This window comes from Periophthalmus magnuspinnatus, chromosome 7 (genome assembly GCF_009829125.3).
Source record: "Periophthalmus magnuspinnatus isolate fPerMag1 chromosome 7, fPerMag1.2.pri, whole genome shotgun sequence".
Lineage (NCBI taxonomy): Eukaryota > Metazoa > Chordata > Actinopteri > Gobiiformes > Gobiidae > Periophthalmus > Periophthalmus magnuspinnatus.
In genome coordinates, this window is record NC_047132.1 from 11,397,235 (window position 1) to 11,541,413 (window position 144,179).

A 144,179-nucleotide genomic window follows, 5' to 3' on the forward strand; every position below is an offset into this window, starting at 1 on the left:
GCACAAATCAGCTTATCTTTTGTAGTTCCAGGTAATTCAGTTCTTTATGGTCAGATTGTGTTAAAACAAAGCTCAGATTAAAGTCTAACTTGAGCAACAAAGCCTAAGACAATGCAGTGCCCACAGTTAGCATCACACTCTCAGGGAATAATGATGACATGAGCTGCAAACTAATAATAGAACATGGTTTTAATAATTACCATTAAAATATGAATGCATTTGCAAACTATATATCTATCTACACTAGACCAGTCAAAAGTTTGGACACTGTTTTCATTTATTTTTCTTGTTTATTTCCAGGATTATTTACATTGTAGATTGAAGTATCAAAACTATGAATGACACATGTGTAATGTAGTAAACAAAAAGATACACTCAAAATAACTCCAGACTTGTTTTTACATTTTTTAAAACAGCCTTTACCCTTTGCTTTGATCACTGCTTTACCCTTTTGGCATTTCTTGACCCTGACGCAGCACAGCTGTGAAGTGAAAACCATTTCAGGAGACTTCATCAAGAAGCTCATTGAGAGAAGGCCAAGGGTTTGCAGCACTGTCAACAAAGCAAAGGGTGGAGACTCTGAGGATTTGAATTTGAAATAATACAAAATACTTATCTGTCTGTAAACTAATACGCTGTGGTTAGTGGTTAGATTTTGATCCTGTTTGATTTGAGTTTGTGTAAAAACAGCACGAGCTCCTCACGTGGGTTAAACATGTCACAGTCAAGTGTAATATGACTCCGATGAGGCCTGCACTGCCCCCCTGTGGTAACAACACAGATTACACCATAAATACACATGTAAAAACACTTTCACTTAGATTAGGTTAGGTTTGATAAATAACTCAATACTGTTGGAAGCTACAGACTGTTTGAATGATGAAATGTATGTGAAGACTAAACCAGGACTAAATAGCTCTTTACCAGGTCCTAATGCAGAGTTAGATTGGTCCTGATCTAGCCCAGGTTTGGTTCTGGTCTAATCCTGGCAGGTTTAATCCTAATTTTCATGTGGTCCATCATGTGCAAGACTGAACGCCGACTAAACAAGAACTGAACAAGGACTGAACCAGGTCTACAGCGGGTATGATGATTGGCTTCAGGATTTCAGACAGTCAGTACACAGGTCTGCTCAGATACAAAGGTCCTGCTCTAAACCTCGACTAAACCAGGACTAAACCAGTACTAAAGCAGATTTAAACTAGGGCTAAACCAGATCTAAACTGGGACTAAATTAGGAGTAAACCAGAGCTAAACCAGGACTAAACCAGGTCAAAAGTAAGACTAAACCAGGACTAAACTAGGACTAAAGCAGATGTAACTCAGGACTAAACCAGGACTAAACCAGATGTAACTCAGGACTAAACCAGGACTAAACCAGTACTAAAGCAGATTTAAACTAGGGCTAAACCAGATCTAAATTGGGACTAAATTAGGACTAAACCAGAGTTAAACCAGGACTAAACCAGGTCAAAAGTAAGACTAAACCAGGACTAAACCAGGACTAAAGCAGATCTAAACCAGGACTAAACCAGGACTAAAGCAGATCTAAACCAGGACTAAACCAGGACTAAACCAGGACTAAACCAGGACTACGTGTACACTGGTCCGTTCAAATGCAAAGGTCCATTCTCCTCATTCAGGTGCAGTGTCAGGACTCAGACTCCAGGGGGCGCTCCAGCAGAATACTGGTGCTCACTGCTGTGTTTCTCATTGGATCCAAAAAGGACAGTCCCAGGGCGATCAGACACAACCACGTCTACGAGAGAGAAAGAAAACTTAAACTAATCTGGTCTCCATGGAGAGGCTATGGCCTTGTCTAGACTGTATAGATGTTACACTGTATAGCATTAAACTTTTCTATCGTCACTAAGCAGAAGCAGGGGATGACTCCAGGCCAGGTTACAGGTAAGATCTGTGGAGAGGCGACTTCAAATACAGTAAGAATGCATGTTTTTTCAAGGGATCTTGTAAAGAAAAAAAACGTAACTGAACAAACGCGATAAATAACTTCAGTGCCATACAGTGGAACATTCCAAGCAAAGCAATAACTTCTCCATGGGGACAAGTAGGACCAGGAAAGATACATAGTGCATAATAACACAATGAGTAGGTGCGTTCTGTACTTTTCCCCAGTCTATTTTGAATACATTTGTTTCGAGTTGAAGATTAATCTCAAGTTCTGGTGAAACTTTACTTCTTTTTCCACATTACTGCCTTAAAATGTTTTCAGGTTTTCAGACCAAACACTGCTGCATGTTTTAGCAGTGTTTGTATTTGCGGTATATGTTTTTAAAAGTATGATTATATTCAAAGCACATGCAACATTCGAGAGAGAGGTTTTTGAAGCGGGAGTGTTAAACTTCTGTGGGGTATTAACTGCTAACACATAACCTATTTAGATCACCGTGTTAGCTTTAATTGTTGTGAAAATGCTATATTTAGCCCAAAACTACGTATAATCACTTGAACTTTCATTTTTGATGCTCTGAATCTCCTCTCCATTTGCTCGCTGCGTTAAGTTACTCCCCCTTCAGAGCACTATCATGACACAATCGTCTCATCAGGATCGCCAAGTTGCTGTGTGCAGTTTTGTATCATGTTTTTGCATGTTTATGGAGAATTGTAGCATGGGAGCATGGGTGACATAGGCTTGTGGGTGGAGCGTTGGACAAGCTTGTACAGTTAACCCTAAGGACGGTTTGAGCAGAGATTGCTAGATTACTCAGACATGCATGGATGACATCGGGCATGTTTTTGATGAAGGAACAACATAAGAACATGGTGAGTTATACTGCGCACACACTCACCAGGTATCCCACGAAGATGAGATAGAGGACAGAGAGGAAGGCCGCGAGCACATAGAGCCACACACTGCCCAGCTGCGTTACATACACCACCACAAAGTACATGTTTATACAGCAAACGCCCAACACAGCCAGACCGCCGCTGACCTTAAAGAACCTGCAGCCCAGAGGAGAGAAGAGGGTTAATGGACCTTACTGTTGGTACTTTACAGCTCATGTCATCAACGTTCCCTGAGATTGTGATCCATTAAAAAAACTTTCCATCTAAAAACTTATTTGGCAGTGTTTGCTAATGTGTACGCAATGTGTCATCATGGTAACTGCAGAACATTTCACCATAGACATATATGTAGAACACTCCAGCATAATCTCACTGCATAGACTCAACAGACCCTTTATGTCACAAAACTACTGAATGGTTTTAAGCAGACTCCCTCACACTGTCTCACTCTGGGTTCACTTTTATTAGTACAACGTTCCCTCTGACCTTCCTCGGGTATGAAGGTCAGAGGAACCGGAACATATTTAAGTTAATCATAATCTATTAAATACAAATAATCTAAAGTGTACATGTCTTTACATTACAGACAGGGGAGTCCACAGGGGGGACAAAGGGGTCTGATGTCTCGGATCCCAGGGTTTTAGGGGCCCAGAACTGGACCCTCTTCCTATTAATTTATATTAGAAGGGGCCCGTGTGGGGGTTCATGCTCTGGGCCACCAAATATCTGTTGACGGGTCTGATTACAGGTGTTTTATTTGCTCAAAAACATGTCTTGTTGTGAACTCTCCATGGATGTGACTTGTAAGCTGGAGTCATCTGCTTGTCTTAACAGATAGAGTAAGTTTAATACCATGCTGTAGTACACTGCAGGCAACAGTAACAACAAGGACGTGAAAAGTTATGTAACGCAGCTTTAACTTACAGTCCGTTGGCAAAGTCGTTCATGAGAGAGGGTAAACTGGTGAAGGTGAGGATGGGGATCAGTGCGAAGGGCAGCTGAGGACAAACAAACAAAAACAGCTCTGGATTTCTGCACTTTTCTTCTATTTTAATGTTCATTTTATGATGATTGTTGGTGATTATTTATGTTTTGATTTGTTGTATTGTGATTTCAATGTTTTTCCTATTCTATAAAGCACTTTGAATTACTTTGTGTACCAATTGTTCTATACAAATAAACCTGCCTTGCTTTGCACCTCAGGACATGTTTGTGGAGGTTGAAACTACAAGGTTTAGTATTTATACATGCAGAATGAACTAAAGGGAATAGAATAGATTTAGAAAGTATTCAATCCCAAACGCTAGTGGAACAAAGTAAAAGTAGTGAACTACTGCACTTAAGTAAAGTAGAGATACCTCAAATTTATACTTAAGTATAGTTTAAAGTGGATACTTTTTACTTCACTACATTTGAGAGCAGTATCTGTACTTTCCACTCCACTACATTTAACTGGATTGAAAAGTACAAGTTTTTTATTATTATTTCAGACCTGCTGAAAAATCTGAGGGGTTTATTTTTATCAAATTCATAATTTGAAAATATAAAAATAAATAAAAATAAAATATACAAATAAAAACGTTTGATTCAAGTGTTTCTATTGAACAAAATTCAGCACACATCTATTCACAAATCAAAATCACTACATCTGAAGCTTCATAAGACTTCAAAATCTGTGCAAAAATAAAAAGTAAAAGCACTTTTTACTCTTTAAGTACATTTTTAAACGGGTACTTAAAAACTTAAACTCTTTTAAGTAGAGTTCTTCATGTGATACTTTTACTTGAGTTTTTTTTTTTTTTTCTGGCATATTTACTTTTACTTAACAAAATGGAGTACTTCTTCCACCACTGATCCCAAACAAGTAAATGATGCCAAATAATAAGGTTCAACATTTGTGGATCATAAGTTTGGATTTTTCTTTAAAAACAAAAACACTAGTAATGACTTCATATATTTAGGGTCCTGGTCACGTTACCGTCACCTTCTACTGTTTCTTCTTCTTCTGATTATTATTATCGCAGTCTATGCTCTATACCTGCAGACTCATGAGCACGTTGAGGAAGTCGTTCATCCCGGTGAGTCTTTGCACGTCCTGGAAAATGGCGACGAAGAGTGTTGGCGTGATGGCCAGACACCGAGTGAGTAAGACCCGAGCGAAACGAGACCAGCGCAGGTTCAAGAAGCCCTGGGTAGAGACACAGAGAGGGGGATCAAAGGGTTAGCACTAAAGTAATGCTAAAAGAGTTGACTTTTAAGATGAATTTACTTGAGCTCTGGTTTCACTGCTGAGTGTAAATTTTGACTTGTTTTAGTCCTGGTTGAGACCTTGTTGAGTCCTGATTTAGTCCTAATTTAGTCCTAGTTGAGTACAGGTTTAGTCCTAGTTGCGCCCTGGTTTTATCCTAGTCCTGCTTTATGCTTTTCTTAGACTTGGTTTAGACTTTGTTTAACCTCAGTTTAGATCTGATTAAGACCGGATTTACTTCTGGTTTAGTCTTGGTTGAATCCTGTTTAGTCCTGGTTGATTCTTGGTTTATCCTGGTCCTTTTTTATGCTTTGTTTAGACTTGGTTTAACCCCAGTTTAGACCTGGTTAAGACCGGGTTTAGTGCTAATTAGGTCCTGGATTTGGCTGTTTTGTCTTTAGTACATACATACACATTTTACATTTATTTTTAGTTTTTGAGAATGAGGTGTTAGGTGTTATTTGTTCAATTGAATAAACCAGTTCTAAACATGGGCAGAGCCATCCCTTAACTAGATCTGGTTTTAGTCCATGTCTAGACCTGGTTTAGTCCTGATATAGACCTGGTTTAGATCTGGGAGTACATGGAACACCACATCTTTTCTTGGGTTGTACTCAGTGTGAAATATTAGCTAAAAAAATAAAACTCTCCTCACTGACCTCCATGACAAACTGGCCTGAGTAGGTTCCTGTCATGGTGGAGCTCTGACCTGCAGCCAGGATACCCACAGCCCAAATGTACAGCGCCGCAGGGCCGAAGAAACAACCGAGGACCACCCCCTAGAATCAACAAAGAAACAGAGAGTATATTTAAATACAACAGCCAAGGATCACCCCCTGAAATCAATAAAGAAACAGAGAGTACAAGGACCATCCCCTAAAATAATCATGGCACAATTTTGAACCCATTTTAAACCTGTCCGGCAGCAATAACTTGTGAAAAAGACTCAAATTTGAACAGCAAAACTAATACTAGAATCCCATGCATTGTTCATTACCACTATATATGATACATCTCACAGCTGGAAAAGTTATTGGTCTGCCTGGAATGTCCCATAGCATGGAATTAATTGTGCCAATGTCCATGGAGACAACCACTAGGTCAAGTTACAAGTCAGAGCTGTGTAGTGGTGAGCCTGCTCACAGTAGAATGCTTTTCAAGGTATTTTTGGGCAATAAAAAACACCTGTAAATGAATAAATGAATAAATGCAAGACAGATACAAAAAAGCAGTAACATCTCCATAAAGACAAGTAGAAATGTTACATAGTGGACCTTTAATAAATGACATAAGTAGGTAAGTTAAAGTGAGGTTACCCCTTTGTAGATATCCACCTCCAAAGTCTCGTTGTTGAGAGGAAAGAGGTCCAGATGAAGACTGCCAGAGCTATTACAGATGTTGTACTGAAAATAAAGAGACACACACATGTTTTTATTAAATATTTATGTAAATGTTTTTAACTACATACTCTCTAATGAGACTGTGAAACTTACCACCTGCAGGTTGGTCTGTCCGTAGAAAGCTTCAGCGAACACAGAGACTACAAACACGTTTATGATGAAGGACACGAAGAGAGCCAAACACGACTCGATAAAGAAGTATTTATTTGCTTCTTTCACCTCCTCTTTGTTTGAACGGTCAACTTCTCTGGACTGACACATAAACAGACAATGGGTTTAGTTCTATAGTTCCTGGTTCAGTCCTAACTCAGTCCTGTTTAAGGCCTGGCTTAGTCCTGGGTCAGTCCTGGTTTAAGTCTGGTTTAGTCCTGGTTCAGTCGGCTCTTACCTTGACCAGGGCTGAGTGGAGGTATATATTATGGGGCATGATAACTGCTCCGACGATGCCCACGGCCTGAAGGAGCTGAGCAGATCCACAGCCGTCACAGGAGGGAACGAACATGCCCCGAAGTACAGAGACCTGGTCTGGAGCTACTGTCACATACTGAAGAGGAACAGGGAAAATATATAAACATACAGAGGAAATAAGAGGGTAGAGTATCAAAAAACTGTACGAGTAACAGCCCCATTTCTTTAAAGATTAAAATTAGTTAAAGGTGCACAAATTTTGCACTATGTACTCTCCACAAGGGTCTGTATTCGTCCCAAAAATATTTCTTTATATTAATGATTTTTGTGAGTGTCTGTCATCCATATTGTGTGTTCCTGACACAAATGTACACCTATTTTGGTTATAAAAGGTCTTTTGCATGCATTTTACCGTCTGTATAGACCAGATAACAATTATCACACAATTATAACAATCTTATATTAGGCAAAATGGGAAAATGTATAATGTTGTTACCTCCTCAAAAACACACCTGGAGTTGTGTTTTGTTTCATTCACACATGTTTAAGTAATACTGTATTATTAGTCTGTTTACATCTCCCAAGCTCAAAATGCTCTGTTCCACCTTGTGATGTCATGAAGTTGTAGTTTTCAAGTTAACAGCTCCTTTTATATTTTGTCCAGTAGAAATTGGCAATTCCAAGGCTGAAATCTACCAAATCATTCTAGTCATGGTGTATGAAGTTTAAAAATACTAAAATGGAGCACTTCCTGTTTTGCCACATGACATCAAAAGGTGGAATGTTTTCTCTTTGAGGGAAGAACTCAGCTTAAATATAGAGCTTATGTGTTAAACATGTGCGAATGAAACAAAACAAAATCCTGGTATGTTTTGATGAGGAAACAACATTATAACATAGATCAGAAAACAGGCTAATATGTGCCCTTTAATATGATTTTAGTAGTTGGGTAGTCACAATTATTTTGCACCAAACTCTAGTTAAAATGAACAGACTCTTGATCATAATCAGGTCACTTAACGCACTAACTTTAATGTTGATTTAAGTCTTATTCTTACCTCGTATCCAAAGGTAACAGCCATCACAGCGATGAGGAGCCCAAAGAAAGCCTCCAGTTTCCTCAGACCTGGACAAAGCACAAAAAATAAATAAATATATATATATATATATATATATATATATATATAAATATATATATATATATATATATATATATATATATATATATATATATATATATATATATATATATATATAAAAATATATATATATATATATAAATATATATATATATATATATATATATATATATATATATATATATATATATATATATATATATATATATATATATACCATTACACCATCATAAATGCATGTGATGGTACATACTGATACATACTGAGAGTCTGAAAGTACATAGTGCTACGATGATTTGAACCTACCATATTTGTCCAAAAAGAGGAAGAAAAATGTGTCTACAATAGTGATGAGGACTCCACCCCAGAGAGGAATTCTGTGGAAAAGAGTAATCAAATAAATAACATGATTAGTAACTGTCAACATTAGAATTTTAAGGGAGTTATGAAATGTTTCTATTTTTCATTTTATAAACCTCGTCTATCTGTGTCTTTAGACATCTTTAAAGGGCCCCTACCATATTCTCTGATCTATGTTGTAATGTTGTTTAGTCATCACAAACAGACCTGGAGTTGTGTTTTGTTTCATTCACACATGTTTAACACACAAACACTGCACATTTAGGCTGAGTTCTTCTGTCAAACAGAAAACACTGTTCCACCTTACCATGTAGTAATTCAGGAAGTGCTGCACTATGTTTTTAAACTCCACACACCTTCACGAGAATCATTTGGATAATTTCAGGTCTGTAATTGCCAATCTCTACTGAACTACAGGTAAAAGTAGTTGTTAACTTAAAAACTACCACTTCATGACATCACAAGGTGGAACAGAGCATTTTGAGCTTTGGAGATGTAGACAGACTAATAATAAAGTGTTACTCAAACATGTGTGAAATCATGTGTGATGTAACAGCATTATAACCAGGCTTAAAGCTCACAAGATTTTTGCACAATATATATCAAATATTGACTTTACTAATAACAAATGAAATGACACAGGAAGAACATGCAAACTCCACTCAGGACCCAGGAATCGGACGATATTATCTTAACAAACAAAACTACTAACTAACCAATAAAAACAATATCTAACCAAACCAAACTCTCTCCTTGTGTTTACCTGCCGGAGGAGAGGAGGCTGAAGGCTATAGCACAGCCGATGACCTCCTGCATGTCTGAGCCGATGATGGCCAACTCCACCATCAGCCACAGGGCCACACGAGGAACCTGGACACGGAAACAGACATATAACACACACTAAAGAAACCTGAGGGAGAAGAGACAGATAGAAAGAGAGACAGACAGACAGACAGACAGATAGGCAGAGAGAGACAGACAGAGAGACAGACAGATGATAGATAGATTTAGCACAAACATAAGAGGAGGGTGGAATGTCATAACTTCAAAGAATGAGATAATTTTTATAAAATGAAGCAGTGTTCTTGAGACATTCAGGGCTGATTCTGCTACAAAAGAACTGACATATATTGATACAAATATTGCAATAATTCAGGCAATGAAGTTTAAAGATACTATGCAACTTTACACCATGGAAATGTTATTGCCATGCCTGGAAAGTTCCACAGTATGACATTACACCAATCTATCTGTTTATCATTTATTCATTCACACGTGTTTTTAGTGCTTTGTGTTTGCTGTGAGTGGACTCGCCTCACCACAGCTGTGACTGGTAACTTGGCCTGCTGTCTCCATGGAGATAGATAATGCTATAGAGTAATACTATACTGTGGAACATTACAGGTAAACAGAGAAAAGTAGGTGGTAGATTCTTCATCAGAAAAGTTACACAGTGTACCTTTAATGATTTTTATTTTTCAATCTAATCCTGGTTTCTATTTAAAACATATGTTCAGTATTCAGTAATAATTATTAACACACTATATATATAAACATTCACAAATGATTTTTCATTTAAAATAAGTTTTTTTTGTGTGTGATTTCGTCACCTCCGGCTCAGTGCTTACCTCATGAAATACTCTGATGGACAGTATAAAAATAAAGGATGTCATAACAGTTTTAGTTGTAATTTTAAAACTGTAAAATAATTAAAACATAAAACATAATCCCGTTCGACCTCAGACAACCCCGGATGAATGAGAGATCACACGTTGTCTTTGACATTGTGAAACGTTTGTGACACGGTTATAGCACGATGTTTGCAGCGTTTATAGTTCTGTGTTTACAGTGTCCATGTGACTCACGGTGTGGTACTGCCGGTGGCACACTTCTGCCAGGTGCATGCCCGTGACCACGCCCAGACGAGCTGCCAGCCTCTGCAGCAGGAGCCCGATGATGGTGGCACCCAACAGCACCCAAAGGAGCTGAGGAAACACAGGGAGAGGCAGTGTTAAGGAGAGATTTTTACATTCATAAGAATATAAACAGTTAATGTTAACCTCACAGTACAATGTTTATTCAGCCTGAGCCCAACATGCCAAATGTGCGGAGCTCATGTTCATCTAACAAACCCAGCATCAATTATCAAAAACCCATGAAACACACGGACATGTTTAAAACTTTATAACTGCTACAATTAATGGAAAATGGGACATGAGTGTGTGACGCTCTCATCATCACTGACCCCACAGTGACAAGAAGAAAGTCAAGAGCTTTGAAACAGCATAGATCATGTAGATGCATGCGTGTACAGATACATTGTTGTTGGGCTTTTTTTCATTTTCAAAAACAAAACTTTGTCCAAAATTCACTTGTGTGTGACAATAATTTTTTTTATAGATATTGCAAAAGAAAATACACGAAAATACAAGTGTGTATGTTGATGTCGCTTGCAGCTTTAATTGTGGTATAATTTTTTTCCCAAAAAAACTTGCTTCAAGAGAGTTTGTTTATTATTGTCACATTTCTAATGACTTAAGCAGCTATGGTGTGAAATACTTTGTGTTCTCTGCATTTGACCCATCCTTCAGTCTCTGGGTTAAACCTGTCAGGGGCAGTGGGTGACCACAGAGCTCGGACCCATCTCCAGATCTCAGGTTTGGTCAGGCCCTTAGATGAGGGTCCTGACCAAACCTGCACACCCATTGTCCATTTAATGTCCAAATACATTAAAAGACACCTCCTTGTTGTGAGGCGAGAGCACCAACGCCACCATTAGTTAGTAAATGTTTGTCTCTACCTAAACCCATAAGAACCCATGGTGACACCAGTGTAACAAACACTTTGCAGAAATGTGTTCTATGTGGTCCACTTGGTCTGTGGTATATCCCACATAATTTTCCTTTAAGGAAAAATGGGTCTGGGTTCTTATGGGTTAAGTATTTTATTTGATTTTTAAGCATATCTTTTTTTAACTTCGTGCATGCCCTTATTTGTATTTGTATCTATTCAGTGTGTTTTATGTTTTATGTTGCACTTTATCACCAAAATAAGTTCCTAGTTTGTGAACTGTGTTGTGAACTGTGTTTGCAAACGATGGCAATAAAAGGATTCTGATTCTGATTCTGATTAAGTGTTTAATAACAGACCTGTTTTCATGGTGGCTATCAAATGCTAACTGGTTGCGTACTCCCCTTTATTTCTCACCTTTCACTGTGGTGTATTTTTAGATTAGAGCCCTAACTATATTTGGCCTCAGACTTGAATGAACAGTTGCGTGAGGCTGCATCTTAACACTGAGCATGCTCCTTCATTTCCAGGACACAGTTCAGAGTGAGTTGAACTTTGACCCCAGGACTCTCCCACCGGATGTCTGTATAACACTACACATTCCAGTGAAGAGTGCACAAGGGACAGAGGTGGTAAACATTAGATCTGGGACAGTTGGGGCTTTAGATGACTGTTGTGAACGTGATAAGGAAAATAATCCAGAGTGAAACTGCCATCAGAGGTGTTGATTAACTTCAGTTCAGCCCTGTTTTGATCATTTGCTGAAGTGAGCACAAAAATCTGCTCCACAGAAGGTTTCAGGAATAAGGATTTTTTCTGATTTGAAAGATTATTGGGGTATAGAATGTTGTGATGTCATCTGACATCCAGCAATACGTTCTTTACAACTGATTAATGTCTGGATATATCGTTTTTAGTTTTGTTTTTTGTACAACCCTAAATCGAACCTTAAAGCCGGCCTTGGCTCCAGACTGCAGGTCGGACTCAATGTTTCCAGGGTCCAGATACGCGATGCTCATGAGGAACCCAGGTCCAGTGAAGGCCCACAGCTTACGGAGACTAAATACAGTCTGAAAACACAACAAATACATTTAACTATAAGGCTGAGTATCAGGATTTTTTTAGCATTGGAATAGTCCTGGTTTAGTTCTAGTTTAATCCCGGTTCAGTCACGGTTTAGTCCTGGTTTGGTCCTAGTTTAATCCCGGTTCAGTCCCGGTTTAGTCCTGGTTTGGTCCTAGTTTAGTCCTGGTTTAGTCTGGATTTAGTTCTGGTTTAGTCCTGGTTCAGTCCTGGTTCAGACCTGGTTCAGTCCTGGTTTAGTCCTGCTTCAGTCCTAGTTTGGTTCTGGTTCAGTCCTGGTTCAGTCACGGTTTAGTCCCGGTTTAGTCCTGCTTCAGTCCTGGTTCAGTCCTGGTTCAGTCCTGCTTTAGTCCTGTGTTAGTCATGGTTTAGTCCTGCTTTAGTCCGGCTTTAGTCCTGCTTTAGTCCTGGTTCAGTCCTGCTTTAGCCTTGCTTTAGTCTTGGTTTAGTCCTGCTTTAGTCTTGGTTTAGCCTTGCTTTAGTCCGGCTTTAGTCCTGCTTTAGTCCTGCTTTAGTCCGGCTTTAGTCCTGCTTTAGTCCTGCTTTAGTCCTGCTTTAGTCCTGCTTTAGTCCGGCTTTAGTCCTGGTTTAGTCCTGGTTTAGTCCTGGTTTAGTCCTGCTTTAGTCCTGCTTTAGTCCTGGTTCAGTCCTGCTTTAGCCTTGCTTTAGTCTTGGTTTAGTCCTGCTTTAGTCTTGGTTTAGCCTTGCTTTAGTCCGGCTTTAGTCCGGCTTTAGTCCGGCTTTAGTCCGGCTTTAGTCCTGCTTTAGTCCGGCTTTAGTCCTGCTTTAGTCCTGCTTTAGTCCAGCTTTAGTCCTGCTTTAGTCCTGCTTTAGTCCGGCTTTAGTCCTGGTTTAGTCCTGGTTTAGTCCTGGTTCAGTCCTGCTTTAGTCCTGTGTTAGTCATGGTTTAGTCCTGCTTTAGTCCGGCTTTAGTCCTGCTTTAGTCCTGGTTCAGTCCTGCTTTAGCCTTGCTTTAGTCTTGGTTTAGTCCTGCTTTAGCCTTGCTTTAGTCTTGGTTTAGTCCTGCTTTAGTCTTGGTTTAGCCTTGCTTTAGTCCGGCTTTAGTCCGGCTTTAGTCCTTCTTTAGTCCGGCTTTAGTCCTGCTTTAGTCCTGCTTTAGTCCAGCTTTAGTCCTGCTTTAGTCCTGCTTTAGTCCGGCTTTAGTCCTGGTTTAGTCCTGGTTTAGTCCTGGTTCAGTCCTGCTTTAGTCCTGTGTTAGTCATGGTTTAGTCCTGCTTTAGTCCGGCTTTAGTCCTGCTTTAGTCCTGGTTCAGTCCTGCTTTAGCCTTGCTTTAGTCTTGGTTTAGTCCTGCTTTAGTCCGGCTTTATTACGGCTTTAGTCCTGCTTTAGTCCTGCTTTAGTCCGGCTTTAGTCCTGCTTTAGTGCTGGTTTAGTCCTGGTTTAGTCCTGCTTTAGTCCTGCTTTAGCCCTGGTTCAGTCCTGCTTTAGCCTTGCTTTAGTCTTGGTTTAGTCCTGCTTTAGTCTTGGTTTAGCCTTGCTTTAGTCCGGCTTTAGTCCGGCTTTAGTCCGGCTTTAGTCCTGCTTTAGTCCTGCTTTAGTCTTGGTTTAGTCCTGCTTTAGTCTTGGTTTAGCCTTGCTTTAGTCCGGCTTTAGTCCGGCTTTAGTCTGGCTTTAGTCCTGCTTTAGTCCTGCTTTAGTCCAGCTTTAGTCCGGCTTTAGTCCTGGTTTAGTCCTGGTTTAGTCCTGCTTTAGTCCGGCTTTAGTCCTGCTTTAGTCCTGCTTTAGTCCTGCTTTAGTCCGGCTTTAGTCCGGCTTTAGTCCTGCTTTAGTGCTGGTTTAGTCCTGGTTTAGTCCTGCTTTAGTCCTGCTTTAGTCCTGGTTCAGTCCTGCTTTAGCCTTGCTTTAGTCTTGGTTTAGTCCTGCTTTAGTCTTGGTTTAGCCTTGCTTTAGTCCGGCTTTAGTCCGGCTTTAGTCTGGCTTTAGTCCTGCTTTAGTCCTGCTTTAGTCCTGCTTTAGTCCTGGTTCAGTCCTGCTTTAGCCTTGCTTTAGTCTTGGTTTAGTCCTGCTTTAGTCTTGGTTTAGCCTTGCTTTAGTCCGGCTTTAGTCCGGCTTTAGTCTGGCTTTAGTCCTGCTTTAGTCCTGCTTTAGTCCTGCTTTAGTCCGGCTTTAGTCCTGGTTTAGTCCTGGTTTAGTCCTGGTTTAGTCCTGCTTTAGTCCTGCTTTAGTCCTGCTTTAGTCCGGCTTTAGTCCTGATTTAGTTCTTCTTTAGTCCTGCTTTAGTCCGGCTTTAGTCTGGGTTTAGTTCTGCTTTAGTCCTGCCTTAGTCCTGCTTTAGTCCTGCTTTAGTCCTGCTTTAGTCCTGCTTTAGTTCTGCTTTAGTCCTGCTTTAGTCCTGCTTTAGTCCTGCTTTAGTCCGGCTTTAGTCCGGCTTTAGTCCTGCTTTAGTCCTGCTTTAGTTTTGCTTTAGTCCGGCTTTAGTCTGGCTTTAGTCCTGATTTAGTCCTGCTTTAGTTCTGCTTTAGTTCTGCTTTAGTCCGGCTTTAGTCCTGCTTTTGTCCGGCTTTAGTCTGGGTTTAGTCCTGCTTTAGTCCTGCTTTAGTTCTGCTTTAGTCCTGGTTTGGTCCTACTTTAGTCCTGCTTTAGTCCGGCTTTAGTCCTGCTTTAGTCTGGCTTTAGTCCTGGTTTAGTCCAGCTTTAGTCCTGGTTTAGTCCTGTACCTGGCTGCTGTCCTGTGGTACTGGGATCTTCTCGTCGAAGTAGGTGCTGTGGATGGGTTCATTTTGTTTCTGGAAAAACACAGAGGAGGTTGTCTGGATCACGCCTTTGTCCTCCACCAAGCTTCCTCCTGAAACAAAACAATTCAAAAGATCTAAATAAAACAGTAGAACGAACTCATGGAATTTGAAAAAAAATTGAATAGCAATTTTTAGTATTGTACCGGTAATTTGTCTTTGAATGAGCATTAACATCTGAGAAAAGCATGAAATCTGAACTGCTAAACTAATACAAGAATCCCACGTATTTCAGAACATGTTTGTAAAGGTCTAAACTACAGGGTTAGCAGCTTTTACACAGAATAAGACCCCATGAAGACACAGGGAGGGCATCTGACACAGGGACATTTAGTTCTTAAAGAGGACATTATGTTACAAAGGTACAGGTGCAGTATGTCACCTACATGCTTCTATGGAAATATAAAGTTAAAACCATACTACAAAATATTCTTTATGTAGATGGATATGTTTCATGCCATACTGTGGAATATTATTGCCATGGAGACAAGCAGGAGGAAGCCCACTCACAGTAACAACACATGTTTTTCTAGGTTTTACAGTTCAATAAAAATAAAAAAACAGCATTTATTTGAATTTTGATTTGGGAACTGAAGTCCTACAGTTGTAATATTTTAGCATTTTCCACATTTTGAACCTGATCATTTATTTTAGTGACATGGTCCACTATTAAATCTGCTTTTAACCTGCCCCCATCTCAGTTAAACACTACATGGATACAGGAGGATGAGAGGGCATCTGACACACAGTGATATAGGAAGGTGGGAGGGCATCTGACACACAGTATGATACCTTCTTCCCTGCTGGGTCCTGGCTCGTGTTGTTGTGTTGGGGCAGGGGGGCCAGAGGGGGGCAGAGGGGTGATGTGGAGCTCCTCAGGAGGATGGCTCTTCCCTGGAAATAAACAAACACACAATATAACTAAAAACTTATCTTTCATAGACTTAAATCAAATGACAGTATAATGTGGCATCCTGTAGTTAAAGTTGCAGTATGTAACTTTTCTGGTGAGGGTCTGCCACCTGCTTGTCTCCATGGTAATGCTATTGTGCTGCCTGTAATGTTCCACAGTGCAGCATTAAAGGAAGTGTATGTAAGACTTTAAAGAAATGTAAGTTTCATAAACATGAGCCATCACCAGACGTGTGCCATCAGATAAGAGGTAAACATGTTCAAATCAAATATAACTTTTACTGATAACAGGATTCTGATAACATGATTTTAATGCTGATTTATTCTTATTTACAAAAACATTGGCCAAGTTGTTTATGTTATAATTTCAACTTTTGTATCTCAAAGACGATTAACCAATCAGAAAGCAGAATGAGCCTCATATGATCTAGTTGCCAGTTTCAAAGTTGAAATCCATTTGTAGTGGTGTGATTCCAGCTCCTACAGATGCATGCTGTTGCTGTGTCCTTGGGCAAGACACTTAACCCCCTGCGTACCCTGGTGTATGAACGTGTGTGTGAATGGGTGAGTGGTTCCTTGTAAAGTGCCTTGAAGGAGGAAAAGCACTATATAAAAATGTGAACATATATCAAGAATAAGAAAAACTTTAATGTCTTTATCTGGAGATTATGACTCTGGACACACAGGTTCTACTGTGACGGTAAATACGTTTTGTTTTTGTTTTTTTAATATGAGAGCGCAGGCTAGATACAGTTCCTTTAAGTTATCTCTTTTGCATTTCTTCTATTATAGGTGTTTTAATGTTCTAAAAATAGCTTGAAAAACATGCATTTTTACTGACAGTGGGGTCGCCTCTCTACAGATCTCTCCTGTGACTTGACCCCGTAGTGTCACCTGCTTGTCTCCATGGCAACAGATAACTTCAATACCAGGAAATGTTCAAGACATTCAGAGGCAATAACATCTCTATGGATAGCGAACTGTCACATTTGATTTACAACCGTACTACTTCATAAAAATGTAGCAGAAGTCTTTCCAGGTTTTGACCTTGTTAGTCTGGCTTGAGTCTTGTTTTAGAACTGGGTTTAGTAGATGTTATTGCTTTGCCGGAAATGTTCCATCGTATATCATTAAACTTGACTACCTTGCATTTATTCAGTTACAGGTGTTATGTCGCCTCAGAAGACATTACAATCTTACTGTGAATAAGCCCACCTCTCCACAGATCTAACCTGTAACTTGTAACCTGCGTGGTGTCATCTCCAACTTTTCTCCATGAAGGTAGACAAGTTTAATGCCATAATGTGGAATAATCTTAGCAAAGCAAGAACCCTCCACAAGAAAAAAAAACAAAAAAACTCAAAAGGTTGTTACCTCCTCAAAAACAGACCTGGAGTTGTGTTTTGTTTCATTCACACATGTTTGAGTAACACTTTATTATTTGTCTGTCTACATCTCCAAAGCTCAAAATGCTCTGTTCCACCTTGTGATGTCATGAAGTGGTAGTTTTCAATTTAACAGCTAAATTTGACGTTTTGTTCAGTACAGATTGACAACTTCAGGACTTCCTAAATATGCAGGGTTTGTGTGTTAAACATGTGTGAATGAAACACAACTCCAGGTCTGTTTGTGATGAGGAAAAAACATTATAACATAGATCAGGAAATAGCGTGATACCTGCCCTTTAAATCCTAGTTTAGTCCTGGTTTAGTCCTGGTTCAGTGTAGAAGACTAAACAGGAGTCTTTAATCCTGATCTAGTCTCACAAATCATTGAGGCAGGATAAATAGTACAAGAATAATTGCATTTTGTATTTCATGTTCTTGGTTTAACATATATAACGTAAAGTCTGATCATTGTACAGTATTTTTATTCAAGGTCTGTGCGTCAAAACCGTAAAATAACGTAACTTACCTGAGCGTAGAAAGGAAAGCATGGCGTCACGTTTGGACTTTGCAGGTTTCTATTCGTCTCCTGCGCTTTTTAACACGGTAAAGTCCATTTTTACACCGCGTACTTAAGCAGGAACCTGTGTCAAATATTTGGCCCTCCGCTAAAGACACTGGACGGACAGGTACATCGGGCTCCTTCTATCCCTGTGTGTGTGTCTCTATTCCTCCCTTTCCCTGTCTATCGCCCTCTCTTTCACGTGACCCAAATTCCAACAAAGCTCTCCTTCTTTATTTTTATTTTTTTCAGGTAACTGGTTTGTTGCGTTCAAAGGTCATTGTTTTTTTGTTCTTTTTAATCTACTTTGATTATGATACTGGTGAAGAAGTTAGTTAGTCTTCTAAAATATAATTAACATGATTATATTTAAGATTTTACTAAAAAAAATAAAAAATATATATATAAAAAAATTATAGCTTTTTCTAGTTTTGTCACTTTGGTGAAGTTTGTCATTTTACTTCCTGGTTGAACACGTGCAGATAATAAAACATAATACAATTTTAATTAATCTACTAATTTAATTTTAATCTGAGAAATGAAAATAAATGACCAGATGTTTATTTAGTTAAATCGGTGTTTAAACTGTCAGAAAAGCGCCTTTCTTGTGCGTAAATTGTCTGTATTTTGGATGGAACTGTCTTCATCTGTGCAGTAGGGCAGTGGTGGAAGGTGATGGAGTAGTACAAATAGTAAAGTACTGTACTTAAGTAGCATTTATAGATATCTGTAGATTTCACAGTGTATACTTTTACTTTTACTTCAGTACTTTTGAGAGCAGTATCCGTGCTTTCTACTCCACTACATTTTTGAACTGGACTGAAAAGTAAAAAGTACTTTTCATATGATTTGAGGGGTTATTTTTACTATGTTCGTGGAAACATCCTGACTAAAGTTTTCGAGTTCAAGCTTCGCTACATAAAATTCACGAGAACAGCTAAGAAATGACTTCGTACTGTGACCAAAATGTGAATAATTTTGAATCAACATCACCACATGTACACTTTAACAAATGAACAACTCTTGTGTGAAATACTTTTACTTTTTACTGTTAAAATACATTTTAAAATGTGCACTTAAATACTTTTACTTAAGTAAATGTTTTCATGTGATACTTTTATTTGAGTAACTCTTTATCTCTGTATCTGCACTGTGCTATTTTGTATAACCACAAACGACGAAGTTTAAATCTGTCAACTGGACAAATCGTTGTAGGAGTGAAGACGTTTCGCTGCTCCTCCAAGCCACTTCATCAGAACTGAAGAACTGACGAACCGGTACCGGTCCGTTTGCTACCGGGCCGCACAAAAACAGTAAATCATTTATCAGTGACCGCATCTTCTCCGACGTAACTTTCACCCGTCCCTCACGAAGCACTAATAAGCTTGTCCATAGATATAATGACAATCCTGAGAGGAAATCGCCACAGAAATTTATTTGATGTAGTGGCAAGTTCATTATATCTGTGATAGATCTGCTCTTGTCTCCGCGATGACGCATCACATATAACACATCAGACACGTCGCCCAGAAGTAGAGCCACCAGCGAGTGAAAATGAGCCAAAACAAAAGTCTTTGGAGAGCTTTTTAACAAAGGGGAAAAGGCAAACTGAAGAGCCAGAAGAGGAGACTACGACCTCCAAGAAAAAGAACAATACCAGGAGTCCTACTTAAAATCTGGGTTTGTCGCTGCAGGTGAGTCTCACGCGCAGAGTCCGCTCTGCGTAATAAGCAGGAAAAGCAAATGAGGCAATGAAACCTTCAAAACTGCTTTGGCACATGGAGACTAAGCACCTGGGATTAAAAGATAAGATTTTGAGTTTTTTGAAAGAAACAAACATGAGCAAGAAGGAAAGAAGAAACAAGTGCAGGGCTCACACTGATGCAGCGGTTTGGTGATTTTTTTATGCACTTAACTTATTTTTTGCCATATTTATCTGCCACACGTAGAAGGCCGGTCCGTGAAAATAAAACCTACATTTTTCCGGTCCGTGGTGCAAAAAAGGTTGGGGACCACTGCTGTACTTGACCTCGACTTCTTCTGGACTTGATTAACACGCACGCTGTGACGCTGATCATGTGAATTTGGCATTTCTTGGCATTTCTGTGTATTGTCCGGTGAAATCATACTTTTAAAAAAATATATATTTCTAAAGGGCCTTGAGATTGTTCATATGTGGAGTTTCGCTTTGAACCACGAGAGGGCGCCAGAAGCTGAGAGAATGCGCAGACCATAGGACCCACAGCTCTGCAGGAGGAGGTGCAGGACTCCGGATAATGATGGTGTACTACAGGTTTGTATCTTTAAACTTTAATGAAGTAGTGTATTCATTATTACTTAAATACATATGTATTTAAAGCCCCATTCAAGATTTCAGCCAAAACACAGACAGAAACAAAGAGATTTACTTACATTTCTGGTGTGTTAGCTGGTACTTACATTGCTGGTGTGTGTTTGATGTAGAAGCAGTGCGCACTACATCAAAACTAGTATCTTGATTTATTAATATTAAAGTAAATAACACATGCACACCAGGAGAGTGCAGACATATGGAATGCGTGGGGACTCCCGAGGATGCTAGGCAGACCAGTGTGGGGGCTTATGAGGACACTATGCAGACCAGAAGATGATCCTCCTTATACACACACACCCACACACACACACACATATTGGGAGACACTATAAAAACTGTCAACATGCACATTTTGGGACTCTCATCCTATCCTTTCCATAGAGTCCATTGTTTCATAGTTCACTTTACCTGTGTGGTAAAGTGAACAATCTCTTTGACACTTACACCAGAAACGAACATTCTTACAATTAATTCAATAATTACAATCCTCAAATCAGCATGTGACAAGTAACACGCAATACTGATTATCCGCGTGTGTTATGTACCTGTTACAACTTTGTATAAATAATTCCAACATGAGCACGACCTGTAAAAAGTCTTATTATGTCCAACCAGGATGTCAATTGAACCGATATTTGGAAGTTGATATCTGATCCAGCAAAATTCGAAGTACCGCCACCAATATTTGATACCAGTATTGGATCAGTGCATTCCTAGTTTTTTATAGAACTGAAATACCTTCAAAACATGCACCTTTGCTGTGAGGAGGCTCATCTTTCCACAGACCTGTCTTGTAAATGTTCTGGTGAAAGGGCTGCAGCCTGCTTGGAGAATTTTAAGTAAACTAAAAGTATAAAAATAGACATCTGCAACAATAAATCAGATTGTTTCACTGTATGGCATTAAACTTCAGTTACCGAGGTATTATTATCACCAAATAAATACTGTACTGTAAGCAGGGTCGCCTCTCCACGGATCTGACCTATAATCTGGCTTGGTGGAGTCACGCTTCATGGTGATAGATGTTTAATGTCTGTGGAACTGTGGAACATTCCAGGCAAAGCAAAAACCCTCCACCAAAAAAGGGGTAGGTAATGAGACTAAAACAAAAATCTTAATCTTTGGGGGAGATTATCACAAATATAATAAGATTATATATTTTTTAAATCCATCAGAAATCTGCTAAACTGCCCTGGCTGAGGTTCAAGTATTACAAAAGTGAATGGATTTAAAGTGTAATTATTAAAGTGCAGAAATATCAACTAAGTGATAAGTGATGTTATGTCTAAAGGGCCCATATTACACTATTTTCAGATCTATGTTATAATGTTGTTTCCTCTTCACAAACAGACCTGGAGTTGTGTTTTGTTTCATTCACACATGTTTAACACACAAACCCTGTATATTTAGTTCTTCTTTCAAACAGAAAACACTCTGTTCCACCCTGTGATGTCATGTGGTAATACAGGAAGTACTCCACTGTGTTTTTAAACTCCATACACCTTCACTAGAATCAATTAGATAATTTGAGCCCTGGAGTTTCCGATTTCTACTAAACAAAAGGTAAAAAGTAGATAATAATAACTTGAAAACTACCACTACATGACATCACAAGGTGGAACAGAGCATTTTGAGGTTTGGAGATGTAGACAGACTAATGATAAAGTGTTACTCAAACATGTGTGAATGAAACAAAACAGAACTCCAGGTCTGTTTTTGAGGAGGTAACAACATCATAGCATGACTTTAACCTCAAAAGAACAATTAAAGGTTATATATTACGCAAAATTGACTAAGTGCTGAAATATCCCTTTAAAGCTATTGTACACTGTATTGTCTCCATAGAGAAATGTTTCCTCTGCATTTGACCCATCCTTCAGCATCAGGAGCAGTGGGACCCATCTTATGAGCTAGTCTTGATCAGGTCCTGAACTCGAGGATTTGACTAGAGACAGACCGATATATCGATTGGCCGATAATTGCTCTTTTCACCATATTGGCTATCGGTCTTAAATCTAAAGCAGAGGCTAATATTTCGCTTTGGCCTAAAGAATCCACAGAAAGCTCAAGGTCTCGAACCCAGGGCTCGAACCCAGGGCTCGAACCCAGGGCTCGAACCCAGGGCTCGAACCCAGGGCTCGAACCCAGGGCTCGAACCCAGGGCTCGAACCCAGGGCTCGAACCCAGGGCTCGAACCCAGGGCTCGAACCCAGGGCTCGAACCCAGGGCTCGAACCCAGGGCCTTCTTGCCCTGAAGCGTGAGCCGCCTGCCTCTGTCTCTACAAACTGAACATATTCCTCAACATTTGTATAGTGGGAAAAAACAGACAAAACTTCAATAAAAAACATGGACACAGTGAATGAAGAGATCAGAAAATCCCAGTTTTTAATCCAATACTTTTACTTATTATCAAATCGGAGTGGGCACAGCGGCCTCTACACGCACGTCTCTGAAAACGCCGTAACACGCCATCGTCCATGAAAAAACCCTTTACACGTGTTCATTTGGCAAGCACCATTTTGAATTCTGTCCTGTGCTTCATGTAGTGATGTGGAGTAAAATGATAGGTTCCCATGCAAAAGTCCCTGTGAAATGTACAGAATTTATTGCAAAGTGCCATTGAAATTTAATAGAATTTTTAAGTTTTTTTTATTTTTTTATTTTCAATGACTTATTATTCTGTTGTTACGTATATGATTCCCTCACATTTGTAACAACGTTTTTTTTTCAGTTTCGCGGTCTTGTAACCAGCATTAGTTATTAAAGAGGGGGTATTTTACTTCTATGGGTTTTAACTGTAACACATAACATATTTAAATCACCATGTTATGTTTTATTGTTTTAAAAATGCATTATTCACCGAAAACAACGTATTAACATGTTTTATAAGGTTCACTTTCATTTTTGACCCTCCTCCTTTTACTCTCTGTGCTAAGTCACTCCCCCTTCAGAGCGCTATCGCAACACAATCCACTGCATCCTACTAATGAAACGACTGCACATCACATTAGGTTTGACACCTGCTTTGTACAGTTTTGTATCATGTTTTTGTAGATTTATGGAGAATTGTGATGTGGCAGCATGGGTGACGTAAGCTTGTGGGCGGAGCCTTGTACAGAATCTTACAGCTAACCCATAAGGAGGGTTTGAATAGGCCCCGAGAGAGATTGCTAAATTACTCAAACATGCATGGATGACATCTAAAACTTCTTCAGGCATGTTTTTGATGAGGAAACAGCAATAGACAATAGAAAGCTTAAAAAAAAAAAAAAAAAAAAAAAAAATCGATTTAGCATAATACCCCCTCTTTAAGATTGTAAGATTTTTTTTTACACATACTGAATATGATTTTATGGCATTGAAACATGAAATATTTCCGTCAAAATCCCAAAAAATCCATTCGTACAAAATGAAAAAAGTGAGTAAAAAACAAAAAACCAAGAACGTTGAAATTAAAATGTCTATGCATCCTGAAATTGAAACTTTGAAAATCGTCTTAACAAGAGCAGGTATTAAAGTCCAGTTTGTCACTTTTTATTCAAAATGTTGTGGACTTTTTCATTTTTCTCCAGGTTTGTTATTGAAAAGTTCCTCCTGGCGTTTGTTTGTGGAGCTGAAGTCCCAGTGTCTCCAGAATGGGCCCTTTAAGTCCGGAGAGTCCCATGTTTAAAGTCTTTTATTTTTACATTTTTGCTTTTAATTGGAAACGAATGCCCACACGCGGTAACAAGACCTGGAGGAATAATGTGTTTTTTGAGTCGATTTGGCGGATTTTTAGTTAACTCCATCTAAAAATAATTCAGAAATGTCACATTTCATAATTTCTGACTGGTTTAAACTTATCTGCCATATAGATATTTGGCATTTGAAATAAACCAAGAGATAATTTTGTCTTGAAACTTAGATTGTAAATAATTGTAGCTGCACACTGTAAAAACAAATAATAGCAGTAGAATAATATTTGAAATTAATTGACTTAAAGGTACCATGTAATTTGACTGGCCGACCCGCCCTCGTTGCATTCTCACGCTTGCAGATGGTAGCTTTAAGTATATTATAGCTCAAGTATTTTGAATTTTCAATTTAAAAAATCTAAAAAAAATTAAATAAAAAAAGAAATTCTGCCAATAGAATATGACATCATTGCTAATTTCAAGAGCAATTAATAATAATAAAAAAAAAAACATAAAAACAGACATTAATTAATCGAGAACTTAAATCCAGTCAGAATCTACTGAAACCACCGTCGTATTTGAGATCTATTTATTAAAAAACAGCCAAACCAGCTCAAACCCACACTACTCTCTACCCTCAGGTGGCTCCCTCTGGTGGACACTCGTTGGGCAGAGTTCATACGGTGGTGACCCTCATCACCACCTCTCGATTGGCCCCTGCTCCGAGCCTCGTGTCCTGGGGTCGGAGCTGGCTCAGGATGTGGAGGATGGTGTAACCACAGTGGTGATCCAGGATAGTCCTTAGCCTCCTCCTCCTCCTTTGCCCCCCGCTGCTGCCCCCCAGACCGGACCCCAGGGTGCCGCTCCGCCCGCCCCTCGCCCCACCCTTTCCCCCTGAGCTCAGGGGGTCCCCCAGGTCCTTGGACTTCTCATAGTTCAGGACTTTCCATTGTTGGTTCACAGCCTGCCAGCGCTTAAAGATCCTGTACACGGAGGAGCCCTCGTGAATGATCAGGCCTGAGGAGAGAGAGAAACAGAGGGGGGGTGGAAGAGAGGGAGAGAGGGGGGAGAACAAGAGGAGAGAGAGAGGCACCGAGAACGAGAGGGAGATGGAAAGGGCAAAAGAGTTAGAGGGTTGGGGGAGGAGAAAGGGAGGGAGATGGACAAAAAGAGGGAGGAAGAGAGAGTGAGGGAGAGAGGCAAGGGGGAGGGAGGGGAGAGAGAGGGAGTTCAGTTTGAGCTGTTTTTATACTTAAAGATACAGTGTGTGATTTTCTGAAGTTGGCACGACAGAAACAGAAAGAGACAACTTTTATGCTATACTGTGGAATATTATAGCCAAAGAAACAACATTTCCATGGAAACAAGCGAGAGGAGGCCCTCTTCCAGGCCATACAGGAGTCAGGTTTGTGGAGATGCAAGCCCGCTGAGAGTTTTTCAGTGCAATAAACAAAACTAAATTGAAAAAAAATTTGTAGTAGTAAAAAAATTTGTTTGTAACTTTTTAGGAAAAAATACTATGGCTTTAAGATTAAAATCTAAATCATATCTGAATTATACTTTTAATCATAAGGCTGATTCAGGGATTCAGAAAAGGTCTGGAGTGGCTAAAGCTAAAGGTAGTGTAAACACATAACTACATCAGGTTTATCGTCAGCTTTTTCTACATTTATTTCACTCTGTGCCTCTGCCACGTTTTAACCTCACTTTATGTAATGCTTGGCTAACGTTCAATGTATGAAAATATGGAGCTAAAATATGTAGTCCCCAATGACCCCTCACACCGCCGGTACCTTAGACAGCGGAGACACTTGAGACTGAAAAAGTCCTAGGTTCTAGCAGAGTCTATCAGCACCACCTACTGTATTTTATGAATCTGTAGAACACTAAACTCACGTGTCAGCTGTGTTGAGTGTAACAGTGCATTTGTACCTATGCAGACGATGTCCATGAAGCCGTACATGCCGTAGCAGATCTGGAAGAGCAGGTCCTGTCTCTGCCATTTGGCCGAGGGGCTGAGGGACGACCAGATGAGCCACGAGATGCTGGCGATGAGGAACAGAGAACCCAGGATGATGGCTGCGATCTGCACCTTCTCAATCACCGTCAGGGAGATGGCCTGCCACTGGGGGGCAGTGGAGAGCAGGGAGATTTAAAGGAGATATGGGGATGAGGAGAGGAGAGCAGAGGAGAGGAGGAGCAGGGGAGGGGGAGGAGTTATAGGAGAAATATTATGCTTTTTTTCATGTATTTTGTATTAAACTATAACATGTTGACATTATATTACATGTAGTTCATTGTTTACTCCTGCATTGGTCCAAAACAGCTTAAAGGAATTGTATGTAAGATATTCATTTTAAATTTCATAAACATGGTCTGTCTGTGTTCCCAGATCAATATCAAATAAAGCTTTTACTGATGACGAAAACATTGGACATGATGGTAAAGTTATTTATGTTATAATTTGGTGTTTTTGTTCAAGACAGTTTATCCAATCAGAAAGCAGGTTAAGGCTCTGGACACACAGGGATGGGATTTTAGTACAAAAGTAAGAGCACAGGCTACAGTTCCTTTAATAATAGAAACAGGTCCATCCTGTTGAAACGTCTTCATAGTGGCATCTCACTGCAGCACATTTTAATTTACATGTTTTAGTGTTGAAATGGCTTTGTGATGTTTCTGAACATGTATGAACCAAAGTCATGATTTTTACATGATTTGCAAGTACAGAGCAGTGGAGTGCGAGCATGAATCACTCAAATACAACTGTGAGTAAGTTAATGATGAGGAAACACTGCTGTAGCATTCAGTCCTGCAAGAACAACGTCTGAAACAATACGGCAATTTGGAAACAAAGGGCAAAATTATTTATCTACAGGTTTGTCAAAGTAAGTACCAGATACTCACTTGAGCAGGTATTGACACTAAAAAAAAGTCCCATTCACAGGACAGAAATTAACCTTTCCTGAAAATCTTTAGACTGATCTTGAACTGTATCTTTCAGTTTCAGTATAAGACACATAGACTAGTGTACACCCATGGACCACTATGAACCTACTGGACACTGAGGGATTACACATCCCACATGGGAATAGAAAGCAAATTATTTCCATTTATTGTCAATAATCACATTCTAGTGTGTTTTTTTTATTATCATCATTGTGGTATCGAAATTGGTATTATTACTGAGTCTGTTCCTTAGTAGCGACATGGAGTTTGAATGTTTGGTACTGTGACACACTGTTTATATATAAGAGAATAGCCCTCGTTATGATGGGCCTATAGTACTTGTTTTGATTTGAGTTTTAGGCTCCGATTCACATGTTGTGGTGTTTGTGTTGATCCAAATAGGACACAGTCTGAGTCACTGGGACTGGGCTCTGGTACAGACCGAGCCTGTGTCTGTGTCTGGATCAGAGAATAACATTAGACTCTGCTGTGAGAGGAATCACGTGTAAATAACTGTTCTGTACATCTGTGTTTCTCAAACTGTGGGACACGAGCCCCTTCAGGCCGTACATGGACAGATCTTCAGTTTGTGGGTTTGGATAAATCATTTTATCAATTTTTTGTCCTCCTTTGGATAATTTTATGTTTAGAATTACAGTGGAAATGATGTAGTCCACTTTTAAACCTGGTTTAGTCCTAGATTAGACCTGGAATAGACCTGTTTAGACCTGGTTTAGTTCTGGTGGTACTCGGAAGGTCAAATCTTTTTTTGATGTAAATCATTTGAGAATAATCAAATAGGGGTTAAAGTTTCACTGTGTATCTTTACTGGAGGAGGGTCTGAAATCAGCTTGTCTCCTATGGAGAGGTTCTTGCATTGTCTGGAAAGTTCCATAGAATGACATTAACATTCTCATTCTCCATGGTAATAAGCAGGTGCTTCACAGTCAGGTCTCTGGTTCTACTCATAGACTGTATATATAAATGGACATAGTTAACCTGCTGCCATGTTCTAAATAGGACGTGATCATGGACGCTTCTGGCTCTGGCTCCAATTCACTTTACATTGGAAAAGTGTCAGCCCCTAATTGCTGCAGTGAGTCTCGTCATGTTGGTCTTAAAATGTTCGTATTACGCCCCTCTACATGATTCTGGGTTCTTTATTTTACTATTTAGTCCATAAGTCAAAATATAAACATCAATAACAGATAAATCAACAGTTTTTTTCCCCAAGGTCGCTCCTGCAAACAACAACTTTTATTGACAGAGTTGCTAAGTGCCCACTCTCTGCTAAACCAGCGGTGTGGGCGGGTTTAGGATCTGGAGATGACAGGTTTAACCCACAGACACTGAAGGATGGGTCAAATGCAAAGGACAATTATTCCTGTTTTCTCTCCACTGTACTGTGTCCTTTGCCCCATCTTTCAGTGGGTTAAACCTGTCAGGAGCAGTGGGACCCATCTCCTGATCTAGAGCTAGTTTCGGTCAGGACAACCTACTGAGCATTTTTTAAGAGCTCATGGAGGAGACTACAAATATGCAAACTCCACAAAATAATGCTCCTCTCTTCCTCCAACCAGGTACCTTCTTGCTGTGAAATGAGAGTGCTTACCTCTAAATACACACTAATATTCAGAATTCAGATCATTTTAACTCACTGTAATTTTTCTTTGCGTGGTGCAGTACGATGGCAGATGTAATGCCTACTCCCACATGTAGGGGGCGGTGTGGTACAGTGACAGGTGCAGTACACAGACTTACCTGCAGGGGGTTCTTGGTGCTGATGGCCAGAACCTGGTATTTGAAGTAGCAGAGCTCACAACTCCAAGAGCCTCTCTCACTGATCCACCTGATCAGACATGGCTGATGTGTGCAGCGAACAGAGCCGTCACAGCGACACGGGCTCAGCAGCTCCCCCTACAGGACACAAGAGAGAACAACACTTTTACTATACAGAAACACGGGCTCAGCAGCTCCCCCTACAGGACACAAGAGAGAACAACACTTTTACTATACAGAAACACGGGCTCAGCAGCTCCCCCTACAGGACAACACTTTTACTTCAGAGACCCAAGTGCAGCAGCTCCTCCTACAGGACACAAGAGGGAACAAAACTTTACAGAGGAGGGAATCCACTTCTATGGGCTATTGACTGTAAAACATATTTAGATCAACATATTAGCTTTTGTTGTTTTGAAAATCATATCTTCGCCAAAAACAACATATTGAAATGTTCAAGTAGTCTCGAGTCTTAGCCCTTTGCTACGTCACTCCCCCTTCAGAGCGCTATCACAACACAATCAGCTGCATCCCACTAATGAAACTACCGCACATCACATCAGGTTTGTCAAGTTGCTTCGTACAGTTTTGTATCATTTTTTTGTATATTTATGGAGAATTGTTGTGTGGGAGTGTGGATGACGTAGGCTTGTGGGCGGAGCATTGCACAGAATCTTACAACTAACCTAAAATACTGAAACATGCGTGGATGACATCTAAAACCTCTTTAGAGATGATTTTGATGAGGGAACAGTGTTATAACATGGTACAATACCCCCTCTTTAAATACAGCAGTTCATAGCTCCTCCTATAGGACACAAGAGGGAACAACACTTTTACTGTACAGAGGCTCAAACCACTGAGCCACCTGCCACCTCACTGTCCAGGTCAAAATCGGATGTGTCCAGAGAAATGATGAGACTGTCCCACATGTTTAACACTGTGAGCTGGGACTGACAGGCGTTTGGACGTATCTAGTTTAAAAACACGAGCACATTCACATAAAGAAGTCTACTACTACTACTACTACTACTACATTATAACTAATAGAGTGAATCTAATGTGCAGTTACTGAAGCCTGAATCAAGTGCTGGTTTAGTCCTTTGTTTTTCCTCTGGTCTTGTCCTGCTTCAGTCCTTGGTTTAGTTCTGTTTTAGTCCTGGGTTAGTCCTGGTTTATTCCTTCTTTAGCGGTCTACACTCCCTCATTATAACCAATAGAGTAAATCTAATGTGCTGTTATTGAAGCCTAAATCAAGTCCTGCTTTAGACCTGGTTTAGTCCTGGTTTAGTCCCTGGTTTAGTCCTGGTTTAACCCTAGTTTAGTCCCTGGTTTAGTCCTGGTTTAGTCCTGGTTAAGTCCTGCTTTAGGGGTGTACTCTCCCTCATTATAACCAATAGAGTAAATCTAATGTGCCGTTACTGAAGCCTGCAGTCCCTGAGTGACACATGGGGTCACATCTGGACAGCTGCAGCTGCTCAGCCTTAAATAACATTACACTATTACACTATCACACATGTAAAGGATGTGTGTGAACTTACACAGAGAAGCCAAGTGTGAACAGAGGAACAGCCACTTAAGACTCATGTAAAATAAAGCTCATGTACAAGTCTCCCTGTGGACTAGCACCTATACATGTTAGTGCCATATGAACCGTCCTCCTGATTTAGTTCTGGTTCAGTTCTGGTTTAGTCCTGGTTTAGTCCTGGTTTAGTCCCGGTTTAGTCCTTGGGTTAGTCCTGGTTAAGTGCCTGGTTTAGTCCCTGATCCAGTCCCTGTTTTGGTTCATTAATCACTGCTGGAAAAGGCAGTTAATTGGATCTCACCAGTGGAATATGTCTCGTTATACTTAAAATAAAAAACATTAAATTGGCTGATTTATTTTTTGCCAAGGCTGAAAATACTTTAAACTGCAACCTGCTGTTTCTCTGTGTTCTCCTGTCCACCTCTTTACTGGTGCTGCATCTGTGTGTCTCTGCCCAGTCCTGACATTGACCCTTAAAGTGGAACTAACCACTTAATCCACTTTTTTCCACTATTAAACTGTGTACATGGGGTTTAAACAGCACTATCTACTGTTCCTGTTCCTTTTTGGTTATTTTAGTGCAAACTAGGTACATTAGGATATTTCTGGTCAAAAACATCTGAATCTACGTTTGTGCTGCTCTCATTGACCACTGCAGTTTCAAGTACTATGTGACATCACACAGAATTGTGCTGCTGACAGTCAGGTGTTTCTGATTACAAACAGGGGGTGGAATTTGAAGTGTGGATGCCAATCACACTGTTCCTTATACATCCAGACTTGAATGGCTTACACTTGTAATGCACTTTACAGACTTGTCAAAGCCTCTCAAAGTGCTACACTATAGTCTTTAGTCATTCATTTCCACACTTGGTGATGGTAAGGTACTATTGTAGCCACAGCTGCCCTGGGGCAGACTGACGGAAGCGAGGCTGCCAATCTGCGCCATCGGCCCCTCCTACCACCACCAATCAGTCGCACACACACCACTGTCACCCCCCAGATGCAGATGATGCCAAAAGTTTTTATCGTAGCGATAAAAACACCTGTATTTCAATAAATGCATAAGATAAGTTTGGTGTCTGTTGTGGAACATTATAGGCAAAGCAATAACATCTCCATGGAGACCGCAGGTGGAGGAACCTTCACCAGAAAAGTTGCATTGAATAATGTTTTTAAAATGTATTTGGTTCTTTAAAATAGTGGTATGCAAACAGTAGTAAACACTATATCTTCTGAATGCTGAAATGTCCTCAAAATGGCATCTGTAAACAGGAAGTTGAACCTCATGTTTCCCTCAGCCTCCCCCTGTGCGATTTCACGTGGTCATTCCTTTTAGCGTTGATGATGTTAGCGTGACACAGGCTAATCAGCTAATCTGCGGCAGCTACAGGCTTTGTGCTTTGTTTGTCTGAAAGCAGCGATGAGTCACCCCAGCAACAAAACAAAACATTTTATTAAACAACGAAAACAACAACGACCCGAGATGATCCAGTCCACAAAACAAGTCCAACACAACTCATTTAGAGAGGGCGTTCGTTTAGGGAGAGTCTGATGATGTCATGATTTCAGGTGGAGGTCAGGGGTCAATATAACTCTATGGGAGAGTCACTGTTTTTGAAAGAAATCTCTTATTGTTGAACCTTCACTTTATTAGTTTGGGACTGGCTCCACAAACTTGTCATATTAATGTTTATGGTTTAAAGTCCTTTCAACTGGCAATACTCACATCTTTGAGGTTGATTAATGACACCACTTTATAAAGTGATTGTGAACAAAATAATTCACTTCGGTTGATTTATCCTGACAGAGAAGACATTTAAATTTGTGCCAGTTTTTGTTTCATGTGGATAGGCTCAGTAATTACAGAGATATTAACCATAAACCAGGTCGACACATCTGCAGTCTGACAGTTACACAGTCGATTCATGTTATGGCTTTAAGCTTCCTGTTTATAGCCGCCATTTTGAGTACTTTTAATATTCTAAAGAAAGAACAGAAGAACAGAAACATGCAAACTCCATACAAAAGGCTTAGTCCATCCTAGAACTGAACCTGGAGCCACCTTACTGTGAGGCGAGAGAGCTATTCAAAACATCTAAATCTACAGCCGTACTTCAGTCTAGGGCTGAATCATTAAAGTGGAGGTATTCTGCCATTTTTTTTTTAGCTTTCTCCCATGTTATTATGTTGTTCCCTCATCAAAATCATGCCTAAAGAGGTTGTAGACGTCATCGATGCATGTTTGAGTAATCTAGCGATCTCTCCTGGACCCTGTTCGACCCATCCATATGGTGAGGTGTAAGATTCAGTACAAAGCTCCACCCATATGCCTACATCACCCATGCTCCCACACGACAATTCTACATAAATATACAAAAACATGATACAAAACTGTACAACAACTTCACAAACCTGATGTGATGTGTCATTATTGGGATGCAGCTGATTGTGTTGTAATAGTGCTCTGAAGGGGGAGTGACTTAGAGCAGAGAGCAAGTGAAGTGAAGTGAAACTTATAAAACATGCTAATACGTTTTTGGCAAATATAGCATTTTCAAAACAATAAAAGAGGTAATCTAAATATGTTATGTGTTAGCAGTTAATAGAAGTAAAATACCTCTTTAAATAAAAAAAATGTGATGCTCCTGTAGTACAGCACTTTCTGTTTTACACATTTAACACACTTCTTCAGATCTTGAACATTTGAGAGGAATCTTTATCTGTCATCTTAATTAGTCAAACAGTCAAACTTCAGTGCACATGAAACATCTGACCTGATGCCCTCCCTGTGGTCTCCGGCTGAACGAGCACACGGCTGCTTCACACTGCTCCTCTGAGCGTCTCGTGCAAATCATGCTAATGCTAATGCTGATGCTAATGCTAATATCCATCTGTGCTCTGCAGGTTTACACTGTTTATCATTATCCACCTTCGTCTGGACATGCCACAGACGCACTCAACTCAGAAATGAAAAGATCAGATGGATTTCATTTGTGTTGATGTTTATGAACACATAGAAGCTCACACTGAGTGTATGTAAACCATAGCCACAGCTGCCCTGGGACAGACTGACACAAGTGAGACTGCCAATCTGCACTAATGGCCCCTGTAAGTACTGTACTTACGTATAAATTTGAGGTATCTGTACTTTACTTAAGTAGATTTTTTCTGAAAAGGCTGAAGGTTTATTTTTAACATGGTCATAATTTGAGCAAACAAAAATATACAAATAAAAACAGAAAAAAACTATTCAGTTGTTTCTGTTGAACAAAATTCAGCTCAAATCTTTATCAAAATCACTACATTTGAAGCTTTATTAAATCTCAAAATCTGAAATACTTTTACTTTTTATTCTTTCAGTATGTTTTAAAATCTACATTTACTTGAGTAGATTTTTTATTGCGATACTTTTACTTGAGTATTTTTGTTTGCTCTGGTATCTTGAGTAACAAAACTCAAACACACACTCATACACACCATATTTAGGCATTACGGGTGAAGTGTCTTGCCTTAGGACACAACAACAATCTGCACAGATCAGCTGGGATTGAACCACCAACCTCTGGCTTCAACCTGATCATTTACATCAGTGTGAAGACCTTTTATGCTGCTCTATTCATTCACCGACCTTCATAATCTGAAGGTTTTTTTCTGCCTAACTCCATCTTAAAGAGGCACTATGTAACTGTTTCTGCCACCTGCTTGTCTCCATGGAGATGAGACAAGACTAAACCAGGACTCAAACCAGGGCTAAACAAGGACTAAATCAGGACTAAAAGGACATAGACAGGTCTACATTTTGACTGGACTAAGAGCAAAAACCAGGACCAAACCAAGATGAGTGTGAACAAAGCCACTGTGTGTAAAGATCTTAAATAGGTCGATGTGATCATGACAACGATGTGATCATGACAACGATGTGATCATGACAACGATGTGATCATGACAACGATGTGATCATGACAACAATGTGATCACGACGATACACAGAAGAAAATATAGAGTTCTGTACCTGTTCTGGGCCTGGAAACAGATTTTGTGGGATACGCTAATACTATGCTTTTGTTTGTCCTGAAATGTTCCTCAGTATGACATTAACCTTGCCACAGGGCCAAGTCATTTTTGGCAATAAAAACACTGACTGAATAAACACAAGATTCAAGAGTGAAAACGAGTCCCTTCCAGAAAAGTTCCACAGTGAAGCTTTTGAAATAACATCACATACACGACCCAGATTATCTTTCATTTGATGTGTTAGGACTGGTTTATTTTGTGTGTTATTAAAGGTCCTATATTACGCAAAAATGACTCCTGGGAGTTTTATGTTATAATGCTGTTATCTCATCTAAAACAGACCTGGAGTTGTGTTTTATTTCATTCATACATGTTTGAGTAACACTTTATCATTAGTCTCAAAATGCTCTGTTCCACCTTGTGATGTCATGAAGTCATTGTTTTCACGTTAACAGCTCCTTTTACCTTTTTAGTTCAGTAGAAATGGGCAATTCCAGGACTGAAATTATCCAAACGATTCTAGTGAAGGTGTGTGGAGTTTAGAAACACAGTGGGGCACTTCCTGTATCACCACATGACATCACAAGGTGGAACAGAGTGTTTTCTGTTCGAGAGAAGAACTCCTAAAAAGCCTAAATATGCAGGGTTTGTGTGTTAAACATGTGTGAAAGAAACAAAACACAACTCCAGGTCAGAAAACTGTGTAAAATGGGCCCTTGAAGTAGAATAACCCCATAATGGAATCTGAACAAAATATCAAATGAAGATTATGATTTTAAATAGAAATAATATTAACCCGTGTAGATATTTGGACTGTGTTGGCCTTCAGACAATAGTGGAATCTGCCCAAAATGGCGGCTGGTGGTTTGTCATCCTTGGACATTATTGGCGAACTTACTTTGTTGCTAAGAGTCGACGCTGGCCACGGTTCAGATGAGTGGGTTCTGTCGACGGTCTCATTAAAACAGCGTTATTTCGATCACTACCCCACGTCCACGGCTGCTCTCTCTCTCTCTGCTTTCTTTAGCCTAGATACAAAATCTATATCGTTTTTGAGCGTCGCTGTCGGGTTGTGAGGTGAATCGCAATAGAATCAAAATTGGGATTTGGATTTTAAAGGCTGATATTTTTTTAAGTGTCATCGTTTTCTCAAAAAAAACAACAAAAAAACAAAAAAAACCGAAAAAACTAAATTTCCGTTTTTCTGCGTAAAAACTGCTCACCCTATAGTTTAGAGCTGTACAAATGATCTGAAACAAGACCAGGACCAAACCAGGACCAAACCAGGACCAAACCAGGACCAAACCAGGACTAAACCAGGACCAAACCAGGACTAAACCAGGACTAAACTAAGACTAAACCAGGACTAAACCAGGACTAAACCAGGACCAAACCAGGACCAAACCAGGACTAAACCAGGACTAAACCAGGACTAAACCAGGACTAAACCAGGACTAAACCAGGACTAAACCAGGACTAAACTAAGACTAAACCAGGACCAAACCAGGATTGAACCAGGTTTGAACCAGGTCTAAGCCAGGACTAAACCAGGACTAAACTAAGACTAAACCAGGACTAAACTAAGACTAAACCAGGACTAAACTAAGACTAAACCAGGACTAAACCAGGACTAAACCAGGACTAAACCAGGACTAAACCAGGACTAAACTAAGACTAAACCAGGACCAAACCAGGATTGAACCAGGTCTAAGCCAGGACTAAACCAGGACTAAACTAAGACTAAACCAGGACTAAACTAGGACTAAACCAGGACTAAACTAAGACTAAACCAGGACTAAACTAGGACTAAACCAGGACTAAACTAAGACTAAACCAGGACTAAACTAAGACTAAACCAGGACTAAACTAGGACTAAACCAGGACTAAACTAAGACTAAACCAGGACTAAACTAAGACTAAACCAGGACTAAACTAGGACTAAACCAGGACTAAACTAAGACCAAACCAGGACTAAACTAAGACTAAACCAGGACTAAACCAGGACTAAACTAAGACTAAACCAGGACTAAACTAAGACTAAACCAGGACTAAACCAGGACTAAACTAAGACTAAACTAAGACTAAACCAGGACTAAACTAAGACTAAACCAGGACTAAACTAGGACTAAACCAGGACTAAACTAAGACTAAACCAGGACTAAACTAGGACTAAACCAGGACTAAACTAAGACTAAACCAGGACTAAACTAAGACTAAACCAGGACTAAACTAGGACTAAACCAGGACTAAACTAAGACTAAACCAGGACTAAACTAAGACTAAACCAGGACTAAACTAGGACTAAACCAGGACTAAACTAAGACCAAACCAGGACTAAACTAAGACTAAACCAGGACTAAACTAAGACTAAACCAGGACTAAACTAAGACTAAACCAGGACTAAACCAGGACTAAACTAAGACTAAACCAGGACTAAACTAAGACTAAACCAGGACTAAACTAGGACTAAACCAGGACTAAAATAAGACTAAACCAGGACTAAACTAAGACTAAACCAGGACTAAACTAAGACTAAACCAGGACTAAACCAGGACTGAACCATGACTAAAGTAAGACTAAATCAGGACTAAAGTAAGACTAAACCAGGACTAAACCAGGACTAAGCCCAGATTAAACCAGGACTAAACCAGGACTGAACCAGGACTAAACCAGGACTAAACCAAAACTAAAGCAAGACTAAACCAGAACTAAACCAAGACTAAACTAAGACTAAACCAGGACTAAACTAGGACTAAACTAGGACTAAACCAGGACTAAACCAGGACTAAACTAGGAGTAAACCAGGACTGAACCAGGACTAAAGTAACACTAAACCAGGACTAAACTAAGACTAAACCAGGACTAAAGTAAGACCAAACCAGGACTAAACCAGGACTAAATTAAGACTAAATCAGGACTAAAGAAAGACTAAACCAGGACTAAACTTTGAACACAATCCTAATATTAAAACATAAATCTCAAATCTAATCACAGTTTGTCTCATAAAATCTACATTCATATGACAGTGTTGTGCCTTTGAGGAGCCTGGGTTGTTTTCTTCAAGAGGAGGAGTGGGAGGGAGAGGAGCGCTGTATTAGCTCAGGAGGCTAAAGCTTTGGCTAGCTCCAGCTACAGACATATTTTTAGGTCACATGAACAGTAAGTGTGTAAAAGTATATATATGTAGAAGTATGTGTGTACACGTACATATATGTAGAAGTATATGTGTAAAGGTAATGGTATAATGAGAGTAAGTTTTGTCTTGTTTACTTGTTTGGGGTTTTGGAAATAGAGGTTGTATTGTGGCCAATCTACTGCTATCTGAATATCTGTAATAAAAACTACGACTAAACCAAAACTAAACAAGGGATAAACCAGGGCTGGACCAGGACTAAACCAGGCCTAAACCAGGACTAGATCAGGGCTAAACCAGGACTAAACCAGGGCTAAACCAAGATTAAACCAAAACTAAAACAGGACTAATCAAGGACTAGTCCAGGACTAAACCAGGGCTAAAGCAAGATTAAACCAGGACTAAACCAAAACTAAACCAGGACTAAACAAGGATGAGACCAGGACTAAACAAGGACTAAACCAGGACTAAACTAAAACTAAGCCAGAACAAAAGAACGATGGGACCCGGACTAAACCAGGGCTACAGCAGGACTAAGCCAAGATTAAACCAAAACTAAAACAGAACTAATCAAGGACTAGTCCAGGACTAAACCAGGGCTAAAGCAAGACTAAACTAAAACTAAACAAGGACGAGACCAGGACTAAACAAGAGCTAAACCAGGACTAAACCAGGGCTAAACCAAGTCTAAACAGGAACTTGGCCAGGGCTAATGCGGGACTAAACCAGAACTAAACCAGGGCTAAATCAGGACTAAACTAAAGCAAGATTAAACCACGACTAGACCAGGGCTAATCTGGGACTAAACCAGGACTAAACCAAGATTGAGGAGGGCCAATCAGGCATATATTGTGATTAAATTAAGAGCAAAAACAGGACCAAACCACAACAAGAATGAACTAGCCACTTTGTGAGTAAAAGTGTTCAATATGGAGATAGGATAATGGACTAAACCAGGACTACACCAAAAGTAAACCAGGACTAAAACCAGGACCAAACCAAGACGAGTGTAAACGTAGCCACTTTGTGCGTAAAAGTATTAAATAGGCCGATGTGATCATGAAGATTTATAGAGAAAAAAGCCCGAGTTTCGTACCTGTTCTGGGCCCTGGAAGCAGATTTTGTGGGACACGCTGATGCTTTCCGAGTATTTGCAATCACTCCACATCAAAACTGACTAAACAGGGACTTAACCCGCAACGGAACCAGGACTAAATCAGAACTAAACCAGGACTGGACCAGGACCAAACCAGAACTACACCAACACTAAATCAGGACTAGACCAGAACAAAAACATGTGCACAAGAGCCAAAACCAGGACCAAACCAACGCGAGAGTGAACCCAGCCACTTTGTGCGTAACGCTCTTAAATAGGCCGATGTGATCATGAAAATTTAGCAGATTTAGAGAAGGTTTTGTCTTTGCAATCACACCACATCAAAACTAAAGGACGAGATCAGGACCAAACCAGGAATAGATCAGGACCAAAGCAGAACTACACCAAGACTAACCCAGGACTAGAACAGAACGTAAACAGGTGTACATCGTGACTTAAATGAGCCAAAAAACAGCGTCAAACCAAGACGAGAGCTTCATTGTGCGTAAAAGTAGCGAATAATAAAGAAATGTAGCTAAAAGGCCTGAGTTCCGTACCTGTTCCGGGCCCTGGAAGCAGATTCTACACTGGGGGGTGCGCAGGCTGCTCGCGGTGCTGGCCAGAGACACCGAATCCAGGCCGACCTGCAGTTTATTGGGCTCCTTATCCTCGAAGGCTAAGCTCCGGGGCCGCGGGTCGCTTCCGTAGTACTCCTCCTCGTCGTCCCGGGAATGGCAGTCGACAAAGGGGGGCATGCAGCCACAGTCCCCCATCCCCAGCCCTAGATCGCGCATGGTGGTGGTGGTGGTGGTTCCGTTGGGTCGCCTCTCTGTGTCGGACTGCCGTGTATCAGAGCGCATAAAAACCAGCACTTTCAGTTCATTGAAAAACATGCGGATCCGATACTTGAACATTTTTGGGTTTTACGCAGACACTGTGACGCCCTCGCTGCGATCGGGAAACCTTTAAATAAATGTACTTCCCTTTCTTTTCGTGTGTAGTTTTATTACAACTATTACAATCTGTTTTTATTCATAGAGTCTGAGTTGAAATGATGGGGAGCAGGCCTCAGTGATGGCATGTGTCTCCAAACCAATGCGGATCAATTGTTTTCCATTTCAGCATTTTGAGCAGCGCGCTGTTTTAATGACCCAAACAGTTCAAGAAATAGGCCAATATTTGACAGGGCATCTTCAACCCAGCCGCTACATTTGTGATTTCGCCTTCACCATTTGGCACAGCGCATTGTTTTTCTCGTCTCTCTCTCTCTTTCTCTCCTCTCCCTTCTTCTTCTTCTTCTTCTTCTCGCGCTGGGCTCCTTCTTCTTCTTGCAGTAGAGAACAGCCTACATGGTTTTGCTACCCAAAGCAGAAGACGTGGAGAGAGTGGACGCGGGCTGAGACGAGTTTAAAATCCGAAAAAGACGTGCCATCCGTGCGATCACGCCTGCAGCTCGTGTCCAGAACCATAATCCAACTCGATATCAGCGTAGAACTTGGGAAAAACAGTGTATTTTTATTGTCTCTTTAGCGCATAGCATCCCGAGTGTCAAACCATTCCAGTCCACCACTTCACCACATCCACGCGAGAAACAAAATCCATGGTTTCCGCATTTTGAGGCGGCTATTCGGGTAGAAAAAGGCGACAGCAGCAGCGAACAGCGGCCGCGAGCAGCTCAGATCCGCGTCCCATCTTAGCGCGCGATCCAAAAGCGATTCACGGCAAAGCAAAACATGGTACCCCGAGAAAAACACCACGGCATCCACGGACAGAGGTAGATATAGATGTAAGGCACCGAGCGCTTTTATCCCAACTCAAATAAACGTAAAAAAAGACGAGTGGAGACGTGTCTTACGCATCAGGACCAGTATTGATCACTGGATCGGAGACGCGATGGTATGATTTCTCTAGCGCTGATTTCCCTCCCTGAAATGGTCGGCTTGAGCGCAGTAGCTACTTCCGGAATGGCTTGGAAGGGGAAAAAAAGATAAATAAATAAATATAGAATTGCACACATACACACTCGCTGCTCTCGGCTGCCCAAACCCCGGCTGTGCGCGCGGGCAGGCGGGGGAAGGAGAGAGGGGAGTGGGGGTGGTGGATCTGGAGCTGTCCAAGGTGCTGAAGTAGACACATATATTACAGACGGGGACCTGCGAATTACAAATGAGAACCGACACGATAGATACTACTGTTTAGTCTGGTTTTAGTAGTAAAGGCAGTCCCACAGCTCTGAAATGGAAAAAATAAAACATATGCACAATGAGATGAAATTCAGAATCTTAAATGTTGATTTAGACTAACCTACAGTAGAAGTCGCAAAATATTTCTGTCCTATTACAGCCCCAGTATTCAACTTTTTTCCATTATTGTTGGGTCTATTGGACTGAAAAACATAGAAAAAACATGTGTCCTTACTGTGACTGTGTGTGTAGGCTTGCATTTCCACAAACCTGACTCTTATTTGGCCTGGAGTAGGACTTCTACCTGCTTGTTTCCATGGAAATGTTGTTTCTGTGGCTATACTATTCCACAATATGGTCTTAAAAGTGTTTATCTCCATGGAGAATGTTCCAAAGTATGGTTTTAACTTTCTATTTATTAGAAATCGGTTTACATTCCACCCCCTCACAATCTTACGTACTATTTCTTTAAAATAGAGGCTCGTGGATCTTATGAACTGCTGTTGTGTTCTTTGACAAAGACACTTTACCACGTGATTATTGAGGTCACCATGTGTTGTTACACCTCATGTCATAACAGCACACAGACAGAGCCAGAAGACGTGAAGACGGATGAATATTTACAAACATTGTCAAATCCACAATTATTTTGCATTTGATATTTCACAACATTGTATTTAATAAACATTAGGGAAGCAAAATGAATCTAGTTGATCTGCAAATCCTCCAGATATTCTCCAGAGTCAGACTGGTCCTGGTCGTTTGGACTAGACTAGAAAGAGTAACTGTGAGAGTCTACCGCAACATCTGATTTTGTCATGATTTAGTCTTGGTTCAGATGTTTTTAAGCCCTGGTTTAGTTCTGGTTTTGTCCTGGTTTAGTCCTGGTTTAGTCCTGGTTTAGTCCTGGTTTTGTCCTGGTTTTGTCCTGGTTTAGTCCTGGTTTAGTCCTGGTTTAGTCCTGGTTTAGTCCTGGTTTTGTCCTGGTTTAGTCCTGGTTTAGTCCTGGTTTAGTCCTGGTTTAGTCCTGGTTTTGTCCTGGTTTTGTCCTGGTTTAGTCCTGGTTTAGTCCTGGTTTTGTCCTGGTTTTGTCCTGGTTTAGTCCTGGTTTAGTCCTGGTTTAGTCCTGGTTTAGTCCTGGTTTAGTCCTGGTTTAGTCCTGGTTTTGTCCTGGTTTAGTCCTGGTTTAGTCCTGGTTTTGTCCTGGTTTTGTCCTGGTTTAGTCCTGGTTTAGTCCTGGTTTAGTCCTGGTTTAGTCCTGGTTTAGTCCTGGTTTAGTCCTGGTTTTGTCCTGGTTTTGTCCTGGTTTAGTCCTGGTTTTGTCCTGGTTTAGTCCTGGTTCAGTCCTGGTTTAGTCCTGGTTCAGTCCTGGTTTAGCCCTGCTTCAGTCCTAGGTTAGTCCTGATTCAGTCCTGATTCAGTCCTGGTTTAGTCCTGGTTCAGTCCTGGTTTTGTCCTGGTTTAGTCCTGGTTTAGTCCTGGTTTTGTCCTGGTTTTGTCCTGGTTTAGTCCTGGTTTAGTCCTGGTTTAGTCCTGGTTTAGTCCTGGTTTTGTCCTGGTTTTGTCCTGGTTTAGTCCTGGTTTAGTCCTGGTTTTGTCCTGGTTTTGTCCTGGTTTAGTCCTGGTTTAGTCCTGGTTTAGTCCTGGTTTAGTCCTGGTTTAGTCCTGGTTTTGTCCTGGTTTTGTCCTGGTTTAGTCCTGGTTTAGTCCTGGTTTTGTCCTGGTTTTGTCCTGGTTTAGTCCTGGTTTAGTCCTGGTTTAGTCCTGTTTAGTCCTGGTTTAGTCCTGGTTTAGTCCTGGTTTTGTCCTGGTTTAGTCCTGGTTTAGTCCTGGTTTTGTCCTGGTTTTGTCCTGGTTTAGTCCTGGTTTAGTCCTGGTTTAGTCCTGGTTTAGTCCTGGTTTTGTCCTGGTTTTGTCCTGGTTTAGTCCTGGTTTTGTCCTGGTTTAGTCCTGGTTCAGTCCTGGTTTAGTCCTGGTTCAGTCCTGGTTTAGCCCTGCTTCAGTCCTAGGTTAGTCCTGATTCAGTCCTGATTCAGTCCTGGTTTAGTCCTGGTTCAGTCCTGGTTTTGTCCTGGTTTAGTCCTGGTTTAGTCCTGGTTTTGTCCTGGTTTAGTCCTGGTTTAGTCCTGGTTTAGTCCTGGTTTAGTCCTGGTTTAGTCCTGGTTTTGTCCTGGTTTTGTCCTGGTTTAGTCCTGGTTTAGTCCTGGTTTTGTCCTGGTTTTGTCCTGGTTTAGTCCTGGTTTAGTCCTGGTTTAGTCCTGGTTTAGTCCTGGTTTAGTCCTGGTTTTGTCCTGGTTTTGTCCTGGTTTAGTCCTGGTTTAGTCCTGGTTTTGTCCTGGTTTTGTCCTGGTTTAGTCCTGGTTTAGTCCTGGTTTAGTCCTGGTTTAGTCCTGGTTTAGTCCTGGTTTAGTCCTGGTTTAGTCCTGGTTTTGTCCTGGTTTTGTCCTGGTTTAGTCCTGGTTTTGTCCTGGTTTAGTCCTGTTTTGTCCTGGTTTAGTTCTGTTTAGTTAGTTAGACCGTCGTGAGACAGGTTGTGTTTACTGATAATGTGTTGTTGCAGTAGTACTTGTTTTGTGGAGAACCTGGTGCTAAATCACTTGCAGACCTCATTAGGTCGTCGCCCCATTGGTTCCTCAGCCAAGCACATGCTCCAAATATTTTGTAATGTCTATGTTGTATTTGTTGTCTGTGTACCTGCCTAGGGACAACAGATGGAAATGAGTATTTTTTGCTATAATCTGGCATATTTACACTGTGTTTACAGATGTTCATTAATATGTGCTGTCCCTATCAAATAAATAAATAAATAAATAAATAAATAAATGTCTGAACCTGCAGTTCCTCTTGTACTGAGCAGGATTACTACTGCAACAACACATCATCATAGGGTAAAACTAACCTGTCTCACGATGGTCTAAACCCAGCTCACTTTCCCTATTAGTGGGTGAAGAATCCAACACTTGGTGAATTCTGTTTCACAATGACAGAAAGAGCCGACATCGAAGGATCAAAAAGAAGGACAAAACATTAAATAATACACAAAATGTGATATTTTCAAACACACACAAAAATTAGCCAAACTAAATCACATCTGAAGGAGCTGCAAGAAACACAAAAGTTCAAATGATTTCATATTGTCGATATAAAACTCAAGTCACTTTAGACTTACTCATTTTTACTCGAGTAAGAGTACTGTCACACTATATTATATACTCAAGTAGGAGTAAAAGTTTGAGGTTTGAGAATTACTCCACACATTTATTAAAAAGTTACTCAAGTCTCCAGACTCCAGACCGTACTTCTACTATTTCATCTTGAGGTGAAACTAAACACTATATTCCTACTAAACTGTATGTGGTGTTTGAAAAGTATTATCTACTGTTCTTAGCTTTAATACAAACTCTGTAAACTTTAAGTACTACATAACATCACACAGCACTGCACTGTTTACAAACACCTGGCTGCGAGGGCGGAGTTTGAAGTGTGAATACCTGTTAGACCAATCACACTGTCCGTTATACCTCCAGACCCCGCCCCTCCTCCCTCCTCACTCTTCCAGACTAAATACACATGAAACTCAAACATAAACACAAAAATAAAAATATTGAAATGTGTGAGTGAAACCTCAGCTCCTCCTCACCTGAGTTTGTGATGAGGAGAAAACGCTGGAGGAAGAGTACACGTTCACTGTTATAGTCTCTGTGTGTCGCTCCTATCACTGTTTAATGATCTGGAAAACTCATCCTGCTCTCTCTCCTCCTCTCTACGGTCCTCCCTCCTTCTTTTTTCTTTATTTCTCTCTCCATTTTGCCTTCTATCTCTCCCTCTCTCCCATAAGCCCTCCGTTGCCCTCTCCTCTTTCTTCTTGTCTCTCGTTCTCTCTCTCGTTCTCTCTTGCCTCCTCTTTCTTTCTTCCTCTCTCCTCCTCTCTCTCCTGCCCCTCTCCCCCCTCTCTTTCTATTCACTCTGTCTTTTCCCCTCTCTTCTCCCTCTCCTCTCTGTCTATTTCTCTCTCTACGTCCTCTCCCTCCCTCTTCCCTCTCCCCTCTCTCTTCTCTCTCCTCTCTCCTCTTCACTCTCTTTCTCTCCGCTCTCGTTTCTTCTCTTGCTCATTTTCCGTTTATGACTTTGTTCTCTCACTTTGTGGACTGTTGGAGTTGTACCTTTGTCGTCATTACCTCTGTAATAACTTCTTTATGTTCTGAACAAAATGATCTTCATTTCACCACAGAAAAAAGAACATGTCCAGAGAGTAGACGCTGCGTTAAAGCCACAGTGTGGAACTTTTTAGACCAGAAACACTCAAATCAAAGCACTTTTTTCATTATGGATGTTTATTACACATAAACCCTCAAACCCTCTGACCTCACCTCCTCTCCTGACCTGCTCTCACCTGCTCCTTCCAATCTTCCCTCCCCGCTCCTCCTGCCCCCTCCTCACCTGCTCCTCCTCACCTCCCCTCTCCTGCTCTTCCTCACCTCCCCTGCTCCTCGTTCCCCCTCCTCACCTCCTTCTCCTGAGCTCCCCTCCCCTGCTCCTCCTTCCTCCTCCTCACCTGCTCCTCTTAACCTCCCCTCACCTCCCCTGCTCCTCCTGCCCTCATCTGCTCCTCCTCCTCCCTTGCTCCTCCTCACCTCCCCTGCTCCTCCTCACCTCCCCTCCTCCTCCTGCCCTCCCCTGCTCCTCCTGCCCTCCCCTGCTCCTCCTGCCCTCCCCTGCTCCTCCTGCCCTCCCCTGCTCCTCCTCCTCCCCTGCTCCTCCTCCTCCCCCTGCTCCTCCTCCTCCCCTGCTCCTCCTCCTCCCCTGCTCCTCCTCCTCCCCTGCTCCTCCTCCTCCCCTGCTCCTCCTCCTCCCCTGCTCCTCCTGCCCTCCCCTGCTCCTCCTGCCCTCCCCTGCTCCTTCTCACGTCCCCTCCTCCTCCTGCCCTCCCCTGCTCCTCCTGCTCTCCCCTGCTCCTCCTCCCTCCCCTGCTCCTCCTGCTCCTCCTGCCCTCCCCTGCTCCTCCTCCTCCTCCTCCCCTCTTCAGCTCCTCCTGCCCTCCCCTCCTCCTTCTGCCCTCCCCTTCTCTCTCTCTGTTCTCTTTCATTATTGATATATATTGAGCTGTTTGTGTCTCACTGATGAGCACCTCCCTGTGTGTTTCACGTGGACAGTCCCAGACGTTACAGATATGAACCACAAACCAGGTCAGAACACAGGCATTTTTGCTTGTCTCCATGGAGATGTTATTACTTTGCCCGGAATGTTCCTCAAAATGGCATTAAAGTTAATCTACATTATAGTTAACTTAATCATCTGAAGTGTAACTTGGCACGGCCGTGTCACCTGCTTTTCTCCATGGAGATAAATAGATATGTTTAATGCCATACTGCGGACTATTCTGTGCAAAGACATAACAGTTCTGTGTAGACAAGTAGTTAGTGGACCCTTCACCACCTACCCCCTAACCCCGCCCCCTATCGTTCCTGTGGTTTGGAGAGGTGAGGGGGAGGAGGAGGAGAAAGAGAGAGAGAGAGGAGGAGAGAGAGTCATAAACCATCACAACAGGCATAAGGAAGAGAGGAAAGAGGAGAGGAGGAGAGGGAGCAGAGAGAGGAGAGAGAGGGGGAGGAAACTCATACACCAGGCAAATGGAAGGATGGAGGAGAGAGGGAGGAAAGGAGAGGAGGAGAGGAGTGAGAAGAGAAGAGAGAGGAGGAAAATCTGTACTTTCTATAAACTCATCCACCCGGCAGATGGGATTAGGGAGGACAGAAGGAGGAGAGGAGAGGGAGCGGAAAGTGAGGAAAAGGGAGGAGAGGAGATGAGAGGGAAAGGGAAAGGAGGGGGAGGGAAGGGGATGAGGGGAGGAGAGAGGAGAGGAGCAAGAGGAGGAGAGTGAAGTTTCTATAAACTCATTCACCAGGCATATGGAAGGAGGGAGGAGAAGAGAGAGGGAGGAGGAAGGGGGAGGATGCATATCGGCATATCAAACTAACATACCAGGCATATGGAAGGAAGGAGAAGATGAGGGAAAAGGAGAAGAGAGGGAGGAGAAGAAAGGGGGACAGTCACAAACAAACAAACAAACCAGGTGGAGGGAGAGAGGAGAGGCAAAGGAGGGAGGAGAGAAAGAGGAGGAAAAGACATAGGGCTGTGCAGAGGCTTCTATCCTTCTCTGATGGGCTGCTTGGACCAGCTCTGTAAAAAAAAAAAAAAAAACACAAAGATCAGCACAAAATGTAAATGGAACAATCAACAGGAAGTCATTAATTAAGGCCAACGCGCTCAGTGTCGCCCCCAATGTGTCACCCCAGGAAACACGGTAATGAACTGTCGTGTGTAAACATGAATGTATGCGGGAGTTACAACGACTTAAAGGTGCACTGTGGAACAATTCTAGTGGAGGGTCATTAAACAGAACTATCTCCATGGAAACAAGCAGTGGCACCCCCCAGGCCAAGTTACAGGTCAGATCTGTGGAGAGGCGCCCTTGCTCACAGTCAGAATGCATGTTTTTCAAGGTTGAGAAATAAAGCGAGAAGTAACTGATATATTGAAATATAGGTAAGTGTAATGCCATACTGTGGAATATTACAGGCAAAGCAGTGATATCTCCATGGAGTCAAGCAGATGGCAGAAAAGTTACACAGTGCACCTTTAACTGCACAAAATGATTGAAAAGAAGTAAAACTAAGCCAAACATGTCTCCTGTGCTGTTGGTGCTGGAGGAGGTGTTTTTTTGCAGAACCTGATCTTGGACATGGAAACAGATCTGAAGCCAGAGTCCAGTCTGTGACAGATGGAGAACAGTGTGGGGGAGAAACGGCAGCGTCTATACACAGCAGACATATGGAAGGAGGGAGGAGAGAGGGAGAGAGGGAGGAGAGGAGGGGAGATGAGGAGAAGAAGAGGAGAGGGAGGAGGAGAAGAGACAGAACAGTGTGGGGGAGAAACGGCAGCGTCTATACACAGCAGACATATGGAAGGAGGGAGGAGAAAGGGAGAGGGAGGAGAGAGGGGAGAGAGGAGAGAGAGAAGGGATCAGAGTAGGAGAGGGAGAAAGAGAGGGAGAGTCACAAACCAAAACACCAGGTATTTGGAAGAAGGGAGCAGAGGAGAGAAGAAGAGGAAGGGAGAGAAAGAGAAAGAGAGAGAGGAAAGGGGGCCACAGGGTGCATGGGTGGAGTGGAGAGGAGGAGTTGAGAGAGGGAAGAGAAAGGAGAGGGGGGAGAAGAGTGAAGGAAGGAGGAGACATGGGGTAGAGAGGGGAGGGAGAGGGAGAGAGAGAAGCGAGAGGGGGGCATATGTGCACAGACCATAAGGGAGAAGAGAGGGAGAAAGGAGAGGAAGAGGAAAGAGGAAATGAGAGAAGGAGAGGAGGAAGAGAGGCAATATGGAGAGAAGAGCGGGCAGGGAGGAGAGGGAGAGGAAAAAGGGTAGCAGAGAGAGAGGAGCAAGGAGAGAGGTAGAAAAAGAGGGGAGGAGAATGGGAGAAGGAAGAGAAGAGAGGCATATGGACATCACAGGCTGCACAGAGAGGGAGCAGGAAACATGAAGAGAGAGAGAGAGACAAAGAGGGAGAGAGAGAGAGAGATGGGGGGAGGGCTGTGTGTCAGATGCCCTCCCTGTGCATCCCTGCGTTCTGAAATACATGTGATTTTTGTCTTAGTTTAACAGTTCAAATTTCAGTGTTCCCTTAAATGTTTACGGTCCTGGACGTGTTTAAGTTGAAATTCAGTTCATAGTTCACATTCTAAACAACTGAATAAATCACATGGCAACATATTTTACTGAAGAACTTCATGTTTTTGGGTTTGGTCGTGTTTTTAAAAGGGCGGATTGGTCTGTGAAGGATAAAACAGATAATCCTAGTTTAGAACATTCTCAGAGGAAATAAACCGGTAGCGTTTGTGTCGTCTGCGTCCTCCCACACGACTGGCACCGGCCCAACGCCACCGATTATTATTAGACCAATGAACCAATATGAACATTTAAATCTACAAATGTTTTTCCTCATCATTTCCATCTGTGACAGGATCCATTCTCCTGCTGTATTTATCCAAACACAACACAACGTCTGGGAGGGCATCTGACACAACACAACACTTGAGGTTTGACCCGCCTCCATCTCAGTCTAACACTACAGGGATACAGGAGGATGGGAGGGCATCTGACTCACAGGATACAGGTAACAGGAGGTTGAACATGACTCATGACCAGGTCGCTCTGTGCTGCCCTCCGGTGGTGAACACAGATACTGTCGTTCACTGAATAAGATGTGGCCTCTCATGAGTTTCAGCTTCCTGTTTTTAGGCGACATTTTGAGAACTTTTCACCATTTAAATATGCATTTTAACTTTGAATTGTTAATCACCATGGTAACTTCTTATCAGTCCCAAACCCAGGGATAGAAAATATACGCCATTACCAAGTTTAAAGGAGCAGTGAAGGCTCGGTAATTGAATTGAAACACAAAATGTCCGGTCTTATTCTGTATAAGTTGCTAACCTTGTAGTTTAGACCTGTACAAACATGTTCTGAGATATTTCAGTGTGTCAGATGCCCTCCCTGTCTCTCCATGAGGTCTTATTCTGCATAAAACCTGTATTTAGAGAATACTGAATGAGCACTTTTGCACTGAGTGGCTTTATATTAGTGTAAAAACATGGCATGTAATTACAAACAGCTTTATTTTTGTTGCACTATTTGTTGTGCATTCATTTGTCTAATTAGAGACAAAAATTAAGACACTCACACACAAAGCTATTCAAGTAAAAGTAAGTACGCAAGTAAAAGTATTGAAGTACCTGTTAAAAAATCTAGAGTAAAAAATAAAACTATTTCACACTATTTCAAGTACTGTTCATTTGTTAAGTGTAAATGTAGTGATATTGATTCAAAATGATTCATATTTTGGTCACAGTCACAATACGAATCCATTTTAGCTTTTTCTTATGAATTTTGTGTATTTTTGCTCAAAGCCAAAGCTTGAACTCGAAAAACCTGAGTCAGGATGTTTCCATGAACATGGTAAAAATAACGCCTCAGATCATATGAAAAGTACTTTTTACTTTTTTGTCCAGTTTAAAAATGTAGTGGAGTAGAAAGTACAGATACTGCTCTCAAATGTACTGAAGTAAAAGTATACACTGTGAAATGTACTTAAGTAAAGTACAGATACATAAAAATTCTACTCTTCTAAGTAGTACAGTACTTTACCTTCCACCAGTAAAAAAAAACAAAACGTACAAATGTTTCCTGGTTCCAATCAAGAGTTTATTTGCAAAACTAAGTCTTGAAAATTGAAATGACATCAAGAAAAAAAACAAGTGCACACAAACGACAGGCGTTGACAGGTGCTGACAGGTACAAATGAGGCGTTCAAAGACGTCTGGAAAAAAATCAGCAGAGAAGACCAGGTCCAGTAAGACTTTAAAACACAGCTCTGGTTAGTTTAAGTTAAAATCATTTCAAAACAAAACACATTTAAAACAAAACATGTGCATTTTACAGCTTAACTTAAATAGATCCAAACATCATTTACAAAGTATTTAACACTGACAGAACAGGTCATTATTACACAACAGAGCCGCACCACAGGCTGAAAAACTAGAACAGACTGTTTTAGACCTGATTTAGACATTTAAAGTCACACTATGTCACTTTTCTGATCCGTGCTTGTCACCATGGAGATTTCGTTTTGCTCCACAGTATGGCATTAAACTTATCCACATCCACTGCAAAGTTTTTTTTCTTAACAGTGCAAAAACCTGAATAAATATGAGATAACTTTAATACCATACTGTGGAACATTCTTTCAAAAGCATCAACATCTCCATGGAGAAAGAAAAGTATTCCATAGTGTGGCTTTAGTTTAGACTTGCATTGTATTTTTTCTGGTTGAGAGTCTGCCATCTGCTTGTAACTATGGAGATGTAATTGCTTTGCCTGGAATGTTCCACAGTGTGGCATTAAACATCTCCATGTCCACTGACACAAGCAAGTGATACAAAAACTTGTAATGGAATAAATGCAAGATCGGTTTAATGTCATACTGTGGAACATTCTAGGCAAAGCAATAACATCTCTATTTGGACCCTCGGTTTGGTTAAAGTTTGAATTTTTACACGATTTCATTCATATTTAATAAGTAAATCACTACACCAAAATTAAAATATTGCAAAATTTAGTGATAGGGATTTTCATAATAATGATTTCATCTAAGATTTTTCTGATATTGTGCAGCTCCATTTCACAACTTTAACAAAAATATAATAAAGGACAAAATTAAAATTGCAAAGACTGAACATGTGAATACTACTGAAACAGGCAGATCATTTTGGCCAGATGCCCTCCAAAAATTTAACAAAAAACCAAACAAAATAATAAAAATACGTCTGATTTTAATGTTGTCCCATTTACACAATCGTATGCTAGCTATGTGTTATCTAATGTATTACTCGCAAAGTCTTAGATAAGTCACAACACTGAAAACCATAGTTGGATTAGGAATCACATTTCTAAAAGTGGAACTACATGGCAAAAAGAAGTTAAAAGAAGCAATATTTACAAGACAGCAGTCGTTTGGCATTCCCATGTGTGTACTGTAAGAATGGCTCAGTTAAATTTAAAGGCCCTGGACCCAAAGTTGAACCGTGACGTGAGGGCCCATATTACGCCGTGTCCTGAGCTGTTACAATGTTGTTTCTTCATCACAAACAGACCTGGAGTTGTGTTTTGTTTCATTCACACGTGTTTAGTGCTCTGTTGTGTTTCTAAACTCCACACACCTTCACTAGAATCATTCAGCCAATCTCTGCTGAACTAAAGGTAAAAGGAGCAGTTAAATTGAAAACTACCACTACGTGACATCACAAGGTGGAACAAAGCATTTTGAGCTTTAGCGATGTAGAGAGACTAATAATAAAATGTTACTCAAACATGTGTGAACAAAACAAAACACAACTCCAGGTCTGTTTTTGAGGAGGTAACAACATTATAACATGACTTAAAGCTCAAGAGTCACTTTTGCGTAATATAGAACCTTTAAAGTGCAGACGACAGGTTTCTGATTTGGTTTGGTGAGATGGTTCCTGTGGTAAATATTTATCATAATTTTACACCAACCAAATTATATCTACTTTGTAATTTACACAAGTTTTGACCCTTGTTTACATTATGGTTGCTGGGGAACAGTTATTACTTCTCCATGTGTCCAACCAGGAAGTAAGTTATTAAAAATCTTACCTGTTTATGCCAGTTTATAATTTTAATGTAATCATGTTGGTTTTGCTTTAGTGCAATGAGCAGTCTAACCTGTCACATGCACTTTAAGTTTTGTTGAACCATGAGAGAGAAACAAAATGTCTTGGTTCCACATGGTTCTCATCCAACACTCATAAATGGACAAAAGGGGGTCATACCTTGTTTGTTTATGGTTCTCATCCAATAAAATGTCAATTAATATGCATAAATGACATCATACAGTCTCATTTTGGGGTGTTTTCCTGAGCTAGAACTAAGAATAAAATCAGGTACAGGGCCTTTAACAATTGGAATTATAATATTTAATCTTAAAAACCTCCGCTAACAGAGTCACCATGATGAAGACTTCAAATATGTGGGTCATTTTATGTGGTCATTTTGAGACTTTTTGGCCCCAAGAACCAGGACTAGACCGAGGTTAGACCAGGAACTAGACCAGGACTAAATCATAAGAAATCCAGGACTGAACCAGGTCTAAGTCAGGTAAACAGACTAGACCAGGACTACAAGACCATAACTCAGTGAACCAACTAAGGCCTAAACCAGGACCAAACCAGCTCTAAATCCAGAACTAAACCAGGACAGAACTAGGTCTAACCCCAGACTGGACCTGCTATAAATTCAGGACTAAACCAGGTCCAAATCCGGACTACACCATAACTGACTGAACCAACCAAGGACTAAACCAGAACAAAACCATCAGTTCATCCAAGACTAAACCAGAATTAACCCAAGAGGACTTAACAAGTCTAAACCAGAACTAAACCAGAACTAAACCAGGATTGAATCAGAACTAGACCAAGCTTATACAAATACTAAACCAGGTCTAAATCAGGTCTAAACCAGGAATGAGGAAACCGCTTGACTCAGAACACACCCAGTTCAAATCCAGGTTAGAGTTTCTCTTTGGAATTGTATATTTTGCACATGATCGCAAAATTAGTTTTTTCTTTCCATAATTTAAAAACATAAATACGTTTGAATCCACTTTTTATTTGAGAATGGGGACCAGGTCAGCGGAGGTCATAGTCTAACTCCTTCCTTAACACCGTTTTTTTGCGCGTTACTAAATACAAAACAATGGAAAACTGCCTTTGTTTTACATTTTCTGTCTAATATTTTAGCCCTGAATTCGCGTTGGTCATGTGATCTACAGCTTTAACTACACTGAATAAAACATGGCACCAATGAGACGAGGTTTAAAAGCCCCATATTATGCTAACTAGCTCCATTTAAAATTATGCCAACTTTAAATACTGTATCTCAGAAATGCCTCAATGCCTTGGTTCACATAAAAGGAGCACAGTAACTTTCCTGTCTCGTCTCAAAGGAGTTAGTTGGAATGTTCCTCAGTATAGTATTAAACGCATTAATTGCACATGGTTTTATAGCTCAAAAATAACTTGAAAAACATGCTTTCTTACTGTGAACGGGGTCGCCTCCCCACAGATCTGACCTGTAACTTTGCAACCTCACTTAGGCAATTGTGTATACGGAGACAGATGAGCTAAATATTGTACTGTGGAACATTCCAGGCAAAGCAATAACATCTCCATGGAGACAACCAGGTGGTGGACCCTTCACCAGAAAAGTTACACGGTGCGTCTTTAAATTTGTTGATGCACAGTTCCAACAGAGGCACTAGGACTGCATCTGTTGGCGTATTGAAAAGGTTAGTAGTTTTCATGAAGCTAAAAACAACTAAACTAAAAATACTGCTAAACTGAAGGATAACTGAGCGCTGACATGATTGGAACACGTCCACTGAAGGTCAATAGTCTTTAAAAACATGGAGGCGCTTCATAGATTACAACTTCCCATCTATAGTACACAAGAGTATGGAGGATTCTTGAAACAAAACGCTACTCCATGTATGGGTTGCTTTCATGTCATGGTTTCAGATGGAGGGCGGGGTCTATATAACTATGGGGGAATTCACTGTTTTGGAAAGAAGTCTCCAAACTTCTGATCCACAAATGTTGGACCTTAGTTATTTTTTTGAGATCGGCTTCACAAACTTGTCATCATATTAGTATTTTATGGCTTAAAGTCCTTTCAACTCAACTCTTCAGGGTTGAATAATGGCACCACTTTCTGAAGACGTTGAACCTTTTGTTTCATGTGGATAGGCTCAGTAATTATAGAGATAGTAACCATAAACCAGGTCAACGCATCTGTAATCTGACAGTTAAACAGCAAATCCCACCATAGAATTCTGACCCGTCTCCAGCGCTGTTTAACCTACAGTGATTAAACTATGTTGTGATGGAACACAAATGCAACCTTAGTGAGGAAACTACATTAAAACATGATTAAAACCTTCAAAAAGTTAGCATAATATAGGCCCTTTAGCTGTAACCATAGACACTTTTCTTAGCCATTTGGTACCACACATGCTAAAACCTCTTAAGCAACGAGGACGGAGATACTCAAATCAAGGCTGCTTTAATACCGTGAGCTGAATTCTTGGTATAACAGGATCCTTTCATGCAGAAGCACTTCTCCTCTTGCAGTTTTTGGACAAAGTGCGGTGGCGTCCCTTAGTTTCTGGTCCAGTTTTTTGCAGGTTTCTTTGCCCATTCAGGTGGAATTGTTGAGCTAAAGCGTGTACCTCTGCTCGTGTGTTACCAGTGTAAAGTGTATGGGGGTTGAATAGGGGTGAAGGGGGGTCGGATGGGGACTATAGGAATGCACTAGGGTTGGCGCGAGGATCCTTCTGGTTTCTGTAGCGCACAGCAAGCCACACTCCCAAGATCTGACAATGAAACACACAAAAGGAGGAGTGTAAGATAAACCAGACATGAACAGGGCTGTACCACAGACTGTATAAGTGGACTAAGTGAGTGTGACGTCACCCAGTGTTCGGCTCTAGTCAAATGAAGCTCATCAAGGCTAACAGTTATATTTGGAACTCCAACCACAAGTATCATTGCAACCAAAGAGCCAATTTGAAGGCAACTCCCCTTCCCACCCGCACAGCTGGTTTAGCAGGGAGCAAGCGCTTAGCAACACTGTCAATCAAACCTGTTGCTAACGCTAACGCGACCCTGGGAAAGAAGGTGTCCGATTTGAATGTTCACATCTTGATATACAGACACAAAATTGAATAACATTAGTCTACTTCTTTATACTATGTAGTATCGGACTGGTTTTGGTATCGGCGAGGACACTAATTATCGATATCAGATTGTTGTCCAGGTGACACCGACCTCTGTGAAACTGAAGAACAGTCCAACTCCTCCCAGGATCTTCAGAGCTTCTGTGGCGTGGTTCAACATCTTCACTCCACAGGTCACACAGTTGTTGTCCGTTTTACACAACTGCAGGAGACAGTTATACAACATTTACTCTTACACACTGTGAAACTGTATGAAGTACAAACATTCTGGGACATTCTGGGCCAATAGGTAATCAGATCTTCCCATTATGTGCATTTATTACCCAAACCCTGAACTGACTTTAAAAGGTCCTATACTACGCTAAATGAATTATTGTGAGCATGTTATAATGCTGTTACTCCCTCAAAAACACACCTGGAGTTGTGTTTTGTTTCATTCACACATGTCAGAGCATCCTTTTATTATTAGTCTGTCTACATCTCCAGAGCACAAAATACTCTGTTCCACATTGTGATGTCATGAAGTGCTAGTTTACAAGTTAACAGCAACACCTTTTAACTTTTGTTCAGTAGAGATGGGCAATTCCAGAGCTAACAAAACACAGTGGAGAACTTCCTGTATTACCACAAGACATCACAAGGTGGAAAAACACAACTCCAGGTCTGTTTGTGATGAGGAAATAACATTATAACATAGATCAGAAAATAGCGTAATATGGGCCCTTTAAAGGTAATTCTGAGGTTTTTGAATTTGTTCCTATGTGGTTTTAAACTACAAATGCCAAATAAACTAAACTGATATTCTAGTACAGGGTCATGTTAATGCTTATAGCCCCTTTCACAAAACTCAAATCACTTTAAAAACATTGTTCATTCACTCCACACTTGATGGAGGCAAACTTCTATTGTAGCCACAGCCACCCTGGAGAACAATGACAGTGAGGCTGCCAATTTGTGCCTCTCAAACACCACACTACTAGGAAAACTGGAAGAAGTATCTTGCTTAATGACACAAGGACAACGTCTAGTTGCTGCCCCCTGTGGCACCCGGTTTTCCCAGCGGTCTCCCATCCAAGCACTAACCAGACCCATTCCTACAAGATCAGCGATTCTTATTGTGGTTTGGCTTTTCAAACAGATTAATCGGGATCAGACTTGGACAGCAGTGACAGCGTTGTTGGTACTGATGGTTTAATTCCTGATACATTCCTCTATTTATTTGTTAACTCATTTTAATTTTTTGGTCCTCCATTAAAATATTTTTCAAAGTGATGATCTGATGGACTCACGGCAGGACAGCTGGTGTAGTCCATGTCGAAGGAAGAGCTGGAGTTCTTAAAGAGCCCGCAACAGTTGAGCTGCGTCTCCAGGTCCATGCGTGTTTTACTCTCAATTAGGTTCCACGCTGAGCTCAGCAGTGCCTCCTGTGGTCAAAAGAGAAACAAGACAGTATGGGATTATTGGGGGTAAACGTACTGTCATATTGTGTAATTAAAGGTTCTATATTACTCAGATGTGAGTCTTGTGAGCTTTTAGCCACCATGTTATAATGTCACCTCCTCAAATACAGACCTGGAGTTGTGTTTTGTTTCACTCACACATGTTTGAGTAACACTTTATTATTAGTCTGTCTACATCTCCCAAGCTCAACATGCTCTGTTTCACCTTCTGATGTCATATAGTGGTAGATTTCAAGTTTTCAAGTCAACAGCTACCTTCAGCAGAGACTGGCAATTCCAGGACTGAAGCTATCCAAATGATTCAAGTGAAGGTGTATGGAGTTTAAAAACACAGTGAAGCACTTTCTGTATCACCACTTAATGACATCACAAGGTGGAACAGAGTGTTTTCACTTTGAGAGAAGAGCTAAATATGCAGGGTTTGTGTGTTAAACATGTGAATGAAAAAACACAAAACAAAAACACAACTCCAGGTCTGTCTGTGATGAGGAAACAACATTATAACATATGGGCCCTTTAATGTATCAATGCTTGTAACTAGTAAAACGGTCATCTACTAAAATAAGTGCATACAGGTTTACACTTCTTCCAAGCACAAACACACTCTTGTAATGTAATATAATGTAACTACAGAGGAACGTCCCTTACCTGCTGCCCGCGGTTCATGGCCAAACAGGAACAAGAAACTCCAAATTGAAACAGAAACACAATGAACAGAATCACCATGTACTGGAGAAGGTGGTTAAGGAGCTCATTCACATATTCTAGCCCATTCTAGTTGAGCAGTAAACACTCATCAAGAAGGGCTTTGAGGTTTGACTGTGGGCAGGACCTTCTGTGTGTGGAGTTTGCATGTTCTGTCCATCCTTGTATAGGTGTCCTCTGGGTACCACTAAAATCATGTACCAAAGAGTTCCCTCTGGGGCCAGGACTCCCGTGAAAGAAACCTAATGTCTGTTAAAGTATCCTACAAGTCTGCAAAGCGCCCATGGCCACTTGCTATTGGAATGCAGCGGCTAACGTGTTAGCCATGTCCATTATGTGCACAGTCTATGGTATAAGCTTGATACAAACTTGATACAAAAAGAAATTACAATTTCTTCAATACTAGATTCACTGTGATTAATCAAATAATTAGTTTGAACTCTTTTGTTATTCCCCGATGTCATAAACCAATGAGAAGACTGCTGACTGAAGCTACAGGCTTATTCAAACACTGGCAAAAGAAATACAAGCACAAAACCAATGTCTTTTTGGCACTGTAACATTTGTCTTGCCCCAGTACAACTCTTGAAGCCAAAATAAGCTTCTGCTGTGTGCATCTAATTTTAAAGTGTTTTATTGTCCAAGACTGATTAGCATGCTAGTTGTTGTTAGCATTTCCTATTGTTTACAGTTTCTGTTTAGCATTAACATGACAACAAAACTCATGATAAAACTCTGGTAAACTGGTAATAATAATTATGCTCAGAATGCATAAAGTAAGTGAAACACAACTAGACAACTGCAAACCATTTAGAATAAACTTTCTGTTTTTCATGTTTTTAAGACAGAATTAGGTACAAATTAGGTACAGCGTCTTCAAATATGTTTGTTCTCTCATATATACATTTCATATATCTGTCAGAGACAGGTCCAAAGGATACAAAGAAGAGCATAACTTGGTGGTGGTGAATTGCACCAATCAACCCCACGATGGCGATGAGGAGCAGGAAGAATCCCACCGCGATCACGCCTCCAATGATGTGGATACTGGAGACCAGACCGAAGCCTTTTCCCCAGGCCGCTACTCCAATCAGCAGCAGACCCACCAGCTACAAGGAGAGGAGAGAGGAGAGAGGAGAGAGGTAAGGAGGGAGAAGGAGAGGGGGAGCCGAGAAGGATGAGAATAGGTGGGATAGAGGAGATGAAATGAGGAGAGGAGGAAGGGGGTAGAGAAGGAGGAGAGGAAGAGGGCGAGACGGATGAGAATGGAGGGGTAACCAACCATTACTATAAGATCTAAAAACTACTTTAAACAGACAAAAAAATTAAAGCTGTTGAAATAGCCAATTCAATGTGTGTTTGAATAGGAGGATTCTACTACATTTAAAGTGCAGATCATTTTACAGTGGGGTGAAAGTCTAGTTAGAGCGCTCATCATTACCTCAAAGGTTGTAGGTTCAAATCCAGCTCAAACAAGTGTATATTGTTGTTGTATCTTTGAACAAGACACCTCACCTATGTTGCCCAATGTGGCATATGAGTGAGTGGTGCTAATCAGCTGATCTTGTCACTGATATCTATGCCATATGCTAGTTGTGCCCCTTGGCCATTTTAAGTTTGGTTTAATGTTACAATCCAAATGATGAGCTGGAGTATGCTTGAATCATAGACTGTATAAAGAAGTAGACTAACTGAGAGTGATGTCATTCACAGCATTCAGCTCCAGTCAAATGAAGCTCATCGAAGCGAGAAGTTACAGGGGACAATTTGGAGCAGAGTTCCATATTTGGAATTCTGACTATGAGTATCATAGCAACCAAAGAGCCAATCCAGAGTGAGCCCGAAGCACACCCATGATCACTTCTTATCTGGAATATGAAAGCCAGCAGTTTAGCTATGTCCATTTATATACAATCTGTGAATTGAATATTACAACTTCCTCTTGTTGTTGTGGTCTCGAAACAGTAAGTGGTTTCAATGATACTGCACTTTTCTATGTCTAGACAAAGTACTTCAGGGTCACTACAGCCAGGAGATGAGGCGATGACTAATGTTTTGAGCTCTGGAAGAAAGACTGACCAAATATGTTGGACAACTGAAAGTGGAATTAAACAAAACAGAGCCCATGCTACTGTTTTCTGATATATGTTCTAATGTTGTTTCCTCATCACAGACCTGCAGTTGTGTTTTGTTTCATTAACACATGTTTAACACACAAACATTGCATATTTAGGCTGAGTTCTTCTCTCAAACAAAAAATCACTCTGTTCCACTTTGTGATGTCATATGTTAATACCGGAAGTGCTCCACTGTGTTTTTAAACTCCATACAACCATCCATTTTCTTCCAATTATCCAGGGCCACGTTGTGGGGGGCAACAGTCTAAGCAGGGACTCCAAGACTTCCTTCAACCCAGACATGTCCTCCAGCGGGACTCTGAGGCGTTACCAGGCCAGCTGAGAGACATAGTCCTTCCAGCGAGTCCTGGAGCTTCCCCGGGGCCTCCTCCCGGTGGGACATGCCCTTAGGGAGGCATCCTGACCAGGTGCCAGAGCCACCACAGCTGACTCCTCTCGACGTGGAGGAACAGCAGGTCTACTCTGAGCTCCTCCCGTGTGACTGCGCTCCCAGCCACCCTGCCGGGGAAGCCCATTTCGGCTCCATACAAATCCACTAGAATTATTTGGATAATTTCAGGCTTGGAAATGCCAATCTCTATTGAACTAAAAGGTTAAAAGTAGCTGTTAACTTGAAAACTACCACTTCATGACATCACAACAGAGGTGGAACAGAGCATTTTGAGCTTTGAAGATATAGTCAGACTAATAAACCAGGACTACTCAAACATGTGTGAATGAAACAAAACAACTCCAGGTATGTTTTTGTGGAGGTAAGAGAATTATAACATGGCTTAAAGCTCAAGAGAGTCAATTTTGCATAATATAGGACCTTTAAGGCTTATCAGAATACATAATCATGTGTTGAAGCCTGATTTTCTGCTCCTCTAGCTCCGCAGTGACTCAAGTCTTGCATGACACAGGCCTCTCTCAGAGAAGAGGTCTGTTACATCAGAGTCAGACTGGGGCCAGAGCTGGACCAGGGACAAACACACGTAATTATGCATCAATACAGTTCTACCAAGAGGAGGCCATCCTTATATCGACGCCAATACTGCAAAATTTGCAGAATTGGATATCGGCTTCCAAATCTTGGTTGGACATATAAATCAATGTAATAAGTCTATAGACTTAAACTGGCCCAGAAAGTCTCTGAATTTTTATTTACACAATTTTTATTTTCACATTATTAATTTAAGTTGTTCTGTTGTTACTTGAGGGATAAATAACGTAACACATTAGGATCAGTTATGTCTTATTTTATTTTTGTTTTAAGGAAATAAATGCTGTTTTCAGTCTCCGTACTGATATTGGTTGATATCAGGAATCGGCAGATGCTAGGAGCTACAGCATCGAAATCGGTATTTGAACTGAAAAAGCTGGTTCTCTAGTAATCTAATTTATATAGTATTATAAGCACCGAAACTGTTCCTCTAGTATTGTTCAGCTGCTCTACACACCCTCTATGGTCAGTTTAAACAACACACTGATTTACTCAGGTATCACTGATTAGTGTCATAGGGGGTGTTCTACATCTATCTCTACTGGCACAATGTTCATCAGTTACAATGATGACGCAACACAGGCATTAGCAAACGGAGACAAAAAAGTTTTTAAAATAGTCTGAAAGCTCAAGAAAAAACGCAAAATGAAATTAAGCAACACTTTTTCTGGAGCCTGTGATCAATACGAGTGTTCATGTTTCTGTTTAGATATTTGATTTTCAACAAAAAGGTGAGAGTGACTAAATGAAAAACTGTTGGCTAATGGTAGCTATAGCTTGTGATTTGTAATTTGTGTCTGAGACTTGTTTAACAGCACAAATCAGTTCACCTTTTATAGTTCCCACTAAGTCAGCTCTTTCTGGTCAGATTGTTTTAAAATAAAGCTCAGCTTAAAGTCTAACTTACGTGACAGAGCTTCAGACAGAGTAGAGCTTAGAATGTTGACAGCAGCTGCAAAGTATCCTTATCACAATTGTTGTCCTGTGTTAAATTCAATGCAGACCATGGTCTAGCATTAAAACAATTAAAATGACAGCAAGAAGAGTTGATTAAAAACAAAATGAACAGACACGTCCGGTCATGTGTAATCGTCCATACAAGGTATGAAATATTTTTGCATTGTTGTGGTTGCGGTACTTCAACCTCACCCAAAACATTTATAAACACATTTGACCAGATTTCTCAGATAAACCACACATTTTTTTTTTTTTTTTGGTAAATATTGCCATGACCCACTTCTATGTAATTATTGTAAAGTTAAGAGATTGTAAATAAAGGATGAGACTAGTAAGAGCTGAGCGAGCGAGTAGTTCAACTCGGATACTTGGGTTAAGTTGTAAAATAAATGTTGTAAAATGAATGGTATTATCCAGAAAAAGCCATCTAGGTCCACAAAACCCTTTAATCTCTAAACTGTTCTTTGTGTCGCACCACATTCAAATCTTAATGAGTAAATAATCGATTAATAATCCTATATTGCAACTAAAGAAGCAATATTCCAGGAAAACAAAATCAAAACGTCTTGACGATCACTATAATAACAACAACAATTACACAGGCCCACATGTCGCACACAAAATTATTGCTTGAATCATAATTTTCCATTTTCTTTTTACCATTTCTAGAAGGTTTGGTGTCTATGTATTTTTGTTTGGTCAGCAGACTACGTGTTGACACTTCACATGACTACCACAGCTAACATAAGATTAGCCGCACTAGATTTAGTATCATCACAGCAAATCTATAAGTACTGACAACTACACCACTCTACAGTTAGCAGTAGTATCTCTACGGTGTTAAAACACATCAACATTGCACAATAGGGTCGTCACAGCTGAGAGCTAGCACAATCATTAGCATGCTACTTTCAAGCAAAGCCACAAAAATCAACGTAGCTAGCTCTGTTACGTCTCTAAATTATAATATATGAACACAGATTTCCTCATACATACATACCAGGGATCAGTCTGCTCTGCTGCGTGTGAGGTAAACGTAAAATCGTGTTCAAATCGTGAAAGAATGAAGCCTTTGCCAATGCTAACTATGCTAATGTCGCTAGCTCCACTTGATGCACGCTTTCGCTTACCATATAGACCACGTTGAGAGAGCAGAGCGCATTTTTCGAGCAGGTGAAGCCCCCGCAGACCATGTTTGAACCCCGCAGTGTCCGGTCCGGTCCCGTGCCGTGGCGAAAGCCGGTATTTGGGTGAGTTTTTCCTCCGAAGACTGAGAGACTAAAGCGCTGTAGTAGCCGCTGCTGTCGGCGCGAGGCGTGTCTGACTCTGATGACGTCAAACACACGCCATGCATAAAAAGGCAGAAAAAAAAACATTTAATGGAAAATAACTCGAATTAGAAAACATTACAGGCTGCTTACTTTTGTAGTTAACCTTTCATCACAAGGTGGACCAGAGTGTTTTCAGTTTGAGAGAAGAACTCAGCGTAAATATGCGAGTTTGTTTGTGTGTTAAACGTGTGAATGAAACAAAACACAACTCCAGGTATGTTTGTGACGAGGAAACAACATTATAAAATGTATTTAATTACAGAATCAGAGCAAGTGTGAATACTTTAATGCAGAGTTGCACATAAATTATATTGTAAAGACTCCACGTAGTAATTTAAATGAGCTTTATATTTGTGTCTCCGTTTATGTAGGCCTAAAGCTACACATGCACAAGATCTAAGAGTGATGTTTTCTATTTTTCTCACTAAGTCTGTGCAGTTTAAAGTCTAAATTGTGTTTGAGTAACTGTACCGGAATTAGTATTCTGAATATGTATTCTCGGTACATGTATTCAGTTACTTCCCCACACTGAACATAGATCAGAAAATAGTGTAATATGACCATTTAAAGTGTCATCTATGTAATTTAAAGGTACAATATGTAATTTAAAGGTACAGTATGTAATTTAAAGGTACATGCATGATTCCAAGGAAATAGAAAGTTAAAATTATACTTCAGAACAGTAGATAAGTAAATAAGTAGATGTGTTTTATGCCATACAGAGGAACAACATGGAAACAAGCAGGAAGCCTTTTTTTTAAACAAAATCACCACCATTAGAGATAAATTAAACAAAATGACTCCTACAGTTAGTACTGAGCAAGCCCAGGCTGTAAAACTACTGTCCCTTATAAATCCACCAGTGATACCACACAGGTGTACTGCTGTCAGCCAAGCAGAGATAACTTCAACCATTATGTTCTCTAAAACATCAACTTGTATGTTAGACCCTATTCCAAGCAGACTCCCCAAAGAATTCCCCCCTCTAATTATCGATCCTATCCTTAATATAACAAATACCTCATTAGAAAATGGCTATGTCCCCCAGTCCTTCAAATATGCAGTGATTAAACCGCTTCTGAAAAAAACCTAATCTTGAACCTGATTTATTAGCCAATTATAGCCCCATCTCTAATCGTCCTTTTGTCTCTAAAATCCTTGAAAGAGTTGTAATTAAGCAGCTTTGTCGCCACCTACAGGCTAATAATTCATTTGAAGTTTTTCAATCAGGATTCGGAGCTCACCACAGCACAGAAACGGCACTACTCAAAGTCACAAATGAATTAGTTTATTGCTGCCGACAATGGACTGGTCTCATTCCTGGTTCTGTTAGACCTCAGTGTGGAGTTTGGTACCATCGATCACCACACTCTACTGCAGAGATTAGACTGTGACATAGGTGTCAGAGGGGCAGCTGTGGCCTCAACTGGTTTAAATCCTACTTATCTGATGGGTATCAGTTTGTTTATGTAAACCAGAGCTCCTCGTCGTGTTCTAAGGTAGTCTATGGTGTGCCTCAAGGTTCTGTAGTCGGTCCAATCATGTTATATGCTGTTGTTAGGTAATATCTTCAGAAAACATGGCATTAACTGAGGACACACAGCTGTACAAACTTAGTGCCTGTGTGAAGGACATAAGGAGCCTAGATTTTGTGTAATATAGGACCTTTAATGTGAAATCACCATCATGACAATAATATAAAATATGTATTGTCATTGTCAAAAGTGAGTACTAGATAACATTACACATTTATATAAAGGTGAGATGTATAAATAACAAATACAACTTTAAGTATGTTAATTTTTCTGATAGACTCATGTCAGCACATTTACTGAGCTGAAGTTACATAGCCACTGACGAGAATCTAATTTGCAAAAAGGAAGTGAAGTCAGTTATGTTTGAACCTGCAGAGGAAGGCTGTGGTTTTAAACGAGAAAGACACTGTTTGCTAAGCCGTCTCCAACTCTCTACATTTAAAAAATATAAGATCAAATGGGATGAAAGCACGATAATTTTGTGGATTTTTGAGTCAGGATGGGCAGCAGCGGCAAATCTGCGAACTCCACGGCGATAAAGGCAGAGATCAAGAGACACGAAGGACTTCAGAGTGCAATCAACCGTTTGAGCAAACAGTTTGAGAGGGTTAGCGACCCACAGCTACGGTCAGGCCTCAAAGTCTACCTGCACAGCATCCAAGGTAAGAAATAACTATAAGAACTATAACCATACTATTACTTCAGCTTTCAGATTACATCACAACATTCTATAGGCCAATTATCTTTAATACAGATCAGGGCAATATTTCATGCTAGGATTGTTAAAAGTATTGAAAATCTGATACTAATCGATTCTAAAACTAATATTCAAACTAGAGACTCATTTGAAGTATTGATAACAGTTTAAATGTCATTTTGAGCTGCATCTGAACAAATGTAAGACCTCATGATAACATATTTGACATATGTTGTAAAATTAAATTGAAAATGTATCTTCATATATATATATAATATTTTTACTATGACTTTCATTCAGAAAATGAACCTTAAATGTGCAATATGGTGGTGGAGTATGGCTGCACCATTTGGGAAAAAAAAAATCTACTGCAGTTTTAGATTTTCGATTCAATTTGCGATTTATGTTTTAATAATATGACTGTGTTCAAAATTCACATTTCAGAACATGTTTGTAGACTAAACTAAACTACTAAACTAACTAACAACTAAACTACAGGGTTAGCAGTGTTATGCACAATACAGAGACATGGAGACACAGGGAGGGCATCTGACACACCGGTACGTAGCAGTTTTTATGCAGAATAAGATCATTTCTTGTTTGTGGAGGAAATGGTGGTTCTTCAAAAACTGCAGCCTTTATGGTTTGCAAATTGTGTTCATTCAAAGTACTGTGGCGATTCTATTGTATTGCCTGGAATGTTCCACAGTATGGCATTAGACTTATGTACCTCCATGGAGAAATGTAGGGGATACTGCCAGGCCAAGTTAGAGGTCAGATCTGTGGTGATACAAGCCCCACTTACAGTATAAATGTATGTTTTTCAATGTATTTTTACCAATAAAACTCCTGAAACATTCCAGGCAAAGCAGACACATCTGCATGGCGACGTAGCCCTCACCAAAAAGTTACATAATGCACCTTTAAAATACCACATATTTAGACTAGTTTAGATTTAATCACCTCAGATGTGTTTAAGTATCTGACAAATGTGAATGGACTGTACAGTTACCCTAAAAATGCAGAAACTGATACTCTTGTTTGAAAGATTACAGCAGTTTGTTCCAGTTTTATTTTTAATCTGCTCTTTTTGAAACATTTTGAGATAGTTTTGTTATTCCTAAATATGTATTCAGTATTCAAATTTTGTATATCATCAAAACAACATTCAAACTACACTTTAATTACACTAAAGGGACCTATATTATTCAAAACTGACTCTTGTGAGCTCTTATCCATGTTATAATGCTGTTACCTCATCAAAAACATACCTGGAGTTGTGTTTTGATTCACACGTTTGAGTAATACTTTATTATTAGCCCGTCTATGTCTCCAAAGCCCAAAACACTCTGCTCCACATTGTGATGTCATGTAGTGGTAGTTTCCAAGTTATCAGCTCCTTTTACCTTTAGTTCCGAAGAGATTGGCAATTCCAGAGCAGAAATCATCCACATGATTCGAGTGAATGTGTATGGAGTTTAAAAACAAAGAGGAGCACTTCCTGTATCACCACATGACATCACAAGGTGCAATGGAGTTTAAGAGCCCAGCCTAAATATGCAGGGTTTGTGTGTTAAACATGTGTGAACACACGAACGAAACACAGCTCCAGGTCTGTTTGTGATGAGGAAACATTATAACATAGATAAAAAATAGTGTTTATTATTATTAATTATAAGTAGAAGAAATAAATGTAAAGCTATATTTGTATACTTTGTATATTTTAGCTCATACTGCAGATGTGTAGTAGGGTGTGTGTGATAGTACAAAGTGATTGAGAGCTTGTACTTCCTGTCTCTGTGTCTCTGAGAGGAAGTCACTCTGAGGCGTCTGGGTCTTCTGGTCGTGCAGTTCATCTTATAGAATTTTATAATGTAAATGTGTCATATAAAAGACAGGGTTAAATAAAACGAGTGAGTGAGAGAATATATTTGAAATAAATGTAAAAAATAAACAGAAAATTGACTATTCAACCTGAAGTTTTGAGATTAAGGTCAACAACAACATATTTATATTCAGAGCAAAAGCCCACCATAGTTACTCCACCGAGACTAAACCAAGAACTAGACTAGCCCTAGACCAAGACTAGACCCGGACTAAAGCTGGAACTAAACCAGCCCTAGACCAGGACCAAAACAGGACTAAACCCGGAACTAGACCAGCTCTAGATCAAGACTAGACCAGGAATAAACCTGGAACTAGACCAGGACTAGACCAGGACTAAACCCGGAACTATAATATAATAAATATTAGATCAGAAGGTCAAAAGGGAAATTCAGACTTATATCAATATTACACTTAATTCGTATTCTCTATCTAGAAGTTTTCAGTCTCCAGATTTAACCTTATTTGGGTGTAAATGTTTTTAACAAATCTCACTGTACAACAGAAGTAACCATTATGACTATGACTACTAAAATAAGAACCCTAATATATGACTAATGTTGCCATCAAAACAAAGTAAAGTGCATTCAGGCTTTTCTAGTTTTGGTCCTGTCATAGTCCTGGCTTAGTCTTGGTCTAGTCCAGGTTTAGTTCCAGTTCAGTCTGAGTTTTGAAGTGGTGTGTGTCCAAGTATGAACTTAGCCTTATGTTCTGAATTCAAATCATTTTAACATTTTCACTTTAACTGGTTTAGTCTTGGTCTAGTTCCAGGTTTGGTTTAGTCCATAGACATATAAAAAGTGGACTAAGTGAGAGTGACGTCACCCATAGCGTTTGGTTTCAGACAAATAAAGTTCGAGGCTCGCAGTTATAGGGGTGAATTTGGACCTGAGCATCATGTTCAGAATTCTAGCCATGAGTGTCATAGCAACCAAAGAGCCAATCCGGAACAAGGCTGTTGAAGGCGGTTGAAGGCGCTGTCAATCAGTCAAACCAAGCGGGTTAATACGAACATTTTAAGGCCAAAATGATGAGTCTAACAGCAATACTTACAGAGAGAGGGGCCACAGTTTTTCAATAGAAAGTGAATTGGAGCCAGAGTCAATGGAGACGGACACTTCCTATTTGGAACTCAAAGGCTAGCAAGTCAGCTATGTCCATGTATATATACAGTCTATGTTACTCTAATATACTACACTTTTAAGGCACATACTATTGTGATGCATTACTGTAACATAAAATAACAAAATATTAAGTTACTTTCGACACCAAAGGTTCTTGGGAGCATAACCTTCCTCTTAAACTCACGACTTGGCAAATGTAGTTCTTTTTTAATGTGGATAGATCCTGTAATTACACAAATATTAAAGGTGCATTATGTAACTTTTCTGGTGGAGGATCCAGCACTTCCTTGTCTCTATGGAGCGCTTATTGCTTTGCCTGGAATGCTCCACAGAACAGCATTAAATTTAACTCCATGAAGACAAGGAGAGCACACCAAATAACGGCATTAGAATCACCATTTCTGAAATGATGCAAAATAGGTACTTTATTCTCATACTGTGGAATATTCTGGGCATAGCTACAACATAGCTCCATACCCTCACCTGAAAAGTTACATAGTGCACCTTTAAATTAACCATGAACCTGGTGAAATAATTGTTATTTATTTGGAGAAGATACTTAGCTGTTCTTCCCTGCCTGCCCTGATATAAAAGGAACTAGACAGTTGTGTCTCCATTGTTGTTAAGCTACACCTTACACAAACGTGTGGTGGGGAGGAAGTGGTAAGGGGGAGGAGCTCATGGCAGACAGGAAGTAGGTCTCCTGCTGCCATCACGACAAAGAGTGAGAGTTTTTATTGGTCAAAAAAGTGCAGAGGCCAGGAAATTAGGATTAGGATTGCATTGTCTTTCTGAAGCAGTTGTAATAAGAGGTAGTTAAAGGTGTATTATGTAACTTTTCTGGAGGGGGGGTCTACTGCTTGCCTTGAGATGGTATTGCATTGCCTAGTATGTTCCACAATAAAGCTATAAACTGAACCTGTCTATTAGCTGTCACATACTGAGGACACATCATATCATAGAGAGTTTTTTTTGGGTTTATTCAAATGTGATTTTAGTTGTAGGATCTGGTAACCCAAAGTGAGGAGCTCATTCTGCTTTCTCACGGGAAATTCAGCTTGAGAATCAAGATAACAAGTCAACATTACATTACAACATTACATCATGTGATCTGTAAATTGAGTAACTGATTGGTTTATTTAATATGTGAGGACAGAGATGGGTAATGTTTATAAAAAAGAAATCTACACACAGTATTATTATACTATAGTATTTTAGTGTGCAATCCACAGATTGTATATTTAAATGTACAGAGCTAATTTGCAGGCCGCCACGTTCCAAATAGGAAGTGAGTATTTTGGCTCCGCAATTTTGGCTCCATCGGATCTGGCTCCAATTCACTTTACATTGAAAAAACTGTTCTCCTTCCCACCGTAACTGTTGCTGTCAGGTTCATCATTTTGATTTTAAAATCTTAGTATTAACCTGCTCTACATTGTTTATTTATTATTTATTTTGCTATTTTGTCCCTAAATCAAGATATCAAGATACCTTTAACAGGCTCGCTCCTGATTGGCTCTTTGGTTGCTATGATACTTGCGGTCAGAATTCTAAATATGGAACTCAGAATTCTCATTTAAATCAGTGCAGTCAATGAGAATAAGGAGCATTTATTGTAATCTGTCTGTGGGTGTTTTTTCTTAAACAGCTGTGGGTCCCATGACTTCTCCATTGTTCCTGTCTCTGGTTAGGACGGTCAGATTTTTCAAGTGAAGCTCCTTCTACTATCTGTCTAAGACTAAGGTGACCAGACTGTGATTCTCAAAAAGGAGGACACATGGAATGAAGGACATGAGCCTCTTCAGTGACTCCACAGACTGGTTCCTTTGTCCATTGGCTTTACATCAGAGAAAAGATTGGCACAACATTTGCAGTGTGGACATAAATGTGAAAGAAAAACTTCACTATCAAGGACCATGGCACAACAATGGTACGAGATAAAGATATTTATTGAAGATATGAATAGATGTGGACGCTAGACAAACCTCACCATCTATAGCGACCTGTAAATGGTGAGGTGTTTGGGGTGAAAGACGAACAAGGGACACAGGTGGGACTGTGGGGTCGAGAAAGCGGAGACAGACGGTGTTTCCCAGAGAGGCTTTTATCAACAGGGCTTCTGGGTAATTTAAGATGTGGTTGATGTGCGCCGTGATTCGCTGAGAGGAGCAGGAGGAAGTTGAGGCGTGGTTTGGATGCATTTCCAAATCCCCAGCTCCTTTGTTGGCCACTGAGACGTCGGTTCTAGCGTCGCACACCAGCCATCCATCATGGTCAACCTATCTTGGACTTTTATGGTTGACCCCGTGACGTAGCTCCGAAGGTAAAGGAGTTCAGAGTTAGGACCTGTGATCTTCTCTTCCTTTAAAACGTCATTTAAAACATCACCACTTGTTTCCTGTGCAGATGGAAATACAGCTCTGTGTATGCTTTTTGGAGCCTTTCATTCTGTTGACGCATACATTCATTTTCGGATTCCCAACTGATTCCCAACTGATTTTTGACCAGCAGTGTCTCCTGCTCTGCCTTAATCTTCCTCAATTTTAAAATCTCCTTCTTCAAGTTGTCATTTCTTTGCATCAGCCATTTTTTCTCTTTTATCATATTAAAATTGCCATTTTGCAGGTCAGCCTCTTTGATTTCCTGAAGAAGTTTATGAATTCTTCTAGACAAAGTTCAGCTTTCAGCTCAGAGTGTCGAGAGGCTGCGTTCCATCGATGTTATTCTCCCCAAGAGCCAGTTTATCTATAATTTATTAAAAAATACCCCTCAACATTCTGTTTGTGTGATATGAAAGAAACTAAAATATATTTAATTTTAGTCATAGTTGTTGTTATTATGATATAAACCTTGTTTCAGATTTCTGATTTTCTCCAAGTTTGAAGTCGACCAACAGTTTGAATAGTTGACTACAGGCCTATATATTGCATGGCCCCTGTTCTCCATCAGAAAGTAAACGAGTCCTATTGATTTACACTAGAATTCTCTCAGCTCATTCATTTGCATGTTCTGCTTGTGTCTGTGTGAAATGCAGGTCAGGCAGCTCCCTGTGGACCAGGCCAAATCTCTAGGGAGGACTTTTAAAAATACACTAAATATTAACATAATCCAATAGATCCACATGAAGATACAGAGTGTCTGGTTTAATTAAGCTGAGGATCAAAGTTGATGTATTCTCTGTTTGCAGAGTTCACTATAGCACAAAAATAGCGGCCATTTTGTTTTAAGGATGGAGCAACACTGTGATATGGTATGTGGAAGTGATTCTCTGGTTCTCTATGCTGTGTTTTCATTAAGAGTCAGATGTATTCATATTTTTATTCACGCACACATTCATACACCATTATACAGAGATACTGAGGGCGGGGGAGGAAGTGTCTTGCCCAAGGACACAACGACAGTATTCATCTGTGGGAGTTAGAATCACACGGCCAACCTGTGGGTCAATAGATCTGATCGCTCTGTGTAGTCCTGTTAAAGACCTGGCCATACGGTAAAGCGAAATATGTTCATACTAATTGGGAATGGTAGAGCATCAGGTTTAATAGACACTCTGCTGTGGCAACCTCTGACAAAACAGGGTTCAGTTAAATATAAAAGAAAAAAAAGAAAGAAAAATATAGCTAAAAGTGCACTGCGATGGTGCCACGTTCATGTTGAATGTTCCACAGTATGGCATTAAGCTTGAATAGCGTTTGTTTATTTACAGGTATTTTTATTGTTAGAAAATATCTCGCAAAACAGTGAGCGCGTCTACACAGATCTGGCCTGTAACATATCCTGTCTCCAGAGATAGATAGATAGTTTAAGAGATAGTTTAATGCCATACTGCGAAACTTTGGTGAAGCAATAACATCACCAAGGAAACAAGCATGCAGGTGAGGTGAAAAGTTCCACAGTGCATCTTTAAACAATCATTTGGTTCCATCTTCTAGCTTCAGGATGAATGGTAAAATCAATTGTTCCTGTCATAGGTCATGCGTAATGGTTTGTCTCCAGAAGGGGGGGTGAGTGAGCAGAGGGCGTTTGGCGGAGCTCCTTTGTATTCAGTGACCGTCCTTTACCCTCTCCAACTGTGTGTGTGTGTGTGTGTGTTTGTGTGTGCAGGGCGTGAGAAGGCTCAAAATATGTAATCACAATTTTCTTTGGCAAATATTGTACAATAAAAAAACAGATTCAGTTCACAGTGAAATTTAAACATGAACATTTGAGACAAGACTGAACTGATAAACTAATACAAGAATCACATGCAGGACTAAACCAGGACTGAACCGGGACTGAACCGGGACTGAACCGGGACTAAACCGGGACTAAACCAGGACTGAACCGGGACTGAACCGGGACTAAACCGGGACTGAACCGGGACTAAACCGGGACTAAACCGGAACTAAACCGGGACTAAACCGGGACTGAACTGGGACTGAACCAGGACTGAACCGGGACTAAACCGGGACTAAACCGGGACTGAACCGGGACTAAACCGGGACTAAACCGGGACTAAACCGGGACTAAACCGGGACTAAACCAGGACTAAACCAGGACTGAACCAGGACCGAACCAGGACCAAGCCAGGACCGAGCCAGAACCGAACCAGGACTAAACCAGGACCGAACCAGGACTGAATCAGGAGTAAACCAGGACTTAACCAGGACTGAACCAGGACTGAACCAGGACTGAACCAGGACCGAACCAGGACCAAGCCAGGACCGAGCCAGAACCGAACCAGGACTAAACCAGGACCGAACCAGGACTGAATCAGGAGTAAACCAGGACTTAACCAGGACTGAACCAGGACCGAACCAGGACCAAACCAGGACCGAACCAGGACTGAACCAGGACTGAGCCAGGACTAAATCAGGACTGAACCAGGACTAAACCAGGACTAAACCAGGACTAAACCAGGACTAAACCAGGACTAAATCAGGACTGAACCAGGACTAAACCAGGACTAAACCAGGACTAAACCAGGACTGAACCAGGACTAAACCAGGACTAAATCAGGACTGAACCAGGACTAAACCAGGACTAAACCAGGACTAAACCAGGACTAAACCAGGACTAAACCAGGACTAAACCAGGACTAAACCAGGACTAAATCAGGACTGAACCAGGTTACACTTTCTCCTATGTAACATTTGCGAGGCTGAAATCTGAACTGCTAAACTAATACCGATCCCATGTATTTCAGAACATGTTTGTACAGATCTAAACTACAGGGTTAGCAGCTTTCACACAGAATAAGACCCCATGGAGACACAGGGAGGGCATCTGACACACAGGGAGGCTTAGATCTTTACAGAGGACATTATAATACCTAAACAATTATCATCTTGTTTATCCTATGCGACAATTCGGATGTGATGAATATTGCGGCCGTACGCTGACGGCAGGTGGCGAGGGGGAGGGAGGGGGAGGGATGGGGCGGAGCTACACTGTGCAAAATGTATGCTTGGATTTCACACTTTTTTAATCACGGACTCATTTGCATAAATTAGAGCCTGAATGTAGGAGAGTAATCAGGCTTGGCGCCGCTGGAGAGCCTGAAATGTAATATTACAAAGGAAAAATACATAAGCTGTTTTCTGATCTCTGTTCTGTTCTCTGTTTCCTTATCACAAACAGACCTGGAGTTGTGTTTTGTTTCATTCACACATGTTTAACGCACAAACCCTGCAGATTTAGGCTGAGTTCCACCTTGTGATGTCCAGTGGTAGTACAGGAAGTGAATCATTTGGATGATTTCAGTCCTGGAATTGCCCATCTCTAATGAACTAAAGGTAAAAGGAGCTGTTAACTTGAAAACTATTGATTCATGACATCACAAGGTGGAACGGAGCATTTCGAGCTCACGCAGTGGACTTATTTTGACCTCGAGAGCTGCTTGTACAATCTATCTGTACAGGGGCAAGACACATTTAGTGCAAACGCATGAAAAAAATCTATATGTGAGTTAAAATATGAGTTAATTTACATAATATTTTTCAGTGGAGAGTAATAGTACAATTATTTTTCAAAACCCAGCTCTATTTTTGCACTGGAACACTTGTTTACTCATTATTCTGATCTTTTTTTTTTTCCCATTTCATTGATATATTTTCATCCAAAGCCAAATTGGGATTTTTTTTCTGCTTAAAATAAAAAACAAAACAAAGAATAACAGGTCAAGTCCTACAGCTTAGGTAGTCCTGAATAAAGTTTCCCTTAAATAACATAAAATGAGTACTGTTAATTGCCGGTTAAAGTAATAGACTCAGAATAGAATCAGAAGGTTGCCAGTTCAAATCCCAGTTGGACTAGTAGATGCTGTTGTTGTTGAGCAAGACACTTCAGCCCCCTCCCCTGCGTGTGACCGCGGTGTGTGCGTGGTTGGCAGTTTACCCCAGTGCATCCGTTTAAATCTATGGTTTCATTATTGTTGTTTGAGTGCAGTTGTGTTTTGTAATGTATTTTCCACGCTCCTCTTCCTCCGGTGCGAGGCCCCCGCTCCGTCACTATCTGCTAATGAACTAACGCTAACGCTACGATCAATAGCTCCCACGAAATATCTCTCCCCTCTCATAGGGACAATAAAGACCACAGAGAGAAGGAGGAGGAAGAGGAGAAGAGAGGGAGAGGGGGGAGAGAGAGGAAGACGAGTAAGAGAGGAGAAGAGGGAGAGAGGGAGGGAGGGGGGGAGAAAGATGAGTAAGAGAGGAAATATCTCTCTCCTCTCATAGGGACAATAAAGACCACAGAGAGAAGGAGGAGGAAGAGGAGAAGAGAGGGAGAGAGACGAGTAAGGGAGGAGGAGGAGGAGAAGAGGGGGAGAGGGAGGGAGAGGGGGGAGAGAGGGAGACGAGTAAGAGAGGAATTATCTTTCTCCTCTCATAGGGACAATAAAGACCACAGAGAGAAAGAGGAGGAAAAGGAGAAGAGAGGAAAGAGAAAGAGAGAGGGGGGAGAGTGGAGGAGGAGGAGAACAAAAGGGGGAGAGGGAGATAGAGAATAGAGAGGGAGATGAGTAAGAGAGGAGGAGGAGGAGGAGAGGGGGAGAGGGAGGAGAGAGTCAGGGGGAGATGAGTAAGAGAGGAGGAGGAGAAGACAAGGAGAGGGAGGTGAGAGAGAGAGAGCGATGAGTAAGAGAGGAGAAAGGCAAGAAGGAGAGAGGGAGGAGAGAGAGAGACAGGGAGAAGAGTAAGAGAGGATGAGGAGAAAAAGGGGAGAGGGAGGGAAAAAGGAGAGGGAGATGAGTAAGAGAAGAGGAGAAAAGCGGGAGAGAGAGAGGAAGATGAGTAAGAAAGGTGGAGGAGGATGAAGAGAAGAAGAGCAGGGAGAGAGGGAGGGGAGGAGAGGGGAAAGATCTCAGGAATAAAGGGAAAGGTGAAGAGAGGAACGAGAGAGCGAGGAGAGATAGAGGCATCTTCACCCTCATGTCTGCAAGAAAGACCACAGAGTGAGGGAAGAGAGGAAGAGAGACGGAGAGGTGAAATAGAAGAAACAGAAGGGAAAGAAGGGGTAGGGGAAGGAAGATAGGGCCGGGGAGAGAAAGAGGAGAGAGGAAATATCTTCTCTCACAGGTGAAATATAGATTACAGAGTCAGCTTAGATAAACGACAAGCAAGGGAGTGATAGAGTGAGAGATTGTACCAACGGAGAGGAGGAAAGGGGGGGGGGGAGAAGGGGAGGAGATCCGGGGAGTGATAAAATGTACAAGCGGAGTGAAGGAGACAAGAGAGGGAGGAGAGAGAGGGGGAGCAAAGGGATGGAGAGGGACCTGAAAAAGGAGAGGAGTGAGAGAGGAATAGAAGATACCAACAGAGAGAGGAAGAGGAGAAGAGCTAGGGAGTGATAAAATAAGAAAATAGGAGAGAGAGAGCAGAGGGGGCAGAAAAAAAGAAAGATATTAGGAAAGAAAACATAAGCGATGGAGAGGAGAGAAAGGAGGGAGAGAGGGAAAAAGAGAGAAGAGGAGGGAAAAGACAGAGGGGGGAGGAGAATGAGGGAAAGAGATGAGAAAGGAGAGAGGGAATGAGAGAGAGGAGGAGGGAATGGAGAGAAGAGAAAATGGCTAGAGAGAGAAAGGAGGTAGGTAGAATAAGGGAAAGAGAGGAGAAGGGAGGGAGAGAGAGAGAGAGAGGAAAAAGGAGGGAAAGGACTGAAGAGAAAAGGAAGAGAGAGAAAGAAGGGAAGTAGAATGAGGGAAAGAAGAGAAAAGAGGGAGAGAGGCGGGAACAGACTAAAGAGAAAAGGGAGGGAGAGAGAGAAAGGAGGGAGGTAGAATGAGGGAAAGAGAGGAGAAAGGAGAGAGAGTAGGAGGGAATGGACAGAAGAGAAAAGGGAGAGAGAGTAAAGAGAGATGTAGAATGAGGGAAAGAAGAGAAAGGAGGGGTGAGATCGTGGACTGGGTGAGAGGGTGAGGAGAAAGGCAGAGATGAATAGAGAGAAGAGTGGAGGAGAGGAGGATGAGAGAAGAGAGAATGAACATGAGAATATTGACACAACGGTAATCTCATTTAGAGCTGAGTCGTTTATATTTTTTTTTACAGAACCTTAATCATCCCACATTTACATCATATTTCTGAATGGATTCAAAATAATTCACTGAATGAATAAATAAATATGCAAATTAGGGCTGGGCGCTACGGCAACAAAATGAACACAATATTTTTCCACTTATATTAACACATGTGAGTCGATAGAACGATTGTCCACTGATCCTAAGGTTGCCGGTTCAAATCCCGCTCTCGTCATAAACATCATCGGTTGAGCGGTCAGATCCAGTGACCCACAGGTTGGTAGTGCGATTCCAGCTCCCACAGATGAATACTGCTGTCGTGTCCTTGGGCAAGACACTTAACCCACCTCACCCCCAGTGTCTGTGTACACTGGTGTATGAATGTGTGAATGAAAATGCTTGATAAAAATATGACCATGATCATTTGAATTTTTTTTTTTTACCCAATTTTAAAATAATTTCCCCTTGAATAAGAAGCAACGCATTTCAACAAGTCAATGAACCTAACCAGTTAAACCTAGTCCATTTTTTTTTTCATTTTAAATCCAGGTCATTTCATCTCATGTAGACATTCATTTTTTACAGTGTAGTGCGCGCGGTTGGTGATGTCGCTATGGAGGGAAGATTGTAACACCTTAGCAACAAACAAGCCGAGCCTCCCACTAAAGGAGGAGCCACACGCACGCAGACATAAACCAAGATTAATGCGTTTTTACCATTTTGTCAGTGGATAAAAACATGTACATAGCAAAATTTGCCATTCACACAATACTTAGGCTGTATTGTCTATCAAATGTCATTTATATTCCAGGAGATTTTACCCAAGCTCCGTTTTCCCTCGCAAATTCTGCAACCCCCGCCCCTCCTCCTCCTCTTCCTCCTCTCTTCCACAGTCTGTCAGGGGAGGGGCCAGTAGAAATGAGCAAGACACTCTCGGACTCTAGCATTAGCTGTAGGTGCATGGATGGGTGGGTATTCGGGGGATAGACAGATGTAGTGAAAGAGAGGAAGAGAACTCGCATCCCTTTTTCTATCGCTTTGTATGGATTGGAAACTGCAAGGAGGGGCGTGCTTTGCCATAGGAAGTGTATTGGATATTCCAGTCACACGGAGGAGCGGAGGAGAGGAAGAGGAGGAGGAGGAGAAAGCATGTGTCTGTGGACTGCCATACCTGTAGAAGACATTTTTGACTGAGGACTTGTTCATACCTGGATTGGATTTTAAACGTTTATATACATCGAAATCCCTTGATCTCTGGACGCGCCCTCAGCTGATCTATCCTGTCTCCAGTTCTTCGGTCCTTTGCATGCTGCGTCCTTGGCTCCAATTGACTAGACTACCCACCTTTTTGAATGAATTGTCAAAATACAGGCGTCGTTGAAGCTCGGAAAACCGGAATCATCAGGAATTACATGGATTTCTGCTCTGCTCCTATTACATGTTGGGATTTTGAGTGACACCTAATGCATTTCTAATGATTACATTGTAAAGCCCAGCTCCTGTTCTGTCGATTTGAGCCTTATTTTGCCCGTAACTGTCGCATAGTTTTGGTTGAAGAATGGAATTTCACGGAGGACATGGGGAGGTTGTTGCGTAGACAGAAAGGTCAACGTGATCATTTTAATATCTTGCAGGAATTATAACGAAGATGTATTCGCTTCGCTGGGTACTCGCATATGGAGTTGGCTCATTCATGCCGGTTGTTTTCTAGGAACAAAAGAGCTACTAAGATTACATCGCACATCACATTACACATTTTTATGGCATTCAAATTGGATTGTGTTTCTTAAGTTACAGGCGAAATGCGGTAATGTAGGAGTGTGGGGGATGGATGCAACCGAGAACTTTGCTTTGAAACTTGTTCTGTATGTGAGCTGCAGCGTCAAAGGCTTTCTCCATTGATTTGTGTAGCGTTAAAACATGGGTGACCACATGAACCCGGGCGGCACGCTACAGCAAAGAACTACCTACCTGATTTCACTAACGCTGGTGAAGGTAGAGGCTGTCGACGGAGAGAACGGCGCCCAGGCGAAAGATGCTAAACCTGGGAAGGAAGAGGAAACCTCGGGGGCTCAAAGCGACAAAACGAGAACGCAAAACGGAGCAGACGGCAAAGACGCTAGCAAGGATGTGTTAGCTAACGTGAAAGATGCGGGAAAGACGCTGCACAGTCCTTTGCCAAACTCTCCGGTTGAAGTTACCAAAGCGGCGCCATGTATGCTTCCGATCCAGGTGGAGAAAAATCTAAAAACTTGTGAAGCAAAGCAATGCAAACCAATGGCGATCACTCCAACCTCTACTGAAGTCGCTCCCGAGCCGTGCCGAACGCCAACCAGAACAAGTTTGCCAATTCGACCGGCGGGACAGAGACCCGTTAGCTTGTTGAAATCTCATAGCAATGTGGCATCACGGGGTAGGGAGTCCAGAGACGGCAGAGAACGCAGTCCGACTTCGGCACAAAGCTTGGACCGTAAAGATTGTCGGGTTACAACGAGATCGCCAGGGCCGTGTAGGGCGTCCTGGGCGGAGACAAGTCGTACAGAGATGTGGCGTGATGAAGTGGGAATACCGATGGATATTAGCAGCGCAGTGCTACGGGATCTACCCAGGAAGGAGAGGCTAAAAGCAGGATCGACGTCGCTGCCTGCGCCCGCCAACCAGGCTCCGAAATCGGGGCGTAAAGGGAAGAGCCGTACGCTAGACAACAGTGATCTGAACAGTTTGTCAGAGGATCTGGGGCTAGCTCCTCAGACGCAGCAGCGAGCTAATGCTAAAGACCGCAAAATGCTAAAGTTCATCAGTGGGATTTTCACCAAGAGCAGCTCGGGAGGATCGGGGTCGACATCAGCGACACCGTCCGTTTACATCCAGAGAGACTCCAGCGAGGAGGAAGGTAGGGCGGCGCACACTGATGACGTCACTGTGACCTCATAATTATCCGCTATGTACTATATCTTTTTTCAAATGAAGGGTGTACACTACATGCTTTTCTCCGTGGAGATGTTATCGCTTCGCCTGAAACTTTCCACAGTATAATATTAAACTTCTCTGCATTGAAACAAGTGACACCAGCAGGCCAAGTTACAGGCCAACTCTGTGTTTTTAGAAACTTTTAGGGGGAAAAAAACTGCATATGTAGTTAAATAAACGCAAGATGGATTTGTTAAATACTGTTTGGGTGAACATTCCAGGCAAAGCATTTACATCTCTTTGAAAACAAGCAGGCATCAGAAATGTTACATAGTGCACCTTTAAAGTTTAGATAGAGAGTGCAGCCAATATTTATATTTGTTCTGTTAGTACTGAAACAGAAATACTTGAAGCAAAAACGGGATCAAAGTTCAACATATTCACAGTCAACAAGGTGGCAGTTAGTTAAACTGACAAAAAAGTTGGTGGTTCATTAACTATTCATGTCAATGTTGTTGTGTCCGTAAGCAAGACACTTCACCTGCTTTGAACGCGCAACAGAGAAAATCACAATCTCAGAACTAAAGTGAAATTATGTTTTGAATCTACTGTCAAAACCTGGCCATGCTTTTCAACCACGCTGTCTTCATTTTAGAAATATAAGCCAAAATTTGTGACGTTATGACATAATAATCCAGTGTAACGTCTGTGAATTCACTGTTTTTTTCAAATTAATGGCATCTGAGACATCTCCATATGAGATGGTGACATCCATCCCACCAAATCCACTACTGTTTACTATCAAAGGAATAAGCAGCACAGGCCTGTCACCAAGTCCTAATCTGACACTGATGGAAGGAGAAGAGAGGGAGGGAGGAAGAAGAAAGGGATAGAAGAGAAGAGAGAGGACAGAGAGAGGCAGGAGAAATGGAGAAGGGAGGGGAGAGAGGGGGAGGACAAAGGAGAGAGAGAGGGGGAAAGAGAGAGGAGAAAGTGAGAGGCGAGAGGTTGGAGAGAAGAGAAGTAAGGAAGGAGAGAGGGGGGAGAGAGGAAGGGAGGAGATAGAGGAAGGGAGTTGGTATCATTTAAAATAGTGAATACATTTACTGTCACACATGTCAGGAAGCATTTTGATAAACCCACAGAGCGCTCAGCACAGACACAGCCGTGCTCTGATGAGACAACGACAAAAGAAGAGTCTTGGACTGAATCTTTGAAATACAGAGCTCCATCTTTTCATTTTAACGATGTTTTGTTTTATGTTTTAGAGTTGGTGTAGATGTCGTTTAGTCCTGTCTTAGTCCTGGTGTAGTCCTAATAATGACTTGGTTTAGTCTTTGCGTAATCCCAGTTCAAACTTTGTGAAAGAGGCACTATGTAACTTTTTTGCTTAACTTCCATAACATGCTTGTCTCTATGGAGTTGTTATTGCTTTGGAATGTTCCACAGTATGGCATTAAACTAATCTATCTTGCTGTTTTTCACTTTACAGGCCCTAGTCCTAGTTTATTGATATGCGATTTAGATCTGGTTTAATCCTGGTTTAGTCCCGGTTCTGGTTTAGTACTGATTTAGTCTAGACCTGTTTAGTTCTGGTTTAATCTTGGTTTATTTTTTCACAGCTGCAGTTGTTTGATGGGACTAAAATGACAAAAGTTTCTTAATTTAGTACGACTGAGACCTATAAATCCTGTTCTAGTCCTGTTTTAAACTAGACTCAGTCCTGGTTTAGTTCTTGTTTACTCCTGTTTTAGCCCTGTTTTAGTCCTGACATAGTTTTAGTCCTGTTTTAGACCTGACATAGTCCTGGTTTAGTTCTGGTTTAGTCTCGTTCCAAGCTGATGACAGCTGCAGTTGTTTGATGGGACTGAAATAACAATAGAAGCGTCCTGGATCGTCTTAATCTAATGTTTGTCAGAGCGTGGGCCGATTTCACGCTGCCTTGGGGCTAATCTGCACGCCAGCAAACGCACATGCATGCTAACTAAACACACACTAACGCACATGTTGACAGACACATGCACGCTAACATATACACACTAACGCAAATGCTAACAGACAGACTATAGATATACGCACTGAGCTAACGTGCTAAAGTGGAGTCACAGCATGGGTCTGGCTGTGCTAATGAAGCCACAGGGGAGAGGAGCGGATAGTGACACAAATATGGAGGAATGACATTGACTCTCTGCTCCTGATGTAGACCTGGTTTAGACCTGGTTTGGACCTGGTTTAGTCCTGGTTTAGACCTGGTTTCAACCTGGTTTAATCCTTGTTTAGTGCAGATATAAAGTTATTCCCGGTTTAATCCGGGTGTAGTTCTGATTTAGTCGTGGTTTCGACCTGGTTTTGGCCTGGTTTAGACCTGACTTAGTCCTGGTTTAGTCTTAGTTTAGTCCTGTTTGGCCCTGGTTTATTAGTTTTTGTAAACATTGTGCAGAGTTTTGCGTTTTATTTTTTCCTGGAGTGTTGTAGAAAAGAGGGAGCCACTATGTGAATGCTCATGTTAGCTCAAAAACACCTCAACCAGAGCGAAATGACTCATTAAAACACTATTGAAATCACAATTACAGAGCTAAATGTCCCTGTGTGTCAGATGCCCTCCCTGTTCAATGCTTTTCTTTGGTTCGACATTCAAATTTAACCGTGCTAAACATTTTAATCATTTGTAGTGTTGTCACGGTATCAAAATTTCAAACTCGATTTCGATACTAAGGAATAGACTCAATACTCAATAGTGATAATAAAAAACACTCTTTCTTTACTCAAAACAATGTGATTTCCAACATTAAATGGTAGTACTTTCTTTTCTATTCCCATGTGTCCATATATCTGTGTAATCCTCAGTGTCCAGTAGGTTCATAGTGGTTCATGGTTTACACTAGTCTATGTGTCTTATACTTGTTCTGATTCAACTCAAAATCATTCTAAAGATATTCAGGAAGGATTCATTTCTGTCCTGTGAATGGAACCTTTTTAGTATCGATACCTGCTCAAATGAGTATCTATTTTCGATACTAGTTTTAATATCGTTTTGTCTTTGATTTTCATTACTTTTGACGAGCCTAATCACTTGTTATCTTTATTCTACCATCTTCCTCACCATTTCTTCCTCTCCTCCTCCTCTTCCTCTTCCTCCCTCTGCTCCGTCTGCTCCTTGTTAACAACAGTATTTCTTTCACAAACATGTTGAGCTCAGAGATGCATGGGTCTCTTTCACTCATTGTGCATTCAGCAGTAGTACCACACACACACACACACACACACAGAGGCAGCAGGAGCCGGTGTTGCCATGGTAACAGGGCGGCTGCGGTTGCTAACGAGGCCAAGGCAACGTGGACGGGTAGTAAAGGCTGCGAGAGTAATCGTAATGAAAATTTGAATGGACACAAAATTTGAATTGTTTAGGTTAATTATGTTGTATGCAAAGAACTAAATGTCCCTGTGCGTCAGGTGCCCTCCCTGTGTCTCCATGGGGTCTTATTCTGTGTAAAAGCTGCTAACGCTGTAGTTTAAACCTCTACAAACATGTTCTGAAATGTCCCTGTGTGTCAGATGCCCGCCCGTAAATCGCTCTGTTTCAGTTGACATTAGATTACATTCAAAGGTCTTTTATTACACAAAACTGACTGTTGTGAGCTTTAATACATGTTATAATAATATTACGTCCTCAAAAATAGACCTGGAGTTGTGTTTTGTTTCATACACACATGTTTGAGTAACACACATTTCAATACGATTACATTATAAGACTAACAGTTCATCATTGATAATAGCAGTAAAATACAGTAAATGTCCCCATGTGCAATACAGTGTGTTAAATTTAAGTGTTTTCTGTTTGAGAGAAAAACTCTTTCTAAATCTGCAGGGTTTGTGTGTTAAACATGTGTGAATGAAACAAAACACAACTCCAGGTCTGTTCGTGATGAGGAAACAAAATTATAGCATAGATCAAAAAACAGCGTAATATGGGCTCTTTAAATCTAATATTGTTGCTTCTACATAGCCTCAGATCACAAATAACTCTATGGTTGACGACTTCACTAATTGCACTGAGACATTGCCCAAATAGCCTGAGACCATGTGAGAGCGTTTGTGTGTGTGCCCGTGTGTGTGTGTGGGAGCGTGTGGTGGTAGTGTGCGCTGTTTCTGCTCGAGGGGATTTGGGAAGTTCTCCTCCACCTAAACGAGGAAAACCCACACGTACGTCAGCTGCAGACTCCTGGGGGGATGTGTTTGCTCAGTGTAACAGTGTTCTGCAGGGCCTGAGGAGCAGACAGACTCCTCACTGTGTCTGTCTGGAGCGGGCCTTAAAGCTCCTATATTACACAAAATGGATTATTGTGAGCTTTCAGTCACGTTATAATGCTGTTACCTCCTCAAAAACAGACCTGGAGTTGTGTTTTGTTTCACTCACACATGTTTGAGTTTATTATTAGTCTTGGGTTATTAGTCTGTCTACATTTTGTGTTGTACAAATTGGCAATTCTGGGACTGAAATCATCCAAATCATCAATGATTCTAGTGAACATGACATCACAATGTGGAATAGTGTGTTTTCTGTTTGAGAGAAGAAACCAGCCTAAATATGCAGACATTTCTGTAGACAAAGTAAACATGGTCAGCTCTCTGTTATTCTGCTACTGAAGGGGGCAGATGAAGATTAAATAGACCAGTAGTTTAGGGGAACTGAAGATAAATATAGTTGGGAACCACTGGTCTGTACTACACAGAGAGAGCTCACGCCAGTCTGTATCAAAGCTAGAATCTGTCCTCTGCAAAACATTTTTTAAAATAAAACTTTACTTTAGAGATTCTGAAATGCATGAGCGTATTAGTTTAGCAGTTCAGATTTCAGTCTTATCCATAGGCTGTATATAAATGGACATAGCTAATCTGCTAGCCGCCCTATTCCAAATATGAAGTGAGCCTGGGCGCGCTTCCGGCTCCATCGGCTCCAGTTCACCGTCGATTGTAAAACTGTGGCCCCTCTCTCTGTACCTGCTGCTGTCAGGCTCAACATTTTGATCTTAAAATGTTCATATTAACCTGCTCTACATGATTTGGGTATTTTTATTTCACTATTATGTCCGTAAAACACGATGTGAACATTAATAACAGACGAATAAGGCGCCTTCTTGCCCCGAGGTCGCTCCCACTAGCATTAGCAACAAATTTGATTGACAGAGTTGCTCAGCGCTAAACCCTGCTAAACCAACGGTGGGAAGGAGCGTTACCTTCAACAAGCTTGCTCCAGATTGGCTCTTTGGTTGCTATGATACTCACGGTCGGGATTCCAAATATGGAACTGGGCTCCATATTCACCCCTATAACTGCTCTAGCCTCGATGAGATTCATTTGACTGGAGCCGAACGCTGTGGGTGACGTCACTTCACTCTTACTTAGTTCTTTATACAGTTTGTGGTTTTATCTCACATTCTATTGCTCATAGACTGGATTAAAATGTGCTCTGTGAACTGAATCTGGGTTTGAAACCATAAATAACTTCCTTAACAGCAAAACACAATTCGATATTTCCCCCATAATGTCCGCTATAGTGATGATGCCAGCAGATTCTCCTCTCTGCATTAGCCCCTCCCCCTCTGTCTGTGGAGGACACTTTATCCATTCAAACTGGGGACAGTGCCTCGTCTGCACAAACTCAGTGTTAACTCCCTGTCCTCCCTGTCCCTCTTTGCCCCTGTGTCTCTGTCTCTTATGGAGCTGTTTTAAACTGTCTCCTTGAGCCGTCATTGTGCTCAGAGCTGCAGTTCTAACCCGAAAGCTAAAGCGCATTATGAAAAACTGTTTAACTGTCAGAGTGAGATTCAAAAAGAGCCTTTATTTTAACATTTATTCTTGTTTTTGGCAGGACAGCACAGTTGAACATTGCCACCAAAATAGGACCAATGTCATGTATTTAAGGCTAAATCACAGCCCCCTGACACTGGTTAGACTTTTAACAGTGTGACTAGAAAATATGTAGAGAAAATGTATATAAATGGACATAGCTAACCTGCAATCCAAATAGGAATTGAGCGTGGGCGCAATTCTCGCTCCATCGACTCTGGCTCCAATTCACTTTACATTGAAAAACTGTGGCCCGCCCCTCGCTCTACATGATCTTGGGATTTTTATTTCACTATTTTGTCTCTCAATCAAGATATGAACATTAATTACAGTCCAATGAGGCGCCTTCTTTCCCCGAGGTCACTCCCGCTAGCGTCAGCAACAGGTTTGATTGACAGGGCTCAAATATATGGAAAAACGTGATGCAGGGCTTTTAAATGCCTAAATAAGAGATGACTGGAGTTCCCATGGTCCGTGGTTTGATTGACAGCTCTGAGCCCACTCCACAGATACTCGTCCTGTATTTACCTCACTGGGGGTAAAGTGCATAATGAGCAGAGAGCAGGGGCTTGGTGAGTTTAAAGGTTACACTCATTACAGCGACCTGAGGGGCACAGCCAACACCTGTGATCTAACCCACTCCACACCTATAAGAGCACAGCGGCTGCATCACAATACTGAAACATGCCTCCTGAAAGCCGGTTTAAACTCCACCCACAGAGAACAGAGGGCAAAAGGAAACAGTATCTCTCTTCTGGTAGCACTGGGTTAAGAAGTGTAGGAATCAAGGAGGTTTTGAGGAGACATATTAGGATGCTGCCGTGGCCATAATGCCTTGTTCACCGCACATCGGCTGCAACCAAATACTAAAGACATCTTCTCAAAGCCTTTTCACTTCATCAGGTTTAAATTCCACCCATCGAATCGAATCGAGGAGGCTTTGAGGAGACGTATATTAGGGTGCGGCCATGTCCATAGATCCGGTCGGTTTATGAGGGAACGCAATGGAAGGTTGGAACACCTCCATAATGGAAACAAACCATTGATTTTAATGGACAGGAGCTGCTCTATCTCCCACTGTTCAACAACTACCAGAGCAAACACAGAATGTACCAAATACAGACCTGAAGATAATCAAAAATGCTGTAGGCTGTATGCTAACATGATGCTAGTGCTGCCTGCTGTGTTATGTCATCACTAAAACATACAAAAATACACAGAATTCTCAGGAAACATCCTAAAGGTCCTGTATTACGCAAAACTGACTCTTGTGAGCTGTTAGTCATGTTATAATGTTGTTACCTCCTCAAAAACATACCTGGAGTTGTGTTTTGTTTCATTCACACGTTTGAGTTATTTATTCTGTTATTAGGCTGTTTCCATCTCCAAACCTCAAAATGCTCTGTTCCACTTTGTGATGTCATGAAGTGGTAGTTTTCAAGTTAACAGCTCCTTTTACCTTTCGTTCAGGTGAGGTGGGCACAGTGTTTTCCGTTCCAGGTCTGTTTATGATGAGGAAACAACATTATAACACCACCCCCACTATGACGTTCACTGCACATGCTCAGACTGAGAGAACGTCCTGTTTGTTTATGGTCTGTTTTACTCTTTGTTTCTACTTAATAATAATCTTCATGTGTTTGTGTCCACAGTGAACATCGCCAACAGTCAGGAGTGGACCCTGAGCCGAGTCGTCCCGGAGATACGACTGGTGAGATGCACAAATCATACACATGGATTATTCATCAGTTCACACAGAGTATAAAATTGATTAAAATTAAATCAAAATCAGAATAATTATTTACTATGTTTCTGTTCATAAATAGTAATAGTTTCAGTTGCAGACCGAGCGCCAGCACAACATAACACTATGAAATACAATGAGCACATTCGTCAACACATAATATCGCCATGGAGACAAGCAGGTGGCGCACATCAGAAACGTTACATACTGCACCTTTATATAGTGCCCCATTTCTTAAGCCCTTTACGAACACAGCCGAAATATGCAGGGTTTGTGTGTTAAACATGCGTGAATGAAACAAAACACAACTGCACACTTCTGTTCGTGATGAGGAAACAACATTATAACAGCGTAATATGGGCTCTCTAATCTTTTCTTTAACTGAATCAGATTGGATTCATTTATTTGAAAGGGGACAGTGCAGTTCCATAAAACGCATGCTTAAACAGTTATAATAAAAAAAAAAGAATTAGCCAAGGGACTATTATTCATCCGAAGTCTCCAGGCCCTGATGGAGAACGAGCAATAAAAATTTATCTTTTAGTGAAATTGGGTCCAGTAGCACAATAAACTGCTCAAATAAACAGTATTTGATAGTTGCATTGTGATTTTGGGGGTCCCAGCCTGAAAAATTACAGGTGCGGGAAGCTGTAAAGACGGGGTGTTACGTAAAATTGATTTTTTGAGCTTTCTCCCGTGTTATAACACTGTTTCCTCACCAAAAGTGTGCCTGAAGATGATGCCATCCATGCATGTTTGAGTAATCTAGCGATCTTTCCTGGGCTCTATTCTATTCCTTATGGTTTAGCTGTAAGATTCTGTGCAGTGTTGTAAATACATGGCTAAACACAAGAAAAAGTTGAATTAATATCTACTGTGAAAGATAGAGTAATATTTGTATTTGTTGGTCTGATGTGTGACTTTTTGTGTTGTGTTCAAGGGCGTTCTGGGCAGTCTGAAAAGTGGGAAGTCTGCGCTGGTGAACAAGTACATCACAGGCAGTTACCAGGCTGTGGAGAGACCAGACGGTGCGTTCAAGACTAAACAAATCATGGGATAATGTAACTTTTTGTGTGGAGATGTTTAAACCAAGATGTGATGTTTACTGTGACTCTTGTGAAGTGTGGACAGGTCAGATAAGAGAAGACATTTATTAGTGTCGCAACCATAGACTGTATAAAGAAGTGGACTAAGTGAGTGTGACGTCACCCACAGTGTCCGGTCAAATATATCTCATTGAGGCTAGCAGATTTATACCTAAAAATCTACTTTACAGTACAGTACTTTACTACTTGTACTCCATTACCTTCCACCACTGTATCTAACACGACCAATAGAGTAAACCTGAGACCACAAGACTTTTTTACTGTCTTAAAAACAGAGTTAGTTCATTTTAAACAGTTTGCAGTGGTCCAGTTGTGTTTTGTCTCATTCACGCATATTTGAGTAACCCTTTATTATTAGTCTGTCTACATCCTAAAAGCTCAAAACACTCTGTTCCACCTTGTGATGTCATGTGGTAATACAGGAAGTGCTCCACTGTGTGTTTAAACTCCATACACCTTCACTAGAATCATTTAGATCATTTCAGCCCTGGAATTGCTCATCTCTACCTGAACAAAAGTTAAAAAGTAGCTGTTAATGTAAAAAACTACCACTTCATGACATCACAAGGTGGAACAGAGTGTTTTGAGCTTTTAGGATGTAGACAGACTAATAATAAAGGGTTACTCAAATGAAACAAAACACAACTCCAGATCTGTTTTTGAGGAGGTAACAGCTTTATAACGTAACTTAAAACTCACGAGAGCCCATTTTGTGTAATATAGGAGCTTTTAACATTATTTTGTCCTGAGCTCTACACTGTGTTGTCTCTGTGTTTATCTCTCTGTTCTGTCTGTTTCAGGAGGCAGGTTTAAGAAGGAAGTGATGGTGGATGGACTGAGTTATCTGTTACTGATCCGAGAGGAGCCTGGACCGCCTGATGCACAGGTGAAAAGAGAGAGAGGGAGGGAGGGGGAGAGTGAGAGGAGATGGGGAGAGTGAGAGGAGATGGGGTGAGTGAGAGGGAGAGGGGAGGATTAAGAGGTTAGGTTTAAAGATTAGGGATGCACCAATTCGATACTGGTATCTGATATCAGCGCCGATACTGACAAATTTGCTGTATCAGAAATCGGTTCATTCAATATCCTGGTTGGACAAATAAATGTATGTAATAAACTGTTCTGTTGTTACTTGAGAGAGAAGTAACAGCTACATCACACATTAGGGTCCGCTTGGTTTTATTTAATTTTAGTTTAAAAGAAATAAATGGTGTTTTCAGTCTCTGCTCTGGTATCGGTTGGTATCGGCAGATGCTTGAAGCCATAGAATTGGATTCGGTATTGAAACTGAAAAAGCCGGATCAGTGCATCCCTAAAAAAGAGTGGAAAAAGAAAGTGGAGGAGAAAAGAGAGGGAGAGGGAAAAGAGAGGGAAAAGGGAGGGAAAAGGGAGGGAAAAAAGAGGGAGGACGGGGACAGGTTTAGTCCTTGTTTAGTCCTTGTCTAGACTGAGTTATGTTCTGTTTTAATTTAGTCTTTGCTTGGTCCTGGTTTGGGCTTAGTTTAGTCCTGGTTTAGTCCTGGTTTAGTCCTGGTTTAGTCCTGGTTTAGTCCTGGTTTAGTCCTGGTTTAGTCCTGGTTTAGTCCTGGTTTAGTCCTGATTTAGACCGGGTTTAGACTGGGTTTAGATCGGGTTTAGACCGGGTTGTGTCCTGTTTTAGTTTCAGTTCTAGTTTTGCTTACCGCAGCTGAGTGTGATTGAGAAGTGAATTATTAATGAACTACTTTGAAACTCTGTGCAATGTTTGTGAAGAGCTTTATAAATCATTCTATTATCACCCCCCCTCTCTCCCCCGCTCCCTCTGTTTCCCTGTCCTTCCTCATGCTTCTGTCCCCCCCCCTCTCTCTCTCTCTCTCTCTCCGTCACTCCTCGTGTCGCTCTGTCCCTCTCTCTGTGTCTCTCATCCTCCCTCCCCGTGTCTTTCTGTCTCCCTCTGTTCCTCCCCATGCTTCTGCCCCCCCCTCTCTTTCTCCCTCCCCATGTCTCTCTCTCTTCCTCTGTCCCCCTGTTTCTCTCCGTGTCTCTGTCCACCACTCTCTCTCTCTCCCTCTGTCCCTCCCCGTGTCTCTCTGTCTCTCTGTCCCTCTCTCTTTGTCTCTCGTCCTCCCTCCCTGTGTCTATCTGTCCCTCCCCATGTCTCTCTCTCTCTCTCTTCCTCTGCCCCCCTGTTTCTCTCTGTCTCCCTCTCCCTCTGTCTTTACGTGTCAGTTCTGCGGGTGGGTGGACGCTGTGATCCTGGTCTTCAGTTTGGAGAATGAGTCCAGTTTTCAGGAGCTGTATTCTGTGTACGCTCAGCTGAGCTCGCTGCGCTCGGACCTGCCCGTCATCGTGGTTGGGACTCAGGGTAAGACAGTAGACTTCATAAAAAAACAGAGACAGAGGGGGTCTTGATTCTGCTCAGATTAATCGTGTGTTAACCTCGCCAGCAACATGAATTCTCACCATTTTTGTGAGAATTCATCTTGTTTGTCTCCAGCTGAAGCTTTTGCATGTGACAGGTCCGACTGACTGATCACAGAGCAGTGTTGTAGTTTGGGCGGAGTCAGTGCCGAATTAATCAAAAACAAAAATGACGACACCGACAAATGTACTTTTGCCTATGTGAGAGGAAACACAGTCTTTAGTTTGTGAGATCATGCAGAAGGAAGAAGTGTTTTGTGCTTTTGTGAAGGGAAAGACGTCTATGGTCTATGATTTAACTCAAGTTTGATTTTGTCTTTTGACCCGTTGAAACTCGGATGCCCCGTCGTCATCAAGGGACTCTTCACATGAACATGTTTTCAACAAGCACAAAGGCGTTTATATGAATGTGTTTCAGATTGTGGACAGAATTCTTAACAAACATTAAGTGTACGTAAATGTGTTTTATAGGGCCTGCGCTCCATCTGAAATGACGTAGTGTAGTACTTTTGAACCCTGTCTGGCCTGAGCTCTCCCTGTTAGCGCAGGCCACAGACGCCATCTTTATTTATTTATTTTGTGTAATTTGTGACCTGATATGATTAACCAAACTCCTTTCATTAGATCTGGATAATATATGTGAAACATTTACCACCTAAACTTTCACATGAACAGTGTATTTCCTCCTCATTGTTGTGAACCCGGCTCCTCGCTCTCAGGATGAACGGGGGTGCTGAGGGCTGTTGGCTGTTGCTAGGCAGATTTTGGCAGCCTCTTTTGGAGACTGGCCAATTCAATACTAAATAAAGCTGTGCATTGTTCAGAGCTGGAGGAAACATGGCCGCAGGTTTATGGGCTGTAAAACGACTGCAAATGACATCACAGAAGAAGGATTATAATTAGAACGCTGCTTGTATTGATTTTTTAATATCGTTTTAGTTTGATTAAATGTAATGCTAATTTGGCTGAACAACTAAAGTGTATTCTTCATTTTAACTGAGAATGAAAGCTGTACCGCCTCTGGTGTCTGAAGTAGGGCTGTGCATACTGTTGTTGTGTCCCTGAGCAAGACCCTTCATTTTGGCTTTATGTTAATAGTCAAATACATGTTGTTGTTTTTTTCAGTTTAAGTTTGAAAATGTTAAAGGTACAGTATGTAACTTTGTAGAGGTGCCACGTCAACTGCATGATTCCACGGAAATAGAACATTAAAACCATACTTCTGAATATTCTCCATGAAGATAGATTTATGCCATACTGTGGAAGATCATATCTCCATGGAAACAAGCAAGAGAAGGCCCTCCTCTAGGCCAAATAAGAGTCAGGCCTGTGGAGATGCAAGCTCTCTCACAATAAGGACTAAAGTGGGGATGGAGGAGGGAGGAAGGGCGGGGTCTGGGAGTGTAAGGAACAGTGTGATTGGTTTAACAGGTATCCACACTTCAAACTCCGCCCCTGCAGCCAAGTGTTTGTGATCAGAAACACATGACTGTTATCGGGGCAGTCCTGTCTGATGTCACGTAGTACTTGAAATTGCAGAGGCCACTGGAGACAGCACAGAATTCACACAGTTTGCACAGAAATTACCAAAAAAACACTAGGAACAGTCAGCGTTGCTATTCAAACACCATATACACAGTTTAGTAGCGAAAAACATTGATTTAGTGTTTAGTTCCACTTTTATTTTTGTTGGTCTCGGGTCGCTTGGTTTAACCTTTTATTTGCTTGTTCCTCTCTGAAAATCTGGCAACCCTGATCACGGATAACATTTTATTTAGTTGTTTATCTTTCAGTCTTAAAAACGTAGTCGTAAATGAACTCTTACATGCTGGTACTGGAGACTGCAGTTTTCTTACAGTTCTTACAGTGTGTACTCTTGTGTACTCTTGTGTATTCTTGTGTATTCTTGTGTATTCTTGTGCACTCTTATTTACTCTTGTCTATTCTTGTGTCTCAGATAAGATCAGCAGCTCAAATCCTCGCGTGATCGAGGACCAGCGAGCGAGACAGCTCTGCATCGACGTGCGACACTCTCTGTTCTACGAGACCTGCGCCACCTACGGGTTCAATGTGGAACGTGTCTTTGCTGAAGGTAAACCAGACTCTATCTGACTGTGAGGGTTAGAATGGTGCTCACTCAGCATGAACTTTTTGATTCCCATTTTGATTCATGCTTGTTTGAGTAATCCTGGACTGTCCTGAGTGTGAGAACTGAGCGCACAAAATATTTCTGTTTTCACTTACCCCCTATCAGTCATGGAACGCAACAAAGTAAAAATAGTAAAGTACTTAAGTAAAAAATGTAGGTATCTGTACTTTACTTAAGTAGATTTTAAAGATTTTACTTGGCTACATTTGAGATCAGTATCTGTACTTTCTACTCCACTACATTTTTAAACAGGACTGAAAAGTTTATTTTTTTATTTTTTTTTTGAGACCTGCTGAAAAGGCTGAGGGTTTATTTTTAACACGTTCATGATTTGAGCAAAAAAAAAAATACAAATAAAAACAGGTAGGAAAAGTCGATTCAATTGTTTCTGTTGAACAAAATTCAGCTCAAATCTTGATCAAAATCACTGCATTTAAAGCTTTATTAGATCTCAAAATCTGCATGAAATACTTTTACTTTTTAATCTTTAAGTTTTTAAATTGGTACTTTAATATTTACTTAAGTCAATTTTTTCATGTGATACTTGTACTTTCACTTAAGTATTTTTTATTATTAAACCATAAACCAACCAACCACAGGGAGTATTTTACTTCCATGGGGTATTAAAGAGGAAGTATTTTACTTCTATGGATATTAAGGAGCACTATCACAACACAATCTTGTTTGAATCACAATGAAACTACTACACATCACATCAGGTTTGTGAAGTTGTAGTGTACAGTTTTGTATCATGTTTTTGTATATTTATGGAGAATTGTCGTGTGGGAGCACTGGTGATGTAGGTTTGTGGGCGGAGCCTTGTATAAAATCTTACAGCTAACTGTTAGGAGGGTTCGAATAGAGTCCGGGAGAGATTGCTAGATTATTCAGGTATATATAAATGACATCTAAAACGCTGCTAACCCTGAGATACTGTAATGACTTATTTTTTGTTCAGACACGAAATCATAAAAAAAAGACTTTGATAATCAGCTGTGACAATCTGCCGAGGCGCTTTGTTCGACTGGTCCATTTTTATCTGGCGTCTAAATCTGGTACAAACACTCTCTCTGTTCTGCATCATTTGAATATTGGGTCTATTGTTCATAATAACAACTGCTGCAAAAAATAACTCATTAAAAACCCTTTGTGATCTTAAAAAAAGTAAATTGATAAAGTGATATTTCGGTACTTTCGTGAGCAAGTTCACATTTCACACTGAAACATCAACCAGTACATTTATAGAATTTTAACAGTAAGAATTGACTCTGGCTCCAGTTCACTTTACATGATTAAACTGTTCGTATTGACAGCGTTCCCTGGTCTGGTCACTGATGGTTTGATTAAAGTGAAACAGTATGTTAGTAACAGTGTTCCCTCTGTTCTGGTCCTCAGCTGCTCAGAAGGTGGTGGCTCAGAGGAAGCAGGCTGCTCTTCAGGCCTGTAAGTCTCTGCCCAACTCCCCCAGTCACTCCGGAGGGTCTACGCCGGGCTCCGCCTCCTTCCCCAGCCAGGTAAATACACAGGTGACCTACTACTGTACTACAACCAGGTAAGGATACAGTCTCCGTCCTCTCGGTTGGTTGTTGGATGACATCACCACTTTCCAGGCCAGTGGCTCTCAAACCCTTCACACCAAAAAACACCAAAAGAACGATTTTTTCCAAGTACCACCTAGGTATAAACCAGGTCTACAACAGGACTATTCCAGGTCTAATCTAAGTCTAAAAGTGGACCATGGACCCCAAAGAGCTCATCCAGTCATAGTCCTCATTACGTCATGCTGTAGTCGTGTTTAGACCTGGTTTAGTCCTGTTTATCTGGTTTAGGCCTGGTTCAGATGTGGTTTAGTCCTGGTTTATTTCTGGTTTAGTCCCGGTTTAGTACAAACATTTTGTTTAGGCCTGGTTCTATCTTAATTTAGTCCTGGTTCAGCTCTAGTTTATTCCTGGTTTAGACAGGGTTTATTCTTGCTTATCTGGTTCTGTGCTGGTTGAGTCCTGGTTTAGTCCTGTTTATCTAGTCTAGTCCTGATTGAATCCTGGTTAAGTCTGGTTTAGTCCTGGTTTCGTCCTAGTTCAGTTTGGTTTTAGTCCTGGTTTAGTCCTGATTTAGTCTTGCTTTAGTTTGCTTTAGTCTTGGTTTAGTCCTGGTTCTGTCCTGGTTGGGTCCTGGTTTAGTCCTGGTCCTTCCCTGGTTTAGTCCTGGTCCTGTCCTGGTTTAGTCCTGGTCCTGTCCTGGTTTGGTCCTGGTTCTGTCCTGGTTGGGTCCTGGTTTAGTCCTGGTCCTGTCCAGGTTTAGTCCTGCTCCTTTCCTGGTTTAGTCCTGGTCCCGTCCTGGTTTAGTCCTGGTTTAGTCCTGGTCCTGTCCTGGTCCTGTCCTGGTCCTGTCCTGGTCCTGTCCTGGTCCTGTCCTGGTTTAGTCTTGGTTTAGTCCTGGTTTAATCCTGGTTCTGTGCTGATTTCAATCATCATAGTTTTAGATTGGCCCAGTTTACAACAAAAGGCACACTCTTGTTCTGGACCTGGTTCAGTCCTTGTTAAGTCCCGGTCTAGACCTGGCTCAGATCTGCTTCATGTAGCACACATCCCTGAGGCACCAGAGCTGTCATAAAGGTTCTGTGCTTTGAGTAAACAGCTTTCTCTGAGTCTAGACGGATATTATCAGTTTGGGTAAAAATAGCAGCGATATGAAATTCAAAAGATCTATTTTTGAGGCAGAATTTAAATGAGCGTTTTTGTTTCATGTGTTTTTCCCAAGTCCCTGAAGTCATAATGTTAAACAGGACTGAGGCTGTGTTCAATCTGCTCCTGCTAGAGTCCCAGGTACCCACTGAAGGAGGGAGTACTTGTAGTTAGATACAGTCGTGAAAGGTAACAAAGTACAAACTACCGTACTTAAGTAGAATTTTGAGGTATCTGTACTTTACTTAAGTACATTTTACAGTGGATATTTTTTACTTTTACTTCACTACATTTGAGAGCAGTATCTGTACTTCTACACTACATTTTTGAATTGGACTGAAAAGTAAAAAGTACTTTTCATATGATTTGAGTTTGGTTTTTTTTTACCATGTTTGTGGAAACATCCTGAAGTTTTCGAGTTCAAGCTTCAGCTTTAAGCAAATAAAAATAAACACACAAATGGATTTATATTGTTATTGTTAAAATCTGTATCATTTTTTTAATCAACATCACTACATTTGACACTTTAACAAATGAACAACACTTGTGTGAAAAACTTTTACATTTTACTCTTAAAGTACAACTTTAAACAGGTACTTAAATACTTTTACTTTTTTTTTCATGTGATACTTTTACTTAAGAAACTTTTTAGATCTGTATCTGTACTTTTACTTAAGTAACAACATTGAGTACTTCCTCCACCCCTTTTAGATTGTAGGTGTAGTAACTGTTATCTTGTTTTTCGCTCTCACAAACCCTTTGGCACATCCTAGTATTGACATGCATCAGTTTTCAGACACGTGCACAGCTTTAGAACAGCTTTTTCAAACAGAGAGAAGTGAAGCACAGTGGACCCAAAACGTAACATCAAAACGTTGCTAAGGTCGTCCTGACCAAGACGAGCCTGAGATCTGGGGCCGTGTCACAGTTTTTTGATGTAAAGTGAATTGGAGTCAGAGTCGATGGAGCCTGAAGCGCACCCATGCTCACTTATGTGGAACGTGGAGGCTAGCACATTAGCTCCCTCTGATTCCTCCTCCATGTTACATTTGGACTGGGAGTTATAGGGTTGGGGGCAGAGACGTGTTTGTGCAGTGTCTCTTTAAATCCCTGGTCTGTCAGTCATCTCCACCTGTTTGAACTCATCTGTGTCATCAGCTCATTCTCACCCTGTACATTTCTTCCCCCTCACCTCCATTAACCCCTCCCCCACCTCACCCCTTCACCCCTTCTCCCACCCTCAGGTCAGTAACGGCCCGAGCCCTGGCTACGCTTACTCCCTCCCATCCACCCCTGTGGTCAGCCACAGAGAGCTGAGGGTGGCTCCAGGGGAGGGGGCGGGGTCTGTGTCTCGCTCACACAAAAACATCCCCCGAAGACCCTCCCTCTTCAAGGTCAGTCTCACCGATCAGCCATAAACTCACCCATCACCCACAGCTCACCCATAACTCACCCACAACTGACCCATAAACTGACCCATACTTCACCCATAAACTTACCCACAACTCACCCACAACTGACCCAAACCTCACCCATAACTCACCCACAACTCACCCAAACCTCACCCATACCTTACCCATAAACTCACCCATACTTCACCCATAAACTCACCCACAACTCACCCATAATCTCACACACAACTCACCCAAACCTCACCCATACCTTACCCATAAATTCACCCACAACTGACCCATAACTTACCCACAACTCACCCACTACTCACCCATAAATTCACCCATACCTCACCCATAAACTCACCCTTACCTCACCCATAACTCACCCATCACCCACATACTCATAACCTTTTCCACACACAGATGTCACACTCTTTGTTTAAATGCATTTTTTGTAGCAGCAACAGTGAAAAACAAAACCAAAAAAAAAAAAAAAAAAAAAAAAAAACGAACTAAAAAACAAAGGAAACTACATCTACCATGATCCTTTGCTCCATTTCAGTGCAGACCACATGAAAAAATAATTGTTTTAAATCACTTTTAAATCTTTGGATTATGATGATTCACAAATATCACAGTAAATATCACACTGTGAGATTTGGATATAGTCACAACCCAAGTTTCAACTGTGAAAAATCATTTGCATTTTAAAATTGAGTCTATTTGCAAAAGCAGATACTTCCATAAAGCGGTTTGTTGTTTGTTTAAAATAATCCACAGTATGGCATTAAACCTATTTCTATGGAGAATAGCAGCATGTTTTTAAATGTTTAATTAAACACTAGTAAGTGAATAAATGCAAGGTTTAATGCCATTCTGCGAAATATTCCAGGCCATGCACATCTCCATGGAGATAAGCAGGTGGCAAACTCCCAATAGAAAAGTTATGCAATTCTCCTTTAAAAAAATAAAAATAAAATAAACTTTGACATTTATAGCTGTGATGCATTGTAAATGTGATGAATCCTGACATCTCCCCTCACACGTTTCAGTTCATGTTGACTCTCATCATCACTCCCTCCTCTCTCTCTCTCACTCTCTGTCTCTCTCTATCCCCTCTCTTTTTTCTCTCTCTCTCTCCCTCCTCTCTTTCTCCCTTTTCTGTCTTTCTCTCTCTTTCTCTCCACTTCTCCCTCCCTCTCTCTTTCTGCAGATGTGTAACGTTGTGTCTCTCTCCCCCTCTCCTCTCCTCTTCTTTGTCCCTCCCTCAATTTCTCTCTCTCTGCAGATATGTAATGTCGTGTTTTCCCCCTCTCCTCTTCTCTCTCCCTCCCTCCCTCTCTCTTTCTGCAGATGTGTAACGTCGTGTGTCTCTGTTTCAGAATCGTGACCAGGAGAAGAAATCGGGCGAGTCTAAAGGAGATGTGAGCACAAACAGAGGAGTCCCCATTAAACAGGTCTGTGACACACGGGACAAAACTGACTTCACTTATATCAGCTACTGTTTTAGCCTCATTTACACTGCCTTGTGCCTTTTCAAAATCATGTACACATTATTTAAAAGCGCTCTATGTAACTTTAACTCTGTAACTTATTCACCACCTGCTTGTTTCCATGGTGATGTTATTGCTTTGTCTGGAATGTTCCACAGTACATAATTAATTTGCTAGCTTGCAGTTATTAGCTTATTAACTTTTTTTTCTTTTATAGTTTAAAATGAAAGTTGCATTCTTAGTGAGAGCAGGGTCGCCTCTGCACAGATATGACCTGTAGCTTGGGCTGGTGGGTCACCTGCTTGTCTCTATAGAGATAAATAAGTTTAATGCTATACTGTGGAACAATCCTGGCAAAGCTATAACATTTCCATAAAGACAAAGTTACAAAACATGACTAATCTATATGGATGTGTGCTGTTTGTTTAAGCCGGCGTGTAACACTCCTCCGTCTCTTCACTCTCACTATAATGAACCTGTGTCTGTGAGTGTGTGTTTTCGTTCACACCTCACTTATGGTGTGAACAAAACTGAAAAAGTCTATATTTAAACCAATATAATGTGACGTGTATATTGACCCTGACAGAAGCAGAGCCTGTGTTTGTGAAGTTGCTCTATAAATAAACCGCGCCACTGTCAGACGCTGTTTTTAGATCGTTCAAACTCTTCACCTGTAAAGTGTTTGTGATAATTTTACCCACATCCTCTGTCTCAGAACAACACATATCCGGGCTTCTTTACTACTACTCCAGATTTACTTGGCATGCCTCTCCACAGATCTGAGCTGTAACTTGGCCTGGTGGAGATTGACAGGTTCAATACCATACTGTGGAATATTCTAAGCAAAGCAACATTATCTCCATGGAGACAGGAGTTAGATGGGTGACCTTTCACAAGATCAATATTTTCAATTCAAATCAATTTAAATGTCCGCCACCTCCTTGTCTCCATGGAGATATGATAGCTTTGCCTAGAATGTTACGCAGTATAGCTTTAAATCTATGGCTGACTAATAATAGTAATGACTAATGACAAGCTGCAACTCACGTCAATGGTTTTTGGCGTTTCTGAGATGTGGAAAAGATCGCTAATGCTAACGCTAGCAACTTTACACAGTAACGGTTCACTTAAACCAGCGCTCTCCGTCCACTGTTGTTTTTCCAAATCCTTCAATGCACTGTGGTACATATTTACCACTCTAGTGATCACTCATGCCCACTACTTTTCAAGGTGCATTGTGGGAAATGTTCAGTGCACTATTTTTTTCACTCACTCCACATTCGGACACCACTAAAAATTCAGACAAAGCCTGTCTCTGGATTGATCTTTGTCACCAATGAGTTTCTTGCCATACTATGGAACATTCCAGGCAAAGCAATAACATCTTAATGGAGACAAGCAGATCCACCAGAAAAGTTCCATAGTGTATCTTTGTGATGTAGACGTTTCAGCTTTACATTGTGAGTTTATTATTGTCTCCACAGAGCATTTTGTACAAGAGGAGTGGGAGCTCACTGAACAAAGAGTGGAAGAAGAAATATGTGACGCTGTCCAACACTGGAACACTGTCATATCACTCCAGCTCCAATGTAAGAGAAGGCAGAGTTACATACAGTCAGTGAATGCACCATCATCACACTATAACGCTCTAGCTCCAATGTAAGAGAAGGCAGATTTACATACAGTTAATGAATGCATCATCATGTAACAGTATGAGAAAAACAGAGAAGTGAACGCACCATTATCACCCTGTATCACTCCAGCTCCAATGTAAGATAAGGCAGATTTACATACAGTCAGTGAACACACCATTATCACCCTGTATCACTCCAGCTCCAATGTAAGATAAGGCAGATTTACATACAGTCAGTGAACACACCATCATGTAATAGTTTGAGAGAAACAGAGACTGAACGCAATATTATCACCGTTTACTACTCAAGCTCCAATGTAAGAGAGGTCAGATTTACATACAGTCAGTGAACGCACCATCATGTAACAGTATGAGGGAAACAGAGACAGTGAACGTACCATTATCACCCGTAGTATTTTTCCAACTCCAGTGTAATATGAGACAGATCTATAGAGCTATAAAAATCACATCAATATTCAGATTTCCACACTGTCAGCACAAGCATCATCTTCTCCTGAGCCCTGCCTATGACACTGAGTCCCCTCCCCTCACTGAGGAGAGAAGACTTACTTTTATTAAACAAAATCTAATTTTTGGATTTACAAATATTTAAAGAGGAAGTATTTTAATTCTGTAGGGTATTAAGTACTAACACATATTTAGATCACCATGCTAACTTTTATTGTTTTGAAAATGCTAAAATTTCAGAAAGTTCAGTACGTTTTTGATGCTCTGAGTCTCCCCTCACTTTGCTCCCTGCGCTAAGTCACTCCCCCTTCAGAACCCTCTCACAACACAATCAGCTGCATCCCACTAATGAAACTACTGCACATCACATCAGGTTTGTCAAGTTACTGTGTACAGTTTTGTATCATGTTTTTGTACATTTATGTAGAATTGTCGTGTGGGAGCATGTGTGATGTAGGCTTGTGGGGGCGGAGCCTTGTACCGAATCTTACAATTAACTGTAAGGAGGGTTTGAATAGGGCCTGAGAGGCATCACTAGATTACTCAAACATGCAAGGATGACTTCCTTTTTTTGATGAAGGAACAACGTTATAACATGGTAGGTAGCTCCAAAAGATTGATTTTAAGACTCTCTAGACCACATGTGTCAAACTCAAGGCCCGGGGGCCAAATGCAGCCCGCCACATCATTTTATGTGGCCCTCGACAGGGTAAATTAAAAGATATGATGGTCTTAAAATGTCATTTTGCCAAGAGATACAGTTACACAGCCATATTTTTACATCTAGGCAAATTCATATACAATATTTGTAACTTGAATAAGTAATAAACACAAAAACAGTTAATTAACAAGTTAAAAAAGTAGTTAGATTTATTTTATATCTGGCCCTTTGAGAGCAGCCATTTTGCTGATGTGGCCCTTGGTGAAAATGTGTTTGACACCCCTGCTCTAGACTGTTTAAGACTCACAGGAACAAAACACTTGAAAATCAGTCTAATATTTCCTTGTTGTTGTTTTCAGGATTATTCTCAGAACTCTCACGGGAAGGAGATCGATCTTTTGCGCGTTACTGTAAAAGTCCCTGGGAAACGACCTCCACGAGCTGTAGCCCCAACCGGACCCTCTCCAGCGCCTCCTACTGCCCCAGGGGTGAACGGTATCAGCAAAGAGACCAGTGCGGAGACTACTAGTACAGGTGAGAGAGGAGGGGGCTAAACCAAGCCAGGACTAAATCAGAACTAACCCAAAACTAAGCCCCAGACTAAACCCGGTCTAAACCAGGTCCAAATCTGGACTAAACTACTATTTAACTGAGGATTAACAAAACCATATATATATATATATATATATATATATATATATACCAGAACTAAACGAAGCATATTCAAACCAGGACTAAACTAGAACTAAGTAAACCTAGTCTATACCAGGACTAAACCAGGACTAAACCTGGATGAAGACTATTCAAGTACTAAACCAGATCTGAACCAGGACTGAACCAGATCTGAACCAGGATGAAACCAAGACTAAACCAAGACTAAACCAGGACTAAACCAGGCCTGCACCAGGACTATAATGATCTTTGATGTGTGAGTTTTTCCCTTAAATCCCTTTTCTCTGTTCTAGTCCCTCAGCTCTGTCCCAACACTCTGTCTGTGGTTGAAGATCGCACTGGCGGGCTCTCTCCTGTAGGGGGCGATAGAGCACTGCAGCACTGCCCTTTGTCCCTGTCCACCAAAGCACAAAGCGTCGGTGTGTACCATATAAATATTTTAATTCTACATTTTGTTGTTTTTGCAAAATGTTTCTGTATATTAAAGTGGAATTAAACCCTGAGTAAAAATGCCTAAATCCAAGTGTTCCTTCAGTGGCCTCTGCAGTTTCAAGTACTATGTGACATCACGCAGGACTGTCCTGATCACAGCCAGGTGTTTCTAATTACAAACATCTGGCTGCAGGGGCAAAGTTTGAAGTGTGGATTCCTGTTAATAATAATTACACTGTTCCTTGTATCTCCAGACCACACCCCTCCTCCCCCTCACTCTTCCCTTTAGTCCTCCTTGAAATGTGGTTGAGTTTGAATAATGATGCACATATAATTGTGCACTGTAAAGCACTTTAGGTGTCTTTAAAGATGCTAAATCCACTGCATTATTTTATGAAATTTAATTCATTTTTCCAGATGCTCTTGAAGGCACCGCCGTCCCGTTCACAGGGAAAGACTCGAGTCAGTCGTCTCCAATGAGCGACCGCAAGAAGCACCGAAGGAAGAAGAGTATGACCCAGAAAGGAGACGCGGCAGTCGGGCAGGCCGAAGGTACTGAACTAGGACTGAAGCAGGAATGAACCAGGACTATACCAGGACCGAACCAGGACTAAACCAGGACCGAACCAGGACTAAACCAGCACTGAACTAGGGCTGAATCAGATCTAAACAAGGACTGGACCAGGACTAAACCGAGTCTAAACCAGGACTAAACAAGTACTGGACCAGGACTGAACCAGGACTAAACCAGGTCACAAATATCATCAGAACTTATCAACAATCGGCTGCTCTTCTTTGACACAAACAGCATATGTTGTGTCTTTATTTCCTCTACATTAAAAACACTCTTCTTTCTTTCACAGCTGCAGATCTAACCTTTGTTCCTCTCTTTTTCCTCTTCTCTTTCTCTTTCTCGTCTTCTCTTTCTCCCTTTCCTCTGTGCTTCCCTCGCTCCGCAGCTAAACGCAAAATGTGGAAACTCAAAAGCTTTGGTAGTCTGAGAAACATAAATAAAACAGGTAACAGGAGGAGTGTCACTGTTATGAACCCTGAACTTCATATGTGCTCTGTCTGCTGCATGCTCACCCAAACTGGCACTTTATGTTCCATCATGAGAGCTTTTGTTTTGTTTTTAATGATGTATTCACAAAAATGTTAAAATTTAAGTGTTAAATTCTCAAAATGAACACGAGGGATAGCGCGGCTTTGGTACCCCCAGCTAAAACACCAGTTTGTTGTATATTTTGTATCTCCAGGGTGTTTCTTACGGGCTAATCATAATTTTTAAAGACATTGTTTGTCCTGGCATGTGATTGGCTGCCTCGTGTGTCCATCTAAACAAATACATTCTATGACTTTCGTTCTTCATCCACTGAAGTCAGTTTTCAAAGCCAGATCTCTAGGAAATAACCATGGACTGTATATATAAATGGGCATAGCTAACTTGCTAGCTGCCATGTTCTAAATAGGAAGTGATCATGGGTGCACTTCTAACGCCACCGACTCTGGCTTCAGTTCACTTTACATTGAAAAACTGTGGCACCTCTGTAACTGCTTCTCTCAGACTTTACTTTTTTTCGGTCTTAAAATGTTTGAAGAGAAGAGGTGCACGTACAAATCAGACTCTCAACCTTCAGTTTTTTGTGTTTTTGTTGTTGTTGTCATCACATCCCATCATTTGTACATTAAACTCCTAATGTGATAATAACTCCTTTTGACTACACACAGTCTGTTTATGTGTGTTTTCCTTTTGGTTCCAGACGAGGAGAACTCAGACTTCATCATCGTCTCCTTCACGGGTCAAACATGGCACTTTGAGGCTCAGAGTCAAGAGGAGAGAGACTCCTGGGTCTCTGCTATCGAGAGTCAGATCCTGGCCAGTCTGCAGTCCTGTGAGAGCGGCAGGAACAAGGTGTGTGTCAGATGCCCTCCCATCCTCCTGTGTGTGTCAGTAGTCAATAGTCAAATGCCCTCTCTCTGTTCTGCTGTGTTTAAACCTCTCTCTCTCTCTCTCTCTCTCTCTCTCTCTCTCTCTCTTCATCTTCTGTTGTGTTTACCCCCACCCCCTCTCTCTCTGCCTTCTGTTGTGTTTAAACCTCTATCCCTCTCTTTCTCTCTTGTGTTTAAACCCATCTCTCTCTCTCTCTCTTGTGTTTAAACCCCTCTCTTTCTCCCTCTCTTTCTCTCTCTTGTGTTTAAACCCCTCTCTTTCTCCCTCTCTTTCTCTCTCTTGTGTTTAAACCCCTCTCTTTCTCTCTTGTGTTTAAACCCATCTCTCTCTCTTTCTCTCTCTTGTGTTTAACCCCTTCTCTCCCTCTCTTTCCCTCTCTTGTGTTTAACCCTTTCTCTCCCTCTCTTTCTCTCTCTCATGTTTAAACCCCTCTCTCTTTCTTGTGTTTAACCCCCTTTCTCTTTCTCTCTTTTGTGTTTAACCCCTCTCTCCCTCTCTTTCTCTCCCTTGTGTTTAACCCCTCTCTCCCTCTCTTTCTCTCTCTTGTGTTTAACTCCCTCTCTCCCTCTCTTTCTCTCTCTTGTGTTTAAACCCCTCTCTCTCCCTCTCTTTCTCTCTCTTGTGTTTAACCCCCTCTCTCCCTCTCTTTCTCTCGTGTTTAAACCCCTCTCTCCCTCTCTTTCTCTTTCTTGTGTTTAAACCCCTCTCTCTCCCTCTCCTTCTCTCCCTTGTGTTTAACCCCCTCTCTCCCTCTCTTTCTCTCTCTTGTGTTTAAACCCCTCTCTCTCCCTCTCTTTCTCTCTCTTGTGTTTAACCCCCTCTCTCCCTCTCTTTCTCTCGTGTTTAAACCCCTCTCTCCCTCTCTTTCTCTTTCTTGTGTTTAAACCCCTCTCTCTCCCTCTCCTTCTCTCCCTTGTGTTTAACCCCCTCTCTCCCTCTCTTTCTCCCTCTTGTGTTTAACCCCCTCTCTCCCTCTCTTTCTCTCTCTTGTGTTTAAACCCCTCTCTCCCTCTCTTTCTGCCTCTTCTTGTGTCCAGGCTCGTCGTAGCAGTCAGAGTGAGGCCGTGGCTCTTCAGGCCATTAGAAACGCTAAAGGGAACGGGCTCTGTGTGGACTGTGAGGCGCCCAGTGAGTAACACACCAAATCTACTGCTCTGAAAACTTGTGTACAAACCATAGACTCTATAAAGACGTGGACTAAGTGAGTGTGACGTCGCCCACAGCGTTCGGCTCCAGTCACATGAAGCTCATCGAGGCTAGAGCAGTTATAGGGGCTATTATTTGGAGCCATATTTGAAATTTTGGCTGCGAGTATCATAGGAACCAAAGAACCAATCTGAAGTGAAGTTGTTGACGGTAACGCCCCTTCCCGCCCTTTTTAGCAGGAGGCGGGTGCTTAGTAATAGTCAATCAAACCTGTTGCTAACCCTGGTAGGAGTGACCTCGGGGAAAGAAGGCAGCTGATTTGTCACTTCTTAACGTTCATATCTTAAGTTAAGGACACAATGCCGAAATCAAAATACCAGGATCGTGTAGAACGGATTAATGCGAACATTTTAAGACCAAAATGACGAGTCTGACAGCAGCAGTTACAGAGAGAGGGGTTGCTTTTTATTTGTACAGAGACAGTGCACAAGAAAACATTCACCAAGACTAAAGTCATCAATCAATGAGTCGGTCTTTATTTCTAGAGCCTTTTACTGTCACTACATTACTGATTAAAGGCAGTCTGTTCAGAAGAGAAGATTTAAACAGGTCAAAGTCTGTGATAGTGGAATGACTTAACCCCTACATTACTGCTGCTTTTGAATTGACATGTTTTGTAGAGGTCTAAGCTACAGGGTTAGCAGCTTTTACACAGAATAAGACCCCATGGACACACAGGGAGGACATCTTCACCTCCCCGCCTCTCTCCCCTGAGCACTTGTGTCCCCTATGTCTCTCAGATCCAACCTGGGCCAGTCTGAACCTTGGGGCTCTGATCTGCATCGAATGTTCTGGGATTCACCGCAACCTGGGTACTCACTTGTCTCGAGTCCGCTCTCTGGACCTCGATGACTGGCCCGGGCAGCTGACCCAAGTCCTGGCAGCGATTGGGAACCACACGGCCAACAGCATCTGGGAGAGCTGCACCCAAGGGAGAAGCAAGCCCACGCCCAACGCTACACGGTCTGCGTTTACGGGTTTTAAATTGTTTAGTTTTTTTGGGGTTTTTGTTGTTAAATTTACTTGTAATGTAAGACACACAGATATCGTAAACAGTCATGTGCAGTAGTGACAAGTGGTGGTGAGAAGTCCTCAAAATGGCGCCTATAAACAGGAAGATGAAACAGGCCTCTTATAAATTCACTTTTCTGGCATATTTAAGACTTTCAGCTTCCTGTCTATAGGCGCCATTTTGAGGAATTTTAACTGTTCAAAAGATATATTTTGTTCTGTGTTGTTAATCACTATGGCAACAGTACACATTTTTTATCAATCTGAAACCTAGGAATGCAGAAAGTCAAAGATCTTACAATTTGCTGCAAGTAGGCAGTGTGAAATTCCAATGCTAAGGTGTCCAAAAGTATAAATAAATAATAAAATGCATAATTTTTAAATAAATGTTGAATTAAAAAAATGTAATGAATGAATAAGATGCAATAGTTTCAACATTTCTTCCATCTTTCTGTTTCCAGTGAGGAGCGAGAGTCCTGGATCCGGGCGAAGTACGAGCAGCGTGCATTTGTGGCTCCCCTCGCACCTGTCCTGACGCGGCACCTGCCAGAGGAGGCCCTGCCCCAGTGGCTCCTGTCGGCCGTGACTGACAGGGACCTGCCCAGGCTCCTGCTGCTCCTGGCCCACAGCAACAAAGAGCAGATCAACCCTCCGCCCGCTGTAGCGCCCCCTTGTGGTACCGCCCTGCACGCGGCCTGTGCACTGGGTGACGTGGTCATGACTCAGCTGCTGGTCTGGGTGGGTGTAACTCGATGAAGAATATTCAAGTGATTGTTTTTGTATTTGCACTTTGCAGCTGATGTCATCAACATTCTCTGAGGGTGTGAAGCTAACTGTAGGCACTGCTCCATCTAAACAGGACCATCAACGCTTCTACTGAGGGTGTTGTTTAAATCCATTTTGTGTTTATTTCTTGAGTCTTCAGACTATCTTTAAACGTTTTTGGCAGTGTTTGCTGTCACCATGTCAACTGCTGAACATCCTGCCATAGACATCCATGCAGAACACCCGCAGCATGATGCCAGTGCAAAGTATCAATTAGCAGTTAACACATTTATGTTCTACAATTACATGATGTCATAATTTCAGATAGAGGGCAGCGGCATATATAAATCTATGGCAGATTCACTGTTTTTGTGAATGTTTTTACCTCATCAAAAACAGACCTGGAGTTGTGTTTTGTTTCATTCACACAGAGTGTTACTGAAACAAACAGGAGGTAACAACATAATAAAATGTTTTAAAACTCACAGGGCTCAATTTTGTGTAATGTAGGACCTTTACATATCTAAGTCTTAAGCATCACAACATGAAACAGGCTCCTGTGTTCTGCTGAACTCATCTCTATTCGGCGTGTTGTTAATCACTGCCTTATATTTAGCTCAGTTTCCAGTATAACGTTACATCCTCTGGCTCCTGATCGATATCTCTCCTCTGCTCCTTTAGTACGGCGTGGACGTGAAACTGAAGGACGACCAGGGACAGACTCCACTGATGCTCGCCAGAAAAACAGGAAGTAAAACCTGCATGGACATCCTGTTACAACATGGCTGCTCCAACGACACGCCCCCAACTACTGCCACGCCCACACTCTCACGCAGGTAAAGACTATGTATGGAACATTTATCAGTATAGAGAGAAGAAAATACCTGGGTTTAACTTAAATTAGAGCTAAACAAGGAGTAACTATAACTCTAAAACAGGACTCGATCTGAAATCTGAACCATGTAAGATACATCTAAAGTCATGTAAGATATGTCTAAAACAGGACTAAATCAGGTCTAATCCAAGTGTGAACCAGGTTTACACCAGATCTGAACCAGGTATAAACCAGGTCTAAACCAGGTCTAAACCAGGTCTAAACCAGGTCTAAACCAGGTCTGAACCAGGTCTGAACCAGGTCTGAACCAGGCCTGAACCAGGTCTACTCTAGATCTGAAGCAGGGCTGAACCAGGTCTGAACCAGGCCTGAACCAGGTCTACACTAGGTCTAAAGTAGGACTAATCTAGGTCTGAAGCAGGACTAAACCAAGACTGAAGCAGGACTAAATGAGGTCTGTATTGTAGACTAAAATGTAGTAGCCTGACAGTTGGAGAGAAGATGCGTGACGCTGGAGTTCTAACAGAGAAGAAGTTTATTTACATCAGTACAAGACCCAGCACCAGGAAACATGAACTTTCAAGGCCCTCAACACACTGATAGTGTTGTCCTATCCAGTCCAGTACAGTCCAGTCTGGCTAGGCTTCTGTTGTAGGGAGTATTATACCTCTGATGACGTAGGTCAAAATAACAAGGACAAAGCTGGCTGTGTACTTACTATTCTTACTATAACTCACTCTTCCTCTTCTCTGTCTCTCCCACAGGTCGAGCACTGCGAGCCTGGGCCGTACTCCCTCCAGAAAGAGGCCTTCATAGAGTGGACGTCACCTCCACTGGACCAGAGTTTAACATAAGAACCACTGAACTGTACGAAGAACCAGAAGAACCACGAGACTATGAGGAACCTTCACCATGAGAAGAACTCTGAAACATATCAAACAATGAAAGCAATATCCACTCACTGTCCACCTATTGCTTCAACCGAGTCGCTGACGATGACCTCATTCATCTCAACATGAACTTATACAAAGGAACTGTGTAGCTGCATTGTAAAAATATTATCTACAAAAGCTTAAACTTACTTGTATTCTGAACAGAGGGGCTTGTGTCGCCGTAGCGCCCCACGTCCCACGCCTATGATAAAATGTAATGTTTGAATTCACTGCATATTGACACCTACATCAGCGACTTTAGCTGAAACCCCTGCTTCTATGGACCGTCTTTTAGTGCATTGTAATTTTCACACCTTTTCACTATAAGGCCATTTTAGTAGCTCTTAAATGCAGATGGTTTTATTTTGACAGGGCCGCAGGAAGTGTTTAGATGATGTTAGAGGAGAATAATCATGTTTTCTGAGGTTTTGGACTGAGCCAACTGTGAATAAAAACACGACTTGATGGTGCTATGTGGCAGACAATAAACCAAACCAGACAGCGTTGCACATGAACAAGCACTAACAGCTCCTCAAAGAGCCGCAGCGGAGGTCAGAGGTCAGTGTGTGCAGCCGCAGCAGAGGTCAGAGGTCAGTGTGTGCTGCCTTCTCACGTCTCCCTTAACATCAAACAAGCCCCCTGACACCAGCACACGTGACCACCATGAAATCTCCTGTGTCTCTCCACCCAAAATGCGTCGATGCAAGATATCACGCAGTCAAAGCTACTCAAAATCAGTGTTAATATTCAGAATACAAGTAAATTTAAGTTTTGTAGGTATTCATTTTTTTACAGTGCTGTGTTTTTAAAAGTCCGTTTCACTTCCTACTGAAAGAAGTGCAATAATAATTTACCAACGCCACGAGCAGAGCCACATCTGAGCTACACTGAACTAACAACGTCTATATACAGATTATGATAATGCTTTTGTTCAAATAGGTTGCCTTCATTTTCTATCATTTCAGATGGAGGACAGGGGCCAGTATTACTCTATGGTGGAAAGAAACAAACAGATAGAAACACAAAATGCATGACTTGGGTTCACAAATTTGCCGTATTAAAGTCGCTGTATCAGATTTTTACCAAATGTGAAAAACAAAACTGCTTAATTTTAAACAGTTTGCAGTGGTACAAAGTTATTGCTCACTTACCTTATGCATTCAGAGCATTAATTATTCACCACAATGAGTTTATAAGCACTTTTCACCACTTTCACAGACCAGAGTGGAGTTTTGGCAATACGATAAAGCTGACAACAACTAGTATGCAACCCACACACTTCCTGATTATCAGAGATTAAAAACGCTTTATAAATAGATGCAGACAGTACACAGCAGACTTATTTTGACCTTAAGAGCTGCTTATACAGATCTGTACTGGGCCAAGCTTTTTCATTTTCAATACCAATACTTTTACTTTACATATCTGCCAATGCCCGATATCAACCGATACCAGTGTAGGGACGGAGAATGGCACTTATTTTCTTAAAACACAGTTAACTTATTACACAAGAGATCCACCTGTGTTATGGAACTGTTAATTTATACTTCAAATAACTACAGAAGAGCTTTGTATGAGGAAAAGTTCAAACAGTATGAAACATTCTACATTAAAATCAGCCTCTAAATAGTGCTATTACTTCCAATTAAACACTCAATACGTACAGCAATACGTTCCAGGTAATTTTTCAGTATCTGTGCCGATATTGTGTCTCATCTTAAGCGTGAAGGGATTTAAGTAAATATATGTATACAAAAGTGCTTCAGATATACCCCAAAGGACAAACAGAACACCTGACACAGATGGGTCAGTCCAAACGCTGCTGGAGGTGACAAAACAATGAGGAAATGACTTGTACCACTGGTCTGAAATTGATGCCTGCCTAAAGATTTGCATATGCTAATCAGTATCAATATTTGCATAACAGTATCGATACCCACATGTACACTGAGTCAGTACTGATATATTGATACTTTGATATCGATACTAAAGCTGCTCAACACATCTGCAGTCTGGCAGTTAAACAGTAAATCCCACCATAGAACTCTGACCTGTCTCCAGCTCAGTCTGAACCTTTATGTAACCTCTCTTTATGTGAACGCAACCTATTTGTTTACAATGGACCAAAACTGTTATTTTGGCTTTATGAATAAAACGAAATGATACATTATACTGTATAAAATGTGCCTGTTTCGGCCTTAAAGCTCTTAAGTTTGCTGAGAAACCATTTTGTGCTAACTCAACTCGAAATATAAACGTCTTCTTTTTAGATTAGCAAAACTATGGGTTTGAAACTGTCAATGTAATATGGCGTTAAAATATATTGTAAATGTATCTATGGTATTCTACATGCTGTACGTAATGTCACATACGAGCCTCAACGGGAAGTCTCCGCCTCAAGTTTTGTAAATGACGAGTAGCTTTTCAAATTTGTTTTTCATTGTCTATTTGATATTTTTTTCTTATTCTTTCTTAAGTGTCATAAATGAGTAAGCACATGTTTTTTTACATTATAATATTGTAACAATGTTTTACTTGGGGATAGATACGATTAAAAACTGCTCATTTCAAGGCTATCCCATTTACAGAAGGACCGTGAACCTCTCATGAACGCGAAACAAAGAACAACAATGAAATAAAAGTTTTTTCTATAAATATGCTGTTTTTCTGACTCTAGTGCAAGAGTTTTAAACCATTTTGTGGAAGACAGCGGAGGCCGGGCTGTCTTCCAGGGTGAATTGGCGGGAAAGGATGTCCGAATTGACATTCCGAGATCCGGGACGGTAGGTAAGGATAAAGTTGAAACGGCTAAAGAACAGGGACCAACGAGTCTGACGGGAGTTGAGTTGTTTGGCGGACTGTATGTATTCCAGGTTCTTGTGGTCCGTCCAAACCACGAACAGTTGCTCCACTCCCTCTAGCCAATGGCGTCACTCCTCCAAGGCGAGTTTGACGGCAAGGAGCTCCCGGTCCCCCACGTCGTAGTTGGTCTTGGTTGAGGATAACCGACGGGAGAAGAAGGCGCAGGGGCAGAGGCGATTATGAGGGTCAAATCTCTGAGACAGCACAGCCCCCACTCCCGAGTCGGACGCATCCACCTCCACCACGAATTGGCGCAAGGGGTTGGGCTGGTGCAGGATGGGAGCGGATGTAAACAGTTTCTTGAGTTTATTTCTTCTTCTTGAGTTTGTTGAAGGCCGACTGTGCTTCGGGGGACCAGGTGAACTGCAACGAAGGAGAGGTAAGGTTAGTAAGGGGCAAGATGACTAAAATCTCGTATGAATCGTCTATAGAAGTTAGCGAAGCCGATAAATCTCTGGAGCTGCTTGCGATTGACCGGGACGGGCCAATCCGTGACTGCCTGGATTTTCTCCGGGTCTGCTTTTACTTGGCCCCGCCCCACTATGAAGCCCAAAAACTGACCTCCTCCACGTGAAACTCGCACTTTTCAGCTTTCACAAACAGCTTGTTCTCTAGGAGGCGCTGTAGGACCTGGCGCACATGAAGGCGATGCTCCCGAGGGGACTGGGAAAAAATCTAAATATCATCCAGGTACACAAAGACAAAGCGGTTTAAAAAGTCACGAAGAACGTCATTAATAAGGGCCTGGAACACAGCGGTAGCATTAGTCAGACCAAAAGGCATCACCAGGTACTCGAAGTGGCCAAGAGGGGTCTTAAAGGGATTGGAGTGTTCAAACGAACGCTTCACGTGGATTGGTTGAAGTGTCACAACAACAAAACAAGACGAAAAAATAACCTTTCGCTCCATAAATGTACAAAGCACTTCCCTCTGCACAATCGGCACAAACGCAGCAGTCTGGATTTGCACTAAAACAGGCTCCGGTACGTTTGTCTGCGCCGCCAAGTTTGTTTTGGTTTGTTTTGGCGCTGGCTCTTTGTGATTGGTCAGGACCTGTCACATGCAAATAAGTCACAAGAATTTGTCTTGTGCATCATTTGATGTGGCTTAAACTAAGAAATATTTAGTGTAATATCATATTTTTATAATCGTGTAATGACTATTATTTAATTAAGATACATTTTACTTCTTAAATAAAGTAAAAAATTAAAACTGCAGTGTATTGTGGGCTATTTGCAGCACTCCGAGGCAACCCCGGATCTACAGGTGCATCCCGGGTAAATGAGAAAAACGCAGGAGGACATGAGGAACATCATACTGGCAATTTGGAAAAGGCCTCTTATGGTGTCATGTGACTATCTTTAAGTTGTGGGGACAATAGACAACACAAACGGTGCACAGAAATCGAGAGTGCAGTAACTAAAAGTGGTGACAATGTGAAAATGTGACAGAGCGAGCATGTGTCATGGACAGCCCAAACGTAAGTTTATTCTTTTTTGTAGAATTTGTAATTTTAGAATCTGTACAGTCCTCACGCAGGAGGATCCGTAACGGGTCGGTGCATGGAGATCTGGGCGGTAGTCGAAGGTGGGAGTCTTGATGACCGGATCTCCTGACATAGAGACTGGCTCCGGGGACATGGAATGTCACCTCGATGGGGGGGAAGGAGCCTGAGCTTGTGTGGGAGGTTGAGCGTTACCGGCTAGATATAGTCGGCCTCACCTCCACGCACAGCTTGGGCTCTGGAACCCAACTCCTTGAGAGGGGCTGGACTCTCTTCTTTGCTTTCTTGGAGTTCCTGGGAGGGGTACTAGACAGTGCACTGACCGGGGACTCTGTTGTTCTCCCTGATCTCAACCTGAGCGGTGTTCTGTTATTGGACTTCTGTGCTAGTCATTTTGTTCCTAATGAACATCATGTTCGAGCACAAAGATGTCCATCAGTGCACGTGGCACCAGGACATCCTAAGTCGGAGGTCGGTGATCGACTTGTTGCTGTCAACCAATCACCACCGGGTCGTGAGTTGGATCTGCTGGTGGAGGAGGAAACTGGACAGACCTGGCAGGCCCAAGCGTATCATGAGGGTCTGCTGGGAATGTCTCGTGGAGCCCTCTGTCAGAGGGGTCTTCAACTCACACCTCCAGCAGAGCTTCTCCCTGATCCCGATCGATGCGGCTACTCATAGCTGTGGTCGTAAGGTCTATGGTGCTTGTCCAGTGAACCCGGTGGTGGACACTGGAAGTAAGGGATGCCGTCAGGCTGAAGAAGGAGTCCTATCAAGCAACCCAATTTGGGTGCACCAGAACCCGCCACTTATTTATAAACTCCTTCAACAATAAGGGCTTAAATAAATAACTTGGTTAGTTACTTTTACCCGGATATACAATTCATACTTAATACCACACACATATTAAAGAAAAAGCTGACACGTATTTTCAATAGAAAATTCTTTATTAAATAAAAGTAGAAAAATGTAAAAATATATATATATATATATATATTTAAAAAAATATTGGCTTTTTTCCCATTAAGTAATATTAAAACAATAATTGATGATGACTGAATGAATAGAATGATTGAATATTACAAAATATTAGCAAAATAAATTATAAAAAATAATAATTTGGATTTAAATGTTTATTGTGGTGACAGGATAAAAAGCTACACAGAAAGGATTTGGTTGCTGTTGGCCTGGTTGCTGTGGGCCTGGTTGCTGTTGGCCTAGTTGGACAGGACCTGGTTGTTGGGGGCCAGGTTGGACAGGATCTGGTTGATGGGGGCCAGGTCGGACAGGACCTGGTTGCTTTTGGCCCGGTTGCTTTTGGCCCAGTTGCTTTTGGCCTGGTTGCTGTTGGCCGGGTTGCTGTGGGCCTGGTTGTTGTGAGCCTGGGTGTTGGGGGCCAGGTTGTACAGGACCTGGTTGTTGGGGGCCAGGTTGTACAGGACCTGGTTGTTGGGGGCCAGGTTGTACAGGACCTGGTTGCTGGGGGCCTGGTTGTTGTGAGCCTGGGTGTTGGGGGCCAGGTTGCACATGACCTGGTTGTTGGGGGCCAGGTTGTACAGGACCTGGTTGCTGGGGGCCTGGTTGCTGTGAGCCTGGGTGTTGGGGGCCAGGTTGCACAGGACCTGGTTGTTGGGGGCCAGGTTGTACAGGACCTGGTTGTTGGGGGCCAGGTTGTACAGGACCTGGTTGCTGTGGGCCTGGTTGTTGTGAGCCTGGGTGTTGGGGGCCAGGTTGTACAGGACCTGGTTGCTGTGGGCCTTGTTGTTGAGAGCCTGGTTGTTGGGGGCCAGGTTATACAGGACCTGGTTGTTGGGGGCCAGGTTGTACAGGACCTGGTTGCTGTGGGCCTGGTTGTTGTGAGCCTGGGTGTTGGGGGCCAGGTTGTACAGGACCTGGTTGCTGGGGGCCTGGTTGTTGTGAGCCTGGGTGTTGGGGGCCAGGTTGCACAGGACCTGGTTGTTGGGGGCCAGGTTGTACAGGACCTGGTTGTTGGGGGCCTGGTTGTACAGGACCTGGTTGCTGTGGGCCTGGTTGCTGTGGGCCTGGTTGCTGTGGGCCTGGTTGCTGTGGGCCTGGGTGATCACTGGGTGAGTGATATTGGTCCTCATCACAGGCTGAGGAGGCGCAGCTGGAGGAGCAGCTCCCTGTGGGTCTGTGAGGACTAGACGGCCCGTGTTCTTTCTCTTTGGGGCCTTTTTACCCTGAAATGACATAAAGGTTTTAGTAAAAATACATTTTAATCACTGAAATGATCCAGATGAGTGTGTGTGAGACGTGTGTGAGACGTGTGTGAGACGTGTGTGAGACGTGTGTGAGACGTGTGTGAGACGTGTGTGAGACGTGTGTGAGACGTGTGTGAGACGTGTGTTGCACTTACAATGTTGTCCATTGGAGACCATCCGGGATACTTGGCCTCATGAGCTATTCTTTCTTTTCGAGCTCTTTCGAAATATGGCGCCTGCTCCTCATCAGACAGCATCTTCCACTGCAACAAAACACATGTTACAACAGGGATTCTACCTTCTGCTCGTCATCATTTGTGAGCCGTATCTTGAATGCTCCTGTTTGTTTGGCGTGTTCTACTTACCCTCTGTCCCAGCACCATGTTTACTTTGGCGCAGTTGGTGATGCCGAGCTCCTGCACCACGATGGGCCTCTGCTCCGCCCTGTACAGCATGAATGCGTTCGGAGGCTTCTTGATATATGGTCTGCTCTCCGTGTCAGCATCCTGCGTCCTCCTGCTACAAACACAAGACTCTGTTAGTGGGATCTACAGGGCAATGGAAATATTGACCTTTGCAAAAACTTCTCAAGAGAACAAAGTTGTAAGGTGCATGTTCTTTCATGGGACGAAGGATCGTTTGTATATTTCTACAGAGATGGTCCTGTTCTTTACCTTGTCATAGCAGAGGTACCAGAGGAGGACGGTCCTGCACGTGACTCTTGTCCTTGGCTGCAGATAAGAATAGAAAGACATTCATTAGTACAGGCTGCTATGGGACAAAAGTAGTGTGGAAACAAGTGTCTTAAGTACTTACAGTGTCCCCGAGGGCGTCTGTGTGTGGAGGCCAGGGCTATTGTTTGGCTGAAAAAAAACAACAACAATTAGATCACTTTCATTGAGATATGGCAAAAAGACAATTCATTGTATTTATTTGTTTTTATAGGTAAATATGAACGGAAAAGTGCAGTGTATCGTTGGATTATGAATGTTAACTTACCATAGACCTTGGCGTGTCCGAAGGGTCAGTTGTCCAATTGTCGGACAGTCTCCTCCTCTTCGGACTGGAGCACTCAGAGGTCTTTTGTGCCCCAGGTTCGATTGTCTCTGAGCTGTTCTCCAAATGATCTAGAGCGTCAAATAGAACGTCCTCTTCGAAAGACTCAGGACACAAATCAGCCATCGTATCAATGTCAATGGTGCTGAGGATGTCCATGAAGTCCACCTCGCTCTGGAATAAATCGTCCTGAGGTGGTGGGGGTGTGGTAGGTCCCACAGGTGCAGCAGGAGGAGGGGGAGGCACAGAGAAGAGCCCCCGGACGAATTCAGGGTCTGCAAACTCGTCTAGGCCCTCCCAGCCGCTCAGGACATCTTCTGGATAGATGTTCCAGTTCTCCATAGCTGAGATGTATAAAAACTGTAAAAACAAAGCGGATTATTTATTGACTGCTCCTTTTCCCAATCTAACTCCATAAAAACTTCATACTCTCGTCTCCACAAGCTCCAAACAATCATCTTACATTAGTTTTACATAATATGATCCATATTTATGTGCCAAAATGTGTTAAAATATACTGTTCATAGTTGTATTAAATTAAAAATATTACCAGAAACAGTTAAACAGGACTTAAACTGAACTCTGCAGAAACAGGCTTTTGTGTTTTGTGTTTTGTGAGGGTTTTGTGTGAGTGTAAACCAGCGCTTCAAACACGTACTCACCAGTTGAACTCAGAGAAATGAGTCGATTTAAACGTTTGGATGCTTAAATCTGTTTGTTTGCGAAAAGTCGAGGAGAGAAATGTAATGTGGCTCACTGTACGATGACCAGGTCAATAATGACAAATGTGCGGGAAAGTTCACACCTACTACAATTCTGTGGCATCACATCGATGACATCACAGCACACCGATGCCATCGTGCCGTCGCCATGGAGACGGAATTCCACGCTGATTCCGTGTTTCTGTTCTAATGTGCTGATAAATCCAAACCCTGTAAACCTTCAATCACAATGTCAAATCACAGAGTTTAGTGCTTCATTCTTTGATTCTGCCGTAGTCTTTCCTTGTAAACAGCCATATCTGTTGTTATTGTTGGACCATAAGTGTCTCTGATTGGCTCATCCACCTGTCAATCACACCCATCTGAAGTCAGGGAGGTTCACATCTTTGTAAAGTATTGAAGAAGTGTGTGTCCTGGATTCAAGGCAAGAATAACTCAACAGTCCTGGCTTCAGGATGAGTTGTTGTATTAAAATATATGTATTTGACTGATCATTCGTAAGAGTAAAGGCTCCAGTTACGTATCTTATTTTGCTAATATTATGCTCTCTGCAGACTAAATGTCTAAATACTTTAAATGCTTTTGAAAGTTGCACTAAACAGTGTTATTTATGATTAACCCAGATACATAATCTAACAATGAGCTCGTTTGAGGGGTAAAAAACAAAAGTCAACTTTATTTATACAGCACTTTTCAAAGATAAAAATAAAAATGCTTTACAGAACAAAATAATAATTTGAGGCAATGTGACATGTGTCCTACATGAAAAAATAATTAACAATTATAATATAAAAAGTAATTAACAATAATATTAACAATGCACAGATGAACATAACTCGCTGCTGCTTTTGTCAAACACAGCCCCAACAGGAAACACTGACTGGACTCATGGGTTTTAACGCCTTGTTTTATGTGACATTTTCACCATTCAAAAGACAAAATATTTAGTTTCATACTGTTAATTCATAAGGCAACAGGCCTAATATTGCACCGTTTAAAAACACATGGCACTGCTCACGTTTGTGCAACACCACTGACCTCTGATGTGAACATGATGACACCTAATTACACAAAAAGGATCATTTAGCATAGTTCAACTAACTTAAATTAAGCAGGTTAATCTTAAAAGATCAATTTTTAGATTTTTTTTACTTGTACTCAATGAGATTTTTTAATTTGTTTCAAAATATTCCATCGCAATCCATCTTATTTAGATATTACAACTTACTATAAGCACATTTTATATTAAATCAAGCCACACTGTTGAGGTTATACACACATGCTGGAGGTTTTAAATGTTTTGAAACTTGAAACAAATGTAGTTGTTTTAAGGTATTTTATCATCAAGTCATTTAACCTGTGAACATCTCAAAAAGATCACAACAGCCCTATAATTGCTTATACTATTAGCATTAATGCCAAGGGACTTTTTTTTTACCTGAGTGGTTGTTCATCTGTAAATACAAAGTAGTCAACAGACCAATAGACATCTACACACACCTGGATTAATCAAATATTTATACAAACACACTTAAAAAGTAGATACAAATAGCTTCAGTCTATTTATCGCAGACCTCTTTAAACATTTTCATACAATAATACATCGGTGAGATCATATTTTCCTGGAGCGTACATCTTGGTCTTGAACATCAGAGTGGTATGAGGTAAAATCACACAGTTTCACAATAAAGAGAAATATTTAAAAAATAATAATATCAGCATCTGCCCAGAAAACTGGTCACATTTGTTATCACTTGAGGATAAAGTGTGAACAATGATGGGGCTTGTGCCTTAGATCTACAGGGGAATAAGAGAAACTTTGTTTACCTGAATTTATAGAGTCTAATTCAATATCTCCAGACAAAATAAGGTGCTTCAACACATTTAAGCTCATAGAGCGCGACACCCTCAAGCATGACGTGCATTATCTCCTGTAAGGTTTGCTGTATGAGATGAGAAGCAGAAAAATGTACAAGTTTGCTCCTTCTACTAAGTCCATTAGTAATCATGAGGACACTTTTATGAAAATCTGTCCTGGCCTTCTCCTAACTTCAAATACCCTTGAACTTTGTGCATGCCCTTATTTGTATTTGTATTTATTCAGTGTGTTTTTATGTTGCACTTTATCACCGCAGTAAGTTCCTAGTTTGTGAACTGTGTTCACAGACGATGGCAATAAAAGTCTTCCGATTCCGATTCTGAACCACCACGTTTAACTCGACACAGTCTTTGTTATATGACTACCTCTTCTGGCACAACAACTGGATCAAAAAGTTCTCTGATAGTTTGTTCTTGCATGTCGGCTGTGGACAAGGCGACAAAAGGATCTAGGAAGTCGTCAAATGCTTCAAGTCCAGAGATGCTCAATGTTGTACAATGGCTCATGTCGTTCAAAAACAGTCCTCACCCTCTGCCACAGGTTTTCCAGAAGAGTGAACTGAAACTTTGAACTTTAGTAACAATGTTGTCCAGGTTTGCCTGTATTAAGATACAAAAAGACATTTGTAAATCAGCACAAATTTCAAAGTTTCACAATAAAACAAACAGACAGGTAGAGGTTTTACCTGAGAGATGCCACATCTTTCACAGACACAAAACAGTAAACCACCAGCACGTCCAGTTAAAGCCTGTAAAAACAAGAGCTGCAAGATTAGCTTGTGCTAATGGTCAAGTATCCAGCCCCCCTCCCCCAGTTAACCTAAAAAGAGTAAATCTACAACTAAATGTATAATAAAACATAGTACAACACAACAGTTTTCTTGGATTTAATAATAATGATAAAGACATTAGTGTTTAGTGGCTGTGCTGAAAGCACCTGGTACACCCAGTACAGACTGGTTTTTGCATTTATAAATTATGAATAACTTTGTAAATATGTGAACTAACCAGCACTGTCACAAATTGATGTTTTGCTGCAGTTTACTTTTTTAAAATTTTTTTTTTTTTTTTGGACCAACATTTTTAACTATAATAACCTATAATAAAATAATTTTAAAGGAATCAGCTATAAAATATTTCATTATGGTTTTCCATTTTTGCCGTATACCTCTGAATAATTCCTTAAATGACAAAGGCTGAATGTTTAAGCGCAGTAGAATCTCTACAGTGACATGGATTCACTCTTAAACTGTTCATAGATTCACAGCAGCCTGACATTTAAAACCTGCGTCTCCCTCTGGTGTTGAAGTCTCTGTTCTAGAAATAATAAGAAAGCAGACGTGTCAAAGTAAAAAGCAGCACATTTTGCCATGAGAACAACAAATAGCATCTGTAAGAGTGGTACTGGTTCAACAACCTTTACCTTCCTTCCTTCTCTGTGTCCAGACAGAATGTTCATATGCTCCAGCCTCTTGTTGGATTTCTCTTACATATGTTTTTTCGATGATTCCTTGTGGTGTCATCTCTGGTGTTGTTTCAGGCATTACTGGTATTTTGTCTGGTGTTTCTGTGTCAGTTTCTCCTTTTGTAGTTGAGGATCTTCGGGCAGCCATTGCTCTTCCATTGTAGTTGGCAGCTTGTTTTGCAGCTGTGTCTACAGCATGATTTCCTTGAGAAATTAAGTCATTTCCTTTAGTGTGAGCTTTGCATTTCATTATGGCCATTCTTCTTGGTAGCTGTACTCCCTCAATGATTTGTTTTATCATAGTGTCATGATCCGCATTGTCCGCTCCTGGTTTTCCTCCCTGTGTGCTCTTCCCCCTCCCTCACCTGCTTGTACCTGGAGCTGGGCGGAGCTCTCAGCTCCTCCCGCGCGCACCTGCAGCCCATCAGCGCAATCAACACACCTGCTGCGCATAAAAGGAGCTGGGAGAGGAGACTCAGTGCGGGATCATTGTTGTGTTCACTACCTTCCTGTTGTCCCTGCATTCCTGTCTGTTCCTGCGTTCCGTGTTCCGGCCCTGGATGTCTCCTGCCCGCTCTGCCCTACGCCCGTCTGGTCTGCCTGTCTTCCTGTCGTCCCTTCATGTCCTCGGTCCTTGAGTTTCCTGTGTTCCTGCTCACCTGCTCACCTGCTCACCTCCGGATCACCCACTGGTTGTACATTGTCCTTTCCTTACAATAAATCCTGTAAATATCCCCCGAGTCTGCATCCTTTGGTCCGCTACACTCACCCGTTACGACACATAGTCTCATGTTTGATTGGAGTTCCATCAACCAATTTGAAACCATTTCTAACCTTTCTAACATTCTACATTAAAATCAGCCTCTAAATAGTGCTATTACTTCCAAATAAACACTCAATACGTACAGCAATACGTTCCAGGTAATTTTTCAGTATCTGTGCCGATATTTGATGCATGTATCAGTATCAGTGCATCTCTAATTGATACGATGCCTAATACTTTGGGGGAAGAGGAGAGGAGTGATATCGATCTGATACTTGGTACTGGTCTCATCTTAAGCGTGAAGGGATTTAAGTAAATATATGTATACAAAAGTGCTTCAGATATACCCCAAAGGACAAACAGAACACCTGACACAGATGGGTCAGTCCAAACGCTGCTGGAGGTGACAAAACAATGAGGAAATGACTTGTACCACTGGTCTGAAATTGATGCCTGCCTAAAGATTTGCATATGCTAATCAGTATCAATATTTGCATAACAGTATCGATACCCACATGTACACTGAGTCAGTACTGATATGTTGATACTTTGATATCGATACTAAAGCTGCTCAACACATCTGCAGTCTGGCAGTTAAACAGTAAATCCCACCATAGAACTCTGACCTGTCTCCAGCTCAGTCTGAAACTTTATGTAACCTCTCTTTATGTGAACGCAACCTATTTGTTTACAATGGACCAAAACTGTTATTTTGGCTTTATGAATAAAACGAAATGATACATTATACTGTATAAAATGTGCCTGTTTCGGCCTTAAAGCTCTTAAGTTTGCTGAGAAACCATTTTGTGCTAACTCAACTCGAAATATAAACGTCTTCTTTTTAGATTAGCAAAACTATGGGTTTGAAACTGTCAATGTAATATGGCGTTAAAATATATTGTAAATGTATCTATGGTATTCTACATGCTGTACGTAATGTCACATACGAGCCTCAACGGGAAGTCTCCGCCTCAAGTTTTGTAAATGACGAGTAGCTTTTCAAATTTGTTTTTCATTGTCTATTTGATATTTTTTTCTTATTCTTTCTTAAGTGTCATAAATGAGTAAGCACATGTTTTTTTACATTATAATATTGTAACAATGTTTTACTTGGGGATAGATGCGATTAAAAACTGCTCATTTCAAGGCTATCCCATTTACAGAAGGACCGTGAACCTCTCATGAACGCGAAACAATGAACAACAATGAAATAAAAGTTTTTTCTATAAATATGCTGTTTTTCTGACTCTAGTGCAAGAGTTTTAAACCATTTTGTGGAAGACAGCGGAGGCCGGGCTGTCTTCCAGGGTGAATTGGCGGGAAAGGATGTCCGAATTGACATTCCGAGATCCGGGACGGTAGGTAAGGATAAAGTTGAAACGGCTAAAGAACAGGGACCAACGAGTCTGACGGGAGTTGAGTTGTTTGGCGGACTGTATGTATTCCAGGTTCTTGTGGTCCGTCCAAACCACGAACAGTTGCTCCACTCCCTCTAGCCAATGGCGTCACTCCTCCAAGGCGAGTTTGACGGCAAGGAGCTCCCGGTCCCCCACGTCGTAGTTGGTCTTGGTTGAGGATAACCGACGGGAGAAGAAGGCGCAGGGGCAGAGGCGATTATGAGGGTCAAATCTCTGAGACAGCACAGCCCCCACTCCCGAGTCGGACGCATCCACCTCCACCACGAATTGGGCTGGTGCAGGATGGGAGCGGATGTAAACAGTTTCTTGAGTTTCTTTCTTCTTCTTGAGTTTGTTGAAGGCCGACTGTGCTTCGGGGGACCAGGTGAACTGCAACGAAGGAGAGGTAAGGTTAGTAAGGGGCAAGATGACTAAAATCTCGTATGAATCGTCTATAGAAGTTAGCGAAGCCGATAAATCTCTGGAGCTGCTTGCGATTGACCGGGACGGGCCAATCCGTGACTGCCTGGATTTTCTCCGGGTCGGCTTTTACTTGGCCCCGCCCCACTATGAAGCCCAAAAACTGACCTCCTCCACGTGAAACTCGCACTTTTCAGCTTTCACAAACAGCTTGTTCTCTAGGAGGCGCTGTAGGACCTGGTGCACATGAAGGCGATGCTCCCGAGGGGACTGGGAAAAAATCTAAATATTATCTAGGTACACAAAGACAAAGCGGTTTAAAAAGTCACGAAGAACGTCATTAATAAGGGCCTGGAACACAGCGGTAGCATTAGTCAGACCAAAAGGCATCACCAGGTACTCGAAGTGGCCAAGAGGGGTCTTAAAGGGATTGGAGTGTTCAAACGAACGCTTCACGTCGATTGGTTGAAGTGTCACAACAACAAAACAAGACGAAAAAATAATCTTTCGCTCCATAAATGTACAAAGCACTTCCCTCTGCACAATCGGCACAAACGCAGCAGTCTGGATTTGCACTAAAACAGGCTCCGGTACGTTTGTCTGCGCCGCCAAGTTTGTTTTGGTTTGTTTTGGCGCTGGCTCACATGCAAATAAGTCACAAGAATTTGTCTTGTGCATCATTTGATGTGGCTTAAACTAAGAAATATTTAGTGTAATATCATATTTTTATAATCGTGTAATGACTATTATTTAATTAAGATACATTTTACTTCTTAAATAAAGTAAAAAATTAAAACTGCAGTGTATTGTGGGCTATTTGCAGCACTCCGAGGCAACCCCGGATCTACAGGTGCATCCCGGGTAAATGAGAAAAACGCAGGAGGACATGAGGAACATCATACTGGCAATTTGGAAAAGGCCTCTTATGGTGTCATGTGACTATCTTTAAGTTGTGGGGACAATAGACAACACAAACGGTGCACAGAAATCGAGAGTGCAGTAACTAAAAGTGGTGACAATGTGAAAATGTGACAGAGCGAGCATGTGTCATGGACAGCCCAAACGTAAGTTTATTCTTTTTTGTAGAATTTGTAATTTTAGAATCTGTACAGTCCTCACGCAGGAGGATCCGTAACGGGTCGGTGCATGGAGATCTGGGCGGTAGTCGAAGGTGGGAGTCTTGATGACCGGATCTCCTGACATAGAGACTGGCTCCGGGGACATGGAATGTCACCTCGATGGGGGGGAAGGAGCCTGAGCTTGTGTGGGAGGTTGAGCGTTACCGGCTAGATATAGTCGGCCTCACCTCCACGCACAGCTTGGGCTCTGGAACCCAACTCCTTGAGAGGGGCTGGACTCTCTTCTTTGCTTTCTTGGAGTTCCTGGGAGGGGTACTAGACAGTGCACTGACCGGGGACTCTGTTGTTCTCCCTGATCTCAACCCGAGCGGTGTTCTGTTATTGGACTTCTGTGCTAGTCATTTTGTTCCTAATGAACATCATGTTCGAGCACAAAGATGTCCATCAGTGCAAGTGGCACCAGGACATCCTAAGTCGGAGGTCGGTGATCGACTTGTTGCTGTCAACCAATCACCACCGGGTCGTGAGTTGGATCTGCTGGTGGAGGAGGAAACCGGACAGACCTGGCAGGCCCAAGCGTATCATGAGGGTCTGCTGGGAATGTCTCGTGGAGCCCTCTGTCAGAGGGGTCTTCAACTCACACCTCCAGCAGAGCTTCTCCCTGATCCCGATCGATGCGGCTACTCATAGCTGTGGTCGTAAGGTCTATGGTGCTTGTCCAGTGAACCCGGTGGTGGACACTGGAAGTAAGGGATGCCGTCAGGCTGAAGAAGGAGTCCTATCAAGCAACCCAATTTGGGTGCACCAGAACCCGCCACTTATTTATAAACTCCTTCAACAATAAGGGCTTAAATAAATAACTTGGTTAGTTACTTTTACCCGGATATACAATTCATACTTAATACCACACACATATTAAAGAAAAAGCTGACACGTATTTTCAATAGAAAATTCTTTATTAAATAAAAGTAGAAAAATGTAAAAAAATATATATATATATATTAAAAAAAAATATTGGCTTTTTTCCCATTAAGTAATATTAAAACAATAATTGATGATGATTGAATGAATAGAATGATTGAATATTACAAAATATTAGCAAAATAAATTATAAAAAATAATAATTTGGATTTAAATGTTTATTGTGGTGACAGGATAAAAAGCTACACAGAAAGGACTTGGTTGCTGTTGGCCTGGTTGCTGTGGGCCTGGTTGCTGTTGGCCTAGTTGGACAGGACCTGGTTGTTGGGGGCCAGGTTGGACAGGATCTGGTTGATGGGGGCCAGGTCGGACAGGACCTGGTTGCTTTTGGCCCGGTTGCTTTTGGCCCAGTTGCTTTTGGCCTGGTTGCTGTTGGCCGGGTTGCTGTGGGCCTGGTTGTTGTGAGCCTGGGTGTTGGGGGCCAGGTTGTACAGGACCTGGTTGTTGGGGGCCAGGTTGTACAGGACCTGGTTGCTGGGGGCCTGGTTGTTGTGAGCCTGGGTGTTGGGGGCCAGGTTGCACATGACCTGGTTGTTGGGGGCCAGGTTGTACAGGACCTGGTTGCTGGGGGCCTGGTTGTTGTGAGCCTGGGTGTTGGGGGCCAGGTTGCACAGGACCTGGTTGTTGGGGGCCAGGTTGTACAGGACCTGGTTGTTGGGGGCCAGGTTGTACAGGACCTGGTTGCTGTGGGCCTGGTTGTTGTGAGCCTGGGTGTTGGGGGCCAGGTTGTACAGGACCTGGTTGCTGTGGGCCTTGTTGTTGAGAGCCTGGTTGTTGGGGGCCAGGTTATACAGGACCTGGTTGTTGGGGGCCAGGTTGTACAGGACCTGGTTGCTGTGGGCCTGGTTGTTGTGAGCCTGGGTGTTGGGGGCCAGGTTGTACAGGACCTGGTTGCTGTGGGCCTTGTTGTTGAGAGCCTGGTTGTTGGGGGCCAGGTTATACAGGACCTGGTTGTTGGGGGCCAGGTTGTACAGGACCTGGTTGCTGTGGGCCTGGTTGTTGTGAGCCTGGGTGTTGGGGGCCAGGTTGCACAGGACCTGGTTGTTGGGGGCCAGGTTGTACAGGACCTGGTTGTTGGGGGCCTGGTTGTACAGGACCTGGTTGCTGTGGGCCTGGTTGCTGTGGGCCTGGTTGCTGGGGGCCTGGTTGCTGTGGGCCTGGGTGATCACTGGGTGAGTGATATTGGTCCTCATCACAGGCTGAGGAGGCGCAGCTGGAGGAGCAGCTCCCTGTGGGTCTGTGAGGACTAGACGGCCCGTGTTCTTTCTCTTTGGGGCCTTTTTACCCTGAAATGACATAAAGGTTTTAGTAAAAATACATTTTAATCACTGAAATGATCCAGATGAGTGTGTGTGAGACGTGTGTGAGACGTGTGTGAGACGTGTGTGAGACGTGTGTGAGACGTGTGTGAGACGTGTGTGAGACGTGTGTGAGACGTGTGTTGCACTTACAATGTTGTCCATTGGAGACCATCCGGGATACTTGGCCTCATGAGCTATTCTTTCTTTTCGAGCTCTTTCGAAATATGGCGCCTGCTCCTCATCAGACAGCATCTTCCACTGCAACAAAACACATGTTACAACAGGGATTCTACCTTCTGCTCTTCATCATTTGTGAGCCGTATCTTGAATGCTCCTGTTTGTTTGGCGTGTTCTACTTACCCTCTGTCCCAGCACCATGTTTACTTTGGCACAGTTGGTGATGCCGAGCTCCTGCACCACGATGGGCCTCTGCTCCGCCCTGTACAGCATGAATGCATTTGGAGGCTTCTTGATATATGGTCTGCTCTCCGTGTCAGCATCCTGCGTCCTCCTGCTACAAACACAAGACTCTGTTAGTGGGATCTACAGGGCAATGGAAATATTGACCTTTGCAAAAACTTCTCAAGAAAACAAAGTTGTAAGGTGCATGTTCTTTCATGGGACGAAGGATCGTTTGTATATTTCTACAGAGATGGTCCTGTTCTTTACCTTGTCATAGCAGAGGTACCAGAGGAGGACGGTCCTGCACGTGACTCTTGTCCTTGGCTGCAGATAAGAATAGAAAGACATTCATTAGTACAGGCTGCTATGGGACAAAAGTAGTGTGGAAACAAGTGTCTTTAGTACTTACAGTGTCCCCGAGGGCATCTGTGTGTGGAGGCCAGGGCTATTGTTTGGCTGAAAAAAAACAACAACAATTAGATCACTTTCATTGAGATATGGCAAAAAGACAATTCATTGTATTTATTTGTTTTTATAGGTAAATATGAACGGAAAAGTGCAGTGTATCGTTGGATTATGAATGTTAACTTACCATAGACCTTGGCGTGTCCGAAGGGTCAGTTGTCCGATTGTCGGACAGTCTCCTCCTCTTCGGACTGGAGCACTCAGAGGTCTTTTGTGCCCCAGGTTCGATTGTCTCTGAGCTGTTCTCCAAATGATCTAGAGCGTCAAATAGAACGTCCTCTTCGAAAGACTCAGGACACAAATCAGCCATCGTATCAATGTCAATGGTGCTGAGGATGTCCATGAAGTCCACCTGGCTCTGGAATAAATCGTCCTGAGGTGGTGGGGGTGTGGTAGGTCCCACAGGTGCAGCAGGAGGAGGGGGAGGCACAGAGAAGAGCCCCCGGACGAATTCAGGGTCTGCAAACTCGTCTAGGCCCTCCCAGCCGCTCAGGACGTCTTCTGGATAGATGTTCCAGTTCTCCATAGCTGAGATGTATAAAAACTGTAAAAACAAAGCGGATTATTTATTGACTGCTCGATTTTCCCAATCTAACTCCATAAAAACTTCATACTCTCGTCTCCACAAGCTCCAAACAATCATCTTACATTAGTTTTACATAATATGATCCATATTTATGTGCCAGAATGTGTTAAAATATACTGTTCATAGTTGTATTAAATTAAAAATATTACCAGAAACAGTTAAACAGGACTTAAACTGAACTCTGCAGAAACAGGCTTTTGTGTTTTGTGTTTTGTGAGGGTTTTGTGTGAGTGTAAATCAGTGCTTCAAACACGTACTCACCAGTTGAACTCAGAGAAATGAGTCGATTTAAACGTTTGGATGCTTAAATCTGTTTGTTTGCGAAAAGTCGAGGAGAGAAATGTAATGTGGCTCACTGTACGATGACCAGGTCAATAATGACAAATGTGCGGGAAAGTTCACACCTACTACAATTCTGTGGCATCACATCGATGACATCACAGCACACCGATGCCATCGTGCCGTCGCCATGGAGACAGAATTCCACGCTGATTCCGTGTTTCTGTTCTAATGTGCTGATAAATCCAAACCCTGTAAACCTTCAATCACAATTTCAAATCACAGAGTTTAGTGCTTCATTCTTTGATTCTGCCGTAGTCTTTCCTTGTAAACAGCCATATCTGTTGTTATTGTTGGACCATAAGTGTCTCTGATTGGCTCATCCACCTGTCAATCACACCCATCTGAAGTCAGGGAGGTTCACATCTTTGTAAAGTATTGAAGAAGTGTGTGTCCTGGATTCAAGGCAAGAATAACTCAACAGTCCTGGCTTCAGGATGAATTGTTGTATTAAAATATGTGTATTTGACTGATCATTCGTAAGAGTAAAGGCTCCAGTTACGTATCTTATTTTGCTAATATTATGCTCTCTGCAGACTAAATGTCTAAATACTTTAAATGCTTTTGAAAGTTGCACTAAACAGTGTTATTTATGATTAACCCAGATACATAATCTAACAATGAGCTCGTTTGAGGGGTAAAAAACAAAAGTCAACTTTATTTATGCAGCACTTTTCAAAGATAAAAATAAAAATGCTTTACAGAACAAAATAATAATTTGAGGCAATGTGACATGTGTCCTACATGAAAAAATAATTAACAATTATAATATAAAAAGTAATTAACAATAATATTAACAATGCACAAATGAACATAACTCACTGCTGCTTTTGTCAAACACAGCCCCAACAGGAAACACTGACTGGACTCATGGGTTTTAACGCCTTGTTTTATGTGACATTTTCACCATTCAAAAGACAAAATATTTAGTTTCATACTGTTAATTCATAAGGCAACAGGCCTAATATTGCACCGTTTAAAAACACATGGCACTGCTCACGTTTGTGCAACACCACTGACCTCTGATGTGAACATGACGACACCTAATTACACAAAAAGGATCATTTAGCATAGTTCAACTAACTTAAATTAAGCAGGTTAATCTTAAAAGATCAATTTTTAGATTTTTTTTACTTGTACTCAATGAGATTTTTTAATTTGTTTCAAAATATTCCATCGCAATCCATCTTATTTAGATATTACAACTTACTATAAGCACATTTTATATTAAATCAAGCCACACTGTTGAGGTTATGCACACATGCCAGAGGTTTTAAATGTTTTGAAACTTGAAACTAATGTAGTTGTTTTAAGGTATTTTATCATCAAGTCATTTAACCTGTGAACATCTCAAAAAGATCACAACAGCCCTATAATTGCTTATACTATTAGCATTAATGCCAAGGGACTTTTTTTTACCTGAGTGGTTGTTCATCTGTAAATACAAAGTAGTCAACAGACCAATAGACATCTACACACACCTGGATTAATCAAATATTTATACAAACACACTTAAAAAGTAGATACAAATAGCTTCAGTCTATTTATCGCAGACCTCTTTAAACATTTTCATACAATAATACATCGGTGAGATCATATTTTCCTGGAGCGTACATCTTGGTCTTGAACATCAGAGTGGTATGAGGTAAAATCACACAGTTTCACAATAAAGAAAAATATTTTTAAAAAAATAATATCAGCATCTGCCCAGAAAACTGGTCACATTTGTTATCACTTGAGGATAAAGTGTGAACAATGATGGGGCTTGTGCCTTAGATCTACAGGGGAATAAGAGAAACTTTGTTTACCTGAATTTATAGAGTCTAATTCAATATCTCCAGACAAAATAAGGTGCTTCAACACATTTAAGCTCATAGAGCGCGACACCCTCAAGCATGACGTGCATTATCTCCTGTAAGGTTTGCTGTATGAGATGAGAAGCAGAAAAATGTACAAGTTTGCTCCTTCTACTAAGTCCATTAGTAATCATGAGGACACTCTTATGAAAATCTGTCCTGGCCTTCTCCTAACTTCAAATACCCTTGAACTTTGTGCATGCCCTTATTTGTATTTGTATTTATTCAGTGTGTTTTTATGTTGCACTTTATCACTGCAGTAAGTTCCTAGTTTGTGAACTGTGTTCACAGACGATGGCAATAAAAGTCTTCCGATTCCGATTCTGAACCACCACGTTTAACTCGACACAGTCTTTGTTATATGACTACCTCTTCTGGCACAACAACTGGATCAAAAAGTTCTCTGATAGTTTGTTCTTGCATGTCGGCTGTGGACAAGGCGACAAAAGGATCTAGGAAGTCGTCAAATGCTTCAAGTCCAGAGATGCTCAATGTTGTACAATGGCTCATGTCGTTCAAAAACAGTCCTCACCCTCTGCCACAGGTTTTCCAGAAGAGTGAACTGAAACTTTGAGCTTTAGTAACAATGTTGTCCAGGTTTGCCTGTATTAAGATACAAAAAGACATTTGTAAGTCAGCACAAATTTCAAAGTTTCACAATAAAACAAACAGACAGGTAGAGGTTTTACCTGAGAGATGCCACATCTTTCACAGACACAAAACAGTAAACCACCAGCACGTCCAGTTAAAGCCTGTAAAAACAAGAGCTGCAAGATTAGCTTGTGCTAATGGTCAAGTATCCAGCCCCCCTCCCCCAGTTAACCTAAAAAGAGTAAATCTACAACTAAATGTATAATAAAACATAGTACAACACAACAGTTTTCTTGGATTTAATAATAATGATAGAGACATTAGTGTTTAGTGGCTGTGCTGAAAGCACCTGGTACACCCAGTACAGACTGGTTTTTGCATTTATAAATTATGAATAACTTTGTAAATATGTGAACTAACCAGCACTGTCACAAATTGATGTTTTGCTGCAGTTTACTTTTTTAAACTTTTTTTTGTTTTTTTTGGACCAACATTTTTAACTATAATAACCTATAATAAAATCATTTTAAAGGAATCAGCTATAAAATATTTCATTTTGGTTTTCCATTTTTGCCGTATACCTCTGAATAATTCCTTAAATGACAAAGGCTGAATGTTTAGGCGCAGTAGAATCTCTACAGTGACATGGATTCACAAGCAGCACATTTTGCCATGAGAACAACAAATAGCATCTGTAAGAGTGGTACTGGTTCAACAACCTTTACCTTCCTTCCTTCTCTGTGTCCAGACAGAATGTTCATATGCTCCAGCCTCTTGTTGGATTTCTCTTACATATGTTTTTTCGATGATTCCTTGTGGTGTCATCTCTGGTGCTGTTTCAGGCATTACTGGTATTTTGTCTGGTGTTTCTGTGTCAGTTTCTCCTTTTGTAGTTGAGGATCTTCGGGCAGCCATTGCTCTTCCATTGTAGTTGGCAGCTTGTTTTGCAGCTGTGTCTACAGCATGATTTCCTTGAGAAATTAAGTCATTTCCTTTAGTGTGAGCTTTGCATTTCATTATGGGCACTCTTCTTGGTAGCTGTACTCCCTCAATGATTTGCATAGTCTCATGTTTGATTGGAGTTCCATCGACCAATTTGAAACCATTTCTAATACAGCCAGAAATGGAGATGGTTACCGATTTAAATGCATAGGCTGAATCCTTGCAGATGTTAACTGAGCGATTTTCAGATAGTTGTGGGGCTCTCAGCATAACTGTCAATTCAGCTACTTGAGCAGATCCATGTGGAATTTTTTGTGCCTCCAGGACCTGATGTTGTCCTTGTGTGTCCTGCACACAATCACAGCATATGATGAAATGGTGGAACCACCTGTGGCTCTGTGTGAGCATCCATCACAAGTGTAAGTTCGGCTTCAGGTAGAGGTGTAGTTTGTAGGTCTGCTCGCACACATTTCAGTCTTCACCTTCTCCTCACATACATGTGGTGTTCCTTCTGTTTCCATATTTAAGGCCATGTTGATGTTTCCTCCTTCATAGGTAATGTGTGACTGTTTCAGTGTCTGAGCAATGCTGTTAGTTCTTTGAGCTGCGGTTATGAACAATCTTGAGTTCAAGTAAGCCAGAATTCCATGGTTTGTTTGAACCACTAGAGTACAATTCTGTACAAATGTGCTTCAAGTGTATTAGTGAAATAAAAGCAGTGAGTTAGTTATAAGTATACATTCCAAAGCAAATGGCCTATACTTGGGCTCCTGTGATAATGCAAATGCAACAGTTGGAGAGCTACGTAGTAGTCATTCTCGCATTAATGACCTTTGCAGGAAGCTAAAGACATGTAAATGCTGAAACACCTTAGTAGCTAGAGTCAGGTAAGACTGTTGTTTGTTCACCTATTAAAAAAAAAAAAAACATAAGATGGTTAAATTGGTCTTAATAAGAACTGCAGAAATTGCACTTTTTCCATTATTCTCTGTTACTATTATATCATACATTATTTAGGTTTATATAACTATTATCGTAATATATAAAAGTGTGTATTGCATTGTACACAATTGTGCCAGTTATTTTTGAAAGTCTGAATGTGTGTACATTGTGTCTTTGAATAATATGATATGGCAGTTAGACAACACTATTTATTAATAGTTGGGTGTAGAAATATTAATGGAGGTGACTGCTTATGACTGTCAAAAGTATTTATTGACTTTGTACAACAAACAAAAATAACAAAAGAAAGGTCACATACAATATATACCGGTAAGTCAAGCAAAAAAAAAGAAATTGCTATGTAAAATGTTTAAATGACAGATATTTATGTGACCCAGGTTAAAATTCTGTCTTATTAAAAAAATGTTTTATTAAACTCCTGCTTTGACCTGCCGTTAAATCTTGTTTATATAAAAGCTACATTTATATATTTATTTCTGCCCTCCGTGTCTCATGCGTGCCTTACGTAACCGCACCCCTAATCACGTGACCCAAGTCCGCCAATCACAGCACGCAGAGCGTCTTTTAAATCTGTGTTGGCAGCTTCCTAATCAGAGTTGTGGGGGAAGCTACCGAGGTAGCTGTGAAAAGGTCAGTCCCAAACAATTTACAATATTCGCTCTTTTCTGTGTTTTTAAGCTTCAACGAACTAAGTAGTTCCACTCTTAACATCGTAGAGCTAACCCCCGGTCCGTGGGTAGTCCGTTGCCGCCATCATGCGATGTTAAACTGGGGAATTGGTGAGTTTGAATGAATGTAAAGTGCTGCTAGCATCCGATGCTAAGCTAATTAGCGTAGCATTAGCATGCTCTGGCTAACGTTGTTTTCTTGTTTGTGCTCATTGTAAAACGCATTTAATGCTTTTTTTGGAGCATTTAGCACTTTGCTGTGAAATGACTATTTAATGTTTATGCCGGTAATTTAAGACCATTTATTGCTAAATGTTTATTTTGAATGTATTTATGTGAACACACTGCAGCTATGGGCTACAGCATACAGCCACAGCACCTTGTTCAAAGATTATTTATTTGCAATTAAGCAATTAATTGATTAATTGTATTTGAATGGTACATTATTTTGTGTACACAATGGAACTGAACAATGTAACTCGGCTAAGGTTAATTACTTTAGACATTTGATTTTTATTTATTCAAGTCACTTATTTAGTCCTGTTTATTCAAATACAGGCCAGGTTTTCTTGATTATGATGGCGAGCTGAGACCAGAACCTACAGCTTCATCACCCTACGGGTCTGATAGGCTGACACAGCCCCCCCACTCTTTCTATCTTTTGCTGACTTTTTAACTATAATCAAAGCCAATGGACACTATTCTAATGAACAATACAAATGGATACTAAGCAAAGACATACTCTCAAATACTGAAGTCATTAATAAGTGGACGCCACCTGTATGGATTACTTCCTTTCATTTTTTTTTTTCCTTTTGTTGCAACCAACTAGAACTTAAAGTGCACTTACCGGTTCAAATCTGTAGACTGTAAATTTGTAATATTTAATTACAGTATATAATTATACATACCTGTTCCATCCCAGTCCCCCTCGTACAAGTCCAGTTTTTCTTGTTGCTGGATTTTTTTCTATGGCCTTCATTCATAACACTAACCAGACAACTAAAAAGCTGCTCAGAATTGAAGAAGTTGAATAGCTGTGCAGATTAGCAACAAGTTCTTGTCTTGGGTATTCAGGGTCTTGAGCTTGGTACTAGAAAGACAAAATGTGAACATAAGTCAGATGTAACCATTTGGACTTTCATGTCCTAAAATACTTTTGTAGTGGAAGACTACTTCATTACATTTGTGCTTTACTCTTCCTGCTGAATTTTAATACATTAATGGTGCTATTGGCAGTGGAGAGAAACATGACAAGCCATAACCAACTTGTTGGGTGTGACTGAGACAATGAAGAAATATACAGGCAGGGTTTTATTGAACTGTAAAGGCATTAAAAAGGAAAGTGTTTGATTACTTCAATGTGGAGACATTTGAATGATGGCAATATGTTTAGCTTTGAACACATATGGGTAGAGTTGCTTTGAATTGGATACATTGAAATGTCAAGGTATTATGATGAATATGAGGTCTTGAAAACATATGTCCAATGTCTTAATCCCATTTTGCAACATAACAGCAAAATTGGCCAATTATACTGAGAATAATTGGAATACACTGGGTGGAAGTATTGGATTTGTGTGTTTTGCTATACTATGTGTTGGTAGTTTTAAAATGGCTGCATGTTTTCCTTATAACATAAGATTTACAATGTGTCGTGTCATACACAGTACTTGCAGACAAAAGTTGAAGTTGGCTTCTGTGGAAACGTCCCTCCTCAGAGTCCACAGCCGGTAGTTGGAACGGGGAATTGATCTTGTTTGCCATTCTGCAAAGGAACCCAATGTTACCACTGAATAGTGTTCACATGGAGGAGAAATTAAAAATGAAACCACAAACATTGATCATGTTAACTTGCCTGTCAACAGTTGTCTCCTTCACGTACTTCGATAAGGTCTGGACAGTGGACAACAAAACAAGTGATCCACACAACAAGAGGAAAAGATACTTGTACTGTTTTTGGGTAGGTGGAGCTTCAGTTGACAAGTTAATGTAAATGCATGTCAGACTTGACGGGAGTCTCTGAATGTGTATTCTAAGGTGTCTGGCAGGTGAGGGAATATAAAAACTTGTATATGCCTGCTGTGCACAGTACTATTACATTGTCATAACTATGGATTTATGTTTTTAAATGTAGTTTGCAGTTGCTGTACTTCAAGTATTGTCTTGTCATGTTTTGAAGGTAAAGTAGATTAATGGACAGAAAAAAAACAATACATACTGTTTTCCTGGAACTTGACAGTTGAAAGGTGACTGAAATGTTTTTATTCAGCACTCTTCTGTTTAAATTTTATGATTATTTGTGATTACTTGTATTTTGATTTTAATGTCCTTATTCTGTAAAGCACTTTGAATTACTTTATTTGTATCGCACAATTTGTACACAAACTGCCTTGCCTTGAATATAAATGGATGTTGGACTTGAGTGACGTCTGTGAATGTGTATTGAAGGGCATGTGTCTCCCACGTGTGGGAATATGAAGGAATTGGAATACAGCAGGCATATACATTGAAATTTGTATGAATTTATAGTTTTCAATGTTGTATGTACTCGGTGTTTTTTTTTTTTTTTTTAGGTACAAAAAAATGTTGTAAAGTACTTGAACTGAAGTAGATTAATTTCATGAACAAAGTTATGTGCTGTGATTGTATATGCAGTATGTAAGTGGAAAGTTATTTGACTTTTTGAAGTGTTACTGTTTTTATATGTAACATGTGAATAAAGTCATGCAGGTACAGGGCAGGATATTTTGGTCACTGAAGAACAAGTGAAGTTCCATGTTCTCTCAAAGTGGGCTAGTGTTTGTTGATGCTAATGAAGGTATGGAGATTTCAGTGCTTGTATAGTCTGTTTACAATTAACCCTTACAATCATTGTAATTTATAAAGAATATTTGGTATGTAGTATGTTAAGAATGTGGCTTTAAAGCGCACATTACAGTGACAAAATATGCTCTTGTTACCTTTTGTTCAGAAGCAATATATTTGTAATGAGTGGACATCAGACATAGATGTCTTTAACTGAAAAGAATTGACATCTGCTTCAAAGCTTATAACTTAAGCCCATATTGTGTTTATATGTGCTGATTATAATCATGTGTATATTTGAAAAAGCATTTTTAGCCACATGTAGAAGGCTCCTACATGTCATCTATGAGCCTCATTGTTATTTGATTGGATGATGTGCTTGTCATTTAAAAATTAAGTGTTTTCATGTATATTCTTAATGCACATTCTTATCTTCACATTTGATTTGCTTTGTGACAAATGACAATCTGATTTCTATATGTACTGCATTTGGTTGATGTATAATGGACACATATTTGTTTGGGAATTTCAAAGAAGTGCAGACAGTGCGGGGTAGAACACAGTACATTGAGTTGTACATCAGACTGATTTGCACAGGACGAACACCCTAATGTGCATATGAATACGTCTCTTTGGTTTGGAGACGACTGTAGATCGGAATGGCTGAAAGGTTTGGTTTATGCCCTATCACAGCTTTGTATATCAGCTGTGGCTCTGACTCAAACTATGTCAAAGGTTGGTTATGTTTAGAAGAAATGCGTTTTTACTGTCAGGTTGTACGTTAAAGGTCAATGTGTTTGAACATAAACACAGAACATAAAAGTGCAATATTGTTGAAGAAATTTGTTTTGAAATGGCAGTCTCATAATGAAAATATGTTCCTTCTCTCTTGGATGAACTTCAAAGTATTACTTATACATACAATATATTTTTATATTGTACTGGAGCATTTATAATTTTTCAAAAACTTAATCGGTCATAATGTGCATAATTTATCAATCTCAATATATCATATAATTCCATTTGCATTACATATCCAGTCAACTGAAGGTTTTTGCAAATCTGAATTTTAGCCAACAAATGTATAAAGTGAACGGAGGACATAGGGCAGGGGTGTCAAAAACATTTTCACTGAGGGCCATATCAGCCAAAGGGCTGTATGTAAAATAAAACTCCTTTTTTAACTTTTGAATGAACTGGTTCTGTATTTATTACTTATTCAGGTTACAAATATTGCATATGCATTTGCCTAGATGTAACATATGGCTGTGTAACTGTATCTCCTGATAAAATTACATTTTGAGACCATCATACCTTTTTTAATTTACCTTGTCATGGGCCCTCAGTTTGACATGTGACCTATGTACATCTGCCATCTCTACAGGACCTGTACTTCTCCAGGACTCGGGGACGAGCAGGCCGTATAGCAGCTGACACTTCTCACCCTGGACATGGACTATTTGAGCCACTTCCCTCTGGCAGGAGGCTACGGTCCATTGGGACCAGAACCTCTCGTGATAAGAACAGTTTCTTCCCCTCTGCCGTTTGTCTCATGAACACTTTATAATATTTGCACAAAACTGGACACTTTAATACTGGTCACTTTAAGTCATGTTTGCACTGTTGTTCTGATGCTGCTGTTGTATATATTTTCTACCTATAAGATTTTTATTTTGTTAAGCATATCTTTTTATAACTTTGTGCATGCCCTTATTTGTATTTGTATTTATTCAGTGTGTTTTTGAGTTGCACTTTATCGCCGAAGTAACTTCCTAGTTTGTGAACTGTGTTCACAAACGATGGCAATAAAAGTCTTCTGATTCTGATTTTCACCAGCCACTGACAAACTTTTTTCACAAAACAAACTATGTTGGACCATGTTTCAAAAAGTTATCAATTATGTAACGTAAAAAACCCCAAAAACTTATTAAACATGTTTTAAAATGAATCTTGGTTGCTTTTTGTGACACTTCACTGGTCTCATGAAAGACTTGCTTACCCAAAGCTGCCTTTAGCTCAGGGCTGGTTCTGCCCATAGTGCGCGTCTCCGTGGGGAGATGGCGTGGAGTTTGTGAGACGTAGTGTAGTGGAGAGACGCTTTTTTTCCCCTGCCATGTTTTCGGGGTAAGAAACTGTATTCAGCTTCATCTTCACTGCGCTCGCGAGCGGAGAGCTTGTTTTGTCACGTGCACAAGACTGACCTTTGAACTGAGTAGGTCAGGGTTTACCTTAACTTAAACTTCACGTATTATTAACATATTTCACGTATTATTAACGTATTTATTAACATTTTTTAAGATATTGTCATTTTTAAAGCTATATAAATGCAAGAGTGATTAAAAAAATAACAGTAAAATTTTTTTTAGATTGAGCTCACTGGTGAGTAATGCTATTTTTAGAACCGGCCTGCGGGCGACTCATATAGTCCTTGGGGGCACTGTGTTGGTGACCCCTGACATAGAGAATAATAGAGTGTACAACAGAGTGTGTGTTTTCACAGGACAGCCAAGTAATGCTGTACATGTGAATAAGTGTGTTGGCATTGCGAAAATGTCCCACGCCCAGCGGCTCGACGGTGCCACCTACAATTTCATCCATATGGGAGAGGAGGATGGTAAATCCTTGAATACACGCACACAAATCGAAACATAGTGATAGAGAATGGTGGGACAAGCATAAAAATAAATTGAAGCGCTGTCCTATGATGGACAGGAAGTCGGCCATATTGGATGGAAAATGCGTGCATGTTCAGGGGGTGAAAAATGTGATTGTTTGGGCAGAAAATCGAAGCACAATGTTAATATGCAGTGTGGCCCTGGCTCCATATGAGAGGAGTCTGAGGATTTGCACCGGCAACCACGTACATAATACAGGTATGGTGTAGTTGACCTTTTTTTTGCCCCTTTTGATGCCTACAATTATCTCCCAAAATTTCATGCCGATCCCGTGCGACTGTCGATTTTTAGGCTGATCCATGTGTCTGTGAGAGGGAATCAAAGAAACAGGAAATAAAGGCGTTATTCGGCGGAGGCGTATAGGCAAAAGGCGTGGAATTTGGAGAAAACGTGGATGTTTTATGGAAACCCATGTGTCTAGATGTGGCATGTGAAATCTGAGCTCATTTGGACCAAAAACCTGAAACTAGATACGTTTTGAAAACACGCAGTGAAAAAAACATGACGATTTTTCGATCCAATATGGCCGACTTCCTGTCCACCATGGGGCAGTGCTTCAATTCATTTTTATGGTTGTCCCATGGTGCTCTATCACTGTTCGGATTTTTGTGCATGTATTTCAAAATTAACCAGGCTCCTCTCACATAGGGGTCAACTTGTAGGTGGCGCTGTCGAGTCAGGAGGAATGGGACATTGTTGCAAGGCCAATTTTATGAAATTTTTCACCGAGCCGGTCGATTCTATACCCCCATGTGGGACTTTTTGTGCATGTTCAGGGGGTGGAAAATGTGATTGTTTGGACAGAAAAACGAAGAACAATGTTAATATGCAGTGTGGCCCTGGGCTGTGTGGCCCTGACTCACGAAGTGATAGCAAGGGGCATTTGGCGAGGGGTCAATTATATTACTATACTAAAAATCTTTGCTTTGTCCACAGCGCTGCAAAGCCTTGTCCTTCTCTCAGTGAACTTCTTGACTTCACAGCTGTCAGGGTCAAGAAATGCCAAAAGTACAAAGCAGTGATCAAAGCAAAGGGTAAAGGCTGTCTTTAAAAATCAAAGTTTTGAGCCATTTTGAGTTTATCATTTGTTTACTACTTTCCACATGTATCACTCATAGTTTTGATGCTTCAGTGAGAATCTAAAATGCAAATAATTTTATATATATATATATATATATATATATATATATATATATATATATATATATATAAGAATCAAAAATGTAAAAGTGTGTCCAAACCTTTGACTGGTCAGTGTAGATATACATTTATACATTTTGTCTACATTGAAGTGTTTGAGGGAAAAAAAAAAAAAAAAAATTTCATATGTTTAAATTCTTATTTGAGTGTATTTGTAGTGACGCTCTTTGACCACGCGCGCGCTCTTCTACGTGGCCTTTGTCCACATACGTCACTAAAACGCGACAGTAACTCAGCGCTCGCGTTTTTATTCCTTCGGTTCATCTTTTTCCAAACAAACCTCAGAAATGCAACGAAACAGCCTCGTTTTTTACGTTTGAATGGGTAAGTGGATGCGGTTATAATCCAGTCCTTCATATAAAATCAATTTTCTGTCGATGCGAACCATAATTAATCAAAACAGACACATTTTGACTTTCTGCAGTCGTTTTGTGCAGAAGAAAATCCGTTGTTTTTATAAAGTCGTTTTGGCAAAGGGTTTATTTTGAAAACTGCAAACTGGAGGCTCAACGTCTAAGCTAAAAAACAGAAATAGTTGTGCTCTATTTGCTTTGTCTGGGAGTGTTTTTATGCTTAATACAAACAGTGCAACAGAAACGCCGAATACTTCACCGTTTATGAGCAGTTTTGTTCCTCTTACAAAAAGCAATCACAAACATTAGGCTGGAAACGGAGTCCACGTAGCAAAATTTTCCTGTATATTTTAATGCAGTCTGTTGTCATGAATCCATATCTGTGAGGGACATTTTACAGCCTCATCTCAATTAAACAGAATTATACGTTGTTGGGAGGGCATCTTACACACAGGATATAAGATGTCTATGAATTGCCTGTCAAATCCAAAATGATATTTCTCTGTAGAAGTATTTAAGAAGTATCAAAGAAGTGTGTATTCTGGATCCCAGGCAACTGTAAGAAGATAGATCAGATAGATGGGCTGTACTATGGATCAACATTTTGTTTATTGTGAACAGCAATATTAATAATAAACAGCTTAATAATATAAATGGGTCTACTTCTTATTTAAAACTGCAGGGGTGGCATTTCACCACAGCAAGCAGCAGATTGTTTATCATGTATTTTTATTTGTTTTTTCAACCGAGAAAAATCCGGTGTGTGGGATTTTTCTTAGGTTTATGTTCTTGAGTCGCTTCCTCTCCTCCAATGCACTCGTTTTCAAGAAATTGGTGTGTGAAGTTCTCCCTGTTTCTTGTCTCTTGCAGTTGTTCTGTGTTTTTCGTGATGAGGATTCTTCTCCAGGGTCCCAGTTACGCCCCGAGCCTCCTCTTGGAGCTCAACCGCCTTCGTCTCTCGCGCCGCTTCTGTGATGTCCTGCTACAAGTCGGAAACCGCAAATACCCTGCTCATCGGGCCATTCTCTCTTGTGCTGGGGCCTATTTTTACAACCTGTTTGCTACGACTTCAGACTCCCTGTCTTCTACTACTAATACTACTACTGCCTTCTCATTGGAGTTTATCTCTCCTTCAAATTTTGAAAAAGTGCTCACGTTTATTTACACGGGTGAGATTTTGATAGACTTAATCGATGTTGGGGTACTGTATGAACTAGCCGAAAGATTAGGGATTAGTGAATTGGTGAGAGCTTGTCATGCAACGTTCCCAGACTTACAAACTTCAAAAAATTGTAAAAATAGTCCAGCAGATCTAATCTCCTCTGGTGTTGCTTCCAATAACGATGCTAACCTCGTCAGTGAATTTGCCTGCTCCTCTGCGGCGTCTTGCTCCTCTCTCTCTTCCTCTGCTCCAACTCCCGCTTCGTTTTCACCTCCTTCTCAGCCAAAGCAAGCGCGGAGCAATTCTGAAACAGCAAACTTGAACTTAAAATCAGAAAATATCCAAGCAATTGCAAACTACGGTCAAATTTTGGCAGAGTCAGAGCATCAGGAGCTTCCCCTAGGCAGTAATGATAATGATAAAACGACACTGTTCATTGGTGCAGCTCTTCAACTCAAAACTGAACAGGATTTTTCAGGAGAAGAAGAGAGGAGAGATGAGCACAAAATACAGATAGAAGCGGAGTCTTTGGTTGGTGTTGATGGAGGAGGACTGCAGGTGGGGTCGGTGCAGAGTGGAGAGGTGGAGAGAGAGAGTAGACTTTTCATTCAGTCTGTGGAGGGTGCCAGAGGAGGAGGTGAAGACAGGAGTGAATCTGAAGAGAACAAGAATGGTGGAGTCATGGATGAACCGGAGGAGGATGAGCAGTGGAGGCAACTCGCAGGTAAAGTGCCAGAATCACGATATTCAATTTGGACAAAAATTCTATTCCATACAATTTTATTTATATAGCACATTTAAAACAACTACACATAAAAGTCAACAAAAAAACGACTATAGGTATAAAACAATACATAGGAAAAGAAGAATAAAACGGAGATATTCTGTCTAGCTAGTGTTAAATGCCAGGGCGAAGAGGTGGGTTTTCAATTTAGTCTTAAACTGCGTTAAACACACAGGATCTGACAGACAGAGGGCGCTGTTCCATAGTCTGGACCTCCTTAGAAAAGGCTCTGTCACCTCTGATCTTGAGCCTGGCTTTAGGCACAGCTGACCTCAGGGCTCTGAGTGGAGCATAGGAGTGCAGTAACTCCCTCAAATAAAGAGGACCCATACAGTGCACATATTTACACACAATCTGTAACATTTTGAATTGATAAAATTATTAATTTTACCATGGCTTGTTGTTGTCCTGGGACAACTAAAAATGGCTTTGAACTAAAGATTAAATTAAATATATATTTTGTATTGCCCAAACGGCACAAAAAAAATAAAATTGGTTAATCCACCTGTCTGTTATTGACCCATGTCTGTTCCACTTGTTTGATTTTCTAACGTAAACAGGACCCTCCTTCTCAGCAAGGATAAACTAATTATGTCGATTATAATTGCCTTCAGTATGTCCACTGAAATTTCAATTCTTGTAACATTTATGGAATTTTTGAGGGCTGTTTAATATCACAATGAAAAAATATATGAATTGGAGACAATACAGACAATGAAAGACAGACATTTTGATTTGAAGGAATAGGGAGTGCATGCATCCAGATTTGAAGGGGCTGATGACAATACGAATTGCATCTCCTCTTATATGGGAGTGTAAGTACGTGTGTGTGCGCATGTTTAGGTAAGTAACAAAACAGAAAAGGAAAACTAAAGAAATAATAAATAAAAGGGAAAGGGAGGAATTCAGAAAGAGAAAAAAAGTGATTAAAATGTTTTCTTTCTTTTAAAAAAAATATACAATTCATATAATTTTTATTGAATTGGGAGACCATTTCTTGAATCTTTTTAATGGAGAGGTCTTCAGCCAACCCTCTGTCAGTAAATGCATATGGTTTGGAGAGTTCAGATTTGGAGGAAGAAATTAGACTATTACCTATGAGTTGGGTTTTAAAAGCATTATACATCTGTTTTTCAGGATTTCTGATGTGTCTTTATACAATCATTGTTATGGATTAAGCAATGAACATTCTTCCTGACAGGAGACATCATTGAACTGAGCGATGATGAAAACTACTTAGAAGAGAAAGACGAAGAGGAAGAGGATGACCTGGTCTGCATCGAGAACGGAGCCAATCCAAGCGCACAGGTAAAGATGAAAGTTCAATAAGCTCCGATAACGTGACACAACACACTAAAGAGGCTATAGCTTTAAACCTCAGGGAAAGAAGGCAGTTGTTACTACCTTCTTAATGTTCATATCTTGAGTTACGGACACAAAAGCAAAATAAAAATACCAGGATGTAGAGCGGGTTAATACGAACATTTTAAGACCAAAATAACAGAGCCTGACAGCACTGAGACAGTCCTAATGTAAAGTGAATTGGAGCCAGAGTCAATGGAGCCACTTCCTATTTGGAATGTGGCTGCTAGCAGGTTAGCTATGTACATCTATATACACTACCTGGCCAAAAAAAAAGTCGCCACCTGGATTTAACTAAGCAAATAGGTACGAGCCTCCCATTGGATAGTTACTGCAGGTTCAGCAACAGTCTGTGCTCAAGGCATGAGGTCAGCTGACACCTGAATATACTGAATGACCAAGTTATTCCATCAATGGATTTTTTCTTCCCTGATGGCACGGGCATATTCCAAGATGACAATGCCTGGATTCATCGGGCTCAAATTGTGACAGTGGTTCAGGAGCATGAGACATCATTTTCACACATGGATTGTCCACCACAGAGTCCAGACCTTAACCCCATTGAGAATCTTTGGGATGTGCTGGAGAAGCTTTGAGCAGCGTCAGACTCGACCATCATCAATGCAACATCTTGGTGAAAAATTAATGCAACACTGGATGGAAATAAATCTTGGGACATTGCAGAAGCGAAATCGAAACAATGCCACAGCGAATGTGTGCTGTAATCAAAGATAAACGCGTTTTAACTAAATATTAGTGTGTGACCTGTGCTCAGGTCTCTGCACTGGCTCCTGTGGTTCAGAGAATAAACTTTAAAGCAGCCAAGTCTCTCCATGGCCTAACACCAAA

General features: G+C 41.2%; 5 protein-coding genes across 6 annotated transcripts in view; 2 read left to right on the forward strand and 3 right to left on the reverse strand.

The window, feature by feature from the left end:
• Positions 1 to 276: 276 nt before the first annotated feature.
• Positions 277 to 18,010, reverse strand: LOC117373446 (natural resistance-associated macrophage protein 2-like). The gene is made up of 16 exons (XM_033969476.2): positions 17,817 to 18,010; positions 15,783 to 15,884; positions 14,916 to 15,043; positions 12,101 to 12,223; positions 10,229 to 10,348; positions 9,127 to 9,233; positions 8,310 to 8,380; positions 7,923 to 7,990; positions 6,845 to 7,000; positions 6,550 to 6,708; positions 6,373 to 6,459; positions 5,716 to 5,835; positions 4,847 to 4,996; positions 3,733 to 3,806; positions 2,811 to 2,964; positions 277 to 1,759 (listed from the first exon to the last, which is right to left on the reverse strand). Exons 1-16 carry the CDS (start codon positions 17,836 to 17,838, stop codon positions 1,652 to 1,654), a joined length of 1,749 nt encoding a protein of 582 aa, XP_033825367.1. The 5' UTR covers positions 17,839 to 18,010; the 3' UTR covers positions 277 to 1,651.
• A 6,419-nt stretch (positions 18,011 to 24,429) lies between these two features.
• marchf9 (membrane-associated ring finger (C3HC4) 9) lies at positions 24,430 to 39,398 on the reverse strand. The gene is made up of 4 exons (XM_033969838.2): positions 38,934 to 39,398; positions 28,588 to 28,743; positions 25,810 to 26,002; positions 24,430 to 24,894 (listed from the first exon to the last, which is right to left on the reverse strand). Exons 1-4 carry the CDS (start codon positions 39,288 to 39,290, stop codon positions 24,554 to 24,556), a joined length of 1,047 nt encoding a protein of 348 aa, XP_033825729.1. The 5' UTR covers positions 39,291 to 39,398; the 3' UTR covers positions 24,430 to 24,553.
• Positions 39,399 to 49,798: 10,400 nt separating this feature from the next.
• On the reverse strand, positions 49,799 to 62,488 carry tspan31 (tetraspanin 31). The gene is made up of 6 exons (XM_033969619.2): positions 62,297 to 62,488; positions 58,031 to 58,198; positions 57,033 to 57,113; positions 56,214 to 56,348; positions 55,016 to 55,126; positions 49,799 to 54,561 (listed from the first exon to the last, which is right to left on the reverse strand). The coding sequence occupies exons 1-6, from the start codon at positions 62,357 to 62,359 to the stop codon at positions 54,487 to 54,489; spliced, it is 633 nt and encodes a 210-aa protein (XP_033825510.1). The 5' UTR covers positions 62,360 to 62,488; the 3' UTR covers positions 49,799 to 54,486.
• Positions 62,489 to 64,459: 1,971 nt separating this feature from the next.
• agap2 (ArfGAP with GTPase domain, ankyrin repeat and PH domain 2) lies at positions 64,460 to 108,829 on the forward strand. The gene is made up of 19 exons (XM_033970207.2): positions 64,460 to 64,694; positions 86,644 to 86,702; positions 87,676 to 87,763; positions 88,642 to 88,727; positions 90,047 to 90,182; positions 92,196 to 92,330; positions 93,783 to 93,901; positions 96,316 to 96,465; positions 97,848 to 97,922; positions 99,443 to 99,547; positions 101,080 to 101,254; positions 101,686 to 101,811; positions 102,242 to 102,376; positions 103,585 to 103,736; positions 104,813 to 104,903; positions 105,722 to 105,944; positions 106,454 to 106,730; positions 107,439 to 107,593; positions 108,357 to 108,829. Exons 1-19 carry the CDS (start codon positions 64,532 to 64,534, stop codon positions 108,406 to 108,408), a joined length of 2,502 nt encoding a protein of 833 aa, XP_033826098.1. The 5' UTR covers positions 64,460 to 64,531; the 3' UTR covers positions 108,409 to 108,829.
• A 24,087-nt stretch (positions 108,830 to 132,916) lies between these two features.
• Positions 132,917 to 144,179, forward strand: part of LOC117374050 (zinc finger and BTB domain-containing protein 39) — a 17,899-nt gene continuing 6,636 nt past the window's right edge. The window contains exons 1-3 of one of the 2 annotated variants that reach the window (XM_055223239.1): positions 132,917 to 132,948; positions 140,893 to 141,908; positions 143,170 to 143,276. In XM_055223239.1, coding sequence (XP_055079214.1) covers positions 140,912 to 141,908; positions 143,170 to 143,276 — 1,104 coding nt within the window. In that variant the 5' untranslated portion in view covers positions 132,917 to 132,948; positions 140,893 to 140,911. Of the gene's footprint in view, positions 132,949 to 139,888; positions 139,994 to 140,892; positions 141,909 to 143,169; positions 143,277 to 144,179 lie in introns of those variants that run through there. The other variant, XM_055223238.1, reaches the window with a different exon arrangement.

What these genes read in the sequence shown, in the direction of transcription:
- LOC117373446 (XM_033969476.2), bottom strand. Translation starts at nt 17,838, where the DNA reads ATGCTTTCCTTTCTACGCTCAG. An exon ending in GCTTTCCTTTCTACGCTCAG is followed by an intron (nt 15,885 to 17,816) that starts GTAAGTTACGTT and finishes GTTTATTTCCAG; the next exon opens with GGAAGAGCCATCCTCCTGAG. An exon ending in GAGCCAAGGCCGGCTTTAAG is followed by an intron (nt 10,349 to 12,100) that starts GTTCGATTTAGG and finishes GTGTTTCCTCAG; the next exon opens with CTCCTTTGGGTGCTGTTGGG.
- marchf9 (XM_033969838.2), bottom strand. Translation starts at nt 39,290, where the DNA reads ATGTTCAAGTATCGGATCCGCATGTTTTTCAATGAACTGAAAGTGCTG. An exon ending in GCTTCCAGGGCCCGGAACAG is followed by an intron (nt 28,744 to 38,933) that starts GTACGGAACTCA and finishes TGTGTCCTGTAG; the next exon opens with GGGGAGCTGCTGAGCCCGTG. An exon ending in CATGGACATCGTCTGCATAG is followed by an intron (nt 24,895 to 25,809) that starts GTACAAATGCAC and finishes CTCTCTCCTCAG; the next exon opens with GCCTGATCATTCACGAGGGC.
- tspan31 (XM_033969619.2), bottom strand. Translation starts at nt 62,359, where the DNA reads ATGGTCTGCGGGGGCTTCACCTGCTCGAAAAATGCGCTCTGCTCTCTC. An exon ending in ACTACACCAGCTGTCCTGCC is followed by an intron (nt 55,127 to 56,213) that starts GTGAGTCCATCA and finishes TGTCTCCTGCAG; the next exon opens with TTGTGTAAAACGGACAACAA. An exon ending in TGTTCTTCAGTTTCACAGAG is followed by an intron (nt 54,562 to 55,015) that starts GTCGGTGTCACC and finishes TTTCATTGTCAG; the next exon opens with ATCTTGGGAGTGTGGCTTGC.
- agap2 (XM_033970207.2), top strand. Translation starts at nt 64,532, where the DNA reads ATGGGCAGCAGCGGCAAATCTGCGAACTCCACGGCGATAAAGGCAGAG. An exon ending in GAAGACCCTCCCTCTTCAAG is followed by an intron (nt 96,466 to 97,847) that starts GTCAGTCTCACC and finishes TCTCTGTTTCAG; the next exon opens with AATCGTGACCAGGAGAAGAA. An exon ending in CATATCACTCCAGCTCCAAT is followed by an intron (nt 99,548 to 101,079) that starts GTAAGAGAAGGC and finishes TGTTGTTTTCAG; the next exon opens with GATTATTCTCAGAACTCTCA.